This window comes from Poromitra crassiceps (genome assembly GCF_964638095.1).
Source record: "Poromitra crassiceps genome assembly, chromosome: 16".
Lineage (NCBI taxonomy): Eukaryota > Metazoa > Chordata > Actinopteri > Beryciformes > Melamphaidae > Poromitra > Poromitra crassiceps.
Window position 1 is genome coordinate 28,140,291 of NC_139645.1, and position 144,179 is coordinate 28,284,469.

A 144,179-nucleotide genomic window follows, 5' to 3' on the forward strand; every position below is an offset into this window, starting at 1 on the left:
ATAGATGATTCAAATTAATACTAAACACATTTACATTTGTCTGATTTTCAAGGTGCCAGTCATCCAGAAGAGCTGACAAGATAGAAAACAAGTGGACCCACCATTATGATATTTGAGATGGAGAAATTGTGCTTTTATAGCAAACCTGTATAATACATGTTTTATCATCTTTGATGTTTAGATGTTTGCTGTCTGCAATCTTCTGTACACCAATAAAGTTGATATGACTTCATCCATGTCTCTTGGCCACTATTCTCCATTGTAACATTAGATTTGCCTAAAGCTGAGTGTGCCTAGCTACAGTAGCCTACAGTATTTCTGTTTCTGTGTATATATAGCCTACTTTATATAATAGACAGTGTATGTGATGTTTCTCAGTACATTGATTTCACAACTTCGTTTATCAGAAAAAATACTTTATTTGTAAAACTAAAATATGGGCTACACCAGAATGACGTCACCAGTTCCATCAGCTATGCGGTTCTTCAGGATGTCGACAAGATCTGCTATCGTCCTACAGCCGACCTTCCTCTCTGCGACCCTGCCTCCTCTTTGTCCCACTGGTGCTAGCCTGGGCTTCAGGCATACAGCTTGGTTTGCCTGCCTATAAAAAACAGCAGTGATTCAAGCGTTTGAAATTAGTTTGAACAACTCTAACAATGATAAAATACTAGCGTTGCACTATGAATACATTTTGGCCATGTCTTGGTATTAGCAGACGAACAAAAACACAGGCTAAGCTACTCACTGTTGACAGACAGCTGTGGTTAGCTAGCGATGTCCCCAACATTTAATTGAAATCATCCTAATTTAGCTATGTCTACCTGGTTTTAGACAACGTTTTGCTTAACCGTATAGGGCAGGCTATGCAAAAGGTTAGGTTACAATGTAACCTTTTCAAAATCCATGTAACCGTTACATGGATTTTGATCGGTTAGCAGATTATACAAATAAGTCTTACCAAGCAGACTATTGTCAATATCCTAAAGGTTTATGACTATCATGTGAAATTTGTCATTACTCAAGCCAAATACATAGCCGAGATACATTCGTGCTTGTTTTATGTAATTACGTCTGCAGTAGGTAGGCTATGCACAAAATAGTTGTTTATATCTCCGTTGCTTGGGAGGGAGGGAGGGAGGGAGGCGGGGGAACCAGGAAGTGCTCTGCGCTGGTGGGTGGGATCGAGATTGTTTGGGTAAACAAGTTTTGTTATGGTTTGAAATGGCGACATCTAGTGGACAAAAAAATCACACATAGTGTCTTTAAGGTCAAGTAGCCCTGACTGCAGTACGCAGATCGGGGAGTGGCTCAACCTCAACGTTTGACTCATTTGCATCGACGTTTGCATCGGATAACCTCTTCACTTCACGTGAAGACTCTGGTAGGAGCCGGCTTTTAGACCTAGACGTGAAAATGGCACAGTGTAAAATGGGAAATGCGTGACGTTCGCCGGGCTGTTGAGGCTACATTCATATAAGCATTAGACAATCGAATAGCCATCATCTGAGTAATCTGCAGGAAAGATCAACTGATGTTTAATTAATGAAATATTGTGTTGCTTGTGTTTGTTGTTGCTTGCGTTTGTTGAGTAAAACAGAAGATCAGGATATGAAATAACAATTAAATGGTAGCTAAATAACAGTAAGCTATATATAAAAAAATCTGATCATTTGTTTTGGGCCGGTCTGGGCCAACATTTGTTGTTGAGATGAAAAATTATTTAATTTTGTCTTGTGGATTTTAATTGCTGTGCCTTTTGTCTATTCTTTTCCCCTCTGATATATAGAGACACCTTTCTATTATCATAGATGGTGAGGTCACTGAAATTACTAAATGCAGGGACAGTGAACTTGTCCACTGTCCCTTCTGTAAGTAGTACACGGGAGAAAAGCATATGGTTGACAACCATATAAAAGGCCATTCCACAGCGAAACACAAAGGTGCGGAACTTACACATTACACAAATTAATTACTTATTATATATATTATATACTATTTTTTCACAAGTATGAATCTTGTTCCCTTCATTCCTCTCTTACAGAATTCACAATGATCAAGTGTGGCCTAAGTTGTCGGACGGCAACACATTTTCATTGCTGCTATTGTGCAGCAACAATTATAAATAGAATGCAATTTGCAAGGCATTTACAAATACACCAGCTCCCATGACGCATCGCAGCTTCCATGGCACCCATGCAGCACTCTGTGGCCCCCACACAGCCCCCATTGGCCCCCGCTCAGCATCCAGAGGCCCCCACACAGCCCCCATTGGCCCCCGCTCAGCATCCAGAGGCCCCCGCTCAGCATCCAGAGGCCCCCGCTCCGCTCAGCATCCAGAGGCCCCCGCTCAGCATCCAGAGGCCCCCTCTCAGCATCCAGAGGCTCCCACACAGCCCCCATTGGCCCCCGCTCAGCATCCAGAGGCCCCCGCTCAGCATCCAGATGCCCCTGCTCAGCATCCAGAGGCCCCCGCTCAGCATCCAGAGGCTCCCACACAGCACCCATTGGTCCCTAAACCTATACAAAGTCTGCTAGGATCCCCACTAGCTGCTAAACACAGTGATATATTTAGAGTCGATGGGTTAGGTTTTCTATAGATACCTGGTTTCGTCTAGTGAAACAACTTAAAATTCAGAAAGAAATAATATTGAGGTGGCTGAGCTTTGACCCAGACTTTAAAGGCCCAATCCGTCAAAACTCACTATTACTGACGCCGGTGGCCATTAGGGGAACTGCACCCAGGCGCTTGCATGTGCCAGAGCGCGTGCGTACCCATCCGGGAACGCGCCTCAACAGCAGCTCCAGAGTTGGAGACCGCGCAGGCGCAGTGTGGACTTGAATCACCCTCGCAAAAAACACCGCAACCGTTCTTTTCTCCAACTTTTAGCGACTATAAGCACCATGTCCAGTGATGAAGTAAGTAAAGTCGAACTTATAGTTTGAATTCAGTACACTAACGATAGTTGTCAATAAGCAAAGGAGGGGAAAATAGCGAAGTTAGACGTAGATGTAGAAACGGCAGCACATTGTTTCAGCCAAATGAGTGTTGCTATGGAGATTACCACAATAGATTTGGAAGGACATACGTTTAGTACTGTAACGTACTGTTGTCTCTACTTTACTAACTCTTAGCGTTAGCATCCAGCACATGCAGACTTACAGACGTGACACAGAAATCCAGTCGAGGTTTCATAGTTTTCATTCATTCAATGACAATTCAACGTGACTAGACGATAGGCTCTAGTATACAGTCCATAATGTCAGGAGGCATGGCATAGTTGCAGGACTGTAATGCATGTGAACGTCCAGATTTCGCAAACAGCCAGGTAACCTGGTTATGATGTTTTAGAAAGGCACTAACTACATTATCAGGGAAAACTGTTATGGATCTGCTAAGACAACTTCAAATGACAGTTAGACAAATGTCCCCAACTACAAACTTACTTTATATGTGAGGTATTAGGGCTGACAGTGCTTGTAGCCTACTTTATTGTAATTGGGGTTTACCATTTGAAACAGTGAGCTTAGCCTGTTATCTCATCTTCCAATGTAGTCTGTCACAACTTGCAAATCTGCATACGTCAAATGTAGGTTTGAGACTCAAACCAGCCTTTTGAGGGTTAGGGTTCAAGATTACACACCCATTTGAAAGCCATTCTAAACATGTTATTCTTGCTCAATATGCAGGCTGAATTGCAACAACTGAGCCAGCAACAGCGGGATGAAGTCCTCCAGATGGTGGTTGAACGCCTTCCAGGGGTGATGCTGGACATCATGGAGTACTGGGCAGCCGAACCAGGACCACAACTGCCAGACAGAGGACAGCCAGCATGGTGCAGATGCACAAACTGGAATGACATTCTATCCTTAGACGACAGCCAGGACCTAGGGGCCGATAACAAACAGTACTGGTACTCAGCTTACCGCCAGTTCAACGTCTGGCAACACGGACGTCTGGGGAGGGGGAACCGGCAAGTCATACCTAGCTGCTGTGTGTGGCGGGTCAGAGACAAATATCCTGACCCCTTTGGGAATTATGTCGGATACAAGGAAGCACCATTTAGGTGAATTTTCCCCTTTGAGATGTTCCTGTGTGTTTTTGTTCTACCTCAAAAAGACATTTCAATTTGACAATATCCTGACATCTTCTTGCGTGTGTTCTGTACCTCAAAAATACATTTCAATTAGGGTTAGGCTATACAACAGAAAGAGACTGCTGTTCAGTGTTTCTCGGCCAGTGCAATAACTGAAAGGAAAGATTTTTTTTCCCAACATTTTTATTTTATTTTCTCAAACACGGACAAAGACAGTCTCTGCCTACCTTTTCTTTTGCACATGTGAATTTCTTTTCTTACAAAGTTTTGTGTAATAAACAATTTGTGGTGCTGTAAACAATCTTTTTTTTTTCTAAAACATGGACAAGGGACAAAGTCTCTGCCTACCTTTTTTTTTGCACATGTGAATTTCTTTTCTTACAAAGTATGTACAAAGTTTTGTCTAATAAACAATTTCTGGTGTTGTAAACAATCTTTTTTTTTTTCTAACACATGGACAAGAGACAAAGTCTCTGTCTACATTTTTTTTGCACATGTGAATTTGATTTGTTACAAAGTATTTATAAAGTTTTGTGCAATAAACCATTCGAGGAACAGTAAACAATACTGTCAAGCCTTTATTGTTTCTCGCAGTCTCCCGTCCAAGATGCTGAAGCCATGTCCTTCACAGGGAGAGAGAGACAGAAAGAGATATTAGAACCAACACCAGTATTTCTCAAACCAAGTGGGTGCAGGCTTCCAAGCACAAAGACTAAACAAAAGTAGACAATTAATCAGCATACATGTGTAACCATCGTGTCATTATTGCAGGGTATTATTTTATAGCAGTGACTCAAATTGAGCCAATGAAATCAGTGCTGACCCAATCCACAGAATATTAGATTCTGCAGGAAGAGCTGAATGTCTCAAACGTTCTCAAAGTGGCGTCCCCAGATGTTCCCCGGCTAAAACACAGTAGTTTATTTCATATATATATATATATATATCAAATACCATCCACAAGTGCCACAATGAGTAAACAAAGTACTACTGCTATAAGGTCTTGTGGTCTAATTTGTGTGAGTTTATGGGTCCTTGGCGTGGTAACATTCTGAAAATCACTGATGTACAGCATGTCTAAAGGGAATTACATGGCAGACAAATGAAACGTATGTGTTGTTTGTTATCATATTGAAACTCGGTGGCTCCTTGTGAGAGATCAGGGATGACTTTTAGGATGGCGGTTGACATACCTGTCCTCTTTGGATCTGTGCCTTGACCAGTTCAGCTGTTGGAGGGGGCAGGACCCCTGTAATAGGTCCCAGACTCCGCGGGTCACCTGGCTTCAGACCTCTCCGTCTTGGGAGTCCAGTTGGAGCGGTGAAACGTGTCCTCAGGATGTGGATCAACCCCAGCTATTCCAAAATCCTCCCTGTTGAGATATCAATTTAGTTTCAACCAATCAATTATCTGTGTGTGCAGCTGTGGTACACACATAATCCAGCTGTACAATGCTGACAAATCATGAGCATTTTTCAGAGTATATAGATTTTACTTATTGATCATGCAGATAGTTATGTTGGTAGTTTGAAAGGGAAAACAAACTAACCAGGCAGATTCTTCTCCAATAGGTGATGTTTGGAGGGTCAATTGAAGAGATTTCCTCTTTCTTGGAGTTGACGCTGCTGGCCCCTTACTTTTCAGCTTCTTGTAGCTAGAAAATAAATGTAACGCTAGTCAGATTGGGAATGCTTTACCATGCAACCACGCTACGGCCGAGCTTCTTTGTAAAGTCAGCTGGTTCCAAACAAACACAACAAGCTAACATTGCAAGCTTACAGTTTTTGCGTCACTTTTGGCTCAAAAAAAGTCTGAGAACACAGTAAACTCCAACACCGCTAGTATTAGTATGGACAACAAACTAACGTGACAACGTTGTTAGCATGCTACAGTCAGAAACACTATATTTGTCAGTCTTTTTCCGAGTCGCGTTCGGCTCCAAACAGCTAATAGCTACAACCACGTAGCGTTATAAATAGCTAGCGTTACTATTGCATATATGACTGAGCCCCCCGCAAACGTTAGTTTGCTAAGTAAAGGATATCCTCTTCTATGACGCTAAAATCAAATTCACTAAATCTTTGTAAATGTGTTCTTACCAGTTCAATAGGAAATGAGCCATATCGGGTTATCTTCAGAACCGAGCGAAGGTCTCTCCATGGGGCAAAAGCATAGCCGATGGTGATTCGGGTTTTGTTCCAGTTTCCTGATGCAAGTTTATGGGCCAGACGGGCTTCGCTGGATAAAACTTGCGGCTTTTTCTTTTTTGGTTGAGCTTTTAGTGGGCTCTGAGTTCCTGCTGGTCGTTTGCTGCTGCTCGCGGACGCCATTGCTTCGCTAAACATTTGCCTGTTGGTTGTCCCGCTCTTCTTCTACGGTTGTATTCATTGCTGTTTCCTGGAGGAGCTGCCTGAGCGCGTGAACGCGCGAGACGTCACATCCTCTAGCTGTGGCGGGAGATGCTCTCCACTTCGAAACTGCGTTTTTCCATGTAACTTCTGAACGGCTGGTCTGAGAGAAACGCCCCTGGTCGCCATTTTTAAGTTACGTCAAGGCGCATTCACTCAGTGCCAATAATAAACACTTTGTGCACATTTATTTCTCGCCAAAACCAACGGAATGGGCCTTTAAGCCAGCTGCAAGTGATAATAGATTTATTCAATGGGCAGAGAAAGGAATCACAGCACTGTTTGTTGGTTCAGTTTGATAAGCAGGAATTTCCAGACAATGTCATAAAAATACGATCTTGTTCAACAGGATTTTTACGGATATATTAGAGTAGTTTTGTGGATACATGATAAACACTGTAAAAAGAGTCACTATGAACTTTATCCTGCGGAGGGCAGTAATACGCCTAGAAGCGTGCACACTGCCGAAGATCTGATAGAAGAATAAAGAGCTGAGTTTTACTTTGAGTGGGCGGAGTCAAACGCGTTTGATGTAAATACATTTGAAAATAAATTGTAACCACTGAAATTTCCGTCTGTTTTTGAGCGATAACAAGTCAAGTTGATCATACATATGACAGTGGTGTGTTAAAAAAGGACATCTGAGAACAAAACGACAGAGGGAATTAAACAGAACATTTAGAGGCCTAAGATATGTTTCAGTGGTGTTCTGGTAGACAATGTCAACATAATCAATAATTGGTAAAATAAGCTGTAAAATTAATCTTTTCCTTTTTTTGGCGCAGAGAACAGGCAGGACGAAGGAGCTTGCTTTGAAACTCACGCCGTTTATTCCAAACACACACCACCCTCCACCACCAGGTAACTTCCTCATATAACTACACACCCACCATATCACCTCCCACAACCCACAGGGTTAAAGGGCACTGTTCATCATGGTGAATTCGATCCCACATTCCTCTACACATGCCCCCCCAGAATTCCTCATCCCCCTCAAAAATCACCGCCGTGGAGGGCGGATAATCCGGCCACAACGGCTCCGCAACACGGGAGCAGGGACCACTGGGAGGACCCCACTGACCTTACGCTGGCGTGGAGGTCGGGCCGGGGGCCTGGGTGGGGGTGAGGGCTGGAACTGGGCAGGGGGACGCCCCCGCCGCGGGGGCAGGGCCAGTCTCATGGGCCGGTCTATGTCCAGGTGAGCTGGTTTAACACGGTCGACAGACACATGCTCTGACCTGCCCCCCATATCCACCACAAAATGTTTTTCCCCAGCCTCCAGAACTCGAAACGGCCCATCGTAAGGAGGCTGCAGGGGTCCACGGTGAGCATCATGGCGGATGAAGACGAACTCCGCCAATCGCAGACCGGGAGGAATATGAGACTGCGGTCGGCCATGTTAGGACGTGGGAACTGGTGCAAACACCCCAGCTCTGTCCCGTAGCGTAGACCGTTGGTGGGCCACCGACCAGGGGTTTGTGATGTTAGGGATGAAATCCCCCGGGACCCGTAGTGGCTGGCCGTAAACCAGCTCTGCCGATGAGGACTGAAGGTCTTCCTTGGGGGCCGTCCGCAGGCCCAGCAGGACCCACGGGAGCCTGTCAATCCAGCTGCTGTTAGTGAGGCTGGCGCGAAGGGCGGCCTTCATAGAGCGATGAAAGCGCTCACACATCCCGTTAGCCTCTGGATGATACGCCGTCGTGCGGTGAAGCTTCACCCCCAGACCCACTGCGATCGTGGCCCACAGCTCAGACGTAAACTGTGCACCCCGGTCAGAGGTGAGGTCCGATGGCGTACCGAACCGGGCAACCCAGGACCCGATGAATGCTCGGGCCACATCAGCAGTTGTTGTTGATGACAGTGGAACGACTTCCAGCCACCTGGTGGTCCTGTCCACCATGGTGAGGAGGTGAGTAAAACCATGGAAAGGGGGTAAAGGGCCCACCAGATCCACATTGACATGATCAAAACGTCTCTCAGGCACCACGAATGATGCCAGGGGGGCTTTGGTGTGGCGTTGCACTTTAGCTCGTTGGCACGCCACACAGGCAGCAGCCCAGCTTCTGACGTCCTTCCTGAGGCCATGCCATACGAACTTGGCCCCCTCCAGTTTCGTCGATGCCTTCACGCCGGGGTGGGAAAGACCATGGATGGCGTCGAACACCCGTTGCCGCCAGCTGCTGGGAACCATGGGCCGGGCCTGACCCGTAAAGACATCACTGAGTAGCATCGTGCCTACGTCGTCGAACGCCACATCCCTCAACTGCAGGCTCGTATCCACTGTCCAATAAGCCTGCACCTCCTTATCAACGGCTTGGTCTGCAGCCATAGCAGTGTAGTCAAGACCCAGGTGAACAGTCTGCACCACCGCCCGAGAGAGGCAGTCGGCAACGAGGTTCTTTACCCGCAACATGCCGTATGTCTGTAGTAAATTCGGAAATGGCAGAAAGCTGCCGCTGCTGGCGCCCCGACCATGGCTCGGCAGCCTTGGCCATGGCGAATGTCAGCGGCGGCTTGTGGTCCACAAATGCAGTGAAGCGGCGTCCCTCCAGCAGGAAACGGAAGTGGCGGATGGCGAGAAACAGGCCAAGGAGCTCCCTGTCGAAGGTGCTATAGTTCCTCTCGTTGCTGCGCAACTGATGGCTGAAAAAGGCGAGGGGCTGCCAGGCTCCACTCACCCATTGTTCATACACCGCCCCCACAGCGTACTCAGAGGCATCCGTCGTGATTGTGACCGGGGCAGTTGGTGATGGATGTGCCAACATAGCAGCCCCAGCCAGTGCAGCTTTAGCGTCCCTGAATGCCTCTCTCTCTCTCTCTCTCTCTCTCTCTCTCTCTCTCTCTCTCCCTCTCTCCCTCTCCCCCTCCCCTCCCCTCTCCCCTCTCTCCCTCTCTCTCTCTCTCCCTCTCTCTCTCCCTCCCTCTCTCTCTCTCCCTCTCTCGTGTATAAAGGACAGTGAGTGCAAGGAAAATCCCACCACAATTGTGATGAAGGGAAATGTTTTCAGGATACAGATCCATGTTGAATGTGCCTCCATGTGTTCCTGCGAGAGGACTTCAGTCTGTCCTGTACTTCTGCAGCCTGTTGCACCAGCTGAACCTAAGCTCTCTCTTAAGTTGGGGTGTAAAGTCCACACGAACTGCTACGTTCAAACTAGCTTACGTTTCAACTTACGCACAGCTGGTGCTGATTAGATGATCAGTCTAACCAAACAGCCACATCCCGATCTCACTGTACTAATCAAACTCCACTCCAAAGATACAACGTGAGTCCAGTGCAACTCCGTTGAAGTGGAAAGTTACGAGTGAAGTTTATTTAATTTATTATAGTTATGCTCAAAATAGTTATTAAGTATGTCTATGGAAGTATATGAATCTGAGTTGTTTGATGACCTGCTTTATAATATTCTTATTTGATTTAATATTTGAATCTATCATGAATGTGAGCTGATTAGGTGTATAGGATCTGATCACAGGATTTTTTTAACTTGTGACATGAATGTAAAAAAAAAAGTGCTGTGAATGTTTTGTTTTGATTCGTTTTTATGTAGTTTATCTTGAAGAAATCTCATGTAAATCTGTATGATGGTGATGGTTTATAGGCTACAATGTATGGACTGTAATGTAATGTAAGAGTGACACAAAAACGTAAATTAAAAATTAAAAAATAAAAATCCCCAGACAACGTGCTGCTGTGTTTCATCTGACAGCCAGGGCCTTCAGCTTGAAACAAGTGAGGAAAAAAGTGATTTGCCAGTTGACGGCCCCAGGGGGCGCTGCTGAGTGCTGAGGACAGAGAGAGAGAGAAGAGGGAGAGACAGACTTGTTACTGTCGAGAAATATTCTGTGATGAATGTATTATGCACTTTGTTTCATTTCATTTGACTTTTTCTCATCTCATTTAGTTTTCCAGACCCCTGAAAAGTGTTTTGGCAAATTTTGGAGGTGATCAGAGCAACGGTGCGCCTTGCAACTCCAGACAAACAGACAGTTCTCCAATTACAGTATTATATTATTTTGTTTTATCCACTCCCAGGAGAGTGCCATATAGGGAAACGAGACGTGCAAAAAAAACTGTGGCAGGAGTCAAAACCGTGCAAAAGGCATTTTAGGGAGCGACAGAGAGCCTTTGGGTGCAACACTTAACAATCCAGAACATTTGATGTGCTGCAAGATTCTCAAGCAGGCCGTTTGCAGAAGGCATGGCAGCAGAGCAGACTGGCCAGCTGACAGGACAGGGTTTTCCATACGCGCCAGCTGGCAGCTAAACAGACAGACATTAAAACATTTCCAGCCGGCTACTTTCTTACTGCCACAATAACCACAAAATTGCAACACCGCACTATAGACAAGCAAGCCACCCGCGGTGGATGGCCGCAAGCAACCGCTACCCACATCCGTGCTATTATTGTGTGTAATTCAGACGTGTCGCTTCTTGAGATGGCTTCTAGTTTCCTCGCTGGGTAAACATGGCAAAAAGTAATGAGGTATTTTCAAGACAACTTGGCATCTCAGGGCTTGTGGAGTTTGATTACATCAGACATAGGGCTGGCGATATAGCAAAAAAAAAGAAAAGAATAATAATATATATATATACAATATTTCATACACAGTCGATATCGATAATTATTGATAATTTTAATTCCTATTTTTTTTATTAACACTGAGAAAAAAGGTTCAATTTAACCACTTTATTTTGAACTAGCTTATTTATCAAGGCACACAGATCATCATGTTAATGTTAACAAACACTACAATTAAAAACAAATTGAGTGTTGCAGCTAAATATGCTCCTTTGGGAACTTCAGGATTTGTTTGTTTGATTGGCTGTTTGTGCATCACGCTCCATTATTAAACATCACTGCATCACAACTAAAGGAGTGAATCTGTGGAACAGCTGCAGTGAAGAGATGAAAACATGTGAGACAATCATGAAATTCAAAAGACTTTTTAAAATTGGTGTACTTAATGGATATGAGAAGGACTCGAGGTGATTTGCTTGTTGTTGACCTGACTGTATTGGTCTCGGGGTTATACATTATGTTTGCATTGAATGGGTTATTGATTGGCTTGACTTGTTTGGCATGTCAACCATCGACTCTGGTAAGGGACAGCTGAAATGTATGTATATTTGTGTGTACTTATATGTATGTGTACAGGTATGTATGCACATATACATAGCTATATAATTAATATTTATGTTATTGTATTATATATTATTTACTAAACTACACTATATTACTTAAGATTAATAAAATAAATTAAAAAAATAATTAAGAAAAAATAATAATAGAAAAAGGGGGTAGGACTAGATAAGTTTTTGAACTTCTTCCTACTCCTTTTTGAACATGGAAATCTTCATTTGAATTATGTACTGGATTTTTCTTTCTTGAAAGATATGCTTGATCATTTGATTTTGTTTGTTTTGTTTCTTGAATGTACTTAAATGTACATGTTCTTATTTGTCTTTTTTTAACAACATGTTCAAAATAAACTAAATAAACTAAACTAAACTAATTATCAAGCGACATATCCATTTTCTTATTGTATTGATGAATTGTCTAACGCCGATATATATTGCTTTTGATTGATCACCCAGCCCTACAGGCAGCGTTTGATTACGTCAGGAGGCATATTTTTCTTCTTGAAAGTTCGAGCCCATTCACTTGAATTGTGTGTAGAATTCTGCAATAGTGTTTTGCGGTGAAACTCCACAAATGTTTTCTTATCCTTTAACGTGACGGCCTCTCTCTCACCTTGAAGTTGACTCTGTTTCGGACCCGGTTGGCGAGCGCCGTGTTGATGGCTTTATCAAACTGCAGCAACACCTGTAGGGCGAGCTGAGGCGTGATCTGCTGTGTCTGAAACAGACAGAGAGAGAGAATGTCCATCATAACAAGTCATTGGTGTTCTAGTCTTATGGGGAGCCTTAAAGGAAAGATCCACTCTGCAGCATATCACCAGCTTGCATTACAACATCCTATGTCTCAGTTTTATGATCAAAACCGATTATGCACATTATGATATTTAAATGTTTTTATGTGTGCCGTGTCTGTGTTCAGTGTTCCTGCACAGACTTTTCCAGACCTGAATGTCATCCTGCCCCAACTAACAGACAAAACACAACACTAACACACATGAACAACACAATATACACAAACGATGGGCACGACACAAACTCTATGGAGGAGTTTATTCTTCACACTGACACTTATCATGTGAGAGTATTTTTACATTATTTTCCAAACTCCAGGGTTCCTACACATTTTTCAATTTAAAAAGTCTCAACTTTTTTGAGTCCTTGGATTTGTTTTGAAGATGTTGTCTGCAGGGTTCGTACAGACATTACAAGATGAAATTGAAGGACTTTGAAGTACTTTTTCAAGCTTTTATTTTCTTTTAAAGGACTTCATGCAAAGCAAATAATTCATTCTGATGAGTCTCGCTGGCTAGCTGAAGGCTAGCTAGCTTAGAGCTAACAAACATAGCATCAGTGAACACGGTCAGCAGCAGGCTAAGCTAGATAGCTTAGCTCGTCTCAGACAGCTGTGTGTGTACCTGGATTAGCTCGTCCAGACTCTCCTGCAGACTGTTCCCCAGCGTGGTGTTTCTGTACAGCTGGTACGCCATCACGACTCGATATTAAATTAGATGACTAGCTAAGCTAACTTACTAAACAACTGGAAATAACGCTACGCTACAAGACAGCTAGCAGAGCACTTCCCTCCTGATTCGGCTAGCTGGCGACTGCGTACGGCGGATCGGTGTCAAGTTAGCCAGAGGAAAAGAATGTGGCTTCCTGTCCTGATCCCCCCCCCCAAATAAAATAATTGTGCTTGTTGGGTTTGTTGTTGTAGCCTCGACGACGCTAGTTTTGTTGTAACAAACAAACAAACAAAGGTTCTGTTGGTCAAACATGTTCCAGTGTTGCTGCTCATGGAAAAAAATACAAAAAAGATGCAATGCAAAATTTCATTTAGATTTTGAAGGCTAACGTCTTTTTCCGGTCTTATTCTGGCTAGCTTGACGCACGCAGCATGTAAACTGCAGAGAATCTACGGAAGGCAAAAAGCACCAAAACATACCTGTGAGTATGTTTGTGAGTAGAGAGACTGCTGTGTGTGCGTGTCTGGTCCATGGATGTATTAAAAGAACGGTCTGGTCCCATGGTCTGGTCTAGACCATGGTTTCCAGACTGAGTAGTGTGTATGGTGACATGGTAGTTTTATAGACAAGTGACATGGTAGTTGTATAGACAAGTGACATGGTAGTTTTATAGACTAGTGACATGGTAGTTTTATAGACAAGTGACATGGTAGTTTTATAGACTAGTCACATGGTAGTTTTATAGACTAGTGACATAATAGTTTTATAGACTAGTGACATGGTAGTTTTATAGACTAGGGACATGGTAGTTTTATAGACTAGTGACATGGTAGTTTTATAGACTAGTAGTAGTGACATAGTTTTGTTTCCACTAGTTCTACAGCCACAAGTTGTTACTCGATAGTTATCCACCTGCAGATATATGATGTTGTAGTTGACAGAGCAAGCAAGCAAGAGACTGAAGAGTAAAAACCTGAACAACAGAATGGACAGTGTTTTGAAGTGACTACCCACACCACACACAAGATAATTCATTCAAAAGCAACTTTACTTCCTGGAACACACCAAGCCGAACCAACAAACCAGTCATATGACACGCCACAGCAACATCACGTGACGTCTCTGATGAAGATTGCAGGAAGCAGCAGTCAAAACTGTCAGGTATTGACAACAAAATACAACTAGTCTTTTCATAATTATGAACAATATTTAGTTAACTTTAGTTAGACGAAATGAACTTGTTTGGAGGTTTAAATATAATATCCAGTTTTCCAACTGCCCAGTGTTGTGCTATGTTGGTCTGCTGATTAGCTCACTTTAGATGATGTGGTTAATGTCTCCATCTATAGGACACACGGTAGAACTTCATCACCTGATTTGTGAATTCTTTGCTTCATACCAGGTTTCTAGCCTCATGTTAGACTGGTTTGATGACATAGCCTACTGATAGTGGCTGCACCCTCAGATGAAATGTTCACAGAAATTAATAACTCTGTTCTGTCTCTCTCTCTCTCCCTCCCTCTCTCTCTCTCTCTCTCTCTCTCTCTCTCTCTCTCTCTCTCGCTCTGTCTCTCTCTCTCTCTCCAGGTGAAGACAGAACGTCTCAGTGACTTGATCTGGATGCTGCTGTGAATTCACCAGGAAAACATCTTCCAAGGTAACATTACTGTTTTTTGATGATCACTAGCTGACATTTGAATGTTATAACTGCATAGTCGACTTGTGCAAGACTTGTGCTAAATTCTCTCAAATCCAGGGGTGAAAGTGGTTTGAATTTCTTACAGGAACTATACTACCCCAACCTTCATCGTTTCATATTGTCCTCCTCCCGCCCCCAGCTTCATGCATCCCTGAACACACACATCCATTTTTTGAATGCCTGTATGGTGTAGAAATTAGAAACACTTGACAATATGTATAGTGATTATTTAGGCCTGTTTAAACATTACAACAACAGACTCTCCTATGTGGACTATCATGTGTGATTTCAACTCTCCTTTTTGACCAAAACATTTACCACACACTGAACAATTAAATTGTTTCTCTCCTGTGTGAACTATTATGAATAACCGCACTAGGCTACATTGTATGCTTTGGTGCGATGTAGGATTTTGTCTTTCAATAATAATATCCTCATTGCAGCCTTGCTGTAGTTGTTGGTGTTGTTGCGGTTATTTGACTTTCTGACCACCCGCCTCAGTGCTTATTATGAGGCCAGAATAACAGATGCTGCCCTTGGCCATTGGGAAGGCTAACCATTTACTTTTGGCTTTATTGATTGTGTATGATTCAACTTTGTATCTATGATTTTATATTATTGCATGTTTTGTAGATTGTTGGGACTTCACTGGCCTGGAACAAACTGCTGTACTGGGGTTAGGGTTTAGCTGTGCCAAAAAAAGAAGAAGGCCTATGTGCTGTAGCCTATTGTATTTTTAATTTTACATTTTTTATATTTTTCATTTGCAAGTACAACTGTCAGCTGAGCTCTGTTATTAAAGCTTTGGCTAAAGCTCTGAATTTTTAAATGATGTTTTGAAATAAATATGTTTAAAAATCGTTTGTGTGTTAAAAGCTTGTGTTACGTTTTCATTAGCGTTAATATATTACAGTAATTTATTTTCAATGTCCGCTATCAAGAGCAATTTGGTTAGGCCTAGTAAAATCGCTGGGCTGGGTGCAGTGTTTGTGGTGTGGGAAATGTGTTAAAAGCTTGTATTACGTTTTCATTAGCGTTAATACACTAAGGAAGGTATGTGACCATCATTCATATTTCAATGTCCGCTATCAAAAGCAATTCAGTTGGTTCATGAAATCGCTGGGCTGTGTGCTGTGCAGTGGTTGTGGTGTGGGAGATTCGAGCCGTCAAAAGAAGACAAAAGACTTTCTCCTGGCCAATCCCGGCGCTTGACTGCTGCGTAGGCGGGCACAGGGCGTGGTTTTGGCTTAACCTATGTGGGTTTCGAAATAACGCAGTATGGACAGACAGCCGAGCAGCAGCAGCGGCATCAGAAGCTGCGTGCTTATAGCCTACACAGCACGGATTAAAACCACAGGTCTAAAACACTGCATTGGAACAATTTAGAAGCAATTTATGAGAGAGACTACTGTTGTTTATGTTACGCTAACGACATAACGTCAGCACAGATGTGTTTCCTTGTTGGAAATTATGCAATCGTGATTGCTTCTGCAGCAATCGGATTTTGATTGACAGCAGCTGCGTGTCTTCCAGGAACGCCGTTCATGTCAGGCTTGGTGTCGGAAGACATGTGGATCTATTCGCGGATAGTTGATGGCCAAGGCAAACTTGGTAACTGAAGTCTCGAGAAGTAGGGAAGTTGTGGAACTTGATAGCTAGGTCTGCAAGGTTCGAAGTTGGGAACGGTTGCAGAGTGTTGTCGCGAGATTTGTTTATGAACAACTACCGAGGACCTGCAGAAACGAACCTTTATAGATCCCGAATATGACCTGTGTTATGACATCACCAGCGAGGCCATTCGAAAGGCATGATTGAGACACTTATAAAAAATCAATCTTTAAGCAAAGCTGGATTGATAAAGATATTATTTTTGTAAGTGATCTTTTTGATGCAAACGGTTTATTATTTAGCTATGAGCATTTCCTCCTGCGTAAAGCTTTTCCAGTAACAAGCAAGGAATTCAACTATGTGATGAAAGCCATCCCTAACGGTCTTTCCCATCTAATGAAAACTCATCTTCAATATCAAGAAGCATTGCGATTGGAAACCCTTTTGAAGATAAATGGTATTGACATTTTGAATGCTAAATGTAACAATAAACATATCCGTAATGCTTTCTATGAAAAAAAGAAAATTACTCCTAGAGGGAAGGCTTACTGGAACAGTATTTTTGCTGACATTGACTGGCAGAGAGCATGGCTTTCACCACATAGATTCTGTATCAATAATAAGATTAAAGAAGTACACATCAAAATTTTGCACAGTATGTATCCAACAAACCTGTATTTTTCAAAATTTTTAGAAGTAGATAACAAATGTAATTTTTGCAGTGTTGACCCTGAAACTTTTGTTCATTTATTTTACCATTGTTTGCACTCACTTGCGTTCTGGACTCAAATGCAGGATTACATTCTAAGGAAAACTAAATATAACATCAGGATTGAATGTATACATGTCATTACCTACTTTGATCATGAGAATAGTGTAATTGAATTCATTGTTAACCTGTGGATTTTATATGGTAAATTTCATATACATAAGGCCAGAGTGCTAAAATCTTCCCCCAATTTCATAAGGTTTCTTTGTGAGTTTAATGATTACATTAGGACTCTTAAACGTATAGATGGTAATAAGAGTAATAAAACTGTCAAATTATATTGTGAACTATTTAAAGAGGAATAATTTGTTTTTGTTTTCACTTTTGTCATTGCTACTTGATTCTCGACTGTAATTTGTACCATCATACTTGTCCATCTTAATTTATTTTCTGTAATGAGCACATGTCTGTTCCAATATTCAATGTTCTCTTGTCTGTTTGAATAAAAAAAAAAAAAAAAAAAAAAAAAAAAAAAAAAATGATTGAGACACTTATGAATCATGACATCATCACCGTCTGCGACATCATCAGTGATCCATGACATCATAGTAGGAATGACGACATCATAGTAGGAAGGATGACATCACAGTAGGAATGATGACATCATCCTAACAGTTCAGGCACAGAATTTCTTAACGGAACTGAGTTCCGGACGGTTCCGGCCCACTTTCACCAGTGCTCAAATCATGAACCTGCTGTTTGCAGATGGCGTTCATAGTGCCATAATATCCAACCTTTGCTGTCAATGTGGCCAAAAATAACCTAATTTTATTTCTGACTTTTAGTGGAAGCCTGATCAACTCTAGTTAGGTTGTAGTCTCAGTTCATTGAATTGGTGAAATATGCAGGACATGTGAGAAGAAGTAGGCCTCTGTAAGTTCAGATACATGTTGTGTTTCTGTTGATACATTGTGAACAAAACACTACAACCTCCACCAAACTGAGGTTCACTCCCTTTCATACTAAAACCTCTTTGCACATTTAAAGTCTCAGTCATCCCCAAGGCTAAAAAAAACAATCATTCTGTTTGTATAAACATGGATGACAAAATCAGAACATTAGATGTCGATAGTTTTTGGCATAGGCTACTGAACAATGAATTTCAGATTACTTTTTCTTCTTTCAAATGGAGATACATCATTTTGGAAACAGACTTCAGATATTGGAACTGTGTACATTTCATTACCATGAATAACCTCCCACTGTAACCCTGCCCCCCCTCTAGTGAACTATGGCCCTGTCCAGCAGTGGAGTTCCGGTGTTGGTTGGTGACTCCAGCCTGCAGAGCTGGGAAGTGATTGGCTCCGGGGGGTTTGGACAAGTCTATAAAGCCAGGCATCTTCAGTGGAGATGTGAGGTGGCTGTTAAACTGCTTCATAACGATGACGGGTAACTAACTAGTCACTAAGAGATTTCTATTGACTGCAAATAACCTTAAATTGTTACCAGTGCGTCTAACCAACACACGTCACACACAGGTCGAGCGAGTCCCTGCTGCGTGAGAAGGACCTGATGGTGAAGGCAAACAGCCCATTCAACGTCCAGGTGTTTGGCGTTTTCCAGGGCCAGCCGCCCTCCTCTAGGTCCTCACAGCTCGGCCTGGTCATGGAGTTCATGGAGAGAGGATCCCTGGCCTCCCTGCAGGTAACCTTTCTACGTAGAAGTTTAAATATGTAGGTAGTACTTTTAGATATGTATGTAGTACCTATATAAACCTCTATCAAAAGTTTAGATATATGTACTACCCTACATATGTAGCTCCCTACTTAGCTTCCTACCGCTCCTCTTCCTCCTACCTACCTACTTTCATACCTTGTACCTTTGTACCTACCTGCCTTCCTACTTACCTTCCCTCCTAGCCAATAACCGGGTATGTGCCATCTACCTACCTACCGATCGTCCTACCGACCTCTTTCTTTCTGACCTGCACCAAGATTTTTTATTGTTCTTTTTTCAAACATTTTTGGAAGAAACCTAGATTTTAGCGCCCGGGGACCCACGTACCATTTCCCATCAGACAATCGCGCCACTCTCACGTCTAGGCCTTAAAATGAGTCCTTAGCTGAGCCAGAAACTTGAAGTGAAGACGCTATCCGATGCCTAACATCCTCTTCTTCTAAATAACAGATGTTGCCGCTTCCAAATTGTTGCATAAAATCCACTTTTATGTCTTTGAGAAACCAAAAATGTAGTTGCAATACCATTCCGGAAGTGTGGGTCGCATGTCCGGGTTGACTCCAGATGAAGGATTTTTGGTCATGGAGTATGTGCCATCTACCTACAGATCGTCCTACAGACCTCTTTCTTTCTGTCCTGCACCAAGATTTTTTACTGTAGTTTTTCCACACATTATGGGAAAAAACCTAGATTTTTTGTCCCCCCCCCACAGAACAGCTTGCATGGAACCCTGCCCTGGCCGCTGGCCTTCAGACTGGCTTACCAAGTGGCTCGAGGCATGAACTTCCTCCATAGCTTCTCTGTCCTTCACCTGGACCTGAAGCCCCATAATGTTCTGCTGGATGACAGCCTCAATGCCAAGGTGAGTCCCACACTCATACTGCTGAGGTTCATACTGTATATATATAGACATATCTCCTGTTGCTGCGCGGGCTCACCTGTCCTGCAGCTCCCGAGCTGGCCCAGCAGCTCGTATTCGCAGCTCGGCTGCTGCTCGACCTTGCCCGCAGTTCGGCTGCTGTGTGGCCTTGCCTGCCCTATTGGCAGGCGCACAATGTCTCCCTCTCTCCCCCCCTCTCCCCTCTCTCCCTCTCCCTCAGTCTCTCTTGTGACTTTGTGTGTGTGAGTGAATTTATGACATCACTGATGATCATGTCATCAGTGAGATTTATGACATCACTGGGATCAGTGGGACAGACAGACAAACAGACAGAGCCCCAGCTCCCATTTATATACTGATGATGATGATGATGATGATGATGATGATGATGTGATGTTTGTTGTTGAAGTAAAGAGAGGCCATTACTCTGTCTCTCTCTCTTAGGTTAGACTGGTTTGATGACATGTTTCTAGATCTTGATAGCAGAGTTATGAGGAAATGGCTGCACCCTCAAATGAAATGTTCACAGAAATCAAGAACTCTCTCTCTCCCTCTCTCTCTCTTTCTCTCCCTCTCTCTCTCTCTCTCTCTCTCTCTCTCTCTCTCTCTCTCTAGCTGACTGATTTTGGACTTGCCAGGTATACCCAGACCGTCATGTCCAAGGACAGCAAAGATGGAGGAGGAACGCTAGGCTACATGCCGCCGGAGGCCTTTGATCTATCTTTCTCCCCGACCCGCGCCTCAGATATCTACAGGTGAAGGAACAGCACTGATCAATGATACTTCTCAAGTCTGTTTAACTGAGCACAACCAGCTCTGTAATGGGCTGGGGTTTCCCCCCATGGACATTATCCCACTAGCCACAGACACTAGCCTACCCCCCCCCCCCCCTCCCCCCTGCTTATATATCACTTAAAGGAAAGGAGAATTCAGTTTTTTTCCACCCTGGACCTTATTTCCAGCTTTAAATATGATGTTTAAGTCACCCGGACAACTTCGGTTTGATTAGCATCAGAAACGATCATCAGTTTGAACTGCGACCTGAAAACGAGGAAAACAGGGCTTGTGAAATGCCTGTATTTATGTCTTGTAAATAGCTTATTTTCTGACACACAGCGGCTCATATGCTTATTACGTTAGAGAGAGAACGAGATGAGAGCGATCTAACGTACCTCCTTGCCGGCGGCAGCCTGCTCTGTTTGCTGTCCATCACATAGGTATTATCTGTCATAGCAATGTTGGTCTAAAACGTTGCTATTTTACAATTTTCTGTGAGACTGTGTTGGTATGTGTGTGTGTGTGTGTGTGTGTGTGTGTGTGTGTGTGTGTGTGTGTATGTATGTATTTCTATTCATGTATGTATGTACAGTATGTATGTACAGTATGTATGTATGTATGTATGTATGTATGTACCGGTATGTATGTACTATGTATGTATAGCAGTGGCGAACCGTGCCTATCAGAACCGGGCCTTCTATAACGTATTTGCAGGTTGATAGCTCTAATTTTCAATCATTAAATCCTTTGGTTTGAACAGGCATCTTGAAAACTCAGCCACACTTCCTACTTCTCAGAAATCTCTGAATCATCATTAACTCCTCCCTCTTTGTAGTTCGCCTCGTCTCCTGGTTGGCTTGGATTGCGAATCCCTGGAAATATCCCACCCACAACTCAACTAATTGTGATTGGCTAACCCCACAACTCAATGAAATTCTGATTGATTAAGACACCTGTCATCAAAATTGTCATCCCCATTTCATGACCAGAGTTGGGTCTTCGCAAAGGGTTGCCTGCTTGCTGTCAATCAAATCCATTTGCCGGTGGAGGCTGGTCCAAATATTTAACCCCATATTTGCTGAAACAAAGTGAGTCCAAGATCTGAACAATTTAGGGACATTATTAGTGGCCGGGCCAGCGAAGCGGCAGGGGCCACTTATTGTATTTGCCTGTATTATTATTATTCTTCTCCCGGGAAGTTGGACTTCCCATGCATGAAAATAAACCAAACTTTGCACAAAGGTTCAGTCCCATGCCAAACGTCTTTGACGTGAATTTGGTGCCAATAGTCCTAATGGCGGCACTACAGCGACCGTCTAAAGTTTCAAACTTTGAAAATTTGTAAAAAATCAGGCATACGTGTTATGGCTTTGCAAATTTCACCGAAATGTGGGCCCAAATGAGGAGAAACTTTTGTACACTGCAACCTATGGCCAATTATGAAGTCTAAAGACCGCAAAACTGCAAAAAACTAATTAAACCCTACTCCTCCCACATTTTTTCTTCAAACGACACCAAACTTCAGCATCTGCATCGTTAGACTGTGCTACACAAAAGTATCAAACAGATTTTCGACTGATCAAAAATTTAGCCCACAGTGCAAAATGTTGAATTCTGCCCCCATACAGTAGCCTAAAGAGCACCGTAATTATAGGCTGGGCCAGCGAAGTGGCAGGGCCTATTATTATTATTCCTCTTCTGCCGTGACGCAAATTCTTGTGAGTTGTTACATCGCAGAGATCTGAAATCTAGTCCAAGGCTACATATTGGTTGTTACTAGATGCTCCAGGAAAAAAAAAGAAATCCGCCCACGGTGGTTACTACAGGAATATTTTGTTTTTAGGCCTTCACAGGCCATTTTAGGGCATTGTGACATCATCACCATTACCCTTCCCTGTTTTTCTATTGCTGACTGCTCACATGCACCTGGAGGTCAGTAGTCAACCTGGGTGACCGCAGAGACCTGAAATTTGGCCCAATGACAGATGTTGGTTGTTGCTAGATGCTCCAGAAAAAAGGATACAAAAAATCTGCCCATGGCAGGTACTACATCGATATTTAATTTTTAGGCCTTCGCAGGCCATTTTAGGGCATTGTGACATCATCATCATCACCCTTCCCTGTTTTTCTGCCATGATGCAAATTCCTGTGAGTTGTTGGTACATCGCAGAGACCTGAAATCTGGCCCAATGACAGATATAGATAGGTGCTCACTAGATGGCTTAGAAATATTTTTTTCATTCTCACTTTTTAAGCAGTGCAGCACCTTCTATGCAGGATTTTGCTCGTATGCACCTGGAGTTCAGTAGTTGACCTGGGCGAATCCATCTCGTCATTATTGTTCCCATTCTTCTGCCACAACGCAAATTCCCGTGAATTGGCACATCGCAGAGACCTGCAATTTGGCTCAAGGATAGATATTGGTTGTTAGATGCTCCAGAAAACAACGTAAAAAACATATGCCCATGGCCGGTACTACAGCTATATTTTATGTTTTTAGGCCTTCGCAGGCCATTTTAGGGCACTGTGTTTTTCTGCCGCGATGCAAATTCCCGTGAGATGGTACATCACAGAGAACTGAAATTTGGCCCAATGACAGATATTGGTGCTTATAGAACAGGGATACTTAACTTGCTTTGCCCGGGGGGTACTTTCGTGAAATGATAGAAGGCCAGGGGCCAGTTAATAAACAATCAATATACATTTTTCTGTAGCGGATTGTAGGTGTCAGACGGAGTTTAGTCTGACAATGTTGTGCACACCGGATAGTTACTTAGGTTAAGTACATACATAAGTGCCTGGGTAGCGAGCAGACGGCGGTATTTGACAATTTAGCAGCTAAATCATAGATTATTGAAAGATATTCCATATTCCAGACTGAAATGCTATAACAGAAGTGTGAGTATTGGCCATGAACATTTGGACACTTATTCAGTGGGTATCTTGCATGTTGCGTTCAGGTCCACTGTAAAAAAAAAAAAAATGCAATTCCATCGCGGGCCACACAGGGCGCGCCCGAGGGCCGCCAGTTGAGTATCACTGCCATAGAACATATTTGTTTCATTCTCATACTTTTTAAGCGGTGCACCGCTTCTATGCCTGGTTTTGCTCGTATGCACCTGGAGGTCAGTAGTTGACCTGGGCAAATCCATGCGGTGCTAAAAAGTGTAGTCACTATAGGTCAGCAGGCAAATCTATCTTGTGTAAAAAGTGTATGAAGTGATGTCACTCAACTGGAAATAATGTTATGCAATTACCTGACTGTGATGTCATCAGGTAGTTGTGCTGTAGTCACATAAGATGTAATCACCTAAGGTTACTACATCTTAGGTGACTACAGCACAACACCTTTCGGGTACACTGTCATCAGGTAGTTGTGATGTAGTCAGCTAAGATCAACACCTTTCAGGTACACTGTCATCAGGTAGTTGTGATGTAGTCAGCTAAGATCAACACCTTTCAGGTACACTGTCATCAGGTAGTTGTGATGTAGTCAGCTAAGACGTAGTCACCTTAGGTGAGTTAATCTTAGGTGACTACAGCTACAGCACAACACCTAAGGTGACTACATCTTAGGTGACTACAGCACAACTACCTGATGACATCACAGTCGAGCAATTGCCTGACATCAATTCCAGTTGAGTGACATCACTTCACACCACACGCTTTTTTACACGAGATCAATTCACCCAGTTCAACTGCTGACCTATAATAGTTGACTGCACTTTTTAACACTTTTTTTAACACTTTTTAGCAGGTCCTAAGAGGTCACCTGGAAGTGATGTCACTCGGGCAGTTTGTGTTTTTTAGTGTGTGTGTGTGTGTGTGTGTGTGTGTGTGTGTGTGTGTGTGTGTGTGTTGAATGCATTTGGAATTGCTCAACTGTGATGTTTTTTTTCTAACAGCATATCAGGTTTGGATGAAACAGTGTTTGTTAGTTTGAGATGGATGGTGTACAGTCCACATCAGGACAATGGGTTATCTGGGTTAACATGTACGATCCAGTTTGAACCAGGCTGATAGATCATTATAGACAAATAATCTGCATTGTTGCATTGAATCATGAGGAAGGCCTTTTGTCTGTTCTCACGGAAGCCCAAATAAAAAGGGACAAAGATGCAGCGATCTTTAGTTGGCACCTTGGCCATGACAGGTCCTTGGCAGATTAAACAAATACAACACAGAAACTTGGCAGCAATCTTCAGGTGATACTCCCACTCCTGTGTGTGAAGATGTATTGCTTAATGATTACAGCGCCATACGAAAGAACTGAGCTATGTTACACCACAAGGTGTACTGCTTCTGGAATGTGACAGAGCAAGCGTCAGTGACAGTCATGAAGAACAATCGGTAACACTTTACAATACTGGTGCAAACATGTGCATGAATGCATGCTTAACTCATGATGAATTAAGCCATTAATTGATGCTTACCGCATCATCAACTAATGAAAGGTATGTTTGATGAACACACCGAGTCATATATGAATTACTATTAATTAAGTAGGCTATGCCTATATCATCATAGTTAATTCCTCATCAACACATACATTAACACACTGTGTTCAATAATACCGTAATTCATGTGTTAATTACCACTATCGACATCTGGCTCCCTGCAACCGGAACTTTAGCGTTACCAGACCGCAATGCCGATAGCCCACAATCCGAACCAGCTGAGCGAGGCGGTGTGCAGCGTGTCAGGGACCGGCTGGATCTAACCTCTCCCAGCCATTTTACCTCGTTCATCATGGGCATTCCTTCCTCTTCGAAGCTTGGTCCACAGAACATGTGGCCGGTGTTTTGTGCCTATCTTACCGGGTGTCTAAATGCACGACCCAGCAGGCCAGCCACCCCCAGGCTAAGAGCCTCTCTCCCGGCCCGACACCCAGGGCAGCCCAGGGTCTGTCTGAGAGCAGGTCGAGGTCACTGGGGGCTGGGTTTACCCAGGCTACCACCACCCAACCCCTACCCGCCCTGCCCCTCACCTTGCCTGGGTCCCACACCTCCGGCCGAGACCCCTTCAGAACCTCTTAGCCGGGTACGGCTATTTCAGCAGCTGTAGTAGCTATCATTCCGATGTTGCTGCTCTGATATAGGCTATGCGTGTAGTAGCCCCGAACCAGACCAACTCCAACACATTCTCTGACGTTGTATCCACTGTGCATCTCCAACAGACATCAAACACTGGATGTATGTCTTGTAGGCTCTATATGCCAAGAACCACATATATATGTATGAGTTAAGTGTTGTGCCTCACAAGTGCCTATATCATTATGTATGAATTAATAGTTATGTGCCACATTTAGTAAAGTCACGACATACTTATGTATTAATTAATTGTTATGTGCCACAAATAGTAAAGTCACAACATACTTATGTATTAATTAATAGTTTTGTGCCACATATTGTAAAGTCACGACATAATGATATCCTCACAAATCATTAGCTGATGCTGATCATGAAATCACTTTTATACAGTATAGTCATGAGAACAATTCAAAATATATAGGTAATCAGTGAAGACCATCATTGGAGTTATAAAAGCACATTTATTTATCAAGTTTGTGAACATGTCCCCCCAAAGTCTGCCCTGGAGCAAGGACTCGCTCTCCAGTGCCCCTTGTCTGTATCAGCTGGGGGAAACAGTCTGGCCTCTCCCCTCTCCTCCCCACGGCCCGCGTTGCTCGATCTCTCCGGCGGGTCCAGCTCTCGTCCTTTTTCACTTGTGTTGCTCTTCACTTCCCGAACCAACGTGACTGTAGCGACAGGTCTCCACCATGCACGCACACACAACAAACAAGCTAGCTAAGCAAGCCACAAGCTAGCTAAATTGCTACGGCTAGCTACCTGAAACTCTAACAAACCCGCTCGTTCCTCTTGCGATTGGTATCCATTCGACACTGCCACCACCACTGTGACCGACTCTTTGCAGTTTGTACTCTTTGTAGAATAAGAACACGGAGGCAGCTGTTGATATTTGCAAAACGAACACCACCTTGTGCAACCCAGCTAGTTGCTCTCGACCACGAGGATAAGTGTCAAGAAAGACATGGCACACAAACAATTACTTCCGTTGCCTCAGCCTGCCATCAAAAATAAAAGCACGCAGAGCTCAGTACTGCGTAGCTGGTTACAACATGAATTTCGACTTTTATTCTGAAAGTCTTGGCCGGAAACAATATGTTTTCTCGTGGTTACCTTGACAGTGGCCCAGCTACAATGGTGTCTGATATGAGAACATGTTGCAGGTCAGGATGTCAAACAAAGCACGCTCACAGTGCGCTTTTAGCCTATTTCGGATTACCAGGGGCAAATCCCAAAGATACATGCAGCGGATGACAGATTGGGTAAACACATGGGCTCTTTTAGGCTACTGTCAATTTGAGTTTACCCGTGAGCACCAAGCATCAATCACTCGATCAGCCTGAGCCACGAGAGGAACCTCCATAAAATAGCGTAGCCTACACTACTACACTAGTAACAAGTAATCAGAATGATAGCCTACTGATAGTATCATAGACTACAGCACAGTTCGCCCATAAACACACGCTTCCCAGTCATACATATAGCGCCAGTGTCTCCGCCAGGCCACCACCACTGACAAACTACCGTAAACAGCAGAGGCGACTCCGCTGCACCCCGAACGCCTCTCTTTCCAGCCAGCTAGGCACCGGTCAAACAAAGAGAACTCTCTTTCCCCGAAGTCGAGTATGTTTTCCCTGAGATGTCGCTCGGACATAGCCTGGTAAACCAGCCCGTCACGTGAACTCACATTTCATTTGGTTTACCAGGCTAGCTCGGACAAGGAGGAGCGTGGCTAGCGCATCCCGTCTTCGTTATGCAACGGGGGAAACTCAATCGATTTCCCGGGTGCAGGCGACTGGATGGGTGGTGGTAGTAGGGGGGCTGCCCTGGGTGTCGGGCCGGGAGAGAGGCTCTTAGCCTGGGTAGTGGTAGAGGGTGGCTGGCCTGCTGGGTCGTGCATGGCCCATTTCCACCGCTGGTATCAACGCGGTAGACACCCGGTAAGATAGGCACAAAACACCGGCCACATGTTCTGCGTCCCTGCAGTGGACCAAGCTTCGAAGAGGAAGGAATGCCCATGATGAACAAGCTAATGGCTGGGAGAGGTTAGATCCAGCCGGTCCCTGACACGCTGCACACCGCCTCGCTCAGCTGGTTCTGATGTGGGCTATCGGCATTGCGGTCTGGTAACGCTAAAGTTCCGGTTGCAGGGAGCTGGATGTCGATAGTAGGCTAATAATAATAATAATACATTTTATTTGGAGGCGCCTTTCAGAACACCCAAGGTCGCCTTACAGTGCATATAAAAACAGTTTCACGTAATAAGAACATATATTAAAAACAGGGCAAATTACAGCAGGAATAAAACATAGCTAAGAAGGAAGGAAAATGCAGATTGGTTGGGGAAAAGTGACATTAATAGTGGTAATTAACACATGAATTACGGTATTATTGAACACAGTGTGTTAATGTATGTGTTGATGAGGAATTAACTATGATGATATAGGCATAGCCTACTTAATTAATAGTAATTCATATATGACTCGGTGTGTTCATCAAACATACCTTTCATTAGTTGATGATGCGGTAAGCATCAATTAATGGCTTAATTCATCATGAGTTAAGCATGCATTCATGCACATGTTTGCACCAGTATTGTAAAGCGTTACCGAACAATCTCTATCAGGCATGGAGCAGAGGCTCAAACCACAGAAACTCAACATTTTGGCCGATATTGTTATGACAACAAGTCAGGAAACATCACAATAACAGGGTAGAAAATGTTAATGTTTCGGGGCAATTTGGATAATTTTCAGTGCAATTTTTGCAATTCCAATAGCATTTTTATTTATCCAGGTCTCAATTCTTTTTTTGCTTAGTTGCCTACAGTCTATGCTGCAGAGACCAGGAGGCAATTTGATGTTTCACATGCTTGTGCAGTGTAGGCTCACTTTCCTCAATACAAAAAATCACACCCAGGTGTTGAAGTACTCATACTCTCTGAAAATACCTTGAAAGTGTTATCATTTATATGGTCCAGTTGACTTTATAGCATCATCTGATTTTTCTTTCCAACCAAATGCACAGTAGACCACATTTCAATTAAAAGCTCTCCTCCTTGTACTACCGTGGTTCCTTTTTCCTCTGATAGCCTGCTGGAACCTCCTGTAATTGGTCAGAAAATCCAAACCATCAAAAACATATTTGCACGCTACAACCGAACCGAACCATGGTCTAGTTTGATCCGGACGTCAGACCAAGCTTCTGCTGTTTGGTCCGGACTGTGGCCCGGGGAGAGGTTGGATTGGAGGGTGGTTTTGTAGGCCTATCAAAATGGAAAGTCCGGACCAAACAAAGATGTGAAAGCCCCCTAACAGTGACGTTATTCCTAATTAAGGTCTGGTTTAGGCGTGGGGGGTGGGAGAGGTTAGGTTTAGGATTAGGGTCTGGGGGAGGTTATGTTTAGGCGTGGGGGGTGGGAGAGGTTAGGTTTAGGATTAGGGTCTGGGGGAGGTTAGGTTTAGGCATGGGGGGTGGGAGAGGTTAGGTTTAGGGTCTGGGGGAGGTTAGGTTTAGGCGTGGGGGGTGGGAGAGGTTAGGTTTAGGGTCTGGGGGAGGTTAGGTTTCGGCGTGGGGGGTGGGAGAGGTTAGGTTTAGGATTAGGGTCTGGGGGAGGTTAGGTTTAGGCGTGGGGGGTGGGAGAGGTTAGGTTTAGGGTCTGGGGGAGGTTAGGTTTAGGCGTGGGGGTGGGAGAGGTTAGGGTTAGGGTCTGGGGGAGGTTAGGTTTAGGCATGGGGGGTGGGAGAGGTTAGGTTTAGGGTTAGGGTCTGGGGGAGGTTAGGTTTAGGCGTGGGGGGTGGGAGAGGTTAGGTTTAGAGTTAAGGCCTAAACATGGTCGTCCGTCCGCCTCCAATTGGAGCCGTCTCGCCGTCTGGCGGCGCCAGCGAGCCCTACATGCTCGGACGCCACTACGCCCTCCCTCCCTCCTCCTGTGGAAGCTCCGTGTGAAAATGGCGGAGATTGTGTGCCAGGCAGTCTGAATGAAATTGAATGTAACGTTCCCAATTCTATGTATTAAATTCTAAAAAACGACCCTCAACATTTGGGAAGGCTAAGCCACACAACTAGTTCGTTATAATCTAACGTCATGCTTTGAAAGGCGACTTTACGACGATGAGCCAAGGCAACGGCCAGTCACAACTCTCGTGCCGCTGACGTCACGCCCGTATCGTCGGCGCTGAGTCACATTTTCGAGCAGCCCCCGTCAGCCGACGGCGACCCCTCCCCGTAGGACGGCGCTCCACCCACCGTCATACGGGGAGGGCGGGGCGAGGCTCTGACGGACGACCATGTTTAGGCCTTTAGGGTCTGGGGGAGGTTAGGTTTAGGCGTGGGGGGTGGTCGAGGTTAGTGTTAGGGTCTGGGGGAGGTTAGGTTTAGGCATGGGGGGTGGGAGAGGTTAGGTTTAGGGTTAGGGTCTGGGGGAGGTGTGTGAATACCTAGAGTGTGTGTGTGTGTGTGTGTGTGTGTCTGTGTGTGTCTGTCTGTCTGTCTGTCTGTCTGTCTGTCTGTCGCTATGTATGAAGTGCAGATGGTGTTTGTTGTGGTGTAATTGCTGATCAAGCTGTGTTCCTCCCTCTCTCTTTTAGCTATGGCATACTTCTGTGGTCCATTGTCACGGGTAAACAACCATATCCAGGTGAGTGATCATTCTGGTTATAGCACAGGGATGACATATTTTTGTAGGTGTAACCTGGGTAGTCAGACCAAGATCTGCATTATGTTACTGTCCCTTTAAATGAAGTTGTTGACACGTTCTGCACACTGAGTGATCACCTTTCTCTTGTTAGACGATCTTTGGTATGTTCTGCCTCAGTGCGCAGAGAGCGCTACAGCGCTACCGAGTGGTCATCTTCGTTTAACATTCTTTCTTTACATCTCTTTTGTTAGAGAAGTCAGTGCTAACAGCTACGTTGGCGCTGGCTAACCGAACTGAACAGCCTGAAAAAAAGAGTTTAGAACTTGAAAAGAACTTGAAAACCGATTTAATCTAAGTAACCTGAAGTTGACAAGGAGCTGCAACTTCGCCCAGGGATCATTAGGAACATACACATCGGATATCCCGGTGAGTTGTGGTTGTAGCTCAATGTTCTTAGCATGTTTAGGCCTTTAGTAGGCATGCAGATTAGAAAGTTGGACAGACTCTGTACTATACAAAAACCAGTCGGGATAACTTGAAAATGATGAGATGATTCATGAACATGTGAAAATGTGCTATGAGTCGTGTGCAATTGCTTATCTGATGTACTGTGTGTGTTATGCTTGATGCCATTCAACTTGCAGCCTAGCTAGCTGCCACATGTGGTGTTGTTAATGTGTTCAGGCTAACATCACTTCTCATGCACTATATAGCTTCATGTCAAATATATATGGAGCCTGATAATATCTATATGTTGAACTGTATAATGATCTGCACTGAAGAATGTATATAATTATTTTTTTGAGATGTTTATATTGAATTCACATTTGTTCTACTGTGAGACTGAGTTTAATTGATACACTACAAGTTACGAGTTATTGGAAAAAGAGAAGACATTGTGGGAAATATATTTTATTTAAATAGATTCAATGGACAGTTGTGAAGATGGACTGAATAGTAACTGTCCTGCACTTGTGTAGGCTGGTTTTTCTTGGAGAGCTACGTCTACGTTGGAATTGTGAATCGCCATCTACCATCCCCATCCCCTGTCCCACTGCCCCATCCACTGCCCCATCCACTATCCCATCCACCGCCAACCTCCACCCAAGTCACCATCAGGGACATCTCTGTCTCATTCGGCCTTGCGGTCGTCGTCTCGGGACGTCTTCAGGGACAGTGATTATTGAGGACGGTTTGAGTGCACTCACCTTATTATTTTCCATTTTATTTTATTTACTTATGTTTGTTGTTTTCTGAGATCTCAGGGTTTATTTTGTTTGGTCCAGAAAAAAAGGAAAACGAACGAAAGGAAGAAAAAAGAGTTAAAAACTCTGAAAAGGTCTTGTGAATACTGAATTGTATATTGCTCATTCTAATGTATTTTTTTCTATTATTAATACACTTTCCCTATACCACATTATTGTATTCTATTTTGTGTGTTTAATTGAGGTGGTTTCTGTTAAACAAGACATATTATTTCTACTACGTACGCACAGCTAAAACAAAAAAATGGATCTTTGCAACCGCTTTGACTTGCATGGGCCTAGTTGCCTTTATGTAGCGGGCATAGATGAAGATTACACTATAGAGGAAATAACAGACTTCTTCAAAGTTCATGGGGATGTCGCTAAGATAGTGAGGGTCCCTGATGAATCAAATCAGCCAGAAGGCCGGACCATAGTACAATACTCACTAGAACGAACAATTTCAAGGCTTGATCCTGCAGCCCTAGGCAGCCTGCCAAGCCCTAAGGATGCCACTGTTACCTGGCATGTGAGGACTATTCGTGAGATGTGTCAAAAGGAGCTCGGTAGAGAGAGTTGGCTCAAAAATCCTTAGACGAACTGAATAGTCTGGCTGGCAGTAGTAAAGCTGGCTTTTGGGATACGCTCCTGAGTGAGATGCAACATGTTAGGTCTGAGCTAGGCCCCCCACAGAGTTCTCGTCTCCCCCAGTCTTCTGATCAGCAGGCTCCCACGCCTAGCAGTGAGAATGGAGTCACTGGCAAAAGTCCACCAGAAATTCCAGAGTCACAATTAATTGATTTTGCGTCCAATGCCGTTCCCTCCAGCTCTTCCATAGGCCCACCTCATCTTAATGAGAGTACAGTAAATCCGCCCCAAATCCAGAAAGTCATTGTTGAACATTTCATTCGTAATGACACCCCATCCAGCTATAGCCAGAGCAGGATCAGAACATTTTCAGGGCGGCTGCCAAAGCCAAATGGCGAGGTTGATTATGATGCCTGGCAGACCCAGGTAGACCTTCTCCTCAATGATGCTTCATTGTCTGACACTCAAAAAGTGAGGAGGATTTTAGAGAGCTTGCTCAGCCCAGCTGCTGATATTGTCAAGCCGCTTGGCACCAACGCTTCTCCCAATGCCTACCTAATTCAGCTTGAATCTGCATTCGGAGTGGTAGAGGATGGCGAGGAGCTATTTGCTACCTTCCTCGGTTCAAACCAAAATTCTGGAGAGAAGCCCTCTGTCTATCTTAACCGACTCCAAAGTCTTCTTACTAAAGCTATCTCTAGAGGGGGAGTCTTAGCTGAAGTGTCCGACAAGCACCTACTTCGGCAATTCTGCAGGGGCTGCTGGGACCAGAGCTTACTCATTGGACTTCAGCTTGAACACCGGAAAGATAATCCACCATCTTTCCCTGAACTACTGCTCCTTCTGAGAACAGAGGAGGACCGACGTGCCGCAAAAAGTGAACGAATGAAAAAGCATTTAGGAAACACAAGGGTTGCAACACATGTGCATTCAGTCTTGAGCACGCCGGTGTTTGACGAGGAACCTCCTCCCCTGACTCCCAAAAAGCATGATACCAATTTCAAACTTGAAAAGGAGGTTGCTGAACTCCGTCAGCAAGTAGCGCAGTTAATGCAGAAAGAGAGGAAAGGATCAGAATTTGAAGAGATTCACAGCAATCCCACAAGGAGGGAAATACCCTTGAGGAGTGACAATTTAGCAGCTCGTGCTACAAACCCGGAGTACACATCCCGAACCCCCACTCTACCTAGAGCATGGTTCTGTGGGGAAGTGTGGGGAAGACGGTCATATCGCAGTTAACTGCAATAATGAACCTAACCATGTCCTTGTCCGCAGAAAGAATGCAGAGCTTCGAGACAAACGTGAAAGATTCAAGGCCCAGCAGGAAGCCCACAACCACTCTTTAAACTGGTAGTGGCTCCTGCCGCGGGACGACCAGGAGCCGAGGACATAAATCAGAATAGTCCCATAGCAATGACTCATGATGTGAAAGAGGGGACAAGGGCCAAAGGTAGCGAAGTGTTCAATCATTCTCTTCCTCCTGGGCTTGTAGGCCCACGCTGCGTCTCTACAGTCTTTGTGGGTGTTAGGATGACGTCATCATTCCTACTTTGACGTCGTCATTCCTACTATGATGTCATCAATCACTGATGATGTCATGATTCATAAGCGTCTTTCATGCCTTTCGCTGGTGATGTCATAACACAGGTGATGTCATATTCACATCTATAAGGGCCTGTTCCTGCAGGTCCTCGCCAGTGATTCATAATTTTACATCAAGGATCATACCAATCTCTGCAACGTCTGCAACCTGCAACTTCTGCAACCAGCAACTTCTGCAATCTCTGCGACCGTTCCCAAACCTCGAACTGTGCAGCCCCAGCCATCAAGTTCCACAACACCCCAGCTTCTCAAGACCTACCAAGTTTCCCGTGGCCCTCAACTACCCGCGAATAGATCCACATGTCCAACACCGATCCTGACAGTATGAATCACTCAGAAATGGATTTAGCGGGCAAATTTCTCCCCCCAATCAAGGAGGAAGACCCTGAGACGCCAGTTTTCCCGCCGGCCGCTTCAGGTGACCCACCAGGCGAACCAACGAAGGGCCTTGTCACCGAGGAGACCTTACAAACCATGGTTACCATGTTGTCACGCCTGCGGGACGCCCAGAAAGTTCAGACTTCTCAGGAGGAGAGCCGTTTTGCCCTCCTGGCAAAACGGCTAGATCGTCTCGACGGACTAAACCCTCCTGAGGTTGCCCTCCTGGCGAACCGGCTAGATATGTATGAGTTTCAGAGCGTGAACCACTCTGAGATGGACTTAGCAGGTACCCCAATCAAGGAGGAAGCCCCCTAGAGGCCAGTTACCCGGCCGGCCGCTTCTGCTGACCCACCAGGTGGTCAGCTGGATATCTCCACTCAAATACTAAAATTAATACTCACGGAGACACAACGGCAGCAAATGCTCCAGTTTCAGGAACTACTCGACAGACAGGAAGAAGCAAACAAGGCCCACCTGGCCCTGGCTTCCAAGGCCGAGGATCGGTACGCCCTCCTGGTAAAACGGCTAGATCGTCTCGACGGACTAAACCCTCCTGAGGGTGTCATTCTGCAGACTTCCGCTCCTCCTGCCCCAGCTTCCGAGGGCACTGTCGTCCCGGAGGTTTCCAGACCTGCTACCCCCCCCCCCTCGCTACTGCGGCCGTTGCTTCTAGCTCTGCCTCTCGGCCGCCTCCAGCTGCTAAGGGCATATTCTGGGGGGGAGTTCGCGTCATCCCAGAGCAGGGGCAGCCACATTTGAGTCCCAGCAGCCATCTGTACCGTGATCTGACCGGCAGGGTTCGCATCACACCAGAGGAGAGGCAGCGCCGTTTGGACACCCGGAGCTGCCTGTACTGTGGTCGAGCCGGGCATTACCTCTCCTCCTGCTCCCGGCGTCCAGTAAGTGGTCCCACCGCTCGCCGGCCCGTGGTACTCTCAGTGGGTCAAGACTCTACGTGTCCAGCCAAGAAATCTGTACGGTTGGGTAGCGTTCCCTGCAGGACCCAGGAGTGGCAGTGTGTCGCCAAGAGGGTTAGGGAGTTGGAGAGGACTGTCGATCGTCTCATGGGGAAGTTCAATCGCTGCCTGCAGATCGGCTCCGTCCCCCCGCAGGGGGCCTCCGAGTCTGCTGGCCCTGAGGCACAACCTATGGACCTGCCCCTCGCCGAGTCTGAACCCGTACCTGAGGCACAACCTGTGGACCTTCCCCTCGCCGAGTCTGAACCCGTACCCCAGGAGCAGCCAATTTCAGTTGTTGACCCACACGTAGGTTCCAGCTTGATGCTGGGAGGTCCCCGTAGTGTCGCCAGCCCTCGGTCAAGAGCAAGAAGAAATAAGAGGCGTTTAAAGGAGGAGACGGTGGGTGACCCCCCCAAACTACAGGTCGGGAGGGCAGGCCTCGCTGTGTCAGATCCCCCTGCGGCTCTGCCTTCGGTGACGGCGGCATTTGACCCTTTTGATGGTCTCCAGCCTCCCGTGTTTGGATCGTGCCCCGGGGGATGGCCGGCCCCAGAGGATCCACCGGACCCGGTGGAAGTTCTATCTACGTATCGGTCCATCTATGGCTTCGATATCCTGTATTAGGGAGGAGCACCTCCACTGTCCTACACCCCCTTTGGGGTCTGACCACCTGCATCTAACCACCTGCTGAAGAGCACCTCACTCTCTTACACCCCCTTTGGGGCCTAACCACCTGCGTCTAACCACCTGCGGAAGAGCACCTCCACCAGAACCTACGGATTTTTTGTCTCCCAGATGCCATCCTTGATGGCCTCATTGGACGCCAGGTGACGTCCGTTGAGGGGAGGGTACTGTTAGGATGACGTCATCATTCCTACTTTGACGTCGTCATTCCTACTATTCCTACTACATCATCAATCACTGATGATGTCATGATTCATAAGCGTCTTTCATGCCTTTCGCTGGTGATGTCATAACACAGGTGATGTCATATTCACATCTATAAGGGCCTGTTCCTGCAGGTCCTCGCCAGTGATTCATAATTTCACATCAAGGATCATACCAATCTCTGCAACGTCTGCAACCTGCAACCAGCAACTTCTGCAATCTCTGCGACCGTTCCCAAACCTCAAACTGTGCAGCCCCAGCCATCAAGTTCCACAACACCCCAGCTTCTCAAGACCTACCAAGTTTCCCGTGGCCCTCAACTACCCGCGAATAGATCCACATGTCCAACACCGATCCTGACAGTGGGAGACATAAGATGTGAGTCTATTTTCGACACCGGATCCCAAGTCACCACTATTTCGGATACTTTCCATTCCAGATATTTGGCATCCACCCCCATTCAGCCCATTAATCATCTGCTTGAGGTTGAAGGGGCTGGGGGTCAACCTGTGCCCTATCTTGGCTATGTTGAGGTTTCCCTGACTTTCCCTGACAGTGTGACTGGTGCAGAGGAACAGTTGACTGCTCTAGCCCTCATTGTCCCAGAGTGTCACTTTAATAGCACAATTCCAGTGTTGGTTGGCACAAATGTTTTGCGGCAGCTCTACCAGCGTGGAGTAGATCGTGAAGGACCAACATTCTCTAAGAGGTCAGACAGCTTTGCATCACTTCTTCAGCATGTTGCTCAAATACATGAAAGTGAAACCAAAGCTTGCCCTGTCAAATTGCATGGGAAAAACCCCATCACCATTCCAGCAAGAGACAAAATGTGTGTCTTTGGCGATGTTAGACTAGGGAGAGCTAATCCACACACCTCTTTCATTCTTGAACCACGTGAGTCTTCTCCCCTTCCTGGTGGGTTGTTTCTTAAATGTGCACTATTGAACATCCACTGTAAGGCCTCAAAAAAGATCCCTGTAATTCTTAAAAACATGACCGACCACAGTGTCACTCTGTCCCCAAAGTGTGTCATAGGCGAAGTATCTGCTGCTCAGAGTGTCACGCCCTTGAACTCCAATCAGTCTCCGCCCACCCAATCTGAGGCACGGAGTGATAAGGTCATGTTCAATCTTGATGATTCGCCTATGCCAGAGGCGTGGAAACAGCGCATTTCAGACAAACTCAATTCCATTCCAGAGGTCTTTGCTGTCGACGAGCTTTCCTTTGGTCACACAGCTGCTGTGAAGCACCGTATTCGGTTGCAAGACGAGACACCTTTCAAAGAGCGATCCAGGCCAATACACCCCAGTGACAGGGAGGCTGTGAAGCAGCACCTCAGAGAGCTCCTGGATGCAGGAATAATAAGAGAGTCTGAGAGTCCCTTTGCATCACCAGTGGTGTTAGTAAGGAAGAAAAACGGAAAAATCAGGCTATGTATTGATTATAGGAAGCTGAACGCTCGCACTATAAAAGACGCATATGCCCTTCCCAACATCGAAGAGACATTCTCCGCCCTAAGTGGAGCGAAGTGGTTCTCGGTAATGGACTTAAAATCTGGTTATTACCAGGTAGAAATGGCAGAAGAGGATAAACCCAAAACCGCGTTCACATGTCCTTTGGGCTTCTACGAGTTCAACCGTATGCCGCAGGGTGTGACCAACGCGCCCAGCACCTTTCAACGCCTAATGGAAAAGTGTGTTGGGGATCTGCACCTTAGCGATGTGCTTGTATTTTTGGACGACCTCATAGTCTTTTCTGAGACACTTGAAGAGCACGAGTCAAGACTCATGAAAGTGTTACATCGTCTCAAAGACTATGGACTAAAATTGTCACCTGAAAAGTGTAAATTTTTTAAGTCATCTGTCAAATATCTTGGTCACATAGTCGACGCCCAAGGGGTCCACACTGACCCAGACAAGATCTCTGCTCTCAAAGATTGGCCTCGCCCTGTGAACAGAGAAGAGCTCAAGTGCTTCCTGGGCTTCTCTGGGTATTATAGGCGCTTCGTGGAGGGCTATTCTAAGATCGCCAAGCCCCTCAACTCTCTTACTGCTGGGTACTATCCGCCCAAAAAGAGAGGCAAAATCTACAAAAGAGAGCGGCCCAAGAATTGTGTGAGTCCTCGAGCACCTTTTGGTGCAGCGTGGACATCTGAATGTGAGTCTGCCTTCAGAGCCCTCATTGATAACCTAACTTCAGCCCCTGTTCTTGCATTCGCAGATGCCAAGCTTCCATACGTGTTACACACGGATGCTTGCTGTGGGGGTCTGGGGGCTGCACTTTACCAAGAGCAAGGCGGAAAGCTCCGCGTAATAGCCTATGCCAGCAGAGGTCTGTCGAAGAGTGAAAGAAATTACCCAGCTCACAAGCTAGAGTATTTAGCTTTAAAATGGGCAATCTGTGAAAAATTCAGTGATTACCTCTATGGCACAGATTTCACTGTTCTAACCGATAATAATCCGCTCACCTATGTCCTCACCTCCGCCAAGCTAGACGCCGCCGGACATCGCTGGTTGGCTGCCCTGTCGACCTTCAGATTTAACATCAAGTACCGAGCAGGACACACTAACGGAGATGCGGATGGTCTATCTAGACGCCCGCAGGATGCACCTCAGGAAGACTATGAATTCCTGCAGGAAAGGGAGCGGATTAAAGAAATGACAAGGCGCATCTTGGAGGGGGAGGATCAGGAGATCCCCACTGATGCAGTCTCTGCAGTATGTCAGCACCACTCTGTTACGTCATCACGGCTTCCTGTTCTTGTAGAGTCTCTTGCCGTAGAAGCCTCAGCAGTGTCCGATGTGTTTGCTGGTCAAGGTCAAGATACCTTACCTGGTATGACAAGGGAAAATTGGCATAGAGCACAAAGAGAGGACCCATCCATCGGGAGAGTTATCTCCTTTGTAGAAGGGGCGCAGAAGCCCTGCTTCAAAGATGGGAGTGCTGAGCAGCCTGAAGTCAAATTACTCCTTAGAGAGTGGAACAGGCTTGAAATCAGAGATGGAATCCTTTACAGAAGGTGCTTTGATCGTGGAGATATGATCTATCAGCTTGTCTTGCCCGAGCAGTATAGAGAGAGAGCTTTTCACGGGTTGCATGATGAAATTGGGCATCTAGGATCTGAGCGTGTACTAAGTCTAGCTCGAGCCAGATTTTACTGGCCCAAAATGGCAGAATCCATCGAAAAGAAATGTCACACCTGTGAACGATGTTTTAGGCGGAAAGCTAGGCCCCAGAGAGCAGCGCCCATGGTAAACATAAGGACAACTTTCCCGTTAGAATTAGTGTGCATGGACTATCTGTCACTCGAACCCGACAGCCACGACACCAGGAACATTTTAGTCATCACTGACCATTTCACAAAATTTGCGGTGGCAGTGCCAACAAAAGATCAAAAGGCTAAGACAGTTGCCAAGGCTCTCTGGGAGAACTTCCTAGTCCACTACGGTTTCCCCAGTCGCCTCCACAGTGATCAGGGCAGGGATTTCGAATCCCACACAATCAAAGAGCTGTGTTCACTGATAGGAGCAGAGAAGGTGCGTACTACGCCCTATCATCCGCAGGGAAATCCTGTTGAGCGATTTAATAGGACCCTGTTAAGCATGCTCGGAACTCTAGAGGAACAGGATAAACAGCGTTGGAGGGATTTCGTGAAACCCCTAGTTCACGCGTACAATTGTACAAGACATGACACAACAGGGTATTCACCCTATGAGCTTATGTTTGGTAGGCAGCCTACTCTTCCAATTGACCTCATTCTGGGGATCAGCCCTCCCACTGAGACTCCTAAGACACATTCCGAGTATGTTCAGAACTTACGCCGGCGGCTCCAGGAAAGCTATGCACTGGCTGCCGAAAATTCTAAAAAGACAGGAGAGAGAAACAAAATACGGTTTGATGCCAAAATCAGAGCTGCTGAGTTAGTTGAAGGGGATCGGGTCCTAATAAGAAACGTCAACATACGGGGGAAACATAAACTAGCTGACAGGTGGGAGCGCTCCATTCATGTAGTCGTGAAACACATTGATAGCGGTCCAGTATATGTAGTCAAGCCAGAAAAAGGCAATGGCCCACATCGTACCCTTCACAGAGACCTACTCTTGCCATGTGGGTTGATGGTTCAGAGGGAGATTTAGGAGATGAAGAGGAGGAATCTTACTACTTAGACAGACCCCCAAATTCTGCTACATGGGGCCCTTATGTCCAAGAAATAGAGAGCACACCACTGAGACAGCCCCCAGTACCACTTAATCCCCAAGCCCCTGAGTTTAGAACACGGCCCCCAACCAGCTCTGAGCAGATAGGTCATGACCTGTCAGCTACGACTCCTGACTTTGTTGAACATAGCGACCATGTTGTAATAAACATTCCAGAGCGCGACACGTCTGACGCATCACTTGTGGGGGAGGGAGACAGAGGCGTCTCGTCGGTTCGCGTGGGAGGTGGGGAATCTTTGCCTGATCAGGACGGTGGGCTTGACTCACGGGAACATGAGGAGGATGTGAACGTTATTCTTGAGGGCGGACCAAGCGAGCCCAGGCGCTCCAACAGGGAGAGACACCCACCACATAAGTTTACATATGATGAATTGGGAAAACCCCTGATTCTGGCCCTTAGCTCATTTTTTGAAAGCCTGCAGACCATTCTTCCCCCAGTACCTAGCAGTCCCTACCAGGTGCCCTGTATGGTTTGGTTGCATGAAGGGACTCATGCAGTTTAGAGGGGGAGTGTGTAACCTGGGTAGTCAGACCAAGATCTGCATTATGTTACTGTCCCTTTAAATGAAGTTGTTGACACGTTCTGCACACTGAGTGATCACCTTTCTCTTGTTAGACGATCTTTGGTATGTTCTGCCTCAGTGCGCAGAGAGCGCTACAGCGCTACCGAGTGGTCATCTTCGTTTAACATTCTTTCTTTACATCTCTTTTGTTAGAGAAGTCAGTGCTAACAGCTACGTTGGCGCTGGCTAACCGAACTGAACAGCCTGAAAAAAAGAGTTTAGAACTTGAAAAGAACTTGAAAACCGATTTAATCTAAGTAACCTGAAGTTGACAAGGAGCTGCAACTTCGCCCAGGGATCATTAGGAACATACACATCGGATATCCCGGTGAGTTGTGGTTGTAGCTCAATGTTCTTAGCATGTTTAGGCCTTTAGTAGGCATGCAGATTAGAAAGTTGGACAGACTCTGTACTATACAAAAACCAGTCGGGATAACTTGAAAATGATGAGATGATTCATGAACATGTGAAAATGTGCTATGAGTCGTGTGCAATTGCTTATCTGATGTACTGTGTGTGTTATGCTTGATGCCATTCAACTTGCAGCCTAGCTAGCTGCCACATGTGGTGTTGTTAATGTGTTCAGGCTAACATCACTTCTCATGCACTATATAGCTTCATGTCAAATATATATGGAGCCTGATAATATCTATATGTTGAACTGTATAATGATCTGCACTGAAGAATGTATATAATTATTTTTTTGAGATGTTTATATTGAATTCACATTTGTTCTACTGTGAGACTGAGTTTAATTGATACACTACAAGTTACGAGTTATTGGAAAAAGAGAAGACATTGTGGGAAATATATTTTATTTAAATAGATTCAATGGACAGTTGTGAAGATGGACTGAATAGTAACTGTCCTGCACTTGTGTAGGCTGGTTTTTCTTGGAGAGCTACGTCTACGTTGGAATTGTGAATCGCCATTTACCATCCCCATCCCCTGTCCCACTGCCCCATCCACTGCCCCATCCACCGCCAACCTCCACCCAAGTCACCATCAGGGACATCTCTGTCTCATTCGGCCTTGCGGTCGTCGTCTCGGGACGTCTTCAGGGACAGTGATTATTGAGGACGGTTTGAGTGCACTCACCTTATTATTTTCCATTTTATTATTTTATTTTATTTACTTATGTTTGTTGTTTTCTGAGATCTCAGGGTTTATTTTGTTTGGTCCAGAAAAAAAGGAAAACGAACGAAAGGAAGAAAAAAGAGTTAAAAACTCTGAAAAGGTCTTGTGAATACTGAATTGTATATTGCTCATTCTAATTTATTTTTTTCTATTATTAATACACTTTCCCTATACCACATTATTGTATTCTATTTTGTGTGTTTAATTGAGGTGGTTTCTTTCTCATGTCTATTTAAGTGGCCAGGCAAGGAATTTTCAACCAATCTCCTCAGAACCTAGATTAGAGGCCAACCCCTGGTTCTTAGATTGAGAGATTCATCACTAGCATTAGTGACAGACCAGGGAGGGGTTACATAGGCTTAACCACAAATTGCCGCCATTTTGGTTTTAGAATGGGAATTTCACTACATGGGTTAGGGTTAGGGTTAGGGTTAGGGTTAACCCCCCCAAACGTTAATCACTTTTATGCATTTACGCGTTTCCCAAAATGCGTTCCCAAAATCATAAAAGTTATCCATGTTTGTGAAGATTATCCTGCTGAACCCAAATCCGCATTCCCAAACTTTTGTTAACCACAGACCTTATTTTATGCATTTAAGTGAAATCCCCATTCTAAAACCCCATTCACTTTTACTCTTACGAACCCGGAAGAATACTTCCGGACTCATTCTTGCGTTTCTATAGTGATTTCTACTCTCTTGACACCTCTCTAGGGTGACGTAGTGCTGCAGGAATCGCAGTGTTCAACTTAATGCGAGACAGAATTTGAATTACATTTTTCAATGTGTAGACTACATCTCTGATGTTTCCATGTTTTCATGGAGTGGAGAATTGCTTTCTGAAATATTCAGAAAGCAATTCTCCACTCCATGAAAACACCTTCAATGCAGCCTGTTTAAAACCATACGGATCTGTGATCGTTTTAACCAGGCTAGATGTTCCAGGTAGCTTCTAAACAAGAGCTGCTCTGCGAGCGACACAGACGCAGCACTTGGGGCCTGGGTGGGTAAGGTCCAGTGTTGTGTCTACAGGCCATCAGAGTGATGTCTGGATATCTTCAGGAGTTCACTGCTTGTGCCAATGCCATTGCTCAATCCTGAACTAGAGGAGTAGCATTTACTCTATAGTTCAGGAGACTTTGAATATGTCTAAAGTGACTGTTTCTAGGATCAAATTAGTTGCCTTGTGGATACAGAAGCACTTATTAACCCTCACTACTGTCCTCCAGATGCCAAGCCCAGCATGGTGCGGCTCCTTGTCCCGGAGGGACAACGCCCCAAGCTGGCTGAGATCAACCAAGATCAGACTCCAGGGCTGAGGAGGCTGGTGGAGCTCATGGAGAGCTGCTGGGGGCAGATACCCACTGAAAGGCCCTCCTCCATCGGTGAGGAAGCCCCTTCCATGAGCCTGCTGGAACTGAAGAGCTCATCAGAGATTTGAGAAACAGAATAGAATAGAATAGTTTTTATTTCCTTAGTAGAAAGACATTGTGCTATCTCTAATAATGTACAGTATGTATTTGATTATGGTGATATACATATACACATGCATGCTTCACCTTCCACACTGAAGCTGCTTGATGCAGTATTTCACAGTGCTCTGTGTTTTATTACTGGTGAGGTTTCACACTCATCATTGTGTTTTACATGAAAAAGTGGGTTGGCCTTCTCTTACCGTTAGAAGAGATCACCATTGTATTTTATTTATTTATAAGGCCTTGTGTGGCAAGCTTCCATTGTATTTGAATTGGCTTTTAAATGTCAGTGCTTCAGGATATATCAGACACATTAGATTTGTCATTCCACATATGAATACTGAGACAGGAAAGACCACGTTCACTTTTATGCTCCTGATAGATGGAACCAGCATCAGGACTCACTCAAACTGGACTGACTGCTCTACATAGAGACGTCCTCTTATTTGTCGGCATCTGTGATTTTCATGTGATTTTTATTGTTTTATATGTAGCGTAATTTTGTAATTGTTGTATATGTTCTTCTCATGGGAGTCCTTGAAAAAAAGAGCTTGCTCACAAATTAATGGGCCCTGTATAAAGAACGGTTAAATAAATAAAAAGTAAATAAATAGAATAGAATAGGCAACCTCTGCTTGCATAAACTGATCAAAACAACTTTTATATAATTTACAGACTGTAAAATGGAGAGGACGAATAACATTGTAATACTGACATTAAGCGATTTAGCTGTAAGCTGCTTTTTACTGGCTATCTACTTTTCTAAACAGAATGAGAACAGGTTTGAGAATTAGCAGGACATTAAGAACAAAATTCAGAATTATTGTTAGAAGAATCCAAAATGTGGCGCTTGGTATGAAATCTTCTCTCTTTCTCTGTTGTTTGCAGACTGCACAGATGTGACAGAGGAGCTCTTTAAGAAGGCCAAGCCAGGAATTAGCAAAGCCGTCTATCAAGTGCTGACAAGACTGGTAATGATCCACTCAAAATGCTGCTTTGAATATTTCTCTTCAACAGAAATATTCAACATGAGGTCTTTCAAGAGTCATTTTCAAGATTGGTGATTCATTTGAATATAGTGATTAATCAGATTTGACTTAGTGCAAGTATCCAGTGTAGAAGAAGATGGAGCAAAACAGAAAACAATCTCAAATTATTAAATATTATTCACCTTATGTTCCAACACAGGGGGTCAGCCAGTTGCTTCCTATTATGTTGACACCTCCTGTGACAGTACAGCAGGGTTCGAGTTATAGTCAGATAGCTATGGGGTCCCCCTAAATCGGTGGCCCCCAGAGGAAGCCGCCGAAAAAAAATTGGGCCGTTTTTTCCTCAAATTGTGGCCGTTTGAAGCCAGATTTAGAGGAATATCTAATTTTAAATTAACATTCGGTTTAGACTGTTGTATGATGTTATTATTCAGTCTTACACTTGCATCTGATAAAATACAACAATTTAATTTTACAAATGAGACAAAATTGCTGAACTTAAATTAACATTTATTTAACTCTGTCTCTGCACTTATAAATCAAAAACTACAAAAATAAATACATAATGCTCATACAATTTGCTTTCCGAGCAGTTCTCTGCACTCAGCAAGAAACGCTATCTAAAAACAACAAGAAGAAGAAAACAGATGAATGGGGCAGCCATCCCCTACGCTACCGTTGCATAGCAACAACAGACCGGAAGTTACCAGAGTAGGCTAACCTTACGAACAAACCCCTTGTGCACAGGTAATCAAGAACTTGTGAATGAAAAACAAATTGCAACAAACAGCAGCATATTTCAGCAGATACAGTAGCAGCATCTTGTTAGAACAAAAACAACTGTAGGCGTAATACTACATCATCAGACCATAACGTTAGCTTACCTACTAGCTAGTAGCAACCTAGCTGTTGCACTAACAGGTCGTTGTCCCTTGTCTGAAGCCGTTCTTTGTTTCTTTCTGAAACCGAAGCTATCCAGGCTTGTACACCCCGTTGGCAGCTTCAGCCTTTTCTTCAGTACTAAAGATTAATAAGATCTTGTTGGCTCAGGCGGCTGTTTACATCACGTGATGGTTGCATGTTGTGGCTTCTTCTCCCTGCAACTCGGTTGTAGCAGTAGAACACGCGCTCATGGGCGGCACATGGTGGCTTGGAGGTGAAATGCAGCCTATTTCACACAACAATTCAAACGGTTGTTTTGGGAAAACTGAAAACATGTTTCTTATTTAGCCTATTTATCTAGTTAACATAAATAATAATAATTCTTCCATCGAAAAATGTGTTATTTGGAACACAAAAAAGGAAAAAATAAATAAAAATAAAAAAGTTAAATTTATGGGGGTCCCACAGGTGTTCTGGACTATGGGGTCCCAGACTCTATCTATGGGGTCCAAGACCCCATAGGTCCCCCCATAAGTCGAACCCTGCAGTACAGTACTAGTGAGCAGGTAAAACAGACAGTGTTTTGAACAGGAAGTCATAACACAACTGGGTCAAGTATGCGGGGCTACATAAGGCGAATAAAGTGGAAAATAAAAGTCCTTTAAAGTGACAATGGGGGTGGGGGAAGATAGTACTGTGTCCATGTGAAATGTCCATGCACAATTTCTGCCAACTCTCTCTCCTTTCTCTCTCTCTCTCTCCCTCTTTCCAGGACCAGGGAGAAGAAGGAGGAGGAGAAGAAGAAAGGATAACAGAGCAGGGTACCATGGTCCACACCCCTCAGCCTTCATCAGGTCAGCTCTTAATTTCCATCAATGTCATTCCATTCAAAAATAATAATAATAATAATTTATCATGAGCGGTTTTTATCCACTTTTTCTTCACCCCGCCCCCCTTAAAAGGAGTAGTAGAGAAGTAAAAAACAATAACATACACATAGAAATAGAATGTCCTTCCGAAATGCTCAATATTAATTATATATTAATATATATTAACCCATTGATACCTGATGCAGCATTTGTGTGTGTATCCCTTTAGCGGTTCGCGGTCTTAAAGGGATACACACACAAATGAGGGATATACACGCAAATGCTGCATCAGGTATCAATGGGTTTATATATATATTAATATTAATAATATAATATTATATACGCTCGATTCCTAGGCTCGCTGGCCCTGCAGCTCGTTGAGCTGGCCCTGCAGCTCGCATATGCAGCTCGGACGCTGCACGGCCTCACATGCAGCTTGGCTGCTGCGTGGCCTCGCCTGCCCTATTGGCACGTGCACATGGGTGTGTGTGTGTGTGTGATGTCATCACATCATTAGGTAATTAGGGCAGTCACCTAATTAAAAAATCTGGATCCGCTTTCTCAGACAGCTCCGTAAACTCAACGTCTCCCGTCCGGTCCTGACCCAGTCCCTCATCATCCATCTCTGTGTGTGTGTGTGTGTGTGTGTGTGTGTGTGTGTGTGTGTGTGTGTGTGTGTGTGTGTGTGTGGCGTGTGGTTGGGCTCTGTCTCTGACCTTGCTAAGGGCAGACTGCAGCGTATTGTGCGCACAGCAGAGAAGCTGACAGGACAACAGCAACTGTCACTGAGTGAGCTGTATGATGCCAGGGTCAGGAAGCGGGCAGGGAGGATCATCTCTGACCCCTCTCATCCTGGTAACCGTTTGTTTAGGAAACTTCCATCAGGAAGGCGGTTCTGTGCCATCAAGACCAGAACCACACGCCACCTAAACAGCTTCTTCCCGAGGGCTGTCTCTCTCCTCAACAAGCCCACTCACTTCTGAAGTCATGCCTCTGACATCACGTTTGCGACCGGAGGAAGGTGCCTCATTGATTGAGACCTCACCGTCCTCATCGTCGTAAAGTCTCCTTCGAAGCATGACGTTAGATTATAACGAACTACTTGTGTGGCTTAGCCTTCCCAAATGTTGAGGGTCGTTTTTTAGAATTTAATACATAGAATTGGGAACGTTACATTCAATTTAATTCAGACTGCCTGTCACTTCCGCGGCGGCAGCCATGTTGACGAGTGAAAAGAACTACAAAGACCATGTACCCACTACTTGCCCAGACGGCCCGCCTAAGCCTGCTGCTGATTCGTCGAGCCAGCATGGTTCGGCCAATCATCTTAACTGCCTGTGCATGACAAGATGGATTACGTCGAGAGAATCTCTTTTGATCTCGCAAGGTTATCCATCTTGCAAGCAAGGTTAGCATAGCTGCACTTTTTAGTCAAAACTAATGGTTGTGGTAACCAACTATGCTCCTTCATGTCCTGAGTGTCTTGTCTTCACTGTCGTATACGCATGTCTGTTTATTGTATCTAGTCGAGTGTGCTGATTCACCAGAATGAATTCCTGTGTGTCCTTCTGATGCATTTGGCAATAAAGTGTTTCTGATTCTGATTCTGATTCTGTCACCCGCACGGGTGCTCTTCTGACATCACTGATGACATCACTGAGGACATCATCACTGATGACATCATCACTGAACTCATATAGCCTCAGCCAGAAAGGATGACATCACTGATGGCATCATCACTGATGGCATCACATCATTAGGGCAATCACCTAATTAAAAAATCCAGCTCCGTCAGGTCATCCGCACGGGTGCTCTTTACACCCCCTATAAGTTTCCCCCCAATTTACCCTTTTCACGGGGGCCATTTTGTGTCAAAAAGGCAGGGTAAACACAGGTGCAAGGAAAACACTATAATGAGGGTTTCAAACTTCCATGATTGGAATGTGGAAACCCTCATTAGTGTTTTGCTCCCACCTGTGTTTATTCTGCCTTTTCGACACAAAATGACCCCCGTGAAAAGGGTCTATCGCACATAAAACGACAGCTGTGGCCGGCAGGCTCGATTCCTAGGCTTGCCCTCTGAGCGGGCTCGCCCACTACGCGTCGCATACGTCCAGCGAATGGGGACGCTCCAGGTTGAATCAGGTGCTCACTTTGCCCAAATTTATGTCCTCGACCCGAGTCTCCATATTACATTAACATCGTCCGTAGTAACCACCAATATCTGTCATTGGGCAAATATTGGCCCCATAAAACTAAACTAGCAAACAACTTTTTTTATTAAAACGACATGACATTAAATTCACATTTGAAACCAAATCTTAATGAAATTAAAATAAACACAATAAAAAAAACACACAAAATAACTTATTTTTCCTTCTTGTGTATGGTGTTTCAACCAGTCTTGCATTGTGATGTATTAATTTACATTGTATTTTCCTGTGTAGGCCTAAAAACGTGAAATGGGCTGTTATATCACCAACATTTGGTAGATTTGTGTAATTCTTTGTTTCCGAGTAGTGGGTGATATTTCCAAACTATGTGCAAAGTTTGGCTGCTGTGGGCCTTATGGTTTCTGATGTGCATACAGTTTTACAGAAGAATAAGAATTATAGTTGCTGCGCAGCAATGAGTCATGGCCGGACACTGATGACATCATCAGTGATGTCACAACACTGAAGACATCACTGATGACATCATCAGTGATGTCACAATGCACACCTGTTCAACTTTTGAGGGTTGAGCGTGTTTTTTTGGTACTATGAAAATGTCTTATGGGAACAGCAGAAGTGATGTATCCTGTAATGTTACTGTAACCTAATGACTGAGTCCATCTAACAGCAGTGTGTTTGTGTTAATGTGTTGTCTCTATCATGACTCACTCTGTGTGTGTGTGTGTGTGTGTGTGTGTGTGTGTGTGTGTGTGTGTGTGTGTGTGTGTGTTGTTTGTTTGTGTGTAAAGGTGTTCGGGAAGAGGAGAAGCAGACCAAACCTAAGACGTAAGATGACCATCTCTAACTGTCCATGACATCATTACAGCTCAGCAGTGACATCATCAGCTCAGCAGTGACATCATTACAGCAGCATTATTATGAGTCAAAGCTCTGTCTCTATGATTTTAAAACAGTTTATATTATCCAGCTCTCCCAAAAAGAGGTATCAAGTCAGAATTTGGCCCTTCCAGTGTTGTGCAAGTTCACACAAGAGCTAGCTCAAAGTTCAGCTCACGCAGATTAAAATGAACTAGTTCATGTTCATAGTTCACAATTTTGAACTTTGAACTAAGTTCACAGTCCTGAAAAATGAGCAGTTCAGTTCATGAGCAGTTCAGTTTAGTGTTTTTTTTCTCCCTTAAGGGATTTCAAAATAAAACTCTCATTGTAACGTTAATCTTAATATTAAATTTGAGTAATGCTTTGCAGCCACAGTTTCACTCCATGTAATCTTCACATCAGTATTTTGATGCAAGATGTGTTGTTTCATTCATTGAAATACCTTGTTTCTCCAAAGGTGAGAATTTGAATACCTTTATTCTGAAAGTGAATTGCTTTATTCTGAAGTTTGCCCGCCAGCCCCCACAAAGTCGTACGCTTGTGGGAGGGCTTGATGTTTGTTCCTTACTGCAGCTAGTCTCTCCCCAGACTCAGATATATGACGTTGAATCTCTGCGCTCTGCATACTACATACATGACTCTGTGCTTCACAGCCACTGCTGGTTTTTGAAGGCGGGTTGAAATTGAATGAGTGACAGGTCGTAGCACCAATGAGAGAGCGGTTCGTAAAATGGGCTGCGCCTCCCATGTTGTCTGATCGCAAAGTCGTTACTGATTGGGGAAGACTGTATCCATCACTGGCATATGACTGGCCAAGTGAACGGTTCCCTCCCATAACCAGCCCTCTGAGGGAAAGTGTCCCAGACCCAGAGAGAGATCTGCAGCATGCAGTAACGTAGTGTATACGACCCAGAGAGAGATCTGCAGCATGCAGTAACATAGTGTATCAGACCCAGAGAGAGATCTGCAGCATGCAGTAACATAGTGTATCAGACCCAGAGAGAGATCTGCAGCATGCAGTAACATAGTGTATCAGACCCAGAGAGAGATCTGCAGCATGCAGTAACATAGTGTATCAGACCCAGAGAGAGATCTGCAGCATGCAGTAACATAGTGTATCAGACCCAGAGAGAGATCTGCAGCATGCAGTAACATACTGTATCAGACCCAGAGAGAGATCTGCAGCATGCAGTAACATAGTGTAACAGACTCAGAGAGAGATCTGCAGCATGCAGTAACATAGTGTATCAGACCCAGAGAGAGATCTGCAGCATGCAGTAACATAGTGTATCAGACCCAGAGAGAGATCTGCAGCATGCAGTAACATAGTGTATCAGACCCAGAGAGAGATCTGCAGCATGCAGTAACATGGTGTATCAGACCCAGAGAGAGATCTGCAGCATGCAGTAACATAGTGTATCAGACCCAGAGAGAGATCTGCAGCATGCAGTAACATAGTGTATCAGACCCAGAGAGAGATCTGCAGCATGCAGTAACGTAGTGTATCAGACCCAGAGAGAGATCTGCAGCATGCAGTAACATAGTGTATCAGACCCAGAGAGAGATCTGCAGCATGCAGTAACGTAGTGTATCAGACTCAGAGAGAGCTCTGCAGCATGCAGTAACGTAGTGTATCAGACCCAGAGAGAGATCTGCAGCATGCAGTAACATAGTGTATCAGACCCAGAGAGAGATCTGCAACATGCAGTAACATAGTGTATCAGACCTAGAGAGAGATCTGCAGCATGCAGTAACATAGTGTATCAGACCCAGAGAGAGATCTGCAGCATGCAGTAACATAGTGTATCAGACCCAGAGAGAGCTCTGCAGCATGCAGTAACATAGTGTATCAGACCTAGAGAGAGATCTGCAGCATGCAGTAACATAGTGTATCAGACCCAGAGAGAGATCTGCAGCATGCAGTAACATAGTGTATCAGACCCAGAGAGAGCTCTGCAGCATGCAGTAACATAGTGTATCAGACCTAGAGAGAGATCTGCAGCATGCAGTAACATAGTGTATCAGACCCAGAGAGAGATCTGCAGCATGCAGTAACGTAGTGTATCAGACCCAGAGAGAGATCTGCAGCATGCAGTAACATAGTGTATCAGACCCAGAGAGAGATCTGCAGCATGCAGTAACATAGTGTATCAGACCCAGAGAGAGATCTGCAGCATGCAGTAACATAGTGTATCAGACCTAGAGAGAGCTCTGCAGCATGCAGTAACATAGTGTATCAGACCCAGAGAGAGATCTGCATCATGCAGTAACATAGTGTATCAGACCCAGAGAGAGATCTGCAGCATGCAGTAACATAGTGTATCAGACCCAGAGAGAGCTCTGCAGCATGCAGTAACATAGTGTATCAGACCTAGAGAGAGCTCTGCAGCATGCAGTAACATAGTGTATCAGACCCAGAGAGAGATCTGCAGCATGCAGTAACATAGTGTATCAGACCCAGAGAGAGATCTGCAGCATGCAGTAACGTAGTGTATCAGACCCAGAGAGAGCTCTGCAGCATGCAGTAACATAGTGTATCAGACCTAGAGAGAGCTCTGCAGCATGCAGTAACGTAGTGTATCAGACCCAGAGAGAGATCTGCAGCATGCAGTAACATAGTGTATCAGACCTAGAGAGAGCTCTGCAGCATGCAGTAACATAGTGTATCAGACCCAGAGAGAGATCTGCAGCATGCAGTAACGTAGTGTATCAGACCCAGAGAGAGCTCTGCAGCATGCAGTAACATAGTGTATCAGACCTAGAGAGAGCTCTGCAGCATGCAGTAACATAGTGTATCAGACCCAGAGAGAGCTCTGCAGCATGCAGTAACGTAGTGTATCAGACCCAGAGAGAGATCTGCAGCATGCAGTAACATAGTGTATCAGACCCAGAGAGAGCTCTGCAGCATGCAGTAACATAGTGTATCAGACCCAGAGAGAGATCTGCAGCATGCAGTAACATAGTGTATCAGACCCAGAGAGAGATCTGCAGCATGCAGTAACATAGTGTATCAGACCCAGAGAGAGCTCTGCAGCATGCAGTAACGTAGTGTATCAGACCCAGAGAGAGATCTGCAGCATGCAGTAACGTAGTGTATCAGACCCAGAGAGAGATCTGCAGCATGCAGTAACATAGTGTATCAGACCCAGAGAGAGATCTGCAGCATGCAGTAACATAGTGTATCAGACCCAGAGAGAGATCTGCAGCATGCAGTAACAAAGTGTATCAGACCCAGAGAGAGATCATTTATGTAATATATAATGTACATTCATGGATTTGCAAAAGTCTGCGTTCAGCTCACTGTTCACTAGAATATGATGCACAACACTGGGCCCTTCATTCTTTGTTGGTTTAGCTACTTTCAAAACATCACATCCAACAATCAGTGCTGGCTTTCCTGAGAACAATGTAATAAGGACAATCAGGTTTTAAAGTTATGAAGATTATTTATTTCCTTTATAAAGACAGTAATTATTATTATTATTATTATTATTATTCTAAAGACAGTATGCTATGCTGCTCTGACTTTATGTAACCCCACAGTGTGGACCATGGAGTGCGGACCAAAGAACCAGATCTGAGGAAGTGTAAGTGTGTATTAAGTTTTATATCCATGAAAACAAAGCAGCACACATTCTGTTTCTATGTGTGTGTGTGTGTGTGTGTGTGTGTGTGTGTGTGTGTGTGTGTGTGTGTGTGTGTGTGTGTGTGAGTGTGAGAGAGAGAGAAAGTTCATGTCTTTAGTAAAGTGTTAGTCTGCTTGTGTTGCTGTAAGGACACCAGGACTCTATATGGTCATTTTTATAGAAGTCATATTCATACTGGTTCAAATATAAATATAGTCTTTCCTAACTTTGCTGAGCTTTTGTGTGTGAAAGAAACTAAACAGCAGCAGCATAAAGATGCAGGTCTCAAATATAAGCAGGTTGAATTCAGTGATTGAAGCAAATACTGTAAAAGGCTATTCATTGAAGTTAGATGGTAAATCAGACAATAATAAACACAACAGATGTGTTAGATGAGAAGCTGCTGTTGTATTGAGTCTTGTTGTCTCATCAGATGCCTGTGGTCTCACACTGGACCCAAACACAGCACACAGATACCTCCTCCTGTCTGAAGACAACAGAAAGGTGACGCTGGTGAGAGAGTGGCAGCCATATCCTGATCACCCAGAGAGATTTGACTTCCATCATCAGCTGCTGTGTAGAGATGGTTTGACTGGTCGCTGTTACTGGGAGCTGGAGAGGAAAGGAAGGGGTTCTATAGGAGTGACTTACAGAGGAATCAGCAGGGGAGGAGGGTGTGACTGTGTGCTTGGATGGAATGAAAAGTCCTGGAGTCTGTTCTGCTCTGATGATCGTTACACTGCCTGGCACAATAACAGAAGCACAGACATACCTCTCCCCTCCTGTGTCTCTAACAGAGTCGCAGTGTATCTTGACTGTCCTGCTGGCTCTCTGTCCTTCTACAACGTTTCCTCTGACAAACTGATTCACCTCCACACTTTCCACTCCTCATTCAATGAACCACTTTACCCTGCGTTCTATCTGTGGTCTGTTGGTGACTCAGTGTCTCTGTGTCAGATAGAGTGAGAGAGAAACACTCCCACTGACCAAACACAGCTGCTGACATGATGCTTCACACACACACACACACACACACACACACACACACACACACACACACACACACACACACACACACACACACACACACACACACACACACACAGCTCTGTGTTTCACTCTTTTCTCTTCTCTTCACTTGTTCTCTCTCTAGTGTGTGTGTGCGTGCGCCAATTAGCCTGACTGCAGCTGCGGTCGACTTGCTACATGTCCTCGAGAGCAGCGCTGCGCGCTCTCTCTCTCTCTCCTCTCCCTCCCTCTCCCGCTCTCTCTCTCTCTCCCTCTCTCTCGCTCTCTCTCTCTCTCTCTCTCTCTCTCTCTCTTGTATAAAGGACAGCGAGTGCAAGGAAAATCCCACCACAATTGTGATGAAGGGAAATCTTTTCAGGATACAGATCCATGTTGAATGTGCCTCCATGTGTTCCTGCGAGAGGACTTCAGTCTGTCCTGTACTTCTGCAGCCTGTTGCACCAGCTGAACCTAAGTTGGGGTGTAAAGTCCACACTAACTGCTATCAAACTAGCTTACGTTTCAACTTACGCACAGCTGCTGCTGATTAGATGATCAGTCTAACCAAACAGCCACATCCCGATCTCACTGTACTAATCAAACTCCACTCCAAAGATACAACGTGAGTCCAGTGCAACTCCGTTGAAGTGGAAAGTTAGGAGTGAAGTTTATTTAATTTATTATGGTTATGCTCAAAATAGTTATGAAGTATGTCTATGGAAGTATATGAATCTGAGTTGTTTGATGACCTGCTTTATAATATTCTTATTTGATTTAATATTTGAATCTATCATGAATGTGAGCTGATTAGGTGTATAGGATCTGATCACAGGATTTTTTTTAACTTGTGACATGAATGTAAAAAAAAAAGTGCTGTGAATGTTTTGTTTTGATTCGTTTTTATGTAGTTTATCTTGAAGAAATCTCATGTAAATCTGTATGATGGTGATGGTTTATAGGCTACAATGTATGGCCTGTAATGTACTGTAAGAGTGACACAAAAACGTAAATAAAAAATAAAAAAATAAAAATCCCCCCACAACGTGCTGCTGTGTTTCATCTGACAGCCAGGGCCTTCAGCTTGAAACAAGTGAGGAAAAAAGTGATTTGCCAGTTGACGGCCCCAGGGGGCGCTGCTGAGTGCTGAGGACAGAGAGAGAGAGAAGAGGGACAGACAGACTTGTTACTGTCCAGAAATATTCTGTGATGAATGTATTATGCACTTTGTTTCATTTCATTTGACTTTTTCTATCTCATTTAGTTTTCCAGACCCCTGAAAAGTGTTTTGGCAAATTTTGGAGGTGATCAGAGCAACGGTGCGCCTTGCAACTCCAGACAAACAGACAGTTCTTCTCCAATTACAGTATTATATTATTTTGTTCTATCCACTCCCAGGAGAGTGCCATATAGGATAACGAGACGCGCAAAAAAACTGTGGCAGGAGTCTGTCAAAACCGTGCAAAAGGCATTTTAGGGAGCGACAGAGAGCCTTTGGGTGCAACACTTAACAATCCAGAACATTTGATGTGCTGCAAGATTCTCAAGCAGGCCGTTTGCAGAAGGCATGGCAGCAGAGCAGACTGGCCAGCTGACAGGACAGGGTTTTCCATACGCGCCAGCTGCCAGCTAAACAGACAGACATTAAAACATTTCCAGCCGGCTACTTTCTTACTGCCACAAACAATAACCACAAAATTGCAACACCGCGCTATAGACAAGCAAGCCACCCGCGGTGGATGGCCGCAAGCAAAGCGGAGAAGAGTGGAAATTCCATTCTCCACCACATCTGTGCTGTTATTGTGTGTAATTCAGAGGTGTCGCTTCCTGAGATGGCTTCTAGTTTCCTGGCTGGGTAAACATGGCAAAAAGTAATGAGGTATTTTCAAGACAACTTGGCATCTCAGGGCTTGTGGAGAGTTTGATTACGTCAGACATGTAGGGCTGGGCGATATAGCAAAAAAGAAAAAAAAAAAGGCTGAATGTCCAAACCGGACAGCGGATCGGTGTCAAGTTAGCCAGAGGAAAAGAATGTGGCTTCCTGTCCTGAATTTCCCCCCCAAAATAAAATAATTGTGCTTGTTGGGTTTGTTGTTGTAGCCTCGACTACGATAGTTTTGTTGTAACAAACAAACAAACAAAGGTTCTGTTGGTCAAACATGTTCCAGTGTTGCTCCTCGTGGAAAAAAAATTACAAAAAAGATGCAATGCAAAATTTCATTTAGAATTGATTTTGAAGGCTAACGTCTCTTTCCGGTCTTATTTTGGCTAGCTTGACGCACGCAGCATGTAAACTGCAGATAACCTACGGAAGGCAAAAAGGACCAAAACATACTTGCTGTGTGTAGAGACTGCTGTGTGTGCGTGTCTGTCTAGACCATGGTCTCCAGACTGACTGGTGTGTAGTGGTGACATGGTAGTTTTATAGACTAGTAGTAGTGACATAGTTTTGTTTCCACTAGTTCTACAGCCACAAGTTGTTACTCGATAGTTATCCACCTGCAGCAGCAGATATGTGGTGTTGCAGTTGACAGAATTGGCCACTAGATGGCAGCAAGAGACTGAAGAGTAAAAACCTGAACAACAGAATGGACAGTGTTTTGAAGTCACTACACACACAAGATAATTCATTCAAAAGCAACTTTACTTCCTGGAACACACCAAGCCGAACCAACAAACCAGTGATGTATATTTTAATCGTTATGGTATATTAATATAGACATTTTGCTAAATCGGTAGGTGACTATCTTGTTCCTTACAAAAGGATTATTTGAAGTCCTTACACTAGTATGCATGTGGGACACATTCTTTCCTCTTGGCCTCTGGTGTGTTAAAGTTACAGAGAGCCCCTCTTTTTTTCTTCTCTCTCACTCCCTCATTCTAAGCCAGCAGAGTGCTGTGTATGACAGATCTTTTTTTCTTTCTTTATTTAGTTAAGCCCCTTGAGAAAAAAATCTCATTTTCGAGTTCCTCATAGAACAACATAAAAGAACACAAAACAGGAAATGCACAACTCACACACACACATGCACACAGCTTGTCATCTCCCCACCACCCACGTCTCTAACCCAACCATAATGTTTACAAAAATATATACATAGCCTATATACATAGTATGTAGTAGTGTAGTAATACATGGTACATGTATACACAAAGTTTCTTGTAAAGCATGACATAGCCACAGAAAAAAGAGAAGATGATAAAATAATATTATTAATAAAAAATAATGATAATAATATTAAAAACAGGAACAGGGAGTTTTCAGAGAAGAAAGTAAAGATGACTTAAAGGAAGGAAGAGAAGTGATAGACCTGAGAGGGGAGGGAAGGAGATTCCAATCAGAGGGGGCCTTGTGAGCAAATGATCTGCGACCCATTTCTCTAAGAATTCTGGGCACACTGAAGCAGGGGTTTTGGTGGTGTCTGAGTGGATATGGAGAGTTACAGGGGACCAAATAAACTTTTAAATACCGGGGGTAATTAAAGTAAATACATTTGAAAATAAATTGTAACCAGTGAAATTTCCGTCTGTTTCTGAGCGATAACAAGTCAAGTTGATCATACATATGACAGTGGTGTGTTAAAAAAGGACATCTGAGAACAAAACGACAGAGGGAATTAAACAGAACATTTAGAGGCCTAAGATATGTTTCAGTGGTGTTCTGGTAGACAATGTCAACATAATCAATAATTGGTAAAATAAGCTGTAAAATTTATCTTTTCCTTATTTCAAAAGAAAAACAATTAATAGAACGATAAAGAAACCCAAGGCAACCATAAGCTTTTTTAACAATATTGTCAATGATTGATCTATGTTCATAGTGTGCAAGCTATCTGGGGTTCTGTTTGGATAAAGTTATAGCGTGGTGGTCATTTATCTTAACTTTTTAGAGGCGCAGAGAACAGGCAGGACGAAGGAGCTTGCTTTGGCACTCACACCGTTTATTCCAAACACACACCACCCTCCACCACCAGGTAACGTCCTCATATAACTACACACCCACCATATCACCCCCCACAACCCACAGTGTTAAAGGGCACTGTCCATCATGGTGAATTCGATCCCACATTCCTCTACACACGCCCCCCCCAGAATTCATCATCCCCCTCAAAAATCACCGCCGTGGAGGGCGGATAATCCGGCCACAACGGCTCCGCAACACGGGAGCAGGGACCACTGGGAGGACCCCACTGACCTTACGGTGGCGTGGAGGTCGGGCCGGGGGCCTGGGTGGGGGTGAGGGCTGGAACTGGGCAGGGGGACGCCCCCGCCGCGAGGGCAGGGCCAGTTCCATGGGCCGGTCTATGTCCAGGTGAGCTGGTTTAACACGGTCGACAGACACATGCTCTGACCTGCCCCCCATATCCACCCCCATGTTTTTCCCCAGCCTTCAGAACTCGAAACGGCCCATCGTAAGGAGGCTGCAGGGGTCCACGGTGAGCATCATGGCGGATGAAGACGAACTCCGCCGATGTGATGTTGCAGTTGACAGAAATGGCCACTAGATGGCAGCAAGAGACTGAAGAGTAAAAACCTGAAAAACAGAATGGACAGTTTTTTGAAGTGACTACACACACCACACACAAGATAATTCATTAAAAAGCAACTTTACTTCCTGGAACACACCAAGCCGAACCAACAAACCAGTCATATGACACGCCACAGCAACATCACATGACGTCTCTGATGAAGATTCAGGTATTGACAACAAAATACAACTAGTCTTTTCTTATTATTATGAACAATATTTAGTTAACTTTAGTTAGATGAAATTAACTTGTTTGGAGGTTTAATTATAATATACAGTTTTCCAACTGCCCAGTGTTGTGCTATGTTGGTCTGCTGATTAGCTCACTTTAGATTATGTGGTTACTGTCTGCATGTACTGGACACACGGTAGAACTTCATCACCTTCAGACCACGTTTCTGGCCTCATGTTAGACTGGTTTGATGACATAGCCTACTGATAGTGGCTGCACCCTCAGATGAAATGTTCACAGAAATTAATAACTCTCTCTCTGTCTCTCTCGCTCTCCCCAGCACCCTCTCTCTCTCCCTCTCTCCCTCCCTCTCCCTCCCTCTCTCTCTCTCTCTCTCTCTCTCTCTCTCGCTCTCTCTTCAGGTGAAGACAGAACGTCTCAGTGACTTGATCTGGATGCTGCTGTGAATTCACCAGGAAAACATATTTCAAGGTAACATTACTGTTTTTTGATGATCACTAGCTGACATTTGTATGTTATAACTGCATAGTCGACTTGTGCAAGACAAGCTGCTAAAGTCTCTCAAATCATGAACCTGCTGTTTGCAGATGGTGTTCATAGTGCCATAATATCCAACCTTTGCTCTCAATGTGGCCAAAATTAACCTAATTTTATTTCTGACTTTTAGTGGAAGCCTGATAAACTCTAGTTAGGTTGTAGTCTCAGTTCATTGAATTGGTGAAATATGCAGGACTTGTGAGAAGAAGTAGGCCTATGTAAGTTCAGATACATGTTGTGTTTCTGTTGATACATTGTGAACAAAACACTACAACCTCCACAAAACTGAGGTTCACTCCCTTTCATACTAAAACCTCTTTGCACATTTAAAGTCTCAGTCAAGGCTAAAAAAAACAATCATTCTGTAAACATGGATGACAAAATCAGAACATTAGATGTCGATAGTTTTTGGGATACTGAGCAATGAATTTCAGATTACTTTTCTTCTTCTTTCAAATGGAGATAGGCTACATCATTTTGGAAACAGACTTCAGATATTGAAACTGTGTATATAACCTCCCACTGTAACCCTGCCCCCCCCCCTCTAGTGAACTATGGCCCTGTCCAGCAGTGGAGTTCCGGTGTTGGTTGGTGACTCCAGCCTGCAGAGCTGGGAAGTGATTGGCTCTGGGGGGTTTGGACAAGTCTATAAAGCCAGGCATCTTCAGTGGAGATGTGAGGTGGCTGTTAAACTGCTTCATAACGATGATGGGTAACTAACTAGTCACAAAGAGATTTATGTTGACTGCAAATAACCGTAAATTGTTACCAGTGCGTCTAACCGACACACGTCACACACAGGTCGAGCTTGTCCCTGCTGCGTGAGAAGGACCTGATGGTGAAGGGAAACAGCCCATTCATTGTCCAGGTGTTTGGGGTTTTCCAGGGCCAGCCGCCCTCCTATAGGTCCCCACAGCTCGGCTTGGTTATGGAGTTCATGGAGAGAGGATCCCTGGCTTCCCTGCAGGTAACCTTTCTAAGTAGAGGTTTAGATACCGGTATGTAGGTAGTACTTTTAGATATATCCATGACGTGCTAGTCAAACACAGGAGCACGTTCAGTGAAAGACTGATTCCACCTAGATGCAAGACGGAGAGGCACAGGAAATCATTCCTGCCTGTGGCCATTGGTCTATTTAATGCCTCTCTTAAAAGAGCACCTCGGAGACGCTCAGTCTCCCTGAGACTGAGCCAGCCGATAGGTTAACTGTGCCTGGCTGAGCCACGTGTAACGTATAGGGCAAGCCGACTTAATATAAATCACGTGCAATATGTGCAATATGTCACAGGCAATAATGTTAATTGACACGGAATGTATACTATACTTACTCTACGTATTGGTATTTTGCTACTTAGACATTCTACTTATTTTGTGCTTTTGCTTCTATCGCATTACTAGTTATTCTATGCTATGTTGTGTTTTTCTGCTTACTGCTTAATATTGCATTACTACGGTTTATTCTTATTTTTATTTTTATTGTATTTATGCTATGTGTGTTCTGTGAGCGAGCTACTGTAACTTGTCCCAATTTCCCCCCGGGGATCATTAAAGTCTTTCTGATTCTGATTCTGATTCTGATTCTGATTCTGATGTAGGTAGTACTTTTAGATGTGTAGGTAGTAGGCCTATATAGGTACTACCCTAACTAACTACAAACCTACCTACCAACCTACCTCCTTACTTCCCTACCTCTCCATGCACCTCCTCCTATACCTACCTACTGCCATACCTTGTACCTACCCACGTGCCTTCCTACTTACCTTCCCTCCTAGCCAATTACTGGGTATGTGCCATCTACCTACCGATCGTCCTACAGACCTCTTTCTTTCTGTCCTGCACCAAGATTTTTTATTGTCCTTTTTCCACACATTATGGGAAGAAACCTAGATTTTTCGTCTCCCCCCACAGAAAAGCTTGCATGGAACCCCGCCCTGGCCGCTGGCCTTCAGACTGGCTTACCAAGTGGCTCGAGGCATGAACTTCCTCCATAGCCTCTTTGTCGTTCACCTGGACCTGAAGCCCCATAATGTGCTGCTGGACGACAGCCTCAATGCCAAGGTGAGTCCCACACTCATACTGCTGAGGTTCATACTGTATGCTTACTGGGGCTATTTGCTGGTATGTATATATATATATATATATATATATATATATATATATATATATATATATATATATATATATATATATATATATATATATATAATATACACACATATACATATATACACATATATATGACATATATATATATATATATATATATATAATATACACACATATACATATATACACATATATATGACATATACATATAGAAATATAGACATATATATGTCTATATATAGACATATATCTCCTGTTGCTGCGTGGGCTCACCTGTCCTGCAGCTCGTATTCGCAGCTCGGCTGCTGTGTGGCCTTGCCTGCTCTATTGGCGTGTGCACAATGTCTCCCTCTCTCTCCTCTCTCCCCCTGTTACCCTTATAAATGGGAAACAGGTAGAAGTGGTCAGCCAGTACAAATATCTGGAGACAATTCTGGACGACGAAGGCAATTATAAAGAAAAGCCATCAGCGCTTGTTCTTTTTAAGGAAGCTAAGAAGTTTTACCGTAGACAAGTCACTTTTGAAAATGTTCTATTCTTCTTGTATTGAGTCAGTCCTCACCTTTGCATTTATTTCTTGGTTTGGGAACCTAAACTTGACAAACAAGAACATGGTAAAGAAAATTGTCAGGACGAGCTCCAAAATCACCTGCTGTAACTTGAATGACCTCTGTCTTCTATATAAGAGGAGGGTTCTTAAGAAGGCTCAGGGTGTCCTGCGTGACCCACAGCACCCTCTTTACCCTGAGTTTTCCCTCCTTCCTTCTGGGCGCAGGTATAGGATGCCCCGCTGTTGCAGGAACAGATACAGCCATTCTTTTGTTCCTGAGGCTATTCGCTGTCTGAACTGTTGAATTGAATAGTAGCCTACTTCATGCCCCCTTTTCTGTTTTAACTTACATGGTTTCCTGTCCTTTTAAATGTACTATGTTTTAAGACATCCCTACTTTTTACTGTTTCATGTCTGTATGTTTTTAAATTACATTTTTTGTTATCCTGCATATTAATTGCCCCAGGGGGGATAAATAAAGATTTACTCTACTCTACTCTACTCCCTCAGTCTCCCCCCCTCTCCTCTCTCTCCCTCTCCTCAGTCTATCTCCCCCTCTCTCTCTCCCTCAGTCTCTACCCCTCTCTCTCCCTCTCCTTTCTCTCCCTCCCTCTCCTCTCTCTCACTCTCCTTGGTCGCTCTCCCCCTCTCTCCCTCTCCTCTCTCCCTCAGTCTCTCTCGTGACTTTGTGTGTGTGTGAGAGTGAATTTATGACATCACTGATGATGTCATCAGTGGGATTTATGACATCACCGATTATGTCATCAGTTGGATTTATGACATCAGTGATGATGATGTCATCAGTGGGATGTATGTCTCTGAGGAAGGGCAGGGTGCTGCCCGAAATGTTACCTGTTTTCCGGTGTAGAATAAATACACTCAACTTGGAGCCTTGCAGTGTGCGAGTTTTCTTTTTTCCTCTATCAGTGGGTTGTATGACATCACTGATGATGTCATCAGTGGGACAGACAAACAGACAGAACCCCAGCTCCCATTTATATACTGATGATGATGATTATGATGTGGGGTTTGTTGTTGAAATAATAAAGAAAGGCCATTATTGTGTGTGTGTGTGTGTGTGTGTGTGTGTGTGTGTGTGTGTGTGTGTGTGTGTGTGTGTGTGTGTGTGTGTGTGTGTGTGTGTGTGTGTCTCTCTCTCTCTTAGGTTAGACTGGTTTGATGACACACTGCTCTTTCTAGATGTTGATAGCGGAGTTATGAGGAAGTGGCTGCACCCTCAGATAAAATGTTCACAGAAACCAAGAACTCTCTCTCTCTCTCTCTCTCTCTCTCTCTCCAGCTGACTGATTTTGGACTTGCCAGGTATACCCAGACCGTCATGCCCAAGAAGGACAGCAAAGATGTAGCAGGAACGCTAAGCTACATGCCACCGGAGGCCTTTGATGATCTATCTTTCTCCCCGACCCGCTCCTCAGATATCTACAGGTGAAGGAACAGCACTGATCAATGATACTTCTCAAGTCTGTTAACTGAGCACAACCAGCTCTGTAATGGGCTGGGGTTTACCCCCCATGGACATTATCCCACAGACCCATATCCTGCCCGCCCACTAGCCACAGACACTAGCCTAGCCCCCCCTCCCCCGCTTATATAAAAGGAAAGGAGAATTCAGTTTTTTTCCACCCTGGACCTTATTTCCAGCTTTAAATATGATGTTTGTCACCCGGACAACTTCGGTTTGCATCAGAAACGATCATCAGTTTGAACTTTGACCTGAAAACGAGGAAAACAGGGCATGTGAAATGCCTGTATTTATGTCTTGTAAATAGCTTATTTTCCGACTCACAGCGGCTCTTATGCTTATTATATCAGAGAGACAACAAGATAGCGTGCCTCCGGCTGCCAGCGTTGCACAGCCTGCTCTGTTTTCTGTCCGTCACATAGATATTCCCCGGCTGCTGCATGTAATCCATATATGACGTTACTCCATACGGGCGGCCACTGAATTCAAATTAATAATCTATATTCTCTAAAACAGATAAATATCATCAGTGTATATCATGCTAAGCTACATAACAGCTAACTACAGTGAACACTGTCTGCAAGTCATCCCGCGGACACTATCCTACTATCCTACCCCCCTCCCCCCCATTATATGTCACTTTAAAGGATTTTTACTTTGCACTTTATAATTTATACTTCATAATTTGAGATTGTTTTCTGTTTGTTCCATCTGCTATTGATGTGATCGCTGTGCTGCATACTGCACTAAGAGAAATTCCTCATTTATAATCTGATTACTCACTACGGCTATTAAAATTAATCTTGAATCTCATTTGGTTTGAACCAGTAAAACTATTTTTATAAGCATTTTACGAAATATCGATGCGAAAATAAATGGCGGATGAAAATCTCTGGTACAGTGCTGAAGCAGGAAGTAGGCGGCAGGAACTTTGCCTCTCTATTGTTTGGATATTTCCCAGAAGGCTTTGCGGCGGCATAACTTTAGACAAGAGCCGCTTTCACACACAGATCGCGCAATATTGCAGTTCAGAAGGCCCGCAAAGCCGGCAGCCTCGCCACAGAAATTGCTTTCACACAGAGCCAAGCAGCACCGCCACATTCCCGTCCTGCAGTGTACTTTCAGGTGACATCCACCCCTCCCGGATTGATATGAGGCGATGGAAGGCATTTCCACCCAGCTCCTCCTAGTAGCCTAAATGAATATTTTCATAGGTTAGTGTAGCCTAGGCTACTTTATGATGAACAAATTCATTCAACCAAACATCGCCGATGTACGCCAGCAGCTCTCAACCTGCAGCCGGTCGTTAACATCAAAGGATAAAACAGGAGTCTGATTGAGAGCTCACCTTAACACGTTCACTGCCAACAACGAGTTGAGTCGTCAAACACAATCCAGCTGTTCACTGCCAACGACGAGTTGAGTCGTCAAATTTTTTTTTTTTTTTTTTTGACGGTGCTACATGGATCAATGCCCCCCGCGTCTCCTATGGAGATATTGGAAGTATTGAATGTGTATAATCTATTTTACCGACCAGCTAGGTGGCGACGGTGCCCTCCCGACAGAGAGAAAGTCAACCAAAAGCAGCCGCCTCCCGCGGCTGCTTCCTCCATTCTCAAGGAAATGGCTTGCCGATTTTACAGTCATCAGTCACCAGACTCGCCGCTCTCGGGCCGCGCCAGCAGCAGCACACAGGGGATTGCAAATTTGCATAATATATTATGGGTTAAACACACTTTGAAACGCCCGCAGAAAGGCCAGAATCGCACGCATTCCGAAAACCCAGAAACGAACGAGCCTCATTCTCATACTGTAGGCGGGGACGCTTTCGCGCTGCTGCGGTGGGGGGTTCCAGAAATGGACTGGGTGGGCAGCACAAAGCCTAGAGTCGCACGGGGCTTCATCGGGGCTCTCAAACCCAAGAGACGAGTGAGCCCTATCCACACTCGCTGCCAGGGAGGGAGGCTGCTCAAACTCGCTGCCAGGGAGGGAGGCTGTGAACTCGCAGCAGCAGCAGCAGAGCACTCGCTTGTGACAAACGCAGGCTGAAAGCCACTAGACCCGCCCACGGAGGGAGGAGTTGAAGGAGAGGGCGTTCGGAACTATATTGTTTGGATGTCTGATCTCTCACTGATGCCAAAAATAAATGGTTAAAGTGACTGTTCTGCCTGTTTGATTGAATTTCACAAAACTGCGATTATCTCAGCTTTCACTCTCAGACAGCTGAAACCATGCTGTACTCAACGGCTAATATCTACATAACTACTAACTCTACAAACTAACTCTTTTAGACAGAGAAAGCACACATTCTATTAGTACTTTTGTGAACTTTGTGTTCACAAACTCCAAGCAGAAAATAATCCTCGGCTCTTTTAAAATGAGCCAGAATCCTCAAAAAACGGCCTGGCAGAAGCTACCTACAGCAAAAAAAAAATGGCTGGCAGTCAATGTGTTAATATGCCCACAACGCAGAAAGTGTTGTCCACATGCAGCATGGTAACAAGGCTTTCAATATTCATCTGATCGACTTTATGGATCACAGAGGCACCATCATGTATTAGGTACAAGGCTAATTCTTATCTTTTGGCTCCAGTTTTTTGTAAAGCAAATTATTCCCATAAGTAGCCTAATTAGCGTCCGTTCTGAAAGCGCCCACATGTCAAACAGCTGCAGTATGTTACTCGTCGTCGGGGGAGTAGTATAGGCTATAAATGCACATGAATACTATAGCTTTAGTAGTTTTTGTAAAGGAACGCACAACAGGCTAGACAGATTGCAGTTCTGGAGCTGGTTTCCCCAATTGGGATTGTTTTGAGGAGAGAAGAACAGAGGGAATATCCTCAGACCGACTCACCACAGACAGATGCACGCCTGAGACGTCCTCTGAAGCTTATTATTATATCCGTTGATTTTGCCTACTAATGTCATCATCGTTACATAGCCTAACCTACTTACTCATAGTGTAGGCATGGAGCATTCCTCCTGGCGCCCCTGTTGCAGTCATGATTGTATACTTTTTTTTAACGTTCACTTCTTAGGCTATGATCTTGCTGTGTAAGGTGGTTTCCCCCGTAATTATTTTTATGAATGAGCTGACCATTCGCACCTCTGTTCCGTGTTGCCGCTCCTACGCTTTCAGATGGAGGCGGGTTGGAGGGTAAACCGGGGCTGTGACTAGGTCCACTGGCGGAATGAAAGGCGTAACACAATTATCCGCCAACCCGCTTTCACAACTTTCACATCGGAGGCGCGGATCACATCTTCCGTGTATTTGACCGCTTTCATGCCGGTGTGAAAGCGGCTAAGAAAACCATCAAATCTGGCTAAAAAGTTAGATAGAAATAATATTTATTTTGAACACAAAATGCAATTCTGGAATATTTGAATATTGGACAAAATAAAATGAAATTACATGTAAACCCTAAGAGAAACACATATACATATGTGTATAGACCCCTTATACGACTACGTCACACTGACATCACGCAGCGTCGATGCGCAAGACGGAGGCAGAAAGACAGACTCCGCGCAGCCCTGTCAAGTAGTTTTCCACTGGCTGGAAAACTATTCGAGCAAGACATGTCTTCGTGTTGTGCAGTGCGATGCCAGAATCGGAAAGCTATTGTAGCAGAGTATTCGGGTCCGCCTATTCACACTTGGTTAATAAAATAATAAACGATAGAGCCAGGCTGTAATGTTATAACAAGCTTCTCCCCACATATCCTGTTCTACGCAACTCGAGGGAACATACACAGCCTCGCACACACGCAATAGAACACAACACAACACTGAACAGTCTGTTACACTATCAACAAAGCAAGGACTAAAGTTTTACCGAATCCCGTCAACTCATACTGCTTTTAATGCTAACCGTAGGTGTCTTTGGTTGCAAGCCGAAAGAGGAAATCGTTAAAAATGCCCGACTTTGCAGTGCTCGCTCATTTCATATCAGGTAAGCTGTAGTAGCCTGCTAGTAACAGCCACATCGCTCGGTTAGTTAACAAACAAGCAACGTTAAATAATGTCATTATTGAGTTGAACTGATTGGAACGAGGACATCATTAAAAATGCCCGACTTTGTAGTGCTCTTCATAATCAGGTAAGCTGCCTGAAACTGTAGGCTGCTCAGCCACATCGCTCGGTTAGTTAACGACCAAGTAACGTTACATAATGTCATTAATGAGTTGTGTGCATTATCAACATAACAATATATCTTTGCAAGTTACAGAATAATTATCTACGCTATCCCCAGTTATAAAGGAATGCACGATATGTATTGCTGGCCACTAGGCTTGGCCAATTGACAGCGCCAGTGCGTATATGGGTCTGTAAGACATATCCCATTAACCAACGTTAATTTCGTTGCATAACATTGCTTATCACTAGGCGATAAGCTGTGGTAGTAAGCCGAGAACTGCATTTTAAAACTAAAATCTAACTGTGTGTCGCAGATGAGCACAGAGCAGTCCTGACAGTGGGGCTTTTACACAGTTCTCTGTGTCTGTCAATGCTGGGCTCACGGCTTTTTGCCTACACGATGCGCGCGCAGCTCCAATGTTGACAGCTGTATAAGGGGTCTATATGTATATATGTGGTGTATATATACCCCTTGCAAATACAACGTGATTAGTGAAATGGGTAGTTTGACATGGTTGCACTGTGATATCCACTCCAACAAGACTTGCTTACTTGATGCCACTTTTTTAATAAAAACACATTTATGCAATGTATATTTATGTTGCATCATTTAGCCTGTGCTGTGATGTGCAGGAGCAGCAGGTAAAAGTGATAATACTAAGCCTGTTCTGAATGAGCCTTATTCGTTATTGTGAAAGTTAGCAGCGTTAGCACAATACTGAGGGTTCCAAACAACATGTCTAAAGATCATGGAAGTGGATGGTATCAGGAATGTCACCGATAGTTACAGGTGAGCTTACAACCTTTATCTGAAGGTAGTAGAAGTATATGGATGCACCATGGACCACTGGGGGAGCGAGCCAACACCAGTCAAAGCTGTCGGGGTCTGTGTTATTCAGTGTACGCTTGGCTAAATTAGCCTCAAGCATATTCGCCTGGCTAACATGCTAGCGTGATGCAGGCAGACAGGAGTCGGCTAATTAGCATTGGCCGACGTTTTGCAATGAAAGCTAGCTAGAGCAGTTTCTTGAAATGCATTCTAACCAAATATACAGAAATAAACTGAAATATTCACGTAAAACAACACAGCGTATTGCTGGTGGTGGCCGTGACACCAGTGCTGCCCTACTGGGGCAGTGGGTTGGATAGAGAAACTATCCGGGGCGGGGGGAATGCAGGATTGCATCCAAACACCCTCTTGAGGCAGCAGAGCTGCTAGGCCCTGGACACTAAACTAAACTCAAACAAACAGACGAACATTTATTTTTATTTTTACAAACAAACACAACCTAGGCTATCTGACATACTCTAAGAGGCTATCCGGATGGCTGTCATGTGTGAATGTGTGCATGTGGCTCATGCGCGCTCCCGCGGATCCTCGTCCTATCCGGAGGGAAGTGTACCCCCAGCCGTAGTCGCAGAAGCGTATTGTCCCCCCCCCCCCCTCCAGAGCTCCGTGAAGTAGTCAGCTCGTGAGTGCATGAGGACAGAGACGATCGTGACAGATTATTATTATATATAAATAGTCGATGTGAATGAGCGAGCAAAAAACATATGCCATTTGGTTTCCAAATGAAGCTCAAAACTGCTCCGTGTGCGACAGCCAACATGTTGTGGATTGCTGGATTGAAAGGCTCATGGCTCTGATCTGATTTCATGTCTGCTTCGCACAGCACACACATTTAATAAGCATTTTTGGACGCGAGGGTCGTCCCGCTTCCCAGTATTGGACATCGCTAGGTAGGGTATCTGGATCTGGTTGCGTTCATGTCTTTGATTTAACGTGTACACAGCGTTTGTGAAGATTCAATGGCAGAACCGCAAATTCCAAGTGGCGTCAAGTCAGGCAGTATATAACGAAAACTTCCGGGTATAACCTTCGCAATAATGGCAATTAAATAAAGTAAATGCACGTGTAATGTTTTTTGTGTGTGTTTCGAAAGATACAGAACGGAGATAAACTGGAAGAATATCTGCTCCCTTCGAAAAGTCAATTTTAACCCGTAGTGAGTCGACATTCTGATTTTTTGTTACTAAGTAATACAACATTTATTTTATTTTGAAGGTAAAAACGTCTAGCTTCCTGTATTCTGTATAATTCTAGTAGGTTGGATGCATTTTAGGACTGAACATAGCAAAGACCTGTTTTGTTTGTAGTGCTTGCGACTCGAGGAAATCGATGCATCTGGGCGTGAGTTGTAGGGTTGTTTAATTAATTACTTACTAACGTTATGCGCAAACGATTATATGCCGTGAACGTTAGGCAGTTAATGCCCATTATGTATTTTTCGTTTTCACAACTCGTGTGGTCATGCCCAAATTCCCCCACCCCCGCCGCCCGCCCCCTCTCTACTTTACAAACTCTGCGGAGGTGCTACTCATGTGTGAAAGCAACATGCCTCATGTGTGAAAGGGTACACTTCACATATCATCCGGGGCAGGCTCAGTGGGGGGCAACCCTCACCTGATCCGGAGTTCATGTGTGAAAATAGCTCAAAACTAAACTTAAACCTAAACTACTAAATACTACAAAGAGATACTCAACACTTTTTCCACTTTTTTCTGCTGAAAATCAATATATATTGGAAATTAGCTGTGTTCTTGATTAATCCAGGTCAAAGTCCTGACATTTACTGTCAAACTGAGTAATTCCTTATCTCTTCTCACATACCTATGCAAACAGATTAACATTTTTTTTTTTTTTTTTTTTTTTTTATTACAAACAAACAACCTAGGCTATCTGACGTACTCTAAAACTAAACCCAAACTACTAAATACTACAATTTACACTATGCACTCTAATCAAACAAAACGCTCCACAAATCGTCGTCACAGATCAAGAGCTCTGCCAATAGAAAGGGAGGAAAATGTGAGTCTACAGCTGGCCTTTTTGCTTTTTTGGTTTGTATGGAACTGCAGGTATGTGAGAAGAGATGAGGAATTACTCTGATTTACAGTAAATGTCAGGACTTTGACCTGGATTCCTCAAGAACACAGCTTATTTCCAATATATATTGATTTTCAGCAGAAAAAAGTGGACAAAGTGTTGCATATCTCTTTAATGAGTAAAGGGCAGTTGTCAATTGACAAGTTCTCAATCAGAGAAAAAATGAAATAGAAAATGTTGACCTCCTGCCTGGGCTGGCACTCAAGCCACACCCAAATGAGAAATGCATCCTGTGATTGTCTAAATATTCTGGTAATCCATTATTGTGTAGGAAAACACACCCATAAAGTAGTCCAGGAAGATTAAACAAATGCCAGAATTATTTGGTCCAAGTTGAATGTAGTGTGTGTGTGTGTTGTGTGTGTGTGTGTGTGTGTGTGTGTGTGTGTGTGTGTGTGTGTGTGTGTGTGTGTGTGTGAGTCTCTGTGTGTGTGTATGTAGGTATGCATGTACGGTATATGTATGTATGTCTGTCTGTCTGTCTGTCTGTCTGTCTGTCTGTCTGTCTGTCTGTCTGTCTGTCGCTATGTATGAAGTGCAGATGGTGTTTGTTGTGGTGTAATTGCTGATCAAGCTGTGGTTCTCCCTCTCTCTTTTAGCTATGGCATACTTCTGTGGTCCATTGTCACGGGGAAATAACCATATCCCGGTGAGTGATCATTCTGTTTATAGCGTACCACAGGGATGACGTATTTTTGTAGGCTTAACCACAAATTGCTGCCATTGTGGTTTGTCAGGCAAAAAGTCTATGGGGGTTTTAGAATGGGGATTTCACTTAAATGCATAAAATAAGGTCTGTGCTTAACAAAGGTTTATGGGAACGTGAATTTGGGTTCAGCAGGATAATCTTCACGAACGTTAATCACTTTTATGCCTTTTGAATCGTTTTCTAAAAAACCTGTAAAAAACCCATTTACGTTCCAAAATTCATAAAAGTTATTCCCGTTTGTGAAGATTATCCTGCTGAACCCAAATTCGCGTTCCCAAATTTGCACGGGGGGGTGGACGGGGGGGGGGGGGGGGGGGTCGGTAGGTGAGATGACGTAGTGCTGCAGGAATCGCAGTGTTTCACTTAATGCAGGGATACTCAACTTGCTTTGCCCGGGGGCCACTTTCGTGAAATGATAGAAGGCCAGGGGCCAGTTAATAAACAATCAATATACATTTCTCTGTAGCGGATTGTAGGTTTTTGGGGTGTCAGCCGGAGTTTAGTCTGACAATGTTGTGCACACTGGATAGTTAGTTAGGTTAAGTACATACAGAAGTGCCTGGGTAGCGAGCAGACGGCGGTATTTGACAATTTAGCAGCTAAATCATAGATTATTGAAAGATATTCCATATTCCAGACTGAAATGCTATAACAGAAGTGGAGTATTGGCCAGAATGACATGAACATTTGGACACTTAGGCCATGTTCACATTACAGGCAAATCCGATTTGCTGATAAAGTCATTAATCATCATTATCTTGATTGGTTTCCCAAATCTGATTTGGGAGTGTTTCCGCACTGCCACAAATCTGATTCTCAAGTCGGATCTGTGTGTCCAGACCTAAACAGCCTATGTGCATGGGTTGCTATGGTAACGACGTGGGCGTCAGTAAATACGTACGTCGGTGACGTGGTTTTCCTGCGCAGAAGCATTTGATGACGAGTTGTGAGTGACGTTCAAATCAGATTTGGTGGATCTGCGCGTCCGCACTCAAGTCACATCAGTCGAAAGCAGATTGGAAACTACCTCCATATGTGGACACACAAATCAGACTTGGAACGTCCAGACTCATAAAACCAATCTGGATAAAGTCATTAATAGGTCACTAAATTTGACAAATCAGATTTGGCCTCCTAGTCTGAACATGGCCTTATTCAGCGGGTATCTTGCATGTTGCGTTCAGGTGCACTGTAAAAAAATTTTTTTTTGCAATTCCATCGCGGGCCACACAGATGGCCCATGTGGCCCATGTGGCCCATGTGGCCCGCCGGCCGCCAGTTGTTTATCACTGACTTAAAGGATGGCTTTTCCGGTGTGAATATGAAGATCTATTAAATGTAACGCACCCAATGGAGTTGGAATCCGTTGCATTTTTTTTAAATCAGTGGTTCCTAGCCAGAGAAATCAAAGAAAATCCACTCTGTGGGGTGGGGGAGGGGAGGGGCGGTGGCAGGGGGCAGAAATCCTCCACTTCCCACAATGCACTGGGCTCGTGGCCTTGTAAGTCCACGCCCAGCCTGCAGGCTTGGCCGGTGAGTTTACGGGCGCTTGGTCGTAAAAAAAAAAAAAAAAACATTCTTCACACAAACTTGCTACTACTCAACTTTACTTAGTTTGTTCATCAAACAATAATGGCAAGGGTTACATGTGTAGATAGCTCATGCATGGCGAAGAAGAGGAGAGAAGCAGAGGAAACAGGCAAAGCACTTATTTCGCATTGTTTCCCAAAAGATCCAGAGCGCTATAAAGGGTGGCTGGAAAACACCACTACAGCTACCCTGGGTAGCTAGCATTAGCATAGCTAGCAGAACGAGTCCCAAACGGGCCCGGGGCTACATTACAGCTAGCTTGGACCTGCGAGTTTGCAGTCGCCATTTCAAAGAGGAGGACTACGAACGTTATTTTCTAGCCACGGAGACAGCTCAGAGTCGGGGAAGACTGAGGGAAGACTGCTTGCAATAAAAATCTACAGCTCTATGTCGATAGCTGCAATGTACATATTTTATTCATTTTGATTTTGTTTTAAAATGCTTGATTTTACCTGTCTTCTTTTCAAGGTTATGAATATACTTGAATTTGAACAAACTCGAAAAGGGCTTGATTTGCAACATAATCTGGTGTAATCCTTACAAATATATTTCTGGCTAAATTCTCTGTATGTGACTACGTAGGATTTGCAGGGGTGCAAATAGTCACCTTTAGGTGACCGTCACCCTTTTCATCCCAAAATGTGAGGATTTCTGAGTGGTTTTATGTATGCCCTTGTCACCTTTTCACTAGCCTCGCTGGCCAGCCTCCCCTCCCTACCTACCTTTAAACTGACTTTCCAGGACTTGGCATATATCATGTTCATGGCACCAGAATTTCAATTTGTGAATTATAAAAAAAAAATTGGGGCCAGTGTGCATGCACAGCAGGGCCCTTACATTCCACTCTGTCGCCCAGACCATTTTAGCACGGATGCAGGCGTTGCGGATGTTCTCGACACGCCCACTTTACCGAGGATGCTCTGGTTGGTGACTTGTGTCAACTTGGCAAGGCAGATATCCCAGCATGCATTTCGGCATAAGCAGAGGCAGAACGCAGCAGAGAAGACGCCATAAGCTCCGGAAAGTTTTTTACAATTTAAAGTTTTATTTCATCACTAAATTAATTTCTGATGACTTTTGATGCCTACAAGCAGGGTAGTAGGTTTCAATAAGTGCCACTTATTGAAATATACGAACATTTATGGCGAAAAATGGCAAAAAGTTCCAGAGCACAATTGGCTGCATCTACATCAGCTGAGCTTTTTATTTGTGTAGTACTGCAGGCGGCCTCTGCGCTGGTATTGCGCAATACCCTCAAGAACGCATCGTCTCAAACTGCCAACAGCGTCATGTGTGCTTGTGACCTAGCAAGTTCATTCTTCCAAGAACGACTAGCAAGAACGTTCTCCCCAAGAACACAAGAACAAGAATGCATTCTTGGTATTGAGAAACGGCCCCGGTCGTCGGACATTTCACCGTCTGGCGCCTCTCTCGATCCGACTAGGAATTTATTGATTCGATTTTTGAGGACTTGACATGTATCGTCTTTTTTTTTCTCCCTTTGACGTCCTAATATAAAGCAGCTGTGAATGTGCTGCTTCTTGTCACCATAAAGTCGATCAGACGAATAAGTTTGCTCCTCGGACATAATACTGATCTGAGCTTCCATCCACCCAGTCGCACAAGAAACAGCCCAACAGTGCTGTGTGGGGGGGGCGTGTCACAGGTGACAGAGTTAAGAAGAGCAACATGTTCATTTCGCCCATGACATGACATGACAAGTCTTTTAAGACGAAATATCTTGATAGTGATTATACTGTTAATAATGTTGTCACGTTGATTCATTTAGACTAATGTCGGATTATACGAAATAACCATAAGTAGGCTATAAGTAGCTGTGTTTCCATTACAGTTTTTCGCTAAATAATCTGGTCGGCGTCCGCGCCCGCACCCCCGCACAACAAAGGACGAGGAAATTGGCATCGAGGTGAAATACCCGTGCGTCTTTGAGTTTGAACGGGACGGAAAACGAATGCTATACTGCAAAAGCATGTAGTCTACAACAAGCGCTTAGGTCTCATTTGCTTCTTGCATCGGCGAGTGTCCGCACGGAAAAGTGAGTCAAATCAGCAGACGCGCCCCTCCACAAGGTAGACGGTTTTCGCCTGGCCGTGCACACCCCGAATTGTGTAACTACGCGGCTGGTCGGACAAAGTGGAGTTTTCAAGACTCCAGCTCACTTCCGCGAGCAGAAACACCCACACAGTGTATAAAAGCTCCACACGTTTCCTCGTCAAGATTCAGTGTCTCTCATTTCCGTGCGACAGCCCAAACTTCAAGCATAATTCCAGCATAACGTTATACTGCAAAGCATGTAGCCTACAACAAGCCTACAACATACACCTCGACCAGGACATCCTTCAAAAATGTTTTACCACCGCGTATATGTGCTGAGGAATGATTTGCATCCCTGCCTCATGATCATCTGCCTGTCAGCCTGTCATACGGGATTGCAGGGCCGCTTCTGGGCCTTTTGGGGCCCTATGCAACATCAGAGTAGGGGCCCCAAACCACTGTCATCATAGTATCCCTGGATGAACATGATGAGGCATAGGCTACTTCATTATCAATAACGCTTTTAATTAATACATTAAGCACAATACACCTTGGCAGAGTTCTGCACTTTACTGAGCACACTGGCCCTATGCCAGGTTTCGACCTGGCCTTGTTTTTTTACATCACTTACCACTGTGTCCTCATCTGTGGGGTGGCGTATGCACTATGCAATCAGACCTCAAACAGACTGGAATTGATTAGCAAGTCAAGGATTTGAAATCATTCAAATATGTTTTCATTCAGATGTGAATTCCATCCATAAGTAACACAATGACAGAATGTAGGACTATTTTGGTCATGGGTTTCATACACTTTCTGTAATAAAACATCTAAAGCAAAAATCTTATCAGATGGGGGGCTCTGGGACATAATCTTATCAAATGGGGGTCAGTGGTCTAATTTGGGTCAGTTTAGGGGTCCTTGACATGGAAAGTTTGAGAACCACTGTCTTAGAAAATGAAGTATTTTGGGGATTGTAACATGCAGTAGGATTTCTATTACAAATTAATGTGTGATTTCTAAATGAAGACATTTTATAGGTTGGTGTGAAAATCAACAGCTCTGCATCCCAGGTGTTTATACTTTGTCTTTACAACAGTAAAAAGTTTGTGTTTCTTTGGTTAACACAGTAGTAAGTATTGATGCAGGTGCAGAATGAATAGATGCCAGCAATAACTGCTCAAAGACCTCAAAGAATCTACTGCATCTAATGTAAATATCAACCTATTGGCTGCAGCTTTTACAACCCCATACCGGCATGACTGTTTAAAGTGGCAAATAACCAAACTACAAGCAACATATATTTGAAATTTTAATAAAAGTTCTGACAATATGTAAACACTATGTAAAATGAAAATTGGATGTCCAAAAAGCGTAGTTCAAAGTTCAAAGATTTGTTCTAATCGGCATTGTAGCCTAAAAAAAATGAAAAATGGATGCCCTTCTATGTCATGGATTGTTTGCTGGAAGCCATGGTATTGTCCATCAGGTGAAAGGTACATGGCTCTAATCGCCTGCAGAACACGCTGGCAAAACAATACGACGATGCCTCCCTCTCTCGCCATGTAGAACCCACTCGAGGAACTGTCGATAGGCTATCAGGCGACACTGTCTGCAAAAAAACAAAAAACAAACAAAGAAAAAACAATATTAGAACGGCAAGCCTATTTTCAGTGTAACGTTTGGCGTTTGACGTGACATATAAATGTTCTGCTAAATAGTATTATGCAAAAAAGATTGGTTATCATCATAATTTACTGCTAGCTATCAGGACTAACGTTACACAGACACCAAAACAGTATAGTATTAACTAATACACAGGACAAGATGTTACTATCCCTTGTGCCAAAATCTGAGGAAAAACACATTTAGAAGCCCAATCCAGAATAAAACAAGCTAACAGGCTAACAAACTAATAAACAAGACACAAATCACCAGTTACCTACCCTAGCCAACAGCAGTATGAAGCATGTCATTGGGGTTTTCAAGTGGGCACCTTCCTTCACCGACGTTTCGTTAAGTTAGGCCCACGACACCTCAAGAAGGCTTAACGGTGTAATCCAGCGTCCTGGAAACACCCCCCTCCATGCTACCACCGCACAACTGCATATTACCTCACTATCTAAGCCTAGCTATCCAGGTTGGTTCGGTATGACATTCCTGACTACTGTCAATCATACTGTCAATGATTCAGCCCTGTTGATGCGGACCGTTAATCATGACCAACAACAAACAATCCCTAACTACACCACCACTGTCAATGATTCAGCCCTGTTGATGCGGACCGTTAATCATGACCAACAACAAACAATCAATCTGACCTTAGCGAGCTCCCCAGCTAGCATGTTTCCTCCTTATCCACAGCCATTCACTTGCTCGTTCTGCTGCCTGAGACATGTTGCTAACCGCAAGTTTCAGGCTCCGTCCCCGAATGCCCAACTCAGTTAATAAGGCAATAACGGACTTTGCCACAAAACCACGGCAGCCCACCTCTACAGGCCGCACTTGAGCCCTCCAACCTCGCTGCTCTGCCTCTGCTGCCATTTCAGCATACCTAGCTTTCTTGCGCTCATAAGCCTCCTCAACTCGATCTTCCCACGGGACTGTGAGTTCGATAAAATAAACTCTCTTCTCTCCGATCAGACCACAGTAACAAGTCCGGACGTAGCCGGGTGCTAACTATATATGCTGGGATGACTAGCTGTTCATTCAAGTCAACCCTCATTTCCCAGGCTCCACCTACACTTAGCTGCCCTAACTTGTGCCTGACCTTAATTGGTCTAATCTATTCTCCCTCACGTACAAATTTGATCTGTCTAGTCTCTTTGCTAGCAACTAGAGAATTTACTTCTAGCCGCTTTTCCTCAACTGCAGCTGCCAAACATTTCAACACCTGGTTGTGACGCCAGGTGTATCGCCCCTGGGAGAGACTGACCTTACACCCTGACAGTATATGCCTCAGTGTACATACACTAGAACACAACGGGCAGGCACCATCCTCGCCCAACCACTGATTTAAGTTCTGGGGAGATGGCAGCACATCATAAGTAGCCCCTAGAATAAATCTAATTCTGCTGGCCTCCATGCTCCACAACTCTCTCCACTTCAACTTTCTCTTCTCTACACTCTCCCAGGTAACCCACTGTCCTTGCTTTGCCTGCGACACTGCCTTAGTACATCTTACTGCCTCCTCTTGCCTATGTACTTCTTCAACTACCATCTTCCTCTTTTCTATTACTGATGCCTTGTTCCACACAGGTTTCCTTATGCACAACCCTAAGCCTCCACGCCCATGCTGCACCTGACCTATGATATCCCTGTGTCTAAGAGCTGACTGTGCTTGCTGTACTGCCTCCTTTGGGTTCCACTTCCTCCCTGTTTTAACTGTGGGCGCTACACTCCTAACCACTGGATCCTTTGACTGAGTCAGAGTCATTTCCAGTCTAACCTTAGCACACTTGAACTCCTCTGTCAGGCTAGATAATGGAAATTCCAATATGCCTTTCCCATATAAGGCTACACTGCTTAGGCAGCGTGGGACTCCGAGCCATTTTCTAATGAATGAGTTAATCATCCTTTCTAGCTTTTCTACCTTTGAAAGGGGAACCTCATACACTGTCAGTGGCCACATCAACCGAGGCAACAATCCAAACTGCAAACACCACAACTTTAACTTTCCTGGGAGCCCTGACTTGTCTATACTTGAAATACCTTGAATCATTTCCTGCCTCACCTCCTCAAACTGTCCCTTATCACTGAGACTTGCATCATACCATCTTCCCAAACTCTTGACTGGTTTCTCTAACACTGTAGGCACCACCTCATCATTTATAACAAACTTCTTACCTACTACCCTCCCTTTAATGATTGAAATACTCCTGGACTTACTTGGCTTCACTTTCATTCTAGCCCACTGCAGATTACTATTTAACTTATCCAACAATCTGCTAGTACATGGAGCGGTTGACGTCATAGTAACGTGTTGTTACACGTATCGTATCGCTATGAAAAACATCATCACATAATTATTTAATTTATTCCCAGACGCCACTCTTCTAAGACCAAAACAGTATAGTAATGTATTGTTACACGTTCTGCTATTATTACAATACTTACTCGATGCTGCTGGCCTTGGCTGTCTCTTCCAGTTTATTTTTGATCTCCTCAAAAAAGTATCTAAAACCCAACGATCCATGTGTGGTCCAAAACTTTGATGCAACCTTACACATCCCTCTCGTTCCTCTGCATATTCAGCGACTTCTCCAAGAAGAAATTGGCCTCTGTGAAATTCGCTGTAGCAGAGCGACTCCTCTTCTGTATCCATCGGAGCACATTTGCGGCCGCGGCACCATGCAGAAGTTGTCCCCGGCACGGGGAGGCTCTGTGCCGGGCTCTGGTTCGTCTCCGGTGGCCTGCTTAACTGCCTCTTCTTCTTCCATACAGCGCAATTCCTCTGCACTGTATTCTGGCTCATATAGCGTTAAGTAGCCCTGAATGTCAGAGTTTATTAGCACACTTTGGAAATCTTCTTCATCCATATCAAACTCTTCAATTTCATCAGGAATATTTCCTTCAGCCATGGTTTAGTCGTAGTAGCTTTGCTTTAGCAGTGTGAGCTAAGTTAGCTAGCAGACCGATGCGGGCAGAAAAGATGGCTGACGGAGTGTTTTGATTTCAGAGCTGTGACGCCGCCCTCTCTGCGCGTGGAGGCGGGGCACACACACACAAAAGAGTTGTAGTTCTAATCTACAGCCCTTCTGCATGTATGATGCACCGCTCTGATGCGGTCGTGACATAAAACACGTCAGAGCGGTGCAGTGTGAATGTGAATGAAAAGGGAGTACAGCCAAGAGGGTTTACTGAGGGGAGGTAAAGGCTGCCCATCTACTCATACTACTGACATTGTAAGGATACAAATCTGGTTGAAAACCGGTAAAGCCATCCTTTAATGCAAGACAGACTCTTAATTACATTTTTCAACGCATCGCATAGTTTACATCAGAGATATATTTCAGAAAGCAATTCTCCACTCCATGAAAACACCTTCAATGCATAGCCTGTTTAAAACCATACGATTGTTTTAACCAGGCTAGATGTTCCAGGTAGCTTCTAAACAAGAGCTGCTCTGCGAGCGACACAGACGTAGCACTTGGGGCCTGGGTGGGTAAGGTCCATGTTGTGTCTGTGTACATACAGGCCATCCGAGTGATGTCTGGAAATCTTCAGGAGTTCACTGCTTGTGCCAATGCCATTGCTCAATCCTGAACTAGAGGAGTAGCATTTACTCTATTAGTTCAGGAGACTTTGAATATGTCTAAAGTGACTGTTTCTAGGATCAAATTAGTTGCCTTGTGGATACAGAAGCGCTTCTTAACCCTCACTACTGTCCTCCAGATGCCAAGCCCAGCTTGGTGCTGCTGCTTGTCCCGAAAGGACACCGCCCCCCGCTGGCTGAGATCAACCAAGATCAGACTCCAGGGCTGAGGAGTCTGGTGGAGCTCATGGAGAGCTGCTGGGGGAAGATACCCACTGAAAGGCCCTCCTCCCTCGGTGAGGAAGCCCCTTCCATGAGCCTGCTGGAACTGAAGAGCTAACCAGAGAATGGATTTGAGAAACAGAATATAATTTTTATTTCCTTAGTAGAAAGACATTGTGCTATCTTTATGGCAGTGGTTCCCAAACTTAGGGTCGCGACCCTAAGTGGGGTCACCTGGAATTCAAATAGAGTCGCCTGAAAAAACAACAACTAAAAATTACACCACACAATTTAATATTACCGAAGATAATTACAGTCACTTGCAATTTTATATATATATTCGTTTTGAGTTTAAAGTGATAATCTCTAAGATTTCAGTTTTGTTCTCTTGGGTGACACCTATGGCGGTGGGTGGTAATTGCAGGTGAGATCCAAACAGTGTAATGTCACACAATGTCATGTCACTCTATACTGCAAAGGCTTCATCCAAATCGACATAGCCTCAATCAACATTGTGAGTGACTCTTTTTTTTAGATGAAAATCCTTTAGATTATGGTCTCTATCGTTGCATCGGCCTATGAACTGCGCCCAACGGCAGGCGCAGCGCAGATTAGTGGGCGTGGACCGACGCACTCAATATTTTGGTATCGGCGCTACACGCGGCCTTAGGCATTATAACCACGCTTTTAAGCGTAAAATTATGCACAATCTGCTCATTGGAGAAGTGCAGTAAACAAATCACAAGCTTCCCTTTTAAGCTCCAATTCCACGGAGCGATCTCATCCAGTCCGGTCAGAAAAGCCAAGCGCTCTGAGCTCCCCCCCTCCCTTTCATCCCCGTCTGTCTCTATATATAATATTCCATATCATTATGCTTCTCAAACCAATCTAACTGCAGTTTAAATACTGCAAGCATGTAAATACGCTACACTAATGCAAGATCAAAGTGAAAAGAATGTTCTAAACTCATTGGCTCGAAAAATATAGCCTATCCCTATGTGGCGTATGTCATGATGAGATTAGATTGGTGAAACTTTGTCCAGATTAGAATGATATCGTTTTCTCTCGCTACCTTTTCTTCTCCAGTGCTGCAGATGATGCACATAAATATAGCCTACATTATGTAAAGTCATTGCATAAAAGTGTTTTTATTGTAAAAGTGGATGTGAAGTAAGCCAAGTCTTGTTGGAGCGGAGCGGACATCACAGTAGAACCATGTTACGGCTGTCTCTCATCTCAATCACGTTATATCTGCGAGGGATATATATACCACCTAGGGTACATATATGTTTCACATAGTGTTTGGATTTCTATGTTTTATTTTGGCCAATATTGAAATGTTAGAGAATTGCATGTTGTGTGAACAGAAACATTATTTCTATCTACCACTTTAGGCAATTTAGGCTGATTTGGTTGATATTTATTCTCGAAATGTATTAGCCTCAATGCATGCTGGGAGATTTCACATGTGGCTCAACAGCCTCTGAATGACAGGGGCTCAAAACTACCATATAACAACGTTTTTTCCATTGGTCTTTGTGCCTGTCTGATGTGCGAGAGAGAGGGAGTGAGAGCGAGAGAGAGGGGGAGAGAACAGCCTCTGAATGACATGGGCTCAAAACTACGATATAACTACTTTTTTTCCATCGCGCAAGAGAGAGGGAGAGAGAGAGAGAGAGAAGGGGGGAGAGAGTGTGAGGGCAGAGGAGAGCTGTGCGTAAATACGCACAATATCCATGGCGCACTGAATAAGGCCTGGTTTTGAAAAGCGCTAAGCGCTAAATTAACGCCAGGGGGGAAGATATCGTTAGGCCGGTATTTAAGGCCGAAACACCCATTCTGGCCTATTCTGGCACTGCGCCACGCCTCTTTGGCGTAAAGCGCATTTCGGGGCATAAAACCATGTTGCTATCTTCCCGAGGCAGGCGCAAGGCACGTTTTTTTGCATTTAACGCCAGTTTTTGCGCCTAAGGCCTGTGGGAAGATAGGGCCCTATAACTTTAAATCAGGATTCTGAGAATAAAGTCAGAATTCTGAGATTAAAGACAGAATCCAACGTTACTGTCAGAATTTTGAGAAAAAAAGTCAGAATTTTTAGATTAACTCATTGAGTGCCAGCCACTTTTGGAAAACGGATGCTCCCAGTGCCAGCCCTTTCAGAGCGTTTTCAGTGATTTCTCGAGGCCCACAGAATATTGTGTGATATTACTATGTAAACACTGAACACGCACAAAGAACGATGAGACTCTATTGTATCATCAGCAAAAAAGAAGTTTATTGATATCATTTTCCGTTCTTTAGTTATCAGCCGGAGAAGATAGGTTGTTTTCACCAAAAACAGACGTTTCAAATTAGAAGCTGAGATAATGAGCCTTTTGTGAAATGAAGCATTTCAAGCACATCACTGACTCTGAAGCTAATATTTTCTGATGTAGTGACGTGGTGTAGTTGTGTGGTGCCCTGCGTGCCCCACCCCCCTCAACTGCAAACTCCTCCTCCGTGTCTCTGGTGGCTCTGCTCGAATCTCTGCTACCTGCGTCAGGCGACAAATCTCTGCATGGAGCTGGGATCCCCACACCAACACACAGCTTGCATGCCAGAGCTGGGAGAAACTCACCCCCACACCAACACACAGCCTGCATGCCGGCGGAGCTGGGAGAAACTCATCCCCACACTAACACACAGCCTAACACGCACCCAGCGTCTATTTTCGGAGTGCTCCGTTTTTGTGCGCCGGCTCCCAGCGCGATACCGAAAAGCCAAACCGGACTGCTGAGAATGGTTTGGCCCTTCGGCGTCGGGTGCTGCTTTTCTGGCGGCTAATCGTGTGGAGAAACTATGCAGCAGAGACAGAGAGGCTCAGTTGTGGGAGCGGATTGACTGCTGTTCGCAGCTAACGTTAGCTCCAGCCAGAGCAATCTATACGGCTCTGGCTCCAGCATCGGTTTCCGTTTCATCACGGGGCTTCTTCTGCTGTTTTTCCTCACCTTTCTCTAATCTGGAGAGCACTGTCGCCACCTAATGGGTCCGTAAAATAGCTTGTACACCTTCAACATCCACCATATTTGTACAGGAGATGCATCAGGCTTTGATCCACGTCCCACCGTCAAAAAACGCAATTGACGTCTTTAGACGTCATTGGCACTCTACGTTACTATTTGAATTGACGTCTTTAGCCTTTATTATTATTATTGCTTTGAATAATTCCCCCCCCCCCCCGATTTTTTATCCCATTTTTATCCCCCATTAGTGCTAACGTAATTTCTTTATCCTGGTTGCTACTCCACCCTCGGAGAGCCGAAACTGGCTCCATGCTTCCTCCGAGACATGGGCAGTTAGCCAGCCGCTTCTTTTCACCTGACAGAGGAAGCTTCACCGGTAGGACATAGCACGTGGGAGGTTCACGCTATTCCAATCAGTTCCCCTCCCTCTGAACAGGCGCCCTTAACGACCAGAGGAGGAACCACATTAGCAACCAGGATTTAGCATGTTTTTGTGAAGGGGGTTCCTATATGAAGGAAACCCCTGGGAGGCACGGGGAGAACATGCAAACTCCACACAGAAAGGCCCTTTTGACGACCCCACCCGGCACGCATTCCTTCAGCGCTCACATCGTCCCAGGTGGGAATCGAACCCAGGACCTTCGAGCTGTGAGGCGATAGCACTTACCACTACACCACCGTACCTCCCCTGCTTTGAATAATTATTGGATTATGGTGATGTCCTATACATGCATGCTTCACCTTCCACACTGAAGCTGCTTGATGCGTATTTCACAGTGCTCTGTGTTTTATTACTGGTGAGGTTTCACACTCATCATTGTGTTTTATATGAAAAAGTGGGTTGGCCTTCTCTTACCGTTAGAAGAGATCAACATTGTATTTTATTTATTTATAAGGCCTTGTGTGGCAAGCTTCCATTGTATTTGAATTGACTTTTAAATGTCAGTGCTTCAGGATATCAGACACATTAGATTTGTCATTCCACATATGAATACTGAGTCAGGAAAGACCGCGTTCACTTTTATGCTCCTGATAGATGGAACCAGCATCAGGACTCACTCAAACTGGACCGACTGTTCTACATAGAGACGCTACTTGAGGATGTATTGCATAGGAATTGCACCTGTTTTTCGTTGGCGGCATCTGTGATTTTCGTGTGATTTTTATTGTTTTATATGTAGCGTCATTTTGTAAGTGTTGTATTTCTCATGGGCGTCCTTGAAAAAAGAGAGCTTGCTCACAAATGAATGGGCCCTGTATAAAGAATGGTTAAATAAATACAAAGTAAATAAATAGAATAGAATAGGCAGCCTCTGCTTGCATAAATTGATCAAAACTACTGATATATTTTACAGACTGTAAAACGAAGAAAATGAATAACATTGTAATACTGACTTAAAGCGATTTAGCTGTAAGCTGCTTTTTACTGGCTATCTACTTTTATAAACCGAATCAGAACAGGTTTGAGAATTAGCAGGACATTAAGAACAAAATTCAGAATTATTGTCAGAAGAATCCAAAATGTGGTGCTTGGTATGAAATCTTCTCTCTTGCTCTGTTGTTTGCAGACTGCACAGATGTGACAGAGGAGCTCTTTAAGAAGGCCAAGCCAGGAATGAACAACGCCGTCCATCAAGTGCTGACAAGACTGGTAATGATCCACTCAAAATGCTGCTTTGAATATTCCTCTTCAACAGAAATATTCAACATGACGTCTTTCAAGAGTCATTTTCAAGATTCATGATTCATTTGAATAGCCATAGTGAGTAATCAGATTTGACTTAGTGCAAGTATGCAGTGTAGAAGAAGATGGAGCAAAACAGAAAACAATCTCAAATTATATATTATATATTATAAAGTGGAAAATAAAAGTCATTTAAAGTGACAATGGGGGTGGGGGGGGGGGGAGGATAGTACTGTGTCCATGTGAAATGTCCATGTACAATTTCTGCCAACTCTCTCTCCTTTCTCTCTGTCTCTCTCCCTCTTTCCAGGACCAGGGAGAAGGAGGAGGAGGAGAAGAAGAAGGAGAAGAAGAAAGGATAACAGAGCAGGGTACCATGGTCCAGACCCCTCAGCCTTCATCAGGTCAGCTCTTAATTTCCATCAATGTCATTCCATTCAAAAATTCTTCCATTATCATTTATCATGAGCAGTTTTTATCCACTTTTTCTTCACCCCGCCCCCCTTAAAAGGATAATCTCTAAGATTTCAGTTTTGTTCTCTTGGGTGACACTTATGGCGGTTTGTGGTAATTGCAGGTGAGATCCAAACAGTGTAATGTCACACACAATGGCTGGGTTTCCCAAAAGCTTCTTAGCGCTAAGAAGCTTCTTTAACCCTTCTTAAGGCCCCCTTAAGATAGCCTGGGTAAACCCATCCCCCACGTGACCTGCTCTCAGACCTGCTCTCAGTCACTAGGAGAAGCAAATGCGTTTCCCAATTGCTTCTTAGCCTAAGATGATCTTTCGTTACGAAGGCATGCGTTTCCCAAAAGTTTCTTAGCGCTAAGAAGCTTCTTTGACCCTTCTTAACCCTAGAACACTAACGTGATTTAAAGTCACACCATCACTAACGTCGGGTGTATTTCACCCGATGCAATATACCCCATAAAACATACTTCTCATCAAAATATCTTAAAGTACAACAATACATGGCAAAATTGAGGTACTCTTCTTTTGTTTTTAAATGTGAAATATCACAAAAAACACAAAAAAGTTTATTATGGGGGACACTATAAAAAATATGTCAAATTCGGGAAAAATGAGGTAATCGTTATAAAAAAAATCCCCCCCCCCCCAAAAAAACAGGAGCTCCCAACTTCTCCTTCGGTCACCCATTCATGGGACTTGTGTGGTGAAAAAAAAAAAAAAGTCACCACAATACCATTGTAACTAACCTGAAGATATTTTACCCTCTATCACTAACGTCGGGTGAAAATCACCCGAACACGTAGCCGGTAGAAAAAACCATGAATGGGAGCAGGGAAACAAACCTACATTCAATGACATCAGTGAGCATCCTGAAGGTACCTAAGGACCCGCCCACCTCAGACAGCAGCAAGACAATGAAAATCACGTGAATTCAATTGTCCGGGTGAAAATCACCCGACGTTAGTGTTCTAGGGTTAAGGCTCCCGTAAGAAGCCAACGAAGCCTACGCGTTTCCCGATTGCTTCTTAACCTAAAATTATCTTCCGTTAAGAAGGCTGCGTTTCCCAAAAGCTTCTTAGCGCTAAGATGATCTTTCGTTAAGAAGGTTTTGTAAGAAGGGTCTGGGGCATTCTTAACACCTTCTTAATGACGAAACACTGGCAGATCCAGCCGCGTCAGACAAAAGGAGATACTTGTTCTCTTGGGTGACACCCAAGAGAACTGTTCCTCTTGTGTTTTTCCCTTTTTCCTTTCTTTCATGCACCCTTTAGTGTTTAAAATTGGGGAACACTTGAAAATCTCCCCTGTATGTGTATGGTTACTTGTGTTTTAAATGTTTTACCGTAGGCTATATTCCTCTAATCAGAATGGATTCCTTTTATAATAAGAATGTTGTGGATTTATATAGCACCTTTAACAGAACCCAAGGTCACTTAAATTCTGTAGTGTTTCTCGCAATTTTGTTGTATGCTGTGTATATAAAGCTATTTGAACTGCAGAACATGTCTGAAATAAATAATGTTTAATAGAAGAAGGTCTTGTTTAACATGACCACGATTAGGTTATTAACAGTGTTTTTTTTTTGATGAAAATCCTTTAGATTATAACTTTAAATCAGGATTCTGAGAATAAAGTCAGAATTCTGAGATTAAAGGCAGAATTCAACGTTACTGTCAGAATTTTGAGAAAAAAAGTCAGATTTTTTTTCGGGATGTACGTGTCACTGTGTGCCTTATTGTTAATGTTTTTGTAGTGTACTGTACTGTGTATGTATGCTGCTGGTCTGTGTCCAAGACGAATTTCTCCCTTGGGAGACAAAATAAAGTAACCTTGAACCTTGAACCTTGAAGTGTTTCTCAACCACTGGGTCGTGGCCCACTGGTGGGCTCAGAGTGCCATCTAGTGGGCCGCAGAGGACCTCTCCCATCGAGATAGTGGACAGCTCCAGTTAAGATGCTTCTTAAGAGCCTGCTTTAGCGATGTATTAAGAAGGCTGTTAAGAAGGCATTTGGGAAATCAACATTGTGTGACTTTAGATTATAACTTTAAATCAGGATTCTGAGAATAAAGTCAGAATTCTGAGATTAAAGGTAGAATTCAACGTTACTGTCAGAATTTTGAGGAAAAAAAGTCAGATTTCTTTTTTTTAAATCAGAATTTTTAGATTAAAGTAAGAATTCTCAGATTAAAGTCAGAATTCTGCGGGGAAAAAGAAACATTATGTGACATCACTGACGATGTCACTGATGATATTATCAATGTTCTACCGGAATTTGAAATGTCTCAGGTCCCTAGATTTTTGTGATGTCAAAATAGGGTCACAAGCCCAAAAAGTTTGGGAATTATTACTGGATGTTATTATTATTATTGGTTTGAATAATTAGTGGATTATGGTGATGTCCTATACATGCATGCTTCACCTTCCACACTGAAGCTGCTTGATGCAGTATTTCACAGTGCTCTGTGTTTTATTACTGGTGAGGTTTCATACTCATCATTGTGTTTTACATGAAAAAGTGGGTTGGCCTCCTCTTACCGTTAGAAGAGATCACCATTGTATTTTATTTATTTATAAGGCCTTGTGTGGCAAGCTTCCATTGTATTTGAATTGGCTTTTAAATGTCAGTGCTTCAGGATATCAGACACATTAGATTTGTCATTCCACATATGAATACTGAGTCAGGAAAGACCACGTTCACTTTTATGCTCCTGATAGATGGAACCAGCATCAGGACTCACTCAAACTGGACCGACTGGGGCGGTACGGTAGTGCAGTGGTAAGGGCTGTCGCCTCACAACTCGAAGGTCCTGGGTTCGATTCCCACCTGGGACGCTGTGAACGCTGAAGGAATGCGTGCCCGTCCGCATGTCCTCGAGTGCCCACTGCCCGGGTGGGGTCGTCAAAAGGGCCTTTCTGTGTGGAGTTTGCATGTTCTCCCCGTGCCTCCCGGGGGTTTCCTTCATGTAGGAACCCCTTAACCAAAACATGGAATATCCTGGTCGCTGAAGTGGTGCCTCCTCTGGTCGTTCGGGGCGCCTGTTCGGAGGGAGGGGAACTCGTTGGAATAACCCTAACCCTAACCAGGATAAATATAAATTTGCACTAATGGGGGATAAAAATGGGATAAAAAAAATCGGGGGGGGGGAATGGACCGACTGCTCTACATAGAGACGTCCTCTTATTTGTCGGCATCTGTGATTTTCGTGTGATTTTTATTGTTTTATATGTAGCGTAATTTTGTAATTGTTGTATATGTTCTTCTCATGGGCGTCCTTGAAAAAAAGAGCTTGCTCACAAATGAATGGGCCCTGTATAAAGAACCGTTAAATAAATACAAAGTAAATAAATTGAATAGAATAGGCAGCCTCTGCTTGCATAAATTGATCAAAACTACTGATATATTTTACAGACTGTAAAACGAAGAAAATGAATAACATTGTAATACTGACTTAAAGCGATTTAGCTGTAAGCTGCTTTTTACTGGCTATCTACTTTTATAAACCGAATCAGAACAGGTTTGAGAATTAGCAGGACATTAAAGTCGAACTGAACCCATTCGTCACGTGCGTCGCAGTCCGTTTCAGACTGAAAACATAATTTGTCTGAGATGACAAGTTGAGAGGCGGGTCATAGTATCAGGTCGATGGTTTGATTTGACAATTCTGTCGACTGGCTTTGGCATTGGTCAATCATGGCGTGTTCCACCCCCAAATCCAGTGGGATTCAACGTGTTGTCGTGCTATGCGAGTGGGATCCGCGGAGTACCAGGCAACCAGCTGCTTTGTGCGGAGCGAGCGGACAATCCGATGCATGGGTGCTGCCCGCCTGCCTGAAATCTCCGAGGGGCGACCCCTGACAACCACGCGCCTTTTAGCTATTTCTGTAAATACGATATCCCTGGAATGCGCGTTTTAACGAGCCAGTTACATTTCTTTGCATTCTTAGAGATTATACTTCTTGTTTTTTGTTCATGTTTCTAACAATTGGCGAAGTTAGTAGTTAGTTTATGGGATAGGAATTCTGCCAGATGACAGGCACTAGGCGCCATTTTCTACTTCATTTGGAAGACAAAATTATCCTGAAATGAAGATTTGATTGACAGCTGCATGTTGTGATATGATTGGTTGAAATACGGTAGAAATTTGATAGTACTAGGTGACGTCAGCAAACTGTACATTACTGTTATCAATGAAATCTTGAAAAAGGAACTTTTGATGTAAAAAAGTGTGAAAAACTAAAGAAATTCGATTTGTGTGATTTTTTTGACATACATTATTAAATAGGTGCACTGCATACCCAGGTATTTGAACTAAAAGAAAAGAAAAGTAATTTTTGGGTTCAGCTCGACTTTAAGAACAAAATTCAGAATTATTGTTAGAAGAATCCAAAATGTGGCGCTTGGTACAGTATGTAATCTTCTTCTCTTGCTCTGTTGTTTGCAGACTGCACAGATGTGACAGAGGAGCTCTTTAAGAAGGCCACACCAGGAGTTAGCAAAGCCGTCCATGAAGTGCTGACAAGACTGGTAATGATCCACTCAAAATGCTGCTTTGAATATAATCAGATTTGACTTAGTGCAAGTATGCAGTGTAGAAGAAGATGGAGCAAAACAGAAAACAATCTCAAATTATATATTATATATTATAAAGTGGAAAATAAAAGTCCTTTAAAGTGACAGTGGGGGGGGGGGGGGGGGGATAGTACTGTGTCCATGTGAAATGTCCGTGTACAATTTCTGCCAACTCTCTCTTCTTTCTCTCTGTCTCTCCCCCTCTTTCCAGGACCAGGGAGAAGAAGGAGAAGAAGGAGGAGAAGAAGAAGAAAGGACAACAGAGCAGGGTACCATGGTCCAGACCCCTCAGCCTTCATCAGGTCAGCTCTTAATTTCCATCAATGTCATTCCATTCAAAAATTCTTCCATTATCATTTATCATGAGCGGTTTTTATCCACTTTTTCTTCACCCCGCCCCCCTTAAAAAAGAGTAGTAGAGAAGTAAAAAACAATAACATACACATAGAAATAGAATGTCATTCCGAAATGCTCAATATTAATAATATATGTAAGGGATAATGTATATTGAGGCGGTGATTACGGGGGAAATAATGACCGACAGGTGATGATTGAGCCCGACGCGCAGCGGAGGGCTTAATCATCACCTGAAGGTCATTATTTCCCAGTAATCACCGGCTCACTATACATTATCCCGCTTAGAACACGGCCTACAACTAAATCATTCAATAATCTGACAAAAATAATTATTCAAATAGATTTTTTAATAGCGTTTTCAACGACAAAGCGGTTTCATTCGTAATTGGCACACAAGACACCACAGCTGCAACTGGTTGGCCTAATTAGTAGTGTTTGCTGACAAAAAGCTCTTATCAACTGATTAATCCAGGTGTGGCAGAGCAGCGGTCGGTTGTCGAGAAATAATGAAGGTGAATCTTGTTGATTGACCAATCAGAATCGAGTATTCAAGAGAGCCGTGTTCTAATAATATATATTAACCCATTGATACCTGATGCAGCATTTGTGTGTGTATCCCTTGACGCGGTTCGCGGTCTTAAAGAGAAACACACACAAATGAGGGATATACACGCAAATGCTGCATCAGGTATCAATGGGTTTATATATATATTAATATGAATAATATAATATTAATATACGCTCGATTCCTAGGCTCGCCCGCCCTGCTGGCCCTGCAGCTCGTTGAGCTGGCCCTGCAGCTCGCATATGCAGCTCGGACGCTGCACGGCCTCACATGCAGCTTCTTAACTCCTTAAGAAGCTTCTTAACTCTTAAGAAGCTTCTTTGTTGGGAAACTCAGCCAATGTCACTCTATACTGCAAAGGCTTCATCCAAATAGACATAGCCTCAATCAACATTGTGTGACTTTCTTTTTTTTTAGATGAAAATCCTTTAGATTATAACTTTAAATCAGGATTCTGAGAATAAAGTCAGAATTCTGAGATTAAAGGCAGAATTCAACGTTACTGTCAGAATTTTGAGAAAAAAAGTCTGAATTAAAGCACCTACGAGCAACTTTTTCGATTGTTATTAAACAGTATAAATTTAATATCAATGCATCACATCTTACCTCTAATAGTAGACGAGACAAACGCAGAGTAGTCTCGCTTGAAGCCCGAGTGAATCGGCCAGTGTTAGTCTGTCTGTGGCCAGGGAAGATCAGGAAGTGAAATGAAACGGTTTGCAGCAGCCACTTCGGCCATAACCACAAAATAACTTCCAAAAAACCTGTTAGAATATAACGAGAGATGTTCGCGAGAGTATGCGTGGCGTTCACATTGTTTATGCTGCGTTGCTAGGCAGCGCGAACGGGGTAGGCAGGCAGCTGCGTTTAACTTCCGGGTTTCACTTCCGCGTTTCACTTCCGGGTTTAGCCGGTCCGGCGGTAAGAGAGAGAGAGAGAGAGCCCCCTGTTGACGCGAGTTTAGACAGACACAGACTTAATAATCATCTAAGGGAGCAATCTCCGATTCACACGGCTTTGGTCTCAGCTACTATTATAGGTAAGATGTGATGCATCAATATTGTAATTATACTGTTTAATAACAATCGAAAAAGTTGCTCGTAGCTGCTTTAAAAAAAAAGTCTGAATTTTTTGAAAAAAAGTCTGAATTTTTAGATTAAAGTAAGAATTCTCAGATTAAAGTCAGAATTCTGCGGGGAAAAAATAAACATTATGTGACATCACTGACGATGTCACTGATGATATTATCAATGTTCTACCGGAATTTGAAATGTCTCAGGTCCCTAGATTTTTGTGACGTCAAAATAGGGTCACAAGCCCAAAAAGTTTGGGAATTATTACTGGATATTATTATTATTATTGCTTTGAATAATTATTGGATTATGGTGATGTCCTATACATGCATGCTTCACCTTCCACACTGAAGCTGCTTGATGCAGTATTTCACAGTGCTCTGTGTTTTATTACTGGTGAGGTTTCACACTCATCATTGTGTATTACATGAAAAAGTGGGTTGGCCTCCTCTTACCGTTAGAAGAGATCACCATTGTATTTTATTTATTTATAAGGCCTTGTGCTTCCATTGTATTTGAATTGACTTTTAAATGTCAGTGCTTCAGGATATCAGACACATTAGATTTGTCATTCCACATATGAATACTGAGTCAGGAAAGACCGCGTTCACTTTTATGCTCCTGATAGATGGAACCAGCATCAGGACTCACTCAAACTGGACCGACTGGGGGGGTACGGTGGTGCAGTGGTAAGCGCTGTCGCCTCACAGCTCGAAGGTCCTGGGTTCGATTCCCACCTGGGACGCTGTGAACGCTGAAGGAATGCGTGCCCGTCCGCATGTCCTCGAGTGCCCACCGCCCGGGTGGGGTCGTCAAAAGGGCCTTTCTGTGTGGAGTTTGCATGTTCTGCCGTGCCTCCCGGGGGTTTCCTTCATATAGGAACCCCTTCACCAAAACATGCAATATCCTGGTCGCTGAAGTGGGGCCTCCAATGGTCGTTCGGGGCGCCTGTTCGGAGGGAGGGGAACTCGTTGGAATAGCGTGATCCTCCCATGTGCTATGACCTACCGGTGAAGCTTCCCCTGTCAGGTGAAAAGAAGCGGCTGGCTAACTGCCCATGTCTCGGAGGAAGCATGGAGCCAGTTTTCGGCTCTCCCCAGATCGGCAAAGGGTGGAGCAGCAACCAGGATAAATATAAATTAGCACTAATGGGGGATAAAAATGGGATAAAAAAATCTGGGGGGGGGAATGGACCGACTGCTCTACATAGAGACGTCCTCTTATTTGTCGGCATCTGTGATTTCCGTGTGATTTTTATTGTTTTATATGTAGCGTAATTTTGTAATTGTTGTATGTTCTTCTCATGGGCATCCTTGAAAAAAAGAGCTTGCTCATAAATTAATGGGCCCTGTATAAAGAACGGTTAAATAAATCAAAAGTAAAGAAATTGAATAGAATAGGCAGCCTCTGCTTGCATAAATTGATCAAAACTACTGATATATTTTACAGACTGTAAAACGGAGAAAATTAATAACATTGTGTAATACTGACTTAAAGCGATTTAGCTGTAAGCTGCTTTTTACTGGCTATCTACTTTTATAAACCGAATCAGAACAGGTTTGAGAATTAGCCGGACATTAAAGTCGAACTGAACCCATTCGTCACGTGCGTCGCAGTCCGTTTCAGACTGAAAACATAATTTGTCTGAGATGACAAGTTGAGAGGCGGGTCATAGTATCATGTCGATGGTTTGATTTGACAATTCTGTCGACTGGCTTTGGCATTGGTCAATCATGGCGTGTTCCACCCCCAAATCCAGTGGGATTCAACGTGTTGTCGTGCTATGCGAGTGGGATCCGCGGAGTACCAGGCAGCCAGCTGCTTCGTGCGGAGCGAGCGGACAATCCGATGCATGGGTGCTGCCCGCCCGCCTGAAATCTCCGAGGGGCGACCCCTGACAACCACGCGCCTTTTAGCTATTTCTGTAAATACGATATCCCTGGAATGCGCATTTAATGAGCCAGTTACATTTCTTTGCATTCTTAGAGATTATACTTTTTGTTTTTTGTTCATGTTTCTGACAATTGGCGAAGTTAGTAGTTAGTTTATGGGATTGGAATTCTGCCAGATGACAGGCACTAGGCGCCATTTTCTACTTCATTTGGAAGACAAAATTATCCTGAAATGAAGATTTGATTGACAGCTGCATGTCGTGATATGATTGGTTGAAATAGGGTAGAAATTTGATAGTACTAGGTGACGTCAGCAAACTGTACATTACTGTTATCAATGAAATCTTGAAAAATGAACTTTTGATGTGAAAAAGTGTGAAAAACTAAAGAAATTCGATTTGTGTGATTTTTTTGGCATACATTATTAAATAGGTGCACTGCATACCCAGGTATTTGAACTAAAAGAAAAGAAAAGTCATTTTTGGGTTCAGCTCGACTTTAAGAACAAAATTCAGAATTATTGTTAGAAGAATCCAAAATGTGGCGCTTGGTATGAAATCTTCTGTCTTGCTCTGTTGTTTGCAGACTGCACAGATGTGACAGAGGAGCTCTTTAAGAAGGCCAAGCCAGGAATTAGCAAAGCCGTCCATGAAGTGCTGACAAGACTGGTAATGATCCACTCAAAATGCTGCTTTGAATATTTCTCTTCAACAGAAATATTCAACATGATGTCTTTCAAGAGTCATTTTCAAGATTCATGATTCATTTGAATATAGTGATTAATCAGATTTGATTTAGTGCAAGTATGCAGTGTAGAAGAAGATGGAGCAAAACAGAAAACAATCTCAAATTATTATATATTATTCACCTTATGTTCCAACACAGGGGGTCAGCCAGTTACTTCCTATTGTGTTGACACTTCCTGTGACAGTACAGTACTAGTGACCAGGTAAAACAGACGGTGTTTTGAACAGGAAGTCATAACACAACTGGGTCAAGTGTGCGGGGCTACATAAGGTGAATAAAGTGGAAAATAAAAGTCCTTTAAAGTGACATATAATGGGGGTGGGGGTGGGGGGGGGGGGATAGTACTTTGTCCATGTGAAATGTCCATGCACAATTTCTGCCAACTCTCCTTTCTTTCTCTCTCACTCTCTCCATCTTTCCAGGACCAGGGAGAAGAAGGAGGAGGAGAAGAAGAAGAAGAAGAAGAAGAAGAAGAAGAAGAAGAAGAAGAAAGGACAACAGAGCAGGGTACCATGGTCCAGACCCCTCAGCCTTCATCAGGTCAGCTCTTAATTTCCATCAATGTCATTCCATTCAATAATAATAATAATAATTTATCATGAGCAGTTTTTATCCACTTTTTCTTCACCCCGCCCCCCTTAAAAGGAGTAGTAGAGAAGTAAAAAACAATAACATACACATAGAAATAGAATGTCCTTCCGAAATGCTCAATATTAATTATATATTAACCCATTGATACCTGATGCAGCATTTGTGTGTGTATCCCTTTAGCGGTTCGCGGTCTTAAAGGGATACACACACAAATGAGGGATATACACGCAAATGCTGCATCAGGTATCAATGGGTTTATATATATATTAATATTAATAATATAATATTAATATACGCTCGATTCCTAGGCTCGCTGGCCCTGCAGCTCGTTGAGCTGGCCCTGCAGCTCGCATATTATGCAGCTCGGACGCTGCACGGCCTCACATGCAGCTTGGCTGCCGCGTGGCCTCGCCTGACCTATTGGCACGTGCACATGGGTGTGTGTGTGTGTGTGTGATGTCATCACATCATTAGGTAATTAGGGCAATCACCTAATTAAAAAATGTGGATCCGCTTTCTCAGACAGCTCCGTAAACTCAACGTCTCCCGTCCGGTCCTGACCCAGTCTCTCATCATCCATGTGCGTGTGTGTGCGTGTGTGTGTGTGTGTGTGTGTGTGTGTGTGTGTGTGTGTGTGTGTGTGTGTGTGTGTGTGTGTGTGTGTGTGTGTGTGTGTGTGTGTGTGTGTGTGTGTGTGTGTGTGTGTGTGTGTGTGTGTGTGTGTGTGTGTGTGTGTGTGTGTGTGTGTGTGTGTTTTGTTTAGTTTAGTTTAGTTTAGTTTAGTTTAGTTTATTTGTTTAGCACAAATTTAGGTACAAATCTGTGCAAGGTGGGACCGAAGCCTTTGCAGGCTTGTACAGAGTTCCACACCTACTCATATCAATTTCGTGACATGCAGGCTAAACTCTCAACAAAAAAATCAAAAAAAAAGAAAAACTACATAAATCAGCAAAGCATCAAAAATAGGTCATTTGCATCTGAAGCAAAAACATGAAGGCTAAGAGGAAAACAAAGTCTGTTAGAGAAAAGTTGTCAAAATCTGTTAGAGAAGGATGAGTACAGGGATCAGGAGGACAGTAGATGTTTCTTCAGGTGCTTTTTGAAAGCAGAATAAGAGGACATTGATCTTAGCGGTAGGCTTAATTCACTCCAAAGCTTAGGACCTCTAAAAGTCATGTTGAATTGGTGCCTTGAAGTCCGTGTGCGCGGTAAGACTAGATTGTTGTTGCTGTGTCTTGTTTGATATGAATGGACATTTGTGGTGGGAATGAACAAATACTGAAGGGTGACTGGAAGATCATGTTTCCTATATAACTTGTGTAAGAATAAGCATGTTTGATAAACATTCACTTTGTCAATGGGTAATATATTATATTTTTTAAAGAGGGGTGCCGAAGGAGCGTATCTATTAGAATGAGATATAAATCTTAGATATAAATTTCTTCTCTATGATGCATAATTTGTTGAGATATGTAGGATAAGTTGCCGCCGTTGTGTGTGTGTGTGTGTGTGTGTGTGTGTGTGTGTGTGTGTGGGGCGTGTGGTTGGGCACGTTTGCGACTGGAGGAAGCTAGGTGCCTGTCTATATCATTGATTGAGTCCTCACCGTCCTCATCGTCGTAAAGTCTCCTTCGAAGCATGACGTTAGATTATAACGAACTAGTTGTGTGGCTTAGCCTTCCCAAATGTTGAGGGTCGTTTTTTAGAATTTAATACATAGAATTGGGAACGTTACATTCAATTTCATTCAGACTGCCTGTCACTTCCGCGGCGGCAGCCATGTTGACGAGTGGAAAGAACTACAAAGACCATGTACCCACTACTTGCCCAGACGGCCCGCCTAAGGCTGCCGCTGATTCGTCGAGCCAGCATGGTTCAGCCAATCATCTTAACTGCCTGTGCGTGACAAGATGGATTACGTCGAGAGAATCTCTTTTGATCTCGCGAGGTTATCCATCTTGCAAGCAAGGTTAGCATAGCTGCACTTTTTAGTCAAAACTAATGGTTGTGGTAACCAACTATGCTCCTTCATGTCCTGAGTGTCTCGTCTTCACTGTCCGGCTCGCCCTACAGGCGAAACAGTTTCCTGCCTGGGGCGCCAGTTCGGCTAGGGCGCTCTGTAGCCCTCACAAAACAACAAACAAACAAAAAAATAAAATCGCTGGTGTGCGCCCAGGAGCCCCCTCCTTTTCTGCACAATCAGTGCTTGAAATTGGGCGCAGGATCTCTTGTTGTTTTTGCACCCATATGCCCTGCTATATTTGTTATATTTGTACTATTTGCACTATGTTGTAAACGGAGTCCACAGCACAAGAATTTCACACGTGATACTTGTACCATGGAGTGACAATAAAAATCTTGAATCTTGATTGCGGGAATCCCGACAAGCCGCTTGTCACAGACAGCGTCAGTGCAGCAGCTGAGTAGCCTACGTCGGAGGTGGTGGTGAGTGTCACTTCACCTGCCTTAGTGCCTTCTCCTCCCCATCAAAAGTGAACAAGGAAAATACATTTTAAAAGGCTGTAGGCTGCTTTAGTTTAGTTTCCCTCTTTTTTTGTTTTGTTTCTTTTTGACATCTACTAGACTAGCGTTTAATCGTGGTCGCTTTCAGTAGTCTGGAGCCGTTTTGAAACATTTCTGCTGATTCAGGCGAACTCATTGACAAAGCACCCGGACGATTTTTATTGTGAAGAACCTACAGATACTGTGACTATTGACAGAGAAGGAGAGCGAGAGAGAGAGAGAGGGGGGGGGGGGGGGGGGAGAGAAAAGACGTGAGTGAAACAGCAGAGCAGATTGTGGGAGAAACCAACGTGCAAGTAAGTAACAAGCTGCTGCTGCTGCTATCCAGAGACGTACACAGACAGTTTAGGGGCCTGGTGCGTGCATAAGTGAAAAAGGGGCACCCCCTCATAATTATTTATAAAAAATATACAAGTCAGGCCTGGAGAAACAGAGTAACCAGTGACTCCTGCTACCGATTTACATGTAAAAAAATAAATAAATGGATAAATAAACAAAAATCTCCTTATTTTGACACAATTTGAAATCACACAATTTATCAGTGAAATACTGTAATGTATAGATTCATTATGCCATAACATATTTTCTACTGATACTTATATTAACCCAGTGGCACTCATATTCTGGTTTATTTCAAGAAAAACATTTTGGCTAGTGGAAATTCTAATTGGCTAGTAACTTTAAAATCTAGCAGCTATATTGACTGGTGATCAAAAGTTAATTTCAAGCCCTGCAGGGAGAGCAGGTGGTGACATGGGAGTGAGAAAAGGAGTCAATCTAATCCTAATGTTAATTTAAAATGAGATTTTCCTATAAATCTGGCTTCAAACGACCAAAATCTTTATATGATAATAATAATAATAATAATAAATGCTAGTGATTCACAGATGTGTGTGTGTGTGTGTGTGTGTGTGTGTGTGTGTGTGTGTGTGTGTGTGTGTGTGTGTGTGAGAAGGGGGAGGGGAGGAGGGGGGGCGCCAAATCAAGTCTCGCCTAGGGCTCCAATATGACTAGAGCCGGCCCTGCGTATACGCATGTATGTTTATTGTATCTTGTCGAGTGTGCTGATTCACCAGAATGAATTCCTGTGTGTCCTTGTGATGCATTTGGCAATAAAGTGTTTCTGATTCTGATTCTGATTCTGTCACCCGCACGGGTACTCTTCTGACATCACTGATGACATCTTCACGGATGACATCACTGAGGACATCATCACTGATGACATCATCACTGAACTTATATAGCCTCAGCCAGAAAGGATGACATCACTGATGGCATCATCACTGATGGCATCACATCATTAGGTAATTAGGGCAATCACCTAATAAAAAAATCCAGCTCCATCAGGTCAATCGCACGGGTGCTCTTTACACCCCCTATAAGTTTCACCTCAATAACCCTTTTCACGGGGGCCATTTTGTGTTGAAAAGGCAGGGTAAACACAGGTGCAAGGAAAACACTAATGAGGGTTTCAAACTTCCATGATTGGAATGTGGAAACCCTCATTAGTGTTTTGCTCCCACCTGTGTTTATTCTGCCTTTTCGACACAAAATGACCCCCGTGAAAAGGGTCTATCGCACATAAAACGACAGCTGTGGCCGGCAGGCTCGATTCCTAGGCTTGCCCTCTGCGCGGGCTCGCCCACTACACGTCGCATACGTCCAGCGAATGGGGACGCTCCAGGTTGAATCAGGTGCTCACTTTGCCCAAATTTATGTCCTCGACCCGAGTCTCCATATTACATTAACATCGTCCGTAGTAACCACCAATATCTGTCATTGGGAAAATATTGGCCCCATAAAACTAAACTAGCAAACAACTTTTTTTATTAAAACGACATGACATTAAATTCACATTTGAAACCAAATCTTAATTAAATTAAAATAAACACAATAAAAAAAAACACACAAAATAACTTATTTTTCCTTCTTGTGTATGGTGTTTCAACCAGTCTTGCATTGTGATGTATTACATTGTATTTTCCTGTGTAGGCCTAAAAACGTGAAATGGGCTGTTATATCACCAACATTTGGTAGATTTGTGTAATTCTTTGTTCCGAGTAGTGGGTGATATTTCCAAATGTGCAAAGTTTGGCTGCTGTGGGCCTTATGGTTTCTGACGTGCATACAGTTTTACAGAAGAATAAGAATTATAGTTGCTGCGCAGCAATGAGTCATGGCCGGACACTGATGACATCATCAGTGATGTCACAACACTGATGACATCATCAGTGATGTCACAATGCACACCTGTTCAACTTTTGAGGGTTGAGCGTGTTTTTTTGGTACTATGAAAATGTCTTATGGGAACAGCAGAAGTGATGTATCCTGTAATGCTACTGTAACCTAATGACTGAGTCCATCTAACAGCAGTGTGTTTGTGTAAATGTGTTGTCTCTACCATGACTCACACTGTGTGTGTGTGTGTGTGTGTGTGTGTGTGTGTTTGTTTGTGTGTAAAGGTGTTCGGGAAGAGGAGAAGCAGACCAAACCCAAGACGTAAGATGACCATCTCTAACGGCGGGTTCACACACACGCCTAGAGCGACGCTTAAAGCTACGCTTTAAGCTACGCCTAGGCATATAGGCATTGCTTCATGCACGCTAGGCGCCTATTTGCGTTCACACAGGACGCCACACTGAAGCCCCGCTCTGCGCTACGCTGATCACATGAGCAGTGGTTTTTTACACTTTTCAGATCTGATTTATAGCATGGTAGCTATAAACCTCTTTTTTATTGTAATGTGCAAGTGACGATGTCTGTCTATTTCCTGGCCGGCTGTAATTGTTATTTTCCCTCGGGTAATCATGTGACTATGAGTCATCAACACCATGAGTGATACATGCATTGCAGTGGTGTAGTCTACCTTTTTTCAGAGGGTATACTGTGACTCTGACCCCCCCCCCCCCCCCTTCCTGGTCGGGGGGGGGGGGGGGGCGTGGCTTCGGCTGGAAGTGGGCGGAGATTCGACCCATTTTTTGTTGTTGTTCCTCCCCAAATTTACAGAATAGCTTCAGCCATCAGCTTCATCTTGCTTCTTCGGTCGCTATTCTGTCTCCTGAAAATTTGTTTGCCGACGGGGAGAAAGCCCCACGTGATAGCCACCCGTCAATCTCTCTCTCTCTCTCTCTCTGCTCAACGCTGTAACACCATTTTATTTTGAAATTCAGTTGACCTTGCCATTTCCCACGGATATTGTCGGATTTGTCGCGTTTTTCTTTCCTGGCTTGACAGAAAAAGTCTGCCTTCACGCGCCTAGTCGGCTTGAAAATAGAACTCACGTAAAAATCGGCACAGCTCAGGCGAGGCGTGGGTACACGGAAGGTTCACGTTGAGGCGCCCTGTGTACACAGCCTCATTGACTAAAAAGGACACCTATTGAAAAGCGTGGGTAAAGGCAAGGCTTGGGTGCTGTGTGTGAACGTAGGGTAACACACAGAGCGCACAGGGTGAATTTTATGAATGGAAATTGAAAACGATACGTATCATAGCGCATTTCCCAGTGCGCATACGCAAATCTGAGTCATTTCGCAGTGTGTATACTGCGTATACCTGCGTAGCACGTAGACTACACCACTGATGCATTGAGACGGGGGGTATATATACATCTGACAGAAAAGACGTTAATAGAGGAACACATGAAGGACAGCTCTCCTACTATGCACTTGTTAATTCGCGCTCCACCCTCCCTTTTGGGCAAACTCGGTAGAAAATATGGCCCAAGTCCGTCAAAAACAACAGCCAGCTTGACAGTTCAGCGCGCCTAGATGCTGAAAAATAGAACAGACGCCTAAACGATAAATGCAGCGCAGTGTAGGCACAGCGCGAGCGTGGCTTCAGCGCAGCGTGGCAGCGGTATGTGTGAACGCTCTCTTCTGTTAACAAGGACGCCTAAATTTTATGCGTTGCTTAGGCGTTGCTTAAAGCATCGCTCTAGGCGTGTGTGTGAACCCGCCGTAACTGTCCATGACATCATTACAGCTCAGCAGTGACATCATCAGCTCAGCAGTGACATCATTACAGCAGCATTATTATGAGTCAAAGCTCAGTCTGTATGATTTTAAAACAGTTTATATTATCCAGCTCTCCTAAAAAGAGGTATCAAGTCAGAATTTGGCCCTTCCAGTGTTGTGCAAGTTCACACAAGAGCTAGCTCAAAGTTCAGCTCACGCAGATTAAAATGAACTAGTTCACGTTCATAGTTCACAATTTTGAACTTTGAACTAAGTTCACAGTCCTGAAGAATGAGCAGTTCAGTTCATGAGCAGTTCAGTTTAGTGTTTTTTTTCTCCCTTAAGGGATTTCAAAATAAAACTCTCATTGTAACGTTAATCTTAATATTAAATTTGAGTAATGCTTTGCAGCCACAGTTTCACTCCATGTAATCTTCACATCAGTATTTTGATGCAAGATTTGTTGTTTCATTCATTGAAATACCTTGTTTCTCCAAAGGTGAGAATTTGAATACCTTTATTCTGAAAGTGAATTGCTTTATTCTGAAGTTTGCCCGCCAGCCCCCACAAAAGCGTACGCTTGTGGGAGGGCTTGATGTTTGTTCCTTGCTGCAGCTAGTCTCTCCCCAGACTCAGATATATGACGTTGAATCTCTGCGCTCTGCAGACTACATACATGAGTCTGTGCCACTTCACACCCACTGCTGGTTTTTGAAGGCGGGTTGAAACTGAATGAGTGACAGGTCGTAGCACCAATGAGAGAGCGGTTCGTAAAATGGGCTGTGCCTCCCATGTTGTCTGATTGCAAAGTCGTTAATGATTGGGGAAGACTGTATCCATCACTGGCATATGACTGGCCAAGTGAACGGTTCCCTCCCATAACCAGCCCTCTGAGGGAAAGTGTCCCAGACCCAGAGAGAGCTCTGCAGCATTCAGTAACATAGTGTATCAGACCCAGAGAGAGCTCTGCAGCATGCAGTAACATAGTGTATCAGACCCAGAGAGAGATCTGCAGCATGCAGTAACATAGTGTATCAGACCCAGAGAGAGATCTGCAGCATGCAGTAACATAGTGTATCAGACCCAGAGAGAGATCTGCAGCATGCAGTAACATAGTGTATCAGACCCAGAGAGAGCACTGCAGCATGCAGTAACATAGTGTATCAGACCCAGAGAGAGATCTGCAGCATGCAGTAACATAGTGTATCAGACCCAGAGAGAGATCTGCAGCATGCAGTAACGTAGTGTATCAGACCCAGAGAGAGATCTGCAGCATGCAGTAACATAGTGTATCAGACCCAGAGAGAGCTCTGCAGCATGCAGTAACATAGTGTATCAGACCCAGAGAGAGATCTGCAGCATGCAGTAACATAGTGTATCAGACCCAGAGAGAGATCATTTATGTAATATATAATGTACATTCATGGATTTGCAAAAGTCTGCGTTCAGCTCACTGTTCACCAGAATATGATGCACAACACTGGGCCCTTCATTCTTTGTTGATTTAGCTACTTTCAAAACATCACATCCAATAATCAGAGCTGGCTTTCCTGAGAACAATGTAATAAGGACAATCAGGTTTTAAGGTTATGAAGATTATTTATTTCCTTTATAAAGACAGTAATTATTATTATTATTATTCTAAAGACAGTATGCTATGCAGCTCTGACGTTATGTAACCCCACAGTGTGGACCATGGAGTGCGGACCATGGAACCAGATCTGAGGAAGTGTAAGTGTGTATTAAGTTTTATATCCATGAAAACAAAGCAGCACACATTCTGTTTCTATGTGTGTGTGTGTGTGTGTGTGTGTGTGTGTGTGTGTGTGTGTGTGCGTGCGTGCGTGCGTGCGTGTGTGTGTGGGGGGGGGGGGGGTGTGGGTGTGTGTGTGTTTCTGTGTGTGTGTTTGTGTGTGTGTGTGTGTGTGTGTGTGTGTGTGTGTGTGTGTGTGAGAGAGAGAAAGTTCATGTCTTTAGTAAAGTGTTAGTCTGCTTGTGTTGCTGTGTAAGGACACCAGGACTCTATATGGTCATTTTTATAGAAGTCAGTAAATATAGTCTTTCCTAACTTTGCTGAGCTTTTGTGTGTGAAAGAAACTAAACAGCAGCAGCATAAAGATGCAGGTCTCAAATATAAACAGGTTGAATTCAGTGATTGAAGCAAATAAAAGGCTATTAATTGAAGTTAGATGGTAAATCAGACAATAATAAACACAACAGATGTGTTAGATGAGAAGCTGCTGTTGTATTGAGTCTTGTTGTCTCATCAGATGCCTGTGGTCTCACACTGGATCCAAACACAGCAAACAGACAACTCCTCCTGTCTGAAGACAACAGAAAGGTGACGAGGGTGAGAGAGGAGCAGCCATATCCTGATCACCCAGAGAGATTTGACTCCTGGCCTCAGCTGCTGTGTAGAGATGGTTTGACTGGTCGCTGTTACTGGGAGCTGGAGAGGGAAGGAGGGGTTGAGATAGGAGTGACTTACAGAGGAATCAGCAGGAGAGGACGGGGTGATGACTGCATGCTTGGATATAATAAAAAGTCCTGGAGTCTGTTCTGCACTGATGATTGTTACACTCCCCTGCACAATAACAGATGCACATACATACCTCTCCCCTCCTGTGTCTCTAACAGAGTCGCAGTGTATCTTGACTGGCCTGCTGGCTCTCTGTCCTTCTACAACGTTTCCTCTGACAAACTGATTCACCTCCACACTTTCCACTCCTCATTCAATGAACCACTTTACCCTGGGTTCTGTCTGTATCCTGATGCCTCAGTGTCTCTTCTCTGTGTCTGATAGAGTGAGAGAGAAACACACTCTGACCAAACACAGCTGCTGACATGATGCTTCACTCTGTACAGGATCACACACACACACACACACACACACACACACACACACACACACACACACACACACACACACACACACACACACACACACACACACACACACACACACACAGCTCTGTCGCACTCTTTTCTCTTCTCTTCACTTGTTCTCTGGCCCAATTCCAATCCGCCCCCTAAAGACTCAAGCCCTGAACCCTCAGTCCCTCTAATGGCCGCCATCTGAAAGTGGTTGAGTCATCAAGTGTGGAAGGGATCCACATTGGATAAATAGGAGTATTGGGACAGCAGAGCCCTTTGCACTTGACAAGATGATGTTGACTCTGGCAGGTTTTGGGCTCGCTATTATATTGTTTATTGTCAAGACGCTTTAATAATAATAATAATAATCGGTTTTATATAGCGCTTTTCTTAGTACTCAAAGACGCTTTGAGGGATAGACTCCCTGATGAGTCTGTTCTCATCCAGGCTCTGGCTCTACAGAGTGGACAACAGCTCATTTAAAAATAAATGTAGCCTACTGCAAAATCTGCAACATGTGTAATTATAATTAAAATAAGCATAATAATGACATGTCACCCAACATTATACACACAATGTCAATACTGTACAATAGCCTACAGATTCGGTAAAACTATTTCTCATTCATCAAAAAGGTTGTGGATTGCAATTGTAATAGAAATGATCGATGATTATTCTAGGATTGTGTAAAATAACTACTTGCATTCCTCTGATATAATATTTTTGTCTAATCTGACATCCCTATTAATGTAATGTTTCATTGTCAATTAAGGCATTCCAGCGCACTCGCAAACACCGCGTTCGTTTCGCGCGCGTGTTCTTTTATTTTTTTGACAGATATTTGCAGCCTTCCCCGTTTTATACGTCACAACGCTATGCATTGTGGGCAATTCCCTTTCCGTAAGTGGCCATAGCTGCTCCCTTACGGTAAGGGGGCAGAAAGGGCTCACTCTGAGCCCTCATTCACTTTGCGATTTCACCGTGGGACATCCCTAAAGCCCTCACTCCCTTCACGTGAACGCGCCTCTAAGGGCTTGAGGCAGTAAGGGGGTCTCTAGTCTAGTGTGTGTGTGCGCGCGCGTGCGCCAATTAGCCTGACTGCAGCTGCGGTCGACTTGCCACATGTCCTGCACGCGCGCTCTCTCTCTCTCGCTCTCTCTCTCTCTCTCTCTCTCTCTCTCGCTCTCTCTCTCTCTCTCTCTCGCTCTCCCTCTCTCTCTCTCTCTCCCTCCCTCCCTCTCTCTCTCTCTCTCTCTCTCCCCCCCCTCTCTTGCTCTCTCTCTCTATCTCTCTCTCGTGTATAAAGGACAGCGAGTGCAAGGAAAATCGCACCACAATTGTGATGAAGGGAAATGTTTTCAGGATACAGATCCATGTTGAATGTGCCTCCATGTGTTCCTGCGAGAGGACTTCAGTCTGTCCTGTACTTCTGCACCCTGTTGCACCAGCTGAACCTAAGTTGGGGTGTAAAGTCCACACTAACTGCTACGTTCAAACTAGCTTACGTTTCAACTTACGCACAGCTGCTGCTGATTAGATGATCAGTCTAACCAAACAGCCACATCCCGATCTCACTGTACTAATCAAACTCCACTCCAAAGATACAACGAGAGTCCAGTGCAACTCCGTTGAAGTGGAAAGTTACGAGTGAAGTTTATTTAATTTATTATGGTTATGCTCAAAATAGTTATTAAGTATGTCTATGGAAGTATATGAATATGAGTTGTTTGATGACCTGCTTTATAATATTCTTATTTGATTTAATATTTGAATCTATCATGAATGTGAGCTGATTACGTGTATAGGATCTGATCACAGGATTTTTTTTAACTTGTGACATGAATGTAAAAAAAAAAGTGCTGTGAATGTTTTGTTTTGATTAGTTTTTATGTAGTTTATCTTGAAGAAATCTCATGTAAATCTGTATGGTGGTGATGGTTTATAGGCTACAATGTATGGCCTGTAATGTACTGTAAGAGTGACACAAAAACGTAAATTAAAAATTAAAAAATAAAAATCCCCCCACAACGTGCTGCTGTGTTTCATCTGACAGCCAGGGCCTTCAGCTTGAAACAAGTGAGGTAAAAAGTGATTTGCCAGTTGACGGCCCCAGGGGGCGCTGCTGAGTGCTGAGGACAGAGAGAGAGAGAGAGAAGAGGGAGAGACAGACTTGTTACTGTCCAGAAATATTCTGTGATGAATGTATTATGCACTTTGTTTCATTTCATTTGACTTTTTCTATCTCATTTAGTTTTCCAGACCCCTGAAAAGTGTTTTGGCAAATTTTGGAGGTGATCAGAGCAACGGTGCGCCTTGCAACTCCAGACAAACAGACAGTTCTCCAATTACAGTATTATATTATTTTGTTCTATCCACTCCCAGGAGAGTGCCATATAGGATAACGAGACGCGCGGAAAAAATGTGGCAGGAGTCAAAACCGTGCAAAAGGCATTTTAGGGAGCGACAGAGAGCCTTTGGGTGCAACACTTAACAATCCAGAACATTTGATGTGCTGCAAGATTCTCAAGCAGGCCGTTTGCAGAAGGCATGGCAGCAGAGCAGACTGGCCAGCTGACAGGACAGGGTTTTCCATACGCGCCAGCTGCCAGCTAAACAGACAGACATTAAAACATTTCCAGCGGCTACTTTCTTACTGCCACAATAACCACAAAATTGCAACACCGCGCTATAGAGAGCCGCAGTAACGAGTCCGGAAATCATCGATGCTAACAGCCCTGGTTCAACACAGTTTTCGCCTATGGGAGTTTTGAATGGGTTTTTGGCGCGATGCTTCTAATAAGCTCTCTGGGCAACGCTGGCTTAATCAAACGCGAACCAGATGGTAGTAACATCATCTTCACACATGAAGACCACTTTTATGAGTTTTGAAGCTTTTATGTGCCGTTAAAAGGGCGGCTAGCTAGCAAACGGCTAAATGGGACTACACTGTTGAGTCGATGGGGATATATACGTCAATAACGTCATCAAAGGACGAACACGGAAATTCTCTTTCCCTCACCTGGTTCAGCCCCGTTCAGCCCGGGGTAATCAGTGTGTGCATCAACAAAAGTCCAGGTTGAGTGCTGACGTGACGTGGAAGCCTATGCGACAGTGTGTAGATCTGGATTAGCTTAGCACGAGCTTTTTACCTCTAGGGCTCGCATTTACGCTTCAAAACTCATGAAAGTGGTCCTCATGTGTGAAGATTATCCCGCTGAACCTTGGTTCGCGTTTGATTAAACTTGCGTTGCCCAGAGACCTTATTTGAAGCATCGCGCCAAAAACCCATTCAAAAATCCCATAGACAGAAACAGTTGAACCAGGAAGTTCGGGACTTCCGCATTCAGCCTACAAAAATACGTCATCCCTGCGGCTCTCTATTGACAAGCAACCGCCACCCACATCTGTGCTGTTATTGTGTGTAATTCAGAGGTGTCGCTTCCTGAGATGGCTTCTAGTTTCCTGGCTGGGTAAACATGGCAAAAAGTAATGATGTATTTTCAAGACAACTTGGCATCTCAGGGCTTGTGGAGAGTTTGATTACGTCAGACATATAGGGCTGGGCGATATAAAAAAAAAAGAAAAAAGGCTGAACGTCCAAACAGGACGGCAGATCGGTGTCAAGTTAGCCAGAGGAAAATAATGTGGCTTCCTGTCCTGAATTTCCCCCCCAAAATAAAATAATTGTGCTTGTTGGGTTTGTTGTTGTAGCCTCGACTACGCTAGTTTTGTTGTCACAAACAAACAAACAAACAAACAAACAAACAAAGGTTCTGTTGGTCAAAAATGTTCCAGTGTTGCTCCTCATGGAAAAAAAAATACAAAAAAGATGCAATGCAAAATTTCATTTAGATTTGATTTTGAAGGCTAACGTCTTTTTACGGTCTTATTCTGGCTAGCTTGACGCACGCAGCATGTCAACTGCAGATAATCTACGGAAGGCAAAAAGGACCAAAACATACTTGCTGTGTGTAGAGACTGCTGTGTGTGCGTGTCTGGTCTAGACCATGGTCTCCAGACTGACTGGTGTGTAGTGGTGACATGGTAGTTTTATAGACTAGTAGTAGTGACATAGTTTTGTTTCCACTAGTTCTACAGCCACAAGTTATACTCGATAGTTATCCACCTGCAGCAGCAGATATGTGATGTTGCAGTTGACAGAATTGGCCACTAGATGGCAGCAAGAGACTGAAGAGTAAAAACCTGAACAACAGAATGGACAGTGTTTTGAAGTGACTACACACACCACACACAAGATAATTCATTCAAAAGCAACTCTACTTCCTGGAACACACCAAGCCGAACCAACAAACCAGTGATGTATATTTTAATCGTTATGGTATATTAATATAGACATTTTGCCAAATCAGTAGGTGACTATCTTGTTCCTTACAAAAAGATTATTTGAAGCCCTTTCACTAGTATGCATGTGGGACACATTCTTTCCTCTTGGCCTCTGGTGTGTTAACACATTCAGTGCCACAGCGCTTCAGCAAAATTGTCTGGAGCCTGTGCCAGATTCACTTCCATTCAGTTGAAAACAGCTATAGAATTTTTTCTATTATGGCTATATTAACGGGGCTGGACTTTAATGAAAGATTGAACACTCCTGCTTCTTCCAAAGAAGAAATTTTGTTTCTAGACAGTTCCATTATGAAATTACAGCCTCTCAAAAAAGTGCACTTTCATGGGTTTTCTGTCGTTTTTTTTTTCTTTCCAAGTTATAGCCCCTTTTATGAATACCTTTTGCACTCTAATTTCGAGCACAGATCGGGTGGACTCTGGCTGGTGTTTTCTGATGTGGTGGCGTGTGGTGTGGTTTCTGTGCAGCCTGTGTGTGTCACACACCCCTCTCCCCCCCCCCCCCCCCCCCCTCCCCCTCTCCACCTCTGAGCTGCGGGCTCCTCCCACACGCAGAGTTTGCTTTCTCGACTCGTTTTTGCCCCGGACAGATCCCAGCTTTGCTGCGCGCATCATTTCCTTGATGGGCATCAAGGAAATGATGCGCGCTGGCAAACGCGACTGAACGAAAAGGCTTGGCCCGTTCGGCTTCGGATGCTGCCTTTCTAGGAAATCGTGTGGAGATAGATAGAAGCATAAGAGCTCAGTTGTGAGCGCGGATGCAGCCGAGCCCACTCTCGCTGTAGACGGAGCAATATATAGGCTCTGGCAGAAAGCATGCATCGGTTTCCACGGCTTTCTCCGCTGTCTCCTGTACAAAGTAAAGGATCTGAGGTGGGTGGAGCAGCTCCTGTGACGATGTTTAAGGTGGCGCCGTGTGATCCCTTGAAGGGATTCATGCTCACTGGCTGGGTACGACCTTAAACAGCAGAATTATGGAATAATATGAATTATGATTTTAGGACGTCCACAGACGTCCTTGGCACTGAACGTTACTTTTTTTTAGGACGTGCACAGACGTCCTTGGCACTGAATGTGTTAAAGTTACAGAGAGGCCCTCTTTTTTTCTTCTCTCTCACTCCCTCATTCTAAGCCAGCAGAGTGCTGTCTATGACAGATCTTTTTCTTTATTTAGGTAAAAGCCCCTTGAGAAAAAAATCTAATTTTCGAGTTCCTCATAGAACAACATAAAAGAACACAAAACAGGAAATGCACAACTCACACACACACATGCACACAGCTTGTCATCTCCCCACCACCCACGTCTCTAACCCAACCATAATGTTTACAAAAATATATACATAGCCTATATACATAGTATGTAGTAGTGTAGTAATACATGGTACATGTATATACAAAGTTTCTTGTAAAGCATGACATAGCCACAGAAAAAAGAGAAGATGATAAAATAATATTATTAATAAAAAATAATGATAATAATATTAAAAACAGGAACAGGGAGTTTTCAGAGAAGAAAGTAAAGATGACTTAAAGGAAGGAAGAGAAGTGATAGACCTGAGAGGGGAGGGAAGGAGATTCCAATCAGAGGGGGCCTTGTGAGCAAATGATCTGCCACCCATTTCTCTAAGAATTCTGGGCACACTGAAGCAGGGGTTTTGGTGGTGTCTGAGTGGATATGGAGAGTTACAGGGGACCAAATAAACTTTTAAATACCGGGGGTAATTAAAGTAAATACATTTGAAAATAAATTGTAACCAGTGAAATTTCCGTCTGTTTTTGAGCGATAACAAGTCAAGTTGATCATACATATGACAGTGGTGTGTTAAAAAAGGACATCTGAGAACAAAACGACAGAGGGAATTAAACAGAACATTTAGAGGCCTAAGATATGTTTCAGTGGTGTTCTGGTAGACAATGTCAACATAATCAATAATTGGTCAAATAAGCTGTAAAATTAATCTTTTCCTTATTTCAAAAGAAAAACAATTAATAGAACGATAAAGAAACCCAAGGCAACCATAAGCTTTTTTAACAATATTGTCAATGATTGATCTATGTTCATAGTGTGCAAGCTATCTGGGGTTCTGTTTGGATAAAGTTATAGCGTGGTGGTCATTTATCTTAACTTTTTAGAGGCGCAGAGAACAGGCAGGACGAAGGAGCTTGCTTTGGCACTCAAGCCGTTTATTCCAAACACACACCACCCTCCACCACCAGGTAACTTCCTCATATAACTACACACCCACCATATCACCTTCCACAACCCACAGTGTTAAAGGGCACTGTCCATCATGGTGAATTCGATCCCACATTCCTCTACACCAGAGGTTCTCAAATGTTTTTCAGCCAAGGACCCCTTACAAGATTTGTGATTTTGGGCTAAGCTTAATTGTTTCCACGGTAACGTGCTTGACTTTTAATTTGATAGGTTTGTTATTAGAATTACTATTAATAGAATAGTTAATTAATAAATTAATTAATTAAATTAAATTATTGTGGAGAGTTTGATTACGTCAGACATATGGCTGGGCGATATAGCAAAAAAAAAAAAAAAGGCTGAACGTCCAAACAGGACGGCGGATCGGTGTCAAGTTAGCCAGAGGAAAAGAATGTGGCTTCCTGTCCTGAATTTCCCCCCCAAAATAAAATAATTGTGCTTGTTGGGTTTGTTGTTGTAGCCTCGACTACGCTAGTTTTGTTGTATCAAACAAACAAACAAAGGTTCTGTTGGTCAAACATGTTCCAGTGTTGCTCCTCGTGGAAAAAAAAATACAAAAAAGATGCAATGCAAAATTTCATTTAGATTTGATTTTGAAGGCTAACGTCTACTTCCGGTCTTATTCTGGCTAGCTTGACGCACGCACCATGTAAACTGCAGATAATCTACGGAAAGCAAAAAGGACCAAAACATACTTGCTGTGTGTAGAGACTGCTGTGTGTGCGTGTCTGGTCTCGACCATGGTCTCCAGACTGACTGGTGTGTAGTGGTGAGTGTAGTGGTGACATGGTAGTTTTATAGACTAGTAGTAGTGGCATAGTTTTGTTTCCACTAGTTCTACAGCCACAAGTTGTTACTCGATAGTTATCCACCTGCAGCAGCAGATATGTGATGTTGCAGTTGACAGAATTGGCCACTAGATGGCAGCAAGAGACTGAAGAGTAAAAACCTGAACAACAGAATGGACAGTGTTTTTAAGTGACTACCCACACCACACACAAGATAATTCATTCAAAAGCAACTTTACTTCCTGGAACACACCAAGCCGAACCAACAAACCAGTGATGTATATTTTAATCGTTATGGTATATTAATATAGACATTTTGCCAAATCGGTAGGTGACTATCTTGTTCCTTACAAAAGGATTATTTGAAGCCCTTACACTAGTATGCATGTGGGACACATTCTTTCCTCTTGGCCTCTGGTGTGTTAAAGTTACAGAGAGGCCCTCTTTTTTCTTCTCTCTCACTCCCTCATTCTAAGCCAGCAGAGTGCTGTGTATGACAGATCTTTTTTTCTTTCTTTATTTAGGTAAAAGCCCCTTGAGAAAAAAATCTCATTTTCGAGGTTCCTCATAGAACAACATAAAAGAACACAAAACAGGAAATGCGCAACTCACACACACACATGCACACAGCTTGTCATCTCCCCACCACCCACGTCTCTAACCCAACCATAATGTTTCCAAAAATATATACATAGCCTATATACATAGTATGTAGTAGTGTAGTAATACATGGTACATGTATATACAAAGTTTCTTGTAAAGCATGACATAGCCACAGAAAAAAGAGAAGATGATAAAATAATATTATTAATAAAAAATAATGATAATAATATTAAAAACAGGAACAGGGAGTTTTCAGAGAAGAAAGTAAAGATGACTTAAAGGAAGGAAGAGAAGTGATAGACCTGAGAGGGGAGGGAAGGAGATTCCAATCAGAGGGGGCCTTGTGAGCAAATGATCTGCGACCCATTTCTCTAAGAATTCTGGGCACACTGAAGCAGGGGTTTTGGTGGTGTCTGAGTGGATATGGAGAGTTACAGGGGACCAAATAAACTTTTAAATACCGGGGGTAATTAAAGTAAATACATTTGAAAATAAATTGTAACCAGTGAAATTTCCGTCTGTTTCTGAGCGATAACAAGTCAAGTTGATCATACATATGACAGTGGTGTGTTAAAAAAGGACATCTGAGAACAAAACGACAGAGGGAATTAAACAGAACATTTAGAGGCCTAAGATATGTTTCAGTGGTGTTCTGGTAGACAATGTCAACATAATCAATAATTGGTCAAATAAGCTGTAAAATTAATCTTTTCCTTATTTCAAAAGAAAAACAATTAATAGAACGATAAAGAAACCCAAGGCAACCATAAGCTTTTTTAACAATATTGTCAATGATTGATCTATGTTCATAGTGTTCAAGCTATCTGGGGTTCTGTTTGGATAAAGTTATAGCGTGGTGGTCATTTATCTTAACTTTTTAGAGGCGCAGAGAACAGGCAGGACGAAGGAGCTTGCTTTGGCACTCACGCCGTTTATTCCAAACACACACCACCCTCCACCACCAGGTAACTTCCTCATATAACTACACACCCACCATATCACCTCCCACAACCCACAGTGTTAAAGGGCACTGTCCATCATGGTGAATTCGATCCCACATTCCTCTACACACGCCCCCCCAGAATTCATCATCCCCCTCAAAAATCACTGCCGTGGAGGGCGGATAATCCGGCCACAACGGCTCCGCAACACGGGAGCAGGGACCACTGGGAGGACCCCACTGACCTTACGCTGGCGTGGAGGTCGGGCCGGGGGCCTGGGTGGGGGTGAGGGCTGGAACTGGGCAGGGGGACGCCCCCGCCGCGAGGGCAGGGCCAGTTCCATGGGCCGGTCTATGTCCAGGTGAGCTGGTTTAACACGGTCGACAGACCCTCCCATATCCACCACGAAATGTTTTTCCCCAGCCTCCAGAACTCGAAACGGCTCATCGTAAGGAGGCTGCAGGGGTCCACGGTGAGCATCATGGCGGATGAAGACGAACTCCGCCGATCGCAGACCGGCAGGAATATGAGACTGCGGTCGGCCATGTTGGGACGTGGGAACTGGTGCAAACACCCCAGCTCTGTCCCGTAGCGTAGACCGTTGGTGGGCCACCGACCAGGGGTTTGTGATGTTAGGGATGAAATCCCCCGGTACCCGTAGTGGCTGGCCGTAAACGAGCTCTGCCGATGAGGACTGAAGGTCTTCCTTGGGGGCCGTCCGCAGGCCCAGCAGGACCCACGGGAGCCTGTCAACAACTGCTGTTAGTGAGGCTGGCGCGAAGGGCGGCCTTCATAGAGCGATGAAAGCGCTCACACATCCCGTTAGCCTCTGGATGATACGCCGTCGTGCGGTGAAGCTTCACCCCCAGACCCACTGCGATCGTGGCCCACAGCTCAGACGTAAACTGTGCACCCCGGTCAGAGGTGAGGTCTGATTGCGTACCGAACCTGGCAACCCAGGACCCGATGAATGCTCGGGCCACATCAGTTGTTGATGACAGTGGAACGACTTCCGGCCACCTGGTGGTCCTGTCCACCATGGTGAGGAGGTGAGTAAAACCATGGAAAGGGGGTAAAGGGCCCACCAGATCCACATTGACATGATCAAAACGTCTCTCAGGCACCACAAATGATGCCAGGGGGGCTTTGGTGTGGCGTTGCACTTTAGCTCGTTGGCACGCCACAAAGGCAGCAGCCCAGCTTCTGACGTCCTTCCTGAGGCCATGCCATACGAACTTGGCCCCCTCCAGTTTCGTCGATGCCTTCACGCCGGGGTGGGAAAGACCATGGATGGCGTCGAACACCCGTTGCCGCCAGCTGCTGGGAACCATCGGCCGGGCCTGACCCGTAAAGACATCACTGAGTCGCATCGTGCCTACGTCGTCGAACGCCACATCCCTCAACTGCAGGCTCGTATCCACTGTAAAAATAAGCCTGCACCTCCTTATCAACAGCTTGGTCTGCAGCCATAGCAGTGTAGTCAAGACCCAGGTGAACAGTCTGCACCACCACCCGAGAGAGGCAGTCGGCAACGAGGTTCTTTACCCGCAACATGCTGTATGTCTGTAGTAAATTCGGAAATGGCAGAAAGCTGCCACTGCTGGCGCCCCGACCATGGCTCGGCAGCCTTGGCCATGGCGAATGTCAGCGGCTTGTGGTCCACAAATGCAGTGAAGCGGCGTCCCTCCAGCAGGAAACGGAAGTGGCGGATGGCGAGAAACAGGCCAAGGAGCTCCCTGTCGAAGGTGCTATAGTTCCTCTCATTGCTGCGCAACTGATGGCTGAAAAAGGCGAGGGGCTGCCAGGCTCCACTCACCCATTGTTCATACACCGCCCCCACAGCGTACTCCAAGGCATCCGTCGTGATTGTGACCGGGGCAGTTGGTGATGGATGTGCCAACATAGCAGCCCCAGCCAGTGCAGCTTTAGCGTCCCTGAATGCCTTGTCTCTCTCTGCTGTCCAGTCCACCGCGTTCATGGGCTCTTTACCCCTCAAAGCCTCATACAAGGGCTGCATGATGAAAGCCGCACGGGGAATGAACCGGTTGTAGAAGTTGACCATGCCGTTGAACTCCTGCAGTGACTTCACGGTGCGTGGCCGTGGGAAGTTGCTGATGGCGTCCACCTTACCGGGGAGGGGGGGTCGCCCCCTCACCGGTAACCCGGTGCCCGAGGAAGTCAATGGTTGCCAACCCAAACTAACACTTAGCCGGGTTGACGATAAGTCCATGCTGCCTCAACCACTCAAACAGCTGTCGGAGGTGGACACGGTGCTCCGCCACGGACGCGCTGGCCACGAGAATGTCATCTAAATAAACAAAAAGGAATGGCATATCCCGCAGCACAGCGTCCATGAGCCGCTGGAACGTCTGTGCGGCGCCCATGAGTCCAAACGGCATTCGTAAAAACTCAAAAAGCCCAAAAGGCGTTACCACCGCTGTTTTTGGAATGTCCTGAGGGTGAACCGGCACCTGATGGTAACCCCGGACCAGGTCCACCTTGGAAAACACCACCGCCCCTGCCAAATGGGTGGAGAAGTCATGAATGTGCGGGACAGGGTAGCGGTCCGGTGTGGTGATATTGTTAAGGCGCCTGTAATCTCCACACGGCCGCCAGCCGCCATCAGCCTTCGTCACCATGTGCAGGGGGGAGGTCCAGGGGCTATTTGAGCGGCGCACAATACCCATGCGCTCCATGTTGGAAAACTCCTCCCTGGCAATTGCGAACTTGGCTGGGTCAAGGCGGCATGCGCGCGTGTAGTCAGGGGGGCCAGCGGTAGGAATATAATGCTCCACTCCGTGCTTGGCCACAGCTGAGGAGAAGGTAGGTGTCGTGAGATCCGGGAACTCCGCTAGCAGGCGCTGGTACTCATCCCCGGCAGCAAGAATGTTCGACAGACTGACGGGCTCCTCCCTCCCCGCCGTACATGGGTAAGAACAAAAAGAGATAGCGTCCATCAAGAGGCGGTTCTTTATATCCACTAGCAAACCATAGGCGCAGAAAAAATTGGCACCCAGCAGCGGAACAGTCACCTCGGCCATCACAAAGTCCCAGCCGCACTGCCGCCCCCCAAAACACAGTTCCACATACCTCGTACAGTAGGTACGGATGGGGGAGCCGTTTGCTGCATCCATCGGGGGACCGAACCCTCCAGCCGCCTTGTCCACTGCTGACACGGGTAGGACGCTCCGCTGCGCGCCCGAATCCACCAGCAGCCGCCGGCCGGAGATAGTGTCTATGATAAACAGCAGCCTGTTCTTTCGACCAGCGCTCAGGGCCACTACTGTGTGCCGGTCCTGGCATTTCCCATCTTGCTGAAATTGCACGGTGGCTCGCAACGTCTGGCCTTAATCCCAAACCTAGCATGGAAAAAAACAGTCCCGAACTCCGCTGCCGACGGGGAACAACAGCTGCAGCAACGCCCATCACGTCCACTCCAGAAGAGATGTGGCACTGTTGACACCCCATAGTAGTTGGAGTGCTGTGGCACTGTTGGCCCTCCATAGCCTGTGACAGAAACACATGGGCTGGCAGCTGCACCATAGGCGCTCTGTCCACACACCAAAAAAACTCTTGTCAGCCTCCTTAATGTCACTACTGGCCAACGCAGCCCGTACCTGAGGTGGCAGCTGTCGTAGAAACAGGTGTGTAAATAGAAAATCTGGCTTGTGTGGGCCCAGCATGTTTAACATTCTGTCCATCAACTCGGATGGTCTGCTATCTCCCAGTCCCTGCAGCGTGAACAGACGATTCGCCCGCTCCGCGTCTGAGAGCTCATACACTTGCAACAGGTGAGCCTTCAATGCACTGTACTTATCCTCATCCGGAGGAGCCTGCAGGAGACTTAAGCTTGTGGCATACTCTTCGTGCCCAGCCAAGTGCATAGGGCGCGTGGCGATTATGATGTCATCGCACGGGGCGTGTCGGGGGGGCGAGGCCTGAGCGCAGCGCGGCGCGTCCATGGAGATTTTTCTATCAGCGCGTCGGGTTTTGCTGCCTGTGCCTGTGAGATCTCCGTGGTAGGCTATCAGTGGATAACTGCTGTGATTGAGTCCTCACCGTCGTAAAGTCGCCTTTGAAGCATGACGTTCGATTATAACGAACTAGTTGTGTGGCTTAGCCTTCCCAAATGTTGAGGGTCGTTTTTTATAATTTAATACATAGAATTGGGAACGTTACATTCAATTTAATTCAGACTGCCTGGCGCCTGGAGCTGCGCACTGAGTATGTTCTGTTTTGGCCCGCGCAGAGTGCGCGCGCCCTCCTCGCGGAGCCCCGCCTCCAGCTCGTGCGCGAAGAGTATGCCAGAAGCTTTAGCGCCCGTGAGGCTGTAGAGCTGCTGAGCGCTGCGACCACGTAATAATAGATTGTATCGTCTGCCGTAATGTTCCTTAGCGCGAACTGGCCTTCCGCCTGCACGAACCACGCCGCAGCCGAAGTCTTCCAAAATTCCGGCAGCTTGAGCGACACCGCATTAACAGACATGATCGCCTACACAACGTTACTCCACAACGTTTTCCGTAACCGACGAAAACAGTCAGGGTCACCACTTTAGAGGCGCAGAGAACAGGCAGGATGAAGGAGCTTGCTTTGGCACTCACGCCGTTTATTCCAAACACACACCACCCTCCACCACCAGGTAACTTCTACACACCCACCATATCACCTCCCACAACCCACAGTGTTAAAGGGCACTGTCCATCATGGTGAATTCGATCCCACATTCCTCTACAACTTAACCTATACAACTTGACCAGTGCTGTAGTGGTAAAAAAAAGGTGGGTAAACTATACTTTTGACTCGAGGCAGCTTTCTCACGCGGCACCGGCAGTGTTATAACGGCGGATAAATAAGCTTCCGTGACCGATATACAAGACAAAATATGAGAGTATATAGAACAACTTAATCTGAATCATATAGCCCTATAAGGTATATCAGGGGGTTCCCCCACATTTCTGAGTAGCCAGCCAGATAGAAAAAGTAGCTGGCTATGGGATGGGCCTTGCCCCTCAAGGGAGGTCCGGGGGGATTCTCCCCCGGAAGATTTTTTTTTTTACATTTTAAAGTAAAATTCATCAACCTGGTGCATTTGAGAGCAAAATGAACTACACACATCTCTAATGTGTTGTGACTTTACAAATAATTAGGCCTAAACAATCAATATAAAATGTATTTAATGAACATTTGTTGAATTTCTCCAGGTATGAAAAGTTAAATTATACAGTAGGTACTGGTAGCCTACTTTAAAGGACCTTGTATGAACCTAGTATATACAGTTTGAAGAGTAATATAGTTCTCTCTCTCACACACACTGTACCTGTGATTGTCAGCTTCAGCTTTATAGCTAAAAGTATGTAGACAGATTGAATCTGTGATTCTTGAATACCAATATATAATTCAAACTGTCCACAAACACATTGGGGGCAAGGATAGGTAGACAACATACTGTACATGGAAATAAAAGTGGTTCTGCCACTCTGGCCACTAAATTTTAGTCAGCCAATATTTATTTATACAGATCTCGGCACAACAAACACCAGTATGTTTCTAGATAGTTTTCAACATGGTCGTATTATATTGGCTTTATACAGTAGCACCTGGACTATTCAAGTCGACTCGCACGCACCTAATGTTACAAACTTTACTTGATCAGAGGGAAATCAATCATGTTTCTTACACCAGTGATTCACTCTTCAGTTGTAAAACGGTGAGCCTATATGATTTTCCCCACTCCGGACACACACTTTTAAGCAACCTTATGATGTTCAGCTCTCCAAATGCGCATTGCGCATCGCTGGCACAATGGCACCGTTAAGTTGTTTGAAGGGAGCGCTGTCTGGGCAGGCAAGCACAGCTCGATAAAGGCACCAACGTGACCGGGGCCGTGTACCTTTCCCGCGGAGCGCTCCACAAAAATAGGCTACGGTTCGCGGAGATCCTGGTCAGTGCCATGCCCATGTGTAATCTTTTTTCTTTTCTTTTGGTGTGTGACGTGCTTGGCGTGGTCTCCGCATCAACGGAGTTTACGCGAACGTGTTAAAACTCGTGCAATAATAAGTGTGCATAAACGATTTAAACATGTGAGTAAACGATCTTAAAAGGTGCCTAAATGCTGCAGAGCATTGAAAAAGGTACGTAAACGCCGTTTACGTGCGTTTAGCCACCACTACAGCCCTGAACTTGACATGTTTTTCCCCAGAGAGGCCGTCATACATTTAGGGGCTGGGCACAAGTCCACTGTTGGGATGGACACTATATTTAGCATGTATGCTGAAATTGAGGTCTGAGGCTAATACTGTATATGGTGATGTTTATATCATACTATGATGCGTCACTATAAGACTAAGACCGCACCCTATGAGCGGCAGAGTTCCTATTGGACTGGGCTCTCCATCTTGATCTGCAGAGAAGATGTTTTTCTGATGTTCTGTCTTTCTTCAATAAAAGATAATGTTGAAAAGAGCAAGCATCAGCCGGATTCATTTGAACTTTGACCCTCCTCTCTAAAGTGACCTTTATACACTTCACCAGCCATATGACACGCCACAGCAACATCACGTGACGTCTCTGATGAAGATTGCAGGAAGCAGCAGTCAAAACTGTCAGGTATTGACAACAAAATACAACTAGTCTTTTCATATGAACAATATTTAGTTAACTTTAGTTAGACGAAATGAACTTGTTTGGAGGTTTAAATATAATATCCAGTTTTCCAACTGCCCAGTGTTGTGCTATGTTGGTCTGCTGAGTAGCTCACTTTAGATGATGTGGTTACTGTCTCCATCTACTGGACACAGGGTAGAACAAATGTTCACAGAAACCAAAGCGACAACTCTCTCTCTCTCTCTCTCTCTCTCTCTCTCTCTCTCTCTCTCTCTCTCTCTCTCTCTCTCTCTCTCTCTCTCTCTCTCTCTCTCTCTCTCTCTCTCTCTCTCTCTCTCTCTCTCTCTCTCACTCTCTCTCTCTCTTCAGGTGAAGACAGAACGTCTCAGTGATTTGATCTGGATGCTGCTGTGAATTCACCAGGAAAACATCTTTCAAGGTAACATTACTGTTCTTTGATGCTCACTAGCTGACATTTGTATGTTATAACTGCATAGTCGACTTGTGCAAGACAAGGTGCTAACGTCTCTCAGATCATGAACCTGCTGTTTGCAGATGGCGTTCATAGTGCCATAATATCCAACCTTTGCTCTCACTGTGGCCAAAATTAACATAATTTTATTTCTGACTTTTAGTGGAAGCCTGATAAACTCTAGTTAGGTTGTAGTCTCAGTTCATTGAATTGGTGAAATATGCAGGACGTGTGAGAAGAAGTAGGCCTCTGTAAGTTCAGATACATGTTGTGTTTCTGTTGATACATTGTGAACAAAACACTACAACCTCCACCAAACTGAGGTTCACTCCCTTTCATACTAAAACCTCTTTGCACATTTAAAGTCTCAGTCAAGGCTAAAAAAAACAATCATTCTGTTTGTTTAAACATGGATGACAAAATCTGAACATTAGATGTCGAGAGTTTTTGGGATACTGAGCAATGAATTTCAGATACATTTTTCTTCTTTCAAATGGAGATAGGCTACATCATTTTGGAAACAGACTTCAGATATTGGAACTATGAAGTGTGTACATTTCATTACCATGAATAACCTCCCACTGTAACCCTGCCCCCCCTCCAGTCAGAGATGGGCAGTATTTGAAATACATGTACCGGTATTTAAAATACGTATTTGAAATACATTTGTGTATTTTGTCATTTGTATTTGGCTGGACAGAGAAAAATAAGATGTAATTTGTACCAAAATAGTTTCAGACCTTGTATTTCGCGTATTTTAAATAGATAAAATACATTTTATTGTCAAATTGACACATTTTAAACATTGACGCAGGTTTAAACCGTGGAATAAAAAAAACGCATTGTGAGATGTCACTTCTACTCCGCCTCTGATTGGCTGATTGGCTCAGAACAAACTCAACCACAAATCAGAGGCAGAGTGGGGTGAGTCTTGAGTCGGACTTCACATCACTTCTTCGTCTAAACTAATACTAGCCACAGGATTAGCAAGTTCCGCTCACCATGAAAGCCATACTGCGGCAACTTCAAGTACCATGGTTACATGCTACTGAAAAGTAACCTTTTGTGGTGGAATAAATCATGTTGCTGTATTTTTATATTGTTAAATAAAGACTACCGTATATACCAGGGGTGTCAAACTCATTTTAGTCCACGGGCCACATGCGACCCAGTTTGGTGTCAAGTGGGCCAGACAATGAAAATCAATAATCAATAATAATAACCTATAAATGACAAAACCTCAAAATGTTCCTGTTTATCTTAGTGTAAAGAATGACAGGTACAACCCTACAACACGTAGGGTTATCTCAGATACCATCAAGCACATTATCTGCTGTCTGTACTGTGCATTACAATCAGGGGTGTAGTCGAGGGTAAAGGCAATTTACCCACCCCTTTGAAATGAGGCAGATAATTTACTCACCTATTTTCAGATCAACTGTATTAATCAATGAGGGCAAACAAGGTGGGTAAACTACTCACCTTGGATAGTTTACCCACCTCTGTATTTTTCACTACACCCCTGATTACAATTGATGGCAACTGTGCAATTCTCTATAGTCAAACAAAGGTAATGAAAATAGCTGACCATTTAGTGATTAATACAGATAACATGAATAGCAGGTGACTTAATATGTAACTTGCTCCTGAAACCTGCTACCTCTTAGCCTTCACAAGTGCATCACATTGGATTGAAGGACTTCTCAGTGCAATTTTCACACTTTGCAAAGTCATCCTTTGGGCCGCATTGGACCCTTTGGGGGGCCGGATCTGGCCCCCGGGCCGCATGTTTGACACCCCTGCTATATACTGTATGTGACAATTTACTGACACTACGCAGGCTCGGTAGCTCGGCCGCTGTGCGGCCTCACCGCATACGCAGCTCGGTTGCTGCGTGGCCTCGCCTGCTGTATTGGCATACGCAGTAGGGCTGTGAATCTTCACTGGCCTCACGATTCGATTACGATTAATCTGTTAACGATTCGATTCGATTCCACGATGCATCTCGATACAGCTCAAAGTATTGCATCTCCAATCCTCAATTTTCTGTATTATTACTGCACATGGCTACTTTTTCATCAATTAATACAAGCAGTCAGATAAATATCAAGTCCCTGTTTTACTTAGAAAGTGCTTTAAAATTTGAATGTCAACAGAAATGTAAACAAACGATTCAACGATTCATCTGTCAATGATTCGATTCCATTCACACATCCGCATTGCGATGCATCGATTATACGATTAATTTTGACACCCCTAATACGCAGCGCCCCATTGCTCAACTTCGCATGCCTATGACATCATCAGTGATCTCATAAGATGAATTTAGTTAATAATGATGTCACTGATGACATCAATGATGATGTCATAGCCATTGTGACATCATCAGTGGGCCAGAAATTAAACAAACAAACAAGTCCACTGGCTCCCTTTCATATGATGATGATGTGAAGTTGTTTAAAGGGGACCTACTATGTTTTTTCTAGATTTGTTGTTATATATATATGTATATACAATTATGATGTCAGATATCTATGGCTAAACATGATCACCTCAGGTTAACATGTAGAAATGCTGCCTATCCACCTTATTTTTGGCGGCCATTTTGCCTTACGTTAACTATGGGTTGTATTTCCGGTGTAACCAATTTAGATAACCCCCCAGCCCCCGACAAAAAAAACGTCTATGAGGATTTTACCCTTTTACAGCAGAGCCATTCTGCTCTACAGCCGTGTCGTTCGGGTGCTGGGATAACGTAATGCATTGTGGGTAGTCGGCTACTAACTGTGGCTAATGTTAGCGGCTAGCTAGCTATGTTACATGGCAGTAAAACGCCACCAAATTGATTTAACTTTTAACCATTTCGAGTAACACACATTGTTTGTTACAGATTTAGAGGAATACAGTGTATCTCATTTTAAATGAACAGGGTTAGATTATCCTTTATTGTCTCCCTTAGGAGAAATTGTGATGTCATTATTCAGTTTTAACCATCAATATTTTTGCTCCTTTTCTCATTATTAGGGTAAATACTGGATAATTAGAGATAAACATTTGGCGCCGACCAGGGGCGGTTCTAGGCCTTTTTTGGGTGGGCTTTAGCCCACCCAAAAATAGTCTCAGCCCACCCAAAAAAATAGAGGCAAAACAAACTTTTTTTTTTTTTTCCTCTCCAAATCCATGGTGGTCATTAGTAGCAGTTTCTGACTACACCCAATGCGCTGTGTGCGTGTCCCCCCCCCCCCCCCCCTCTATGTTCTTAGGGTGGGCTCAGACAAAAATTTAGGGGGGTTCAGCCCACCCAAAAAGTTTCTAGAACCGCAGCTGCGCAGGCGCTCCCTCCTCCATCTATCTGCCTAATCCCACATCACTTCACACAGGTCACACACACAGTACAGCAGCGAAGTGGTCCTCCACAGTCCACACAATCGTTCTCCCCACTCATGATCAATGAAACTGTGAGGTGAGCATTGAGCAGTCAGAGTCATTAGTAGTTACTTAATTAGCGCATATTGATATGCAGATTAGCACGTAACGTTGTTTCGTAGGCTAAACAAAATAACTTGTCGCTGTGCCTGCCAGACAAACAGGTGGACTGGAGGAAGGTAGGTAGGCTACCATGGCACCAGCCAGCCATGTCATGCTAGCTCGCAGTAAAGCGGGTGTAAATGGATGCAATGTTTTTTGAGAAACATATGGGCATAAGTGACAAACATATTTTCAAACGGGTCCCTTGTTATCTGAATGAAATTAAGCCCTTCAGAATCGAAACTCCTGCTTTAGTGCTTACAGTATATTATTATCTTGTCGGAATATTATTCCAGCCAATAAGTTAGGAAGTTCCCTTTTGATTTAATTTTACTTTTGTTTTGCCTACAAAGCAAAATGTTACTTTACTTGAAACTCCCCTGAAGTGATTTTGGTATTATTTATGCAAGCATAATTCTACCATATAGTAACCTGTATGCAGAATATATATAGTATATATAGGGAAACAATTATTTTTTCATCGCTGTAAAACCACAGAATGGTAAAGTGTGTAGTTCTTCATAGATCTAGTCTCTTCATTTTGATCTCAAAGTGCGCCAGTTTGATCCATTTTTACTTGAAACTGTACAAAATTTTCTTCCGGGGGAGCATGCCCCCGGACCCCCCTAGGGGTTCAGTGGTCCATGACCTTTGGGTGGGCTGAGCCCACCCAAAGCTCTGATGCTAAAACCGCCCCTGGCGCCAACCAAAGGTCCCCGGCTAATTTCTTTCAGTGGCTAACTAAGGTCTGAATAGCTGTGAATCTTCACTGGCCTCACGATTCGATTACGATTAATCTGTCAACGATTCGATTCGATTCCACGATGCATCTCGATACAGCTCAAAGTATCTCCAATCCTCAATTTTCTGTATTATTAGTGCACATGGCTACTTTTTCATCAATTAATACAAGCAGTTAGATAAATATCAAGTCCCTTTTTTACTTAGAAACTGCTCTAAAATCTGAATGTCAACAGAAATTTAAACATAAATGATTCAACAATTCATCTGTCAATGATTCGATTCACACATCCGCATTGCGATGCATCGATTATACGATTCATTTTGACACCCCTAATACGCAGCGCCCCATTGCTCAACTTCGCATGCCTATGACATCAGTGATGTCATAAGATGATTTTGGTCAATAATGATGTCACTGATGACATCAATGATGATGTCATAGTCATTGTGACATCATCAGTGGGCCAGAAATTAAACAAACAAGTCCACTGGCTCCCTTGATGATGATGGTGGATGTGAAGTTGTTTAAAGGGGACCTACTATGTTTTTTCTAGATTTGTTATATGTATATACAATTATGATGTCAGATATCTATGGCTAAACATGATCACCTCAGGTTAACATGTAGAAATGCTGCCTATACTGTAAGTCAAAGGGCCTTCTGCAAGCCACAATTCTGAGGGGCCGACATTCGGCAGCGACCAAAGGTCCCCGGCTAAAACATGTCGGTGGCGACCTAAGGTCTGAATAGATCTACAATGATTCAATCAGTCTGTCCAGATAAAGTGTGCTGAATCCACTCATGATTGATGGATCTATCAATCGGTCCATTTAGCTATTTCTAAAATGTTGGAAGCTAGATTTAGAGGAATACATCTAATTTTAAATGAACAGGGTTAGATTATCCTTTATTGTCTCCCTTAGGAGAAATTGTGATGTCATTATTCAGTTTTAACCATTTTTGCTCCTTTTCTCATTATTAGGGTAAATACTGTATATTTTTTAGAGATAAAGATTCGGCGCCGACCAAAGGTCCCCGGCTAATTTCTTTCAGTGGCTAACTAAGGTCTGAATAGATCTGCAATGATTCAATCAGTCTGCCAGGATAAAGTGTGCTGAATCCACTCATGATTGATCTATCAATGGGTCCATTTAGCTATTTCTAAAATGTTGGAAGCCAGATTTAGAGGAAAATCTCATTTTAAATTAACATTAGGATTAGACTGTTGTGATGTCATTATTCAGTTTTGACCATCAATATTTAGCTCCTTTTCTTCTACACTATAGCTTCTAGACTGCTGCCACTTTTCTTTAAATAGCTAAATCCTACTTCACCTAAAATGTTATTCACATAAAAAGACGACATCCACAAGAACTGCATTGACCTGGATACATCAAATGGAATTCAGTGTTTTGCTACAGTAACTACAGTATAACCTGTGATAGTGGTGGTAAAAACTAACAGCTCACTGCCATAACAGCTCTGGCTAACCTTACAATGCTAACTTTAGCTACATGGTATAGGTACAAGTATAAGCCAACTAACTTGCTATGCAAACTATGCCTATAATAACTAACGGCATTTAATTTTCACATGTTTGAAAAGGGGATTGATGCTCTATACTACTAATGACCGCCATGACCCCCCCCCCAACTCTCTTCGCCCCCCCCAAAAAAATCTGAGGGGGCAACTGCACTTTCAATGGGCATGACGCTTCTGCAGAAAGCGAATAACAGTTGAAGTGAGGGAGAAATTAGTTGTGCTGAAAAACAACTAAAACTGAAATGGAAGAGTGTGTTAGAGGGTACACAAAGGAGAATACTGTCACAGAGGACTAAAGAGATGATTTACCGTCTAATAAAACAAGAACATTTCACATTTGAGATGCTGGAATAAGAGCATTAGGACATTTTTCCTTAAAGAAATGGCTCAAAATGATTAGTAGATTATCAAAATAGGCAATTAATGTAATATTTGGCAAGAATCGATGAATTGACTAATCGTTGCACCTCTTTATCGGTTTTTTCAAAATGTATTTTTATGTATTTTCAAAATACAAAATCAGACCAGTATTTTGTATTTGTATTGTGATACATTTTTTGAGCAAGTGTGGTATATCAGCGGCCCACTGTCTGCCCACTGCCTATCATAATTAGTGATACTTATAGTATATTGTAGTTGTCTTTTATTCTTAAATATTAAGTTAGGATGTATGAAGAACAGATTAGTACTGGCTTTTAACTGACTAGGAGCAGAGAGAAGCAGGGGAGACAGTCCGGCTCCCTGAGACTAGCAGATGAGGGGAAGAAAGTAATAAAATGCAGGGACACTTAAAGTTAGAACAAAAGACTTGATTGCTAAGAGGGTGTAGGTCACACATTTTACACACAGAACTGTAGGAAGGGAGAGGAGCACATACACAAATGGAGAACAGCTGTATTGTCCTTAGAGATAGGGGGAGAAAGGGGGGTCTCTGGGCTAGGAACTTGAAAGGTTAGAGAGAGGGGGGCTCTGGGGGGAGAGAGAGCTGAATAGGGAGAGCATTTGGTTAGCCTTTGTTCAAAGGAGGAGACAAGATGCAAGGTGAGATAAAATGCAGGAAGAGAAACAAAAGGGTGCACACTGAAACACACGGAGAGCTAAGCACATATACATTTCTGGAGAAGCTTTTGATTGGACAGAGGGAGAGACAGCGAGAGCTGTGAATGGTCAGGTAGTCTGGAGGGGTGGAGCCTTGAGAGGAGGAGCAGAGGAGAGTCATAGTTTATTTAAGTCGATGCGCGCCAAGAAACAGATAGAGCATATTCTGATTTTCTCTCGGTGGTTATTTTTTCCAGCCATCTTGTCCTTTGAATGCAAGTCTATTTTCTTCAAATAAACCCTGTTTTTTGAGACCTGACATTCGCCTCTCGACCCTTTTTCTGCATATTTCTGAACATACTTTTCACACACCACTGCCTTAAGAGACGACAAGTGGCGACCCCGCGTGATTTGATTGGGACTCCGGCCGAGGAACAGCCAAGTGCAGGCCGCTCAGCTGCCTTCTTGCGGTAAGTGAGTCCTATTCGAAAATGAGCACGCAGGTGGTGTGTGGGAGTTGTTGGAAAATATGGTTAAAAAGGAAGAGAAATAAGGACGACAGTTTTGCCCAATAATATATTGTTGTGTGCGAGTTTTTGGCTATGGCAAACTGTACTAAATTATCTCGCTGTCCGTGGAAGACAGGAGATGAGGCCAGGTGGGCCTGTGTATGATAGCACACATTAAAACTAGGACAACAGTTAATAGACCAGCCTCCGCCCTCCAAGCGCGAGTAGGGCTTATTAATTGGCATATTTATGGATCTAATATTCTGATCAAATATATGGCTATATAAATTATGCGCGTCCGAAGCCGTTGATTGCCTATAAGATATAGTTAAAATGTGTGTAGTTATTTGGAAAGGCAATTGAGATAACGCAGATTTTAAATAGGTTGATCACACAATCCATTCGGGAAATGCGTGTGTAAGTTTGGATAAATTAAGACCTAAAAGAGTGTATTTGGCACTCACTGATTAAAAGTCACACGAAAGAAATAGTTTAGATTATGGTGTTTACAAATAGGTTGAAAATGCGCGTTGGTGATGTGTTGCTGTGTGATGTTGTTTGTATTGTTAAATGTAAGTGTTCGTAACCCGGCCGGGGTTGTGTGAAAGTGGTTGAAAATAGCACTTAATTAGAGTATCATTTGGAGTCAGATGTTGGTGATATTTGTTACATTAAGTAGGAGAGATTGGAGATTAAAAATAGATGGTTGAATGTGAGTGTATGTGCGTAGAGAGTGTGGGTGAAAGGACATGTGAAATGACCGGAAGTGGCTGGTTGGAGAGGATGAGGAGAAAATGGCTGAAGTTTTTGCGTAATGTATGGCTGAATGCTGACTGTTGAGTTTGTTTGTTGTGGTAGAATGTGGAGATGCGTCTGAAAGGATTGTTTGTGTGGTAGTATGACTGTTTTGGTAGCGACTGTGTGTGTGGTGTTATGTTACTGTGGTGGAAACTACATTTCCCAGCGGGCTTGTGGTAGACGTACGGGAAGGACGGTAAGCCACATGGGACATTTTTCAGGAAAACGCGAATGTGAAAGTGTGGTTGTGGGAAAATGGCGGAAGAATGGTTGTAGTATGGTGATATTTCTGTGGGCACTTTAGAAATGATTGAGCCGAATAGATGTTGTCGTGAGGAGGCTGAATGGAGAGAGTGTGGGTGATTTGAATGGTTGCGAGTGTGGATCAAGAGGCGGAGTTAAAATATCCGTGTGTGGGAGGCGCCAGCTGGCATGGCACGTAAGCATGTAGCATTAACGCGTCAATGTGGCTAGCTCATAGCATGCTAAGGTTAGCAGCTAACTATTGCTAGCAAGGCTCACATGTAGCGTGATGAAATAGCTATTAACTGGTTTTGGTTTGAAAAGGCATTCATTGGTGGTTAATATTGTGACTATTTACAGCGCTATAATGTGTGCTTGCTGGCTGTTTGGGGGATGAGAGCTGAATATGAACGATACGTGAATGAGTGAATGAGTGAATTGACGTTAACATGGAACATGCCTGGTGCATCAGTACAATGCTGTTGTGAGGCGTATAATTAAATCATTTTGATGACATTATTTGGTTGGTTTAAGTTGGGTATACGGATAAGCAAGAGTTTATTCACAGTAAAGCTACAAGTAAAATAGAGGGATATACAGTGATGGATCATTATGGTGATTGATATTAATACGAATTAATATGAACCTATTCATTAAAAATAAGACATGGGAATTAGATCCGGACTAATTTTAAGTGTGTTTTTACAGTATTGTAACGTATCCGGTATCTCATGAGGCAGAGGCTTCTTGATGGTACAAGGGTCTTTATTCATAGTTAGTTATATTACAACTCTCAGCGGTTGTCATGCTCAAAGCTAGCAGCTTTCCCTTCGAGTAGTGTGTGAAGACTGACGCGCATGCTCAGTTCACTCCGGAAGTATCCCCACAGCATAGTGTTCCCCAATAAAGCACTCCCACACATCAGTTCATATCTGCAGTCAAGACACTACCAATGCTCACCCCTGTATGTGTACTGCTGATTCGCTACAGTATTATATTACGATTTCTCTTTTTGTAATGATAATAGCTATAGACCCCTTATACAGCCGGTCAACATTGAGCTGCGCGCATCGTAAAAAACCCATCAGTCTAGCTTTGATGAGACATTGGGAACTGTGTGAAAGCCCCGCTGACAGGTCTGCCCTGTGTTCATCTGAAACACATAGTTATAGTTTAGTTTAAAATACAGTTGTCTGCTTACTACCACAGCTTATCGCCTAGTGATAAGCAATGATATGCATTGAAATTAACGTTGTTTGATGGGATATGTCTTACAGACGCATACGCACTGGCGCTGTCAATTGGCCAAGCCTATGGCCAGCCATACATATCGTACATTCCTTTAGAACTGGGGATAGCGTAGATAATTATTTTGTAACTTGCAAAGAGATATTGTTATGTTGATAATGCACACAACTCAATAAAGACATTATTTAATGTTACTTGGTTGTTAACTAACCGAGCGATGTGGCTGCAGCCTATAGTTTGCCTGATATGAAATGAGAGAGCACTGCAAAGTTGGGCATTTTTAACGATTTTCTCTTTCGGCTTGCAACCAAAGACATTTACGGTTAGCATTAAAAGCAGTATGAGTTGACGGGATTCGGTAAAACTTTAGTCCTTGCTTTGCAGATAGTGTACAGACTGTTCAGTGTTGTGTTGTGTTCTACTGCATGTGTGCGAGGCTGTGTATGTTCCCTCGAGTTGCGTAGAACAGGATATGAGGGGAGAATTAGGTAAATTATAATGTTGCAGCCTGGTTCGATCGTTTGTTATTTTATTAACTAAGTGTGAATAGGCGGATCCGAATACTCTCCTACAATAGCTTTCCGATTTTGGCATCCCAATGTACAACACGAAGACAAATCTAGCTCGAATAGTTTCGGGCGACTGGAAAACTACTTGACAGGGCTGCGCGGAGTCTGTTTTTTTGCCTCCGTTTTGCGCATCTGACGCTACTTGTTGTCATTGTGACATAGGCATATAATTGGTCTGTAGATAATGGGCTTATATTTTTGTCTATTTTTGTAGTGTTAAATGGTTATATTCTGAATACTTTGCAAGGTAAATGATTAAGAAACAAAAACAAAATAAAACAATTTAATGCGTTATGTTATAAACTGGGTTTAAGTGATGCATTGTGTATGGCTGTGTGAGAATGGCAGCTTGTCTTTAGATAAGCGACTGTGGTATATCCAGTGTAACAGCGCCATCCTCTGGGAAAAGTTAATAGTGTATCACATAGAAATGTACTCACAACAGACGCGTCTTATAAGGATGCACATTTGCATGTTACATGTTAGCACTAACAATAATTAGATTAAATAGCGATAAAGGAAATGCAATAAAATATAAATAATTAATTATAATTATAAATAGAGGTAACCTAGAGATTGATGGGATGAAGGCGGTGGATTAGATTAAGTCTTTTAATGATTTTAGATTAAATGGTTGATATGTAATGAAGTTTAAAAAGAGGTTTGGTTATTTGCATGATTGTGTAAATACATTTAGGATGTTTGGGTGGATCTGACTTTCTATTTGAATGATTTTTTGGGAATGTTATTAAATGATGTCATTATAGGGTTGCATTAGTTTAGAGGGTTGTTGTGGTCTCCTATGTTGTAAAATATTATAGTGGTTCCAGAACTCTAAGTCAAGTGGGACTTAGTATGAGGGTATATACTGGGTTTATGATTTAAATGTTGAATGTTGGAATGAGTTGGTCTAATGTGATATTTAAGCAATAGTGTATTGAACATGTTTTTGTCTTTTGTCTTTTGTCTCCGGCTGAGGAAAACGGGGATGGAGGCTACGATGTTTGATTGATGCTGAATCAACAGGCTCAGACTGGGTCGACATCTCCATTTGTCATCGAAATCCGTCAGCAGTGTGCGAGAGGTCTTTGATTGAAAAGGCGAGTGAGAATTTTGTCCACAGATTCGTTAAAACTATAATCACATAATTACATTCACATTTGTGGTGAGACGTATAGGTTTAGGAACACATGTATTTTTGTTAATTTACATAGTGATGGGGAATTTTGGCCATTGACTGAGCACTGAGTGTTTCATTGTGAGAGGACACTTTTGACAGAGTGTTGACATAGGCCAGAGTGTAAACACTTTGGGTGGGGAAAGGTGGGGGTTTTTCTTTTACAGGGAACGAGAGGAGGTGAAAACTGTTTGGCTGTGTTTTTCCCATTCCTTTTTCAGGTATTGGTAAAATAGTATGGTAGCAATTTAAGTAGTTGTTTCTTTTTCCCAAAAGGTGAATGCAGCAGCTGACGTCTGATTGTAATTATGATATAGTGTAAATTTGTACGATCAAATTCGTAGTACTTCCCACAGGTGGCGGAGTTGTGAATTACATCACTTTAGGATATTATTGAATCTTGCATTGGTCCACTGGCAAACTTATATTTACAGAATACATAATAGTACACATTAAATAGGTTGTGTTTTTATAGTGGGGTTTTGAGCAGCTGATATTTTATTTTGGGAGTTTAGAGGGTAAATACTGTTTAGAATGGGAGTTGGAGCAGGGAAATCATTTACTCCAGTGGGGATAGTGAAGCAGAATAACCCATTAATAAGAAATATAGCTAGTGTCTCGGACAAGTGGAGCAAAAGATGGCCGGATATTAAAAATCCATGGCCAACTAATGGGACATTTGACCTGGAGGTAATTAAAACATTACAAGTACTGATTGAGTCTCACAAAGTGGAAGAAAACAGAGGTAGGAAGGGTAGGAAGAGGAAGATGAAGAGAGAGATGGAGTTAGCTGTTTTGCAGTTGTTCTTTTTAGAGGGAGAAAAATTGCTGAAGGTGACTGATGACAGGAGAGAGGAAGTGACAGATGCTATTTTAAAGAAATTGGAGGAGAGAGGGATGTTGATGACAAAGGTCGACGCCCCATTTACACATTTAGAAAGGAGCAATACACCTCCATATGAGAGAAAGAGTGAGGTAGTGACCCATTCTCAGTGGCCACTTATCAGAGAGGAAGGGAGGTATGAGAGGACAGATGGTCATGACAGAGTGATAGAGACAGGGGATTGTAAGTCAGCTATTGGGCTATACCCAGATGAGGGGAAGAAAGAGAACAGAAAGGATAAGGACAGGAGGGAGGGTAGGAAAGGTGGAGATAGAGCACCTGAGTTAGAGGGGGATGATGAGTGTGGAGGAGATGACGCAGGGGTGAGGAAACTGTTAGCTGGAAGGGAGAAGAGAGGGTCTAGAGTTGAGAGAGACAGAAGTAAGAAAGGGAGTGCGTGTGCCATAACTAGTAGCAGTGAAGACTCAGAGGAGGATGAGGAAGCAGAAAAGAAGCTGAGGAGAGTTAGAGCAGAACTATTGGAGTTGGAGGAGAGAAGGGAGGAGCTAGAGGGAAAGATGGAAGCTGGAACCAGCAGTAAGAAAGAACGTCAGCGGATGAGAAAGGACATGAAAGCATTAGATAAGAGGAAGGCTAGGGTGAAGAAGGCTGAGAGGAGATACAGTCTGAGAAGTGAGAATAGAGGAGAGGGAAAGATGGAGCCGATGGTGGTGAGAGGAAGGAACTTAGAGTATGTGATACACTTGACAGATAGCCAAGAGAAAGACAGGAAACAAGCAGTAGTAGCAGTAGTGCAGTCCAATAGTCGATCGATGCCACAAGGTCCGATTCAAGCTCAGACACAGGTAATAGGTCGAATGGAATATCCGTGGCCTTTTGCAGCGCCTCAGCAGCAGTGGAGAGGGGGAGCTAGAGGGAACTTAATTAGAGGGAGTTATGACCAGGGAGTGAGGCAGATGAGATGTTTTGCATGTGGGTTGTTGGGACACTTGGTACGTGACTGTGAGAGAGTGAGGAGGGGGCTGAACGGTAGAGGAAGTTATAGAGGCAACCAGAGGGGAGGTTATGGTGGGATGCAGCAGGGGCAACAAGGCATGGGGCTGGTAAACTCCTACAGGGGACCAGTTGGAGGAGGAGCATACCAATAGGGAGGTTTATTGAATAGAGAGTGGGAGGTATCGGCTGGTGATCAGTTTAGATTTGGAGCCTATTGTTAGTGTGAGCATTAAGGGTTAGCTTTTAGAAGTAATGGCTGATAGTGGAGCAGCGTTCACCTGCATTAGAACTAGAGAGGACGTGGATTAAGCAGCTGATATTGTCCACTCACTAGTGGAGTTGTAACTTAAGCAACAGAGAAGAATACTAATACTTGTTTAGATAATATTCCAGTGGCTATGTTAAGGAGAGATACACTAGAGTAGAAGAACATCAGAGAATTATTTTTAGCTGCTGGTGACAACATTATCATCATTACTGTATTGTTAGAGACGAGGTCCAATAAGAAATATATAATATAGGTAAAACAAGGTAAGCAACACAATAAGAACACTAGCAAAACAACAATACTACGATAAGGCACTGTACCAATGTTTTAGATGGAAGGCAGGTATTTAATGTCACTGAGATTAGGCTGAGACAGCAACATAATGAGCATATTCTGAGACATATTCAGACGACAGATAAACTTATACATCAGGTTTCTCAATAGGACATGAAAGGTGCTCACTCCTGTTCCATAAAACATTTTGTTAGTGGTATTACATCTTGGCTTCCTAAGAAGGATCCTCAGACAGTCGTTATGAGCAATCTGGAGGTTTTAATGCTAGTCTGCTTTTACTTGACCTAGAGGGGGGCAGTATACAGAGGAGTACAGTGGGCTCTAAGTAGGTTTACCTTTACATCATCTGAGAAAATTAAAACTTCTTCCTCAGTATGTTAGCTTGAGCATACAGTATATGCCTCTGTTTGTACATGTCATTATCATTACTCATTTGAGCAGTTATAATATGACCCAAATATTTAGTTGGACAGCAAACTGCTAGTACCTGCCCAGACAGGATAAAAAGGAGGGAAGGGAGAGATTCTTGTCATTTCTGGTTCTGTAGATTATAGTGACACTCTTTTTAGCATTGTATTTTACATCAAGAAGACCTACATAGTTAGAACAGATATTCAGTAATTGTTGGAAACCAGTATTATTTGGAGGCAGGATAATCAAATCATCGGCATACATAAAGTGATTTACAGTAGGGTTACTAATCACATATCTCGTTCGGCAGCTGCTGAGCTGTACAGAGAGTTTATTCATACAGAAAGGGGGGTAGCAATGAAGATAAACAAAGATGATTTTCTTGAAGAGAGAGTATAGCATAGGAGGGGGTCTGTCATATGTGACTTTGAGGGTAGCTGAGGATTATGAATAGGAAACATAGGAGCAATGAGGGCAGTAATTAGCAGAATGAATGGCTCTGACAGAAGCATGTAGGTTGGCAGAAGGTAAGAGAGTGATTATACATATAGACTTGGGGTATGCACATTCAGTCTGTCATCTTTTTTGGAGCAGTGTGGAAGAGTCGTGGGTTTAGGAAAACTGATGGCACACCAATACAACACAGTGTGCAGATTATGAAGTTGCTACAAGTTATGATGAAGCCTAAAGAGGTAGTGATAGCTAAATGTGCAACACATAAGTTAGATGTATGCAGAGTGAGGGGAGAGGAGTTCTAGTTCATCTAGGGCATATTTCAACACCAAATGGGCCAATGCGAGATTTAATGGTTAAATGACTGTGATGTGGTGAAGCCAGTGGGGGGGGGAAGAGATATATGTTAATTGTTATTGACAAATATAGCAGATTGGTGGAGGCCTGTCTGATGAAACACAAGGATGCGCACTCAGTGGCTAAGTTTCTGTTTAGAGAGATTATCCCTCGTTGGGGGATACTAGATTGAGTTACCTTGGACAAATGGTTGTGAATCTGTGGACAGAGTTATCAAAATGCTCTTGCAAAAAATTATGTTTATATGGGGTGCTTTAAAAAAACCGTCTAGTGAGAATTTGGGGGAAAAAAAGGGCTAAATTGGATAGAAATACTTCCGTTGGCACTAATAGCCTGTCGTTTGAGTGAACTGCGTGAATTGAGGTCGACACCATGCTCAGAGAGAGAGGGGGATTGTAGTATGATAAAACATAATGAGGAAGATTATTACATGGGGGTGTGAATGGTTGATTTTGCATGCTATAAGTTTCAGGATATTTGAGTTGATTTGAGTGTGATATGAGATAGATAGGATTCTTACTGCATGAGTGATGGTTGATGCCGGTTGTGAAATCTATCTGATGGAGGATAATGTTATTGTTGATAAATGAATGCATTTAGTTGGGGGAAGGATGCAGATAGGATCTGAGTGGGTTGTTGGTATTATTTGGACATGTCTCAGATGGTTTGAGAGAGAGAATGTGTTTGGGGGGAGTTGGTAATGAGAAACATTTTTGATGAAAGCGATGGTATGTTGAAGAGATGAGATTGAATGATGATTTATGATTTGTGATGTCATGATTTATAGGATGGTAATTAAAGAGGGTCAGAGGAAGTTGATTGGCGACAGATGGGTGATAGAAGGGTGATTCATATTTGAGGGAGTATGTGGAACATATGGTGTGGCAAATGCAGAGAGTTATTTTTTAGGTGTAGTACAGAAAGGAAGAGTGTGTCTTATTATAGAATGAGTGAAGTGAATGAGGGGGATTTCATTTGTGACATCTTTTTCAGTGTGAATGAGTGGTGGTCTAAAAATGAATGGAAAATAGTGAAGGAAGCAGGTAATTTGCAACAAGCAAACTGAGAGTTCTGAGTACATAATGAATGATTCAAAATTTGTTAAATAGAGGTTTTTGGGGGATTTTTATGACATTAGAGAAGGGAGAAGGGGGGTATGAAATAATAATAATTCTACAGTTGTGGTGAGGGGTAAGTATGTACAAGCATCGGGTGATGATTATTTTTGAGGGCCCGGCCCAGGTAAAGGGAAAAAAATGGAAGAACATCAAGGTGGATATGAACATGAATAACTATGAAGCATGTATGGGAATTGAAGGTGTAACAAGAGTGTTATATGTTGGGGTTGATTCATAAATTTAAGGGGTTTGACAACTTTGAAATTATAGAATAGCAGTACATTCTGTTAAAATTGGTCATTGAGTGCACGCGATGATTGAGTTTAATGTGAAAAGTCTGCTATGATGTGATGGGACACATCAAGTGATTATTTAATGTAGTCATATGAAATTGGGGAGATTCAATTATGATTTGGTTCATTGGTTGTCATGTCTGTTATGGAGATGGGTTCTTTTGAGAGGGGGATTTTTGTGGCTGTGGGAGGTGTTTTGTTTCAGTTTATGGGAGAACAATAGCTTGAGTAGGAGGCCTTAGGAAGAGTAGAGAAGTGAGAGGTGGGCTTGAGGTGAGTTTAAAGGGGGGAAGGAGAAAATAAGGAAAAAATAGAAAGGGGAAAAACCTGTTGAAATGAGTTGCATGAGTTATTTCAAAGAGAAAAATTGTGTGGAAATTATTGTTCTTTTTACTTTTTTTTAAGATGTTGTTATGAAGTTTAATTTACATAGAAGTGGAGGTTGTGAATTGATTAAACTGAATGGAGGGGAATGTATGAGTGTCAACTGATGTATATAGAGACCTCAAAATGTGTGAGAGGTGACTTAGTGTGTAACTAAATCAGAGATGCTCTCAGCCATAAATAGAGACTTAGAGAAAATTAATAAGGGAAATAAAAAGGAGGCATATGCTTCTATTGTAAATAAATATTGTTTAAGGGAAACCAAAGAGGGGAAAGGGTTACTGTTTAAAGAGGTTAATGTGGAAAGTCGCTAAAATGGAATGAGCATGATTGATTTAGAGGGAAAATAATTGTTAGACCAATGTGTTATCCTCAAAATTTGTCGGGGCAAGATACTGGTTGTTTTTTCTGGTTTCAGGAAATTGCCGAGGATGAACCAGGAGTGTCCAGAATATTGCTGTCTGGGGGTTACAAGGACTCAGAGACTTAACAAGGGACAATTGACCCTGGATAAGCACTGGGAGACACTCTCCTGGAGCTGGACTTGGAAACTTTGGGGGTTAAAAGATAAAAGGGGTTTTTGAGGAACACAATGGAATCTGAAGAAGTTAAAGGTTGCAGATTTTTATGTTTTTGGATTTACAGGTTTTTATATTTTTTGATGTGTGTAACAGTGGGAAGAAAATGTTTAAGAATGTTGATAACTGTGATTATAGACTAAAACTGTATGAGTTAAGGGAGATTTTCTCTAGTAGATATAGATTTGTAAAATTAGTGATATAGGTTAATTTGAATTGAATTGACAACAATTTGGATGGTAAGTAAATAGGAAAATGTTGATTATAATTGGACTTATTTTTGAAGGTCTCAGAACTATAGTCAAAATGATAAAAGTCTGGCGTAAAATAGAGAATTTAATGCATGTGGAAATGGCAACGAATTGGCTGAAGGTTGCTTTGATAGGCGTAATAATCTCACTGGTCTTTTTTGCACTTTTTCTAGAAAGAGTGATTATTTGGCCAGAATTGAAGATTATACCTCACTAATGTTTAAAGGAGATTGGACATATCTATGAAAATCCTGCAATGATGCATTCTTGGCAAAGAGAAAAATGATTGGAGCGATGGAGAAGAAGTGGGAGATGATCAGTGTTTCTCTTTGCAAAGCATGTGGAAAAGTAGAGAGGAAATGTTTGATCTTCTTAGGAGGTTATTTGAGAACAAAATGAGCTAAGAGTTAAAAGGGAAAAAATGAAGTAGTCTTACCTTACTTTAAGTAATCCCTGTGTGTGGGAATTTAAGTAAGATCCCAAATCGAGGATCGATGATAAATAGCAATAAATAGGAGGATGGGGATTGTTTGAGTGAAAATGGCATGTTTTAAGGACAAATGAGAGAAGAGAAAATAGGATGTAGGATTAGAGGTTAGTTGGATAGCCTAGGATTAGACATACCTTAACAATCTGACTTTTTGTGCTAATGTATTTTTTTCATTAGCAAGGGGGGCATGTGGTATATCAGCGGCCCACTGTCTGCCCACTGCCTATCATAATTAGTGATACTTATAGTATATTGTAGTTGTCTTTTATTCTTAAATATTAAGTTAGGATGTATGAAGAACAGATTAGTACTGGCTTTTAACTGACTAGGAGCAGAGAGAAGCAGGGGAGACAGTCCGGCTCCCTGAGACTAGCAGATGAGGGGAAGAAAGTAATAAAATGCAGGGACACTTAAAGTTAGAACAAAAGACTTGATTGCTAAGAGGGTGTAGGTCACACATTTTACACACAGAACTGTAGGAAGGGAGAGGAGCACATACACAAATGGAGAACAGCTGTATTGTCCTTAGAGATAGGGGGAGAAAGGGGGGTCTCTGGGCTAGGAACTTGAAAGGTTAGAGAGAGGGGGGCTCTGGGGGGAGAGAGAGCTGAATAGGGAGAGCATTTGGTTAGCCTTTGTTCAAAGGAGGAGACAAGATGCAAGGTGAGATAAAATGCAGGAAGAGAAACAAAAGGGTGCACACTGAAACACACGGAGAGCTAAGCACATATACATTTCTGGAGAAGCTTTTGATTGGACAGAGGGAGAGACAGCGAGAGCTGTGAATGGTCAGGTAGTCTGGAGGGGTGGAGCCTTGAGAGGAGGAGCAGAGGAGAGTCATAGTTTATTTAAGTCGATGCGCGCCAAGAAACAGATAGAGCATATTCTGATTTTCTCTCGGTGGTTATTTTTTCCAGCCATCTTGTCCTTTGAATGCAAGTCTATTTTCTTCAAATAAACCCTGTTTTTTGAGACCTGACATTCGCCTCTCGACCCTTTTTCTGCATATTTCTGAACATACTTTTCACACACCACTGCCTTAAGAGACGACACAAGTATTTGTAATTTGTATCAAAATACTTTTTGATGTATTTTCGCCCATCTCTGCCTCTAGTGAACTATGGCCCTGTCCAGCAGTCGAGTTCCGGTGTTGGTTGGTGACTCCAGCCTGCAGAGCTGGAAAGAGATTGGCTTCGGGGGGTTTGGACAAGTCTATAAAGCTAGACATCTTCAGTGGAGATGTGAGTTGGCTGTTAAACTGCTTCATAAGGATGACGGGTAACTAACTAGTCAAAGAGATTTCTGTTGACTGCAAATAACCGTAAATTGTTACCAGTGCGTCTAACCGACACACATCACACACAGGTCGGGCGTGTCCCTGCTGCGTGAGAAGGACCTGATGGTTAAGGTAAACAGCCCATTCACCGTCCAGGTGTTTGGGGTTTTCCAGGGCCAGCCGCCCTCCTATAGTTCCCCACAGCTCGGCTTGGTCATGGAGTTCATGGAGAGAGGATCCCTGCCCTCCCTGCAGGTAACCTTTCTAGGTAGAAGTTTAAATATATAGTACTTTTAGATATGTAGGTAGTACCTATATAAACTTCTATCAGAAGTTTATAAACTTCTATCAGAAGTTTATATATAGGTACGTACGACCATTACTACTACAAACCTACCTACATGTAGGATAGCTTGTATCTTTGGTTCACAGGGGATTGAACATCATCATGGTATGCATCGTTGAGAATGCAGAGAGGACACAGTTGTTCCGTTTAAGCCATTTTATTTTGTGCTGCACACTTTGATGGAGCAGTGAGCTGATGAGGCTTGACGGTTTGGTTTTTCTAAAATGATAAAACAGAAAAACAGACAAAGTTACAATCCAATTAACAAACAATTAAGCACCAAATTAACATACACATGTGCTCAAAAAGGGAGTGAGGGGTAGGCCTACCCATACTGGGATTAGTGCTAAACAATAGTGAAACATTTAACATAAAACATTCAGGATTCCACATGGTTATATGTAGCAGCATTTCCTCAAGCACTACAATTAATGTAAATAGCAGGTGCACTCCGGATTACACACAACATCATATCTGTAATCTCAAAGCAAGCACGAATAAGGGAAATTATAACATTTGCCAAAACAGTCAAACATTAAATCCCAAATTCCACAAATAACCAATAAATGACAACATAAAGAAAGACATAACTCACTTGTCACATAACCATAGGGTTCATGTCTGAGCTGAGCCAAGCTGCCCACACATGTCATGTGGGCCCTGTTGCTGTGATGCTGCCAGCCAGAACAAAGGAGGGGGGGGGGGGGGGGGGTATAGACTCAGGAGGTAATTGATTAGTGAATGAACTCAGGTGAGGATGGTGATGTCATGGCATGAGTGAGAACTGGGTGGAAGGTTACTCCATAGTATGGCTCTATTTCACACTACCTACTTACTTCCCTACCTCTCCACCTCTTCCTACCTACCTACTTTCATACCTTGTACCTACCCACCTGCCTTCCTACTTACCTTCCCTCCTAGCCAATTACCGGGTATGTGCCATCTACCCACCGATCATCCTACAGACCTATTTCTTTCTGGCCTGCACCAAGATTTTTTATTGTCCTTTTTCCACACATTATGGGAAGAAACCTAGATTTTTCGTCTCCCCCCCAGAAAAGCTTGCATGGAACCCCGCCCTGGCCGCTGGCCTTCAGACTAGCTCACGAAGTGGCTCAAGGCATGAACTTCCTCCATAGCTCCTCTGTCCTTCACCTGGACCTGAAGCCCCATAATGTACTGCTGAATGGCAGCCTCAATGCCAAGGTGAGTCCCACACTTTTGGGGGAAATTTAGGCCGCCTCATACTGCTGAGGTTCATACTCAGTGTAGTGGTCGCTGGAGAACTATGTATATGTATATATATATATATATGTGTGTGTGTGTGTGTATGTCTATATATATATATATATATATATATATATATATATATATATATATATATATATATATATAGACACACACACACACATATATATATATATATATATATATGTGTGTGTGTGTGTGTGTGTATGTCTATATATATATCTATATATATATATAGACATACATACACACACACACACACACACACACACACACACACACACACACACACATATATATATATATATATGTATATGTGTGTGTGTGTGTATGTCTATATATATTATTAATTAATACACAGGACAAGATGTTACTATCCCTTGTGCCAAAATCCGAGGAAAAACACATTTAGAAGCCCAATCCAGAATAAAACAAGCTAACAGGCTAACAAACTAATAAACAAGACACAAATCACCAGTTACCTACCCTAGCCAACAGCAGTATGAAGCATGTCATTGGGGTTTTCAAGTGGGCACCTTCCTTCACCGGCGTTTCGTTAACCTAGGCCCACGACACCTCAAGAAGGCTTAACAGTGTAATCCAGCGTCCTGGAAACACCCCCCTCCATGCTACCACCGCACAACTGCATATTACCTCACTATCTAAGCCTAGCTATCCAGGTCGGTTCGGTATGACATTCCTGATTACACCACCACTGTCAATGATTCAGCCCTGTTGATGCGGACCGTTAATCATGACCAACAACAAACAATCCCTAACTACACCACCACCGTCAATGATTCAGCCCTGTTGATGCGGACCGTTAATCATGACCAACAACAAACAATCAATCTGACCTTAGCGAGCTCCCCAGCTAGCATGTTTCCTCCTTATCCACAGCCATTCACTTGCTCGTTCTGCTGCCTGAGACATGTTGCTAACCGCAAGTTTCAGGCTCCGTCCCCGAATGCCCAACTCAGTTAGTAAGGCAATAACGGACTTTGCCACAAAACCACGGCAGCCCACCTCTACAGGCCGCACTCGAGCCCTCCAACCTCGCTGCTCTGCCTCTGCTGCCATTTCAGCATACCTAGCTTTCTTGCGCTCATAAGCCTCCTCAACTCGATCTTCCCACGGGACTGTGAGTTCGATAAAATAAACTCTCTTCTCTACCTCAGACCACAGTAACAAGTCCGGACGTAGCCGGGTGCTAACTATATATGCTGGGATGACTAGCTGTTCATTCAAGTCAACCCTCATTTCCCAGGCTCCACCTACACTTAGCTGCCCTAACTTGTGCCTGACCTTAATTGGTCTAATCTTTTCTCCCTCACGTACAAATTTGATCTGTCTAGTCTCTTTGCTAGCAACTTTGCATGCTCAAACGAACCAGCGATCACATCCTCTCAGTGGTGAAGGACCAATTTGCCTACCAAAAGAAGTCTTCCACGACAATTGCCCTGGTCAAAGCCTACCAGTCCTGGCTTACTGCGCTAGACTCTCGTGATGGCACAGTGATCCGGGTGTTATTGGCTGATATGAGCAAGGCCTTTGATAGAGTCAATCATGCAACACTGATGCAGCGTTTTTGTGAGGTCATCTCAGACCCCCGGGACATTGCATGGACCCTCAACTATCTCCACGGCAGGACACAACGAGTAGTTGTCAACAATACATACAGCCAGTGGACTCACATAACATCTGGAGTCCCTCAAGGAGGTGTGTGGTCTCCATTCCTATTCCTGCTCTACATGAGTTCTAGGAACACTCTCTTTGATGACTCAGTATCGGTGTGTTATGCAGATGACATCAGTCTCTCAAGATGCCTTGCTACCAGGTCTCTGCCATCAGATCTGACTATGCAACTGGAAGCCCAGCATCTGGATGAATGGGCCCTGCAAAATGACATGATCCTGAATGGGAAGAAGAGCTATGAGGTGCGGATCACCTGTGTGAGAAAAGCCCCGGTGATAACACCATTACATCTGGCTGGAGAGGCAGTGCCTGTGGTTCCATCTGCTCGCTACCTAGGCTGGCAGGTAGATTCCTCTCTTTCTCACTCTCACCAAGTCCAGGACATGGTGCTCAAGGCATCAAAGCGTCTCTATCTGCTGAGAGTGCTGGCCAGAACAAGCATGTCAGTCGATGACCTCCTACTGATCTACTTTGCCCTTATCAGATCAGTGCTGGAGTATGGACATGTCCTCCTGGTTGGATGCAGCAAAGGACAGGAGGAGGAGTTAGAGCGAGTACAACGTAGGGCACTTAAGATCATCTCGAGACGTGGCACGCGGCTGCTCCCCCACCTCCCATCTCTAAAGAATCGTAGGGAGGAAGCTGCAATCACTTTACTAAAAGAGATGATGAGTCCATCCCATCCACTACATGATCTTCTCCCTCCAACCAGACTGCAATGTACTGGTAGGCAAATGAGAAACAGCACCGCCCTCTCCATGCCGCCTGCCAGGACACAGCACCTCCAGCAGTCCTTCCTGCACACTGCAGTCAGACTCTATAATGATCAAGAAGTGAAAACTGTCTGACCGTCACCATCTGCATGTTGAGGCTTGATATGTGACTCACTTACTTAGTTAAATTGTTTATCCTTGTTTAGTTTTCAGCCTACAGTATGTACACTTTGTCCATTTTTTATCTTTGTTGTTAAGAAGAGTGCATTTCAGACCTGTCTCTGCGAAACTCTTTCTTCAATAAATGAATTGAATTGAATTGAATTGAACTAGAGAATTTACTTCTAGCCGCTTTTCCTCAACTGCAGCTGCCAAACATTTCAACACCTGGTTGTGACGCCAGGTGTATCGCCCCTGGGAGAGACTGACCTTACACCCTGACAG

At 43.7% G+C, this 144,179-nt stretch overlaps 1 protein-coding gene and 1 pseudogene across 2 annotated transcripts; one reads left to right on the top strand and one right to left on the bottom strand.

Annotated features, from left to right (window-relative positions):
- Nucleotides 1-10,204: 10,204 nt before the first annotated feature.
- Nucleotides 10,205-13,240, bottom strand: LOC310791557 (transcription initiation factor IIA subunit 2 pseudogene; annotated as a pseudogene). The gene is made up of 3 exons (XR_014553934.1): nucleotides 13,064-13,240; nucleotides 12,262-12,366; nucleotides 10,205-10,291 (listed from the first exon to the last, which is right to left on the bottom strand). The product of XR_014553934.1 is annotated as a transcription initiation factor IIA subunit 2 pseudogene (transcript).
- Nucleotides 13,241-18,418: 5,178 nt separating this feature from the next.
- LOC310791558 (receptor-interacting serine/threonine-protein kinase 3-like) lies at nucleotides 18,419-104,270 on the top strand (the record flags this gene model as incomplete). Its single annotated transcript, XM_083653227.1, has 12 exons — nucleotides 18,419-18,576; nucleotides 18,666-18,831; nucleotides 19,577-19,726; nucleotides 20,360-20,499; nucleotides 30,198-30,247; nucleotides 43,055-43,210; nucleotides 44,189-44,271; nucleotides 45,944-46,025; nucleotides 49,003-49,039; nucleotides 52,637-52,680; nucleotides 103,733-103,975; nucleotides 104,266-104,270. 12 exons carry the CDS (start codon nucleotides 18,419-18,421, stop codon nucleotides 104,268-104,270), a joined length of 1,314 nt encoding a protein of 437 aa, XP_083509353.1.
- Nucleotides 104,271-144,179: the final 39,909 nt, after the last annotated feature.